Below are 141,275 nucleotides of genomic sequence, written 5' to 3'. Positions count from 1 at the left end.
TATGTGCATTTGTCTGTATCATTAAACTTTCATGCAGTGTTTTTTTTTTTTGTTTGTTTGTTTGTTTTGTTTTGTTCTGTTTTTTACCAAAAGAACAGGATTAATGATAGAAGCTTTATTGACCTGTGCTGAATTATATGTATATATGTTTGAGAGACATCCTGTTATAACATACAACTGCTTTACATTTTGCTGTTCCCAGGAATAATGGAAAAAATATTCCATTTTTAAAGAGTTTGATTTTTCAATTTCACATATATGATTTTTTCTTTAAATTGTACTCTAGAATATAAAGTGAATAACAAACAGCTTCACAATTGGCATTGATTTTCAAAGAAATCTGTTACCATTTTTCAAGTACTGTATTCACAAAGGTCAATATACTCAACATGCACAGACTCATTGTTTGAACCTACAGAGTGCTGAGGGAAAAATGTGCATCACAGAGAGCTAATCTCTTCAACATCATCTATCTCAAGTGTTTGCCTCAGGTCATTCTTCAGTTTAAAAAAACCCTACCATGTATAGTCATGACCTTGCCGCAACATTTGTTATGTTTGCATCAAAAATAATGAATATCCGAATTTTCAGCAAAATTCAAATTTGCTTGACCTAAAGCCAAAGGCTTCACACTCTTCTTTTTTCAGTATAGACTATTCATTTTGTTTCTTGAAAGGAAGAAATGACAACTAATATGAAAACTGGGCCCGGTTATTCAGTTCCGAGTTCTTTAATGTAACACGTATTTACAGTGTTTAATTAGAATGGTTACTGTACTGATATTTTATCATGCTACTACCTTTGATTGTTATTGATAAGGCTTTTAGCATTACTAAAGTTTTCTACAAGTGAAAGCATCCTTTGCTGTTAAAAACTGACGTGTCTAGTTGAGTCAGTAGTGGAAGATGTGGTTACCCTTTCTGCAGTTTTAGATGCACGTGAATTAGTCAGTGTTGTTAATCATCATGTGAGTTTAAACAGACTTTCTGTATAAAATCAAAGGCTAACAGTCACAAAACATGCTTTTTAACCTCTCTACTGTTTTCCCCAGAGTGTCAGGAACCACCTCTTGCACTGAAGGTCTGCCTCACACATGCAGCCCCATGCTGTTCAGGCTGTGCTCGTGGCCAGGCAGAGCTCCTTGCCCTTTCCACAAGCACCGAGTCTCCTCACTTTAAACTGATTTAATGCATCTGTACAGCAGGGATGTACTAGGTACCAATTCCAGGGAGACCATGAGTGCAATTCTCTGCTCAGAGAAGGCCTACTGCAGCTTTTGAAAGAGACGTGATAGCAACATCGGTGTCGCTGGTAATGTCCTTTGGAGGCAGGCAGAGCAGCAGAACCACTGGCAGCTCCTTGCACAGATTCTCCCCACTACCAAGGGAGTAGGTGAGCCCACAGCGAAATACGGCTCTGCGGTGAGTGACTTCCCCTCGAATGCCCTCCCGGTCCCTAATCCACCAACCCTGCTAATCTGTGCTGGGGCTGCCCTGCATTATTGTGGATTAGCAAAGTTCTGCTATATCATATAGCATATTTATGCACTGTTTGCACAGCCTATGGAATTTAATCCATCAGTCTGTAATCTCAAGTACTGGCAAACTTATTTAGTACAGGTATAAAAAGCATAAGTATAAAAAATAATTATAAACAACTTTTGTCTACTTTAGAGTTCTAGACAGCATACTGTATGCGTACCTTATTGCCAAGGTCTTTCACAAGCTTGCAGAGAAAGGCTAAATGCCTCATGGCACATTCATCTCTTGCTTTGTACCCTGGCAGTCCCCCACAGGGAGTTTGCCTGGATTCGCCTTTATCCCACATCCCTTTTCCAGTTCCTTGGCACCAGCCTAGCAAGGTTAGGTATTCTCCCTCTCTGAACAAAACCAGTAAGGCTCTCTCCTACAGGAGGTTTGACAGTCTTTGTGTCTCTTCTCCTGCAGACTTCAGTCTCCCTGTTTTTGTAAGGTCTACCAGTAATCTTCTGGCAAGCGTGGCTCTGTTAACAAGTGGTCATGATTAGTTGAAAAGGAGGAGCAATTTACAGGACCTACTGAGTTCCTGTAATGTCATGGTTTGTTGGCTCCCCTCCCTACCTACCACCATGATATTGCCCATTCTCCTCCCATTCTCCGTTGGTATACAGTCTCATGGACATAGCCGCTATGGGAAAGCACCATTGCAAATGCAAAATCAGAGCGGCAGTCAGACCTAGGTGAGTCCAGCAGCACTGAACAATGTTCTCCAGCTCTTTAGGAAGGATTTGAGCCATGGGAGTGCAAGACCTGGGGAGGAGTGATCCGCTCCTCCAGGGCCCAGCCAGGGCACCCCATGTGAAACACTACTCCTATTAAAACTTGTACCTCACTCAGGATCACCTCTCCCACCTGCAGCCTCTGCTCGCTCACCTTTTCACAGTCTGATTTGCCAACGCTGTATTTGATTCCCGCTCTCTGTCAGTGCTAAAACATGTGGCAGGTAGCAGGGACAAGGAGTAGGGAGGACTCTGAAGCCAGTGAGAAGGTGCAAGCCCGAGTCATAGGGAAGAGGAATTTATGTGACAGTGAACTGCCAGTCCCTGCAGTACAGTCTTCAGCAGCAACACTAATTTCACTACTGACAAATTGCTGCTATTCCTATACAACAGGATTTCAATTCTCTGGGTACTCAAGCAGCTTGCTATACTCTACACACCATACTTCATATTCAGACTTAAAACAGAACCAAAAACGAGGCCTTTCTTTTCTGATATGGATGAACTTGTAATTTTCCTCTTTTTAAAAAAATAATTTACTTATTGATTACAGGTATCTGAAGTGCTGTAAATGAAGGCAGGATGCTATGTCACACAGATGGGTTGTGTGCTCTGTGAATATCTGGATTACTGCCATCAGGGTGCCTGGAGATTTTACCTACCCCTATCTCCTCCCCTTTCCACTCCATCAGTTGCTTGTTTTGTGGTGCACGACTGCCATGGGAAGCTGACTTTACAAATACAAAATAGATCCAGGACCACCACAAGTTTTAGTACTGGGATGATGCACCCGTGGAACCAAATGCAGTAACACCTATTGAAGTTGATATGCTTGTTGAAGCATTTTTTTTCTGTTGACTTCAAGCAATCTTGGAGAGGCTTCTGTTATTTGTGAGTCTAAATAAGTAGCCTATTGAATTTTGTACTGGATGCAGCATTTACTGGTATGTCTAAGCAAATATTCACCCAAACCAAACTATAAATTGTCTGTATGTATGACTGGGGTATATTCTAAGAAATCACATACTTCTTCAAGAGGCGTAGCAGGAACTCTCTTCACACAACACACACAGAATCTTTTGTGATATAAATGTGAACAGACTACGTATGTGTCCTTGACATGTAAACTCAATAATCCAAACTTCCCTGAGGCAAGTTGCCTGTGTGTCTAAACAGTACACATCTGTTCTTTTCCACAACTTGTTTACATGTTCTTCGGTGCCATGTGCATGCACCATTCTCATTTTTAAGAAAATCCTGAACAGTTTGTTTATTTCTCATATCTAATTCACAAATGCATGCTGTAACAGTAGTATGTGCTGAGTGCTGGCTTTATACAATTTGCGACCCAGTGTTGTTTTTCAGTATACTAGTGTATATTAGGAATAACTCCATGAAGTCATTCAAGGTTAAAATCAAGCCTTCTGGCTTCAGGCTGACTGGGCAGCATCATGAAATACCACATTGCATGGTAATGTAACTAATGAATCTACAATGATACATGCCATAATGCAGACTAAGTGATTTAGGATAAGAGAAACAGCTTATTAAAATTAGCAATTCAATAGTGGCATACAAAAGATTAACCTATTTCTACTGAGCAAAGAAGAATACACATTGAATTAAAAAGATGATTATTATTTTTAAAACTATAGGTGCAGTTTTCTGTTCTCAACTGTTAAACACCCTAATTTTACAAAAATGCTGAGCAAACATTGGTTCAGTAGTGCTGAAAAAATAATCCTAAATAGGTAAAGTCTATGAGGTCGACCATCTTTTCATTGTTAGTACAGTGCTGTACAAATATTAGGACAATGAAGATGCTCATTTTACCCTAATGTTGAAGTAAAACATTGCTGCTGTTTGAAAATTGCTGCCAGAATATCCCAGTTCTAAGAAGGAGCTTATGAACCTTTCTGCTTACTGTGATTTGGTGTTGTCATTGCTGTTTGAAGTGTTCTACAATTAATAAGCCAGAGAGGCTGAAGTGGGTTGTTTGTTCTTCTACTGAAATGACAATCGGTGCTATCAAAACAAAACACTCACCATAGCACTTGTTTACATGTTTAGCCTGCTTGCTTATCATATTTGAGTGGTGATTAGTGCTGCCTCCGTCTCTTCTAACAGAGCCTTGATTGCCAGCCTGGAGTGGAGCCTGCATCGTGGCTTCTCAAAAAAGGCTTAAAAATAAAAGTAAAATTCACAGAGAAACAAACATTTTTTTCTTTTCTTTTCTTTTTCTTTTTTTTTTTGATTTCTTTTTTTTTCTTTTATTTATTTTTCTTTTTTTCCTCTTTTTTTTTTCTCTCTTTTTTTTTTTTTTTTTATTTTTCCCTATGTAGAAATTACAGCAATAAAACATATGAAAAAGTCTGTGACATTAGGAATGGGCATATCTGACATTCCATTTCTGTAAAACGTGTTGAACAGATTAGCAGTGCATTGTTCAGAAAGAAAACCAACTATTTTTAAGTTATAGTAACACCCCACAAAATATTCCAGTATGCAAATGGACATTGCTATAGGAAAAAAGCTTCCACTGATGCATCTCTTGGAATAAGAAAATCTTAAATTTGGCAGAAAATCAATATGGAATTAAAAATCAAACACGAAGAAACTCATTAAGATAATTAGTCTGCTTCTTAGGCTCCCTTTTTCTTTGTTGAGTAACTCAGCTGTGTTCATCTCTCTCCTTTTTGTCATGATTACAAAGAAACAAAAATATTTATTTAGATGTGTATATATATTATTGCATAAGCTGATCTCTGATAACTGTAAAAAATGTATTATTTCCTTTGGACAAAACCCTCTCTTCATTAGCACTGAATGGTATTTATCAGTCCTTTTCCTGTTTAGATAATTTGTTCAGTGTTGATATATTTTAAAACCCTCAATTGGTTGGAATAGTATCTGCTGCTTCCCATCAAAAGAGTGATGGCAGTAGCTGTGGGTCTAAATCTCAAAGCACCACTCTGTAGACTTCCTAAGTGATTAGTACAGCGTATTATCGCTCTCCACCATCTGGCTATCTAACATGGAAACGATATTAAAGGAATCAGAAGACTTATACATGCCTCGTCACTTTGGACATAGTGTTTCACAACAAAACAAAAACAAAAACAAAAAACAAACGTGGAAGCTTTGTTTGAAACAACAAGAGAGATGCTTAAACATAAAATAATTATTTCTATTTGCAAAGAAACTACATGCCTGTCCTCCTTCAGCTTAATTACTTGCAAGTATATACAGCCATACGTATGCATACCAAGATAATACAGCTTAGCACATACACGCAGGCAGCATGTTTAACATGCTAGGAGTGAAATCTGTTTAAATTAAGAGTCTCGTTCTGTTTCTGATGTCACTACAATTAGTTGATGCGTTGGATGGATTTTGAGGCTTTGATTCATCTGTACTTTTAAGGTTTTGAAGTTAAATGCTTTGGATAAGGCTAAATTAAAGAATCACTACAAATTTCTGTGTTAAAGCCTCACAATCCAATACATAAAAACTCTTGTAATTCAGTGTACTGTATATCTTTGTGTATAAAAATATCCCTTTATAAGGAAGAACAAAAGATACGCTTCTCCACTCCAGGAACATTACATGGAATAAAGAGCCTCTGAAAACCTCCGAAGCACAGAATGCAAGCCTGTGCTGCCAGACAAAAGTGAAAGCCTATCCTGTTTTCTCTCTCCCCGATGTAGTTGCTGTGTCAGATGAGGGCATCAGGGCAGATTCAAAAGTCAGAAAGAAAAAAAAAAAGGGAACCAGCACAGAGAGAGGATGGAGTGTGGGGAATTCAGTCCTAAGAACACCTAGGTTTTCCCTGCGCAAGCCCAGCTTTAGGCTTCTGAATGTGTATGTTTTGCAGAAGTGCAAAATAAAGGAGGCAATTAGAAATGGGATATCGCCTTCCATCCATTCATAGGTGTTGTGCTCCAGGGGATTGGGAGCCCCATATCCGCTGAGCAGGGAAGCAGAAAGAATGGAAGTATTTTCTCCTGTTTCCTTCTAGCTATTTAGGAAGTAATTTCTTTATTTCTTTTTCAAGTGTTTTATTTTTACCCTATAATGAAAAGTGAACGGTTTCTTGGCATTGCCAGAGAATTCTGAGCTAGTGAGCTTTCATCTGTGGGTTCATCACATAAGCTCAGTAGCTGTTAATGGGGGCACAGCAAACACTTTGCTGAGCAGCACAGGTAACAGAGTCTGGTTTGGTAAAGATCTGTGTCGTGCTCCTCAAACCTGCCTCCCTGCTGTGGTGGCCTCAGCCCTGCCCCCTGGGACACTGACCTCCATGGAGGGGCACGGGCTGTGGCTAACCTGGGGAACAGAGCGGGGCTGACTTCTGCCTACCTTTCCCTCTGCTAAAGTTATTTTCATTTCTTCTCTAGCCAACTGCGCTTTTTTTTTTTTTTTTTTTTTTTTTTTTTTTTTTTTTTTTTTTTTCCAAAGCCTGTAAGACGTTAATTGTCTTTAAGATCACTGTCCTCTTGCACATATGGCTGAAGTTGGTCACTGACTTCAAAAGCTAAAGGGCAATGGCTGACAGCACAGTCATGGGAGACTTAGGAAACTAGGCTATCAAACTGCTTCCAGTGTGCTTTTTATATTTTGTGTGTTCTCAGCTCTTTTGACCTCAGAACATCCACAGTTCTCTTATGTAGTCCAGGGTAGACAAGGAAAGTCATAAGTGAAAAACTAACAAGCACCATCTCCTTATCCGAAATGTCCACCTCTCTTTCTTCTCCATGTATCATGAGAAGAACGTGGCATTTTTCACATTGTGTATAAGCTACTTTACACGTGAAGGCTGTAGATTTTTGGCAGCAAAGCCAGCTCCAGTCATGTCGATTTGATCTGCTCTGTTTGACAGGCCTGCTCCTGATCTGATCAGATCTGCACCGTGCTTTGCATCTGCATCAGTTGTGGAACAGAGCTATCTGGGGAATAAAGCGAGTGGCTCGCTAAAATGAGCAGGACTAAATAAATAGTAATAAATCAAACTATGTAAGGTATTGCTAATCCAAATTATTCCAATGTTCTCATTCTACTTTAGTGGCACAAGGACAAATGTGCACAGCTGCAGTGGGGAAAGGAGCTAGGACAGGAGTCTTACACTGGGTCTGCTACCAACGGGAAAGTAATTTTGAGTTACCCCTGAAGTGTGAAATTCTGTCCTGACGGAAGATACTAGAAAGTTTGTCTTCTGCTGCCGAGAGGATAGAATTTCATCTTGTGCAGCCACAGGGCAAGGGCAAGAATCCAGGCCCTACCGACATCAGGAGTAAAATATCCAATGAATTCTGCATCTTGGCACTGACTGAACTCCAAAAGTTGTGACTCTGTGCTAGGGTAGCAGCAAAACCTGTGAAAAATTATCTGTGGGTAGTATCTCCCCTGCCATTACAAATTCCAATCATAACTATGGAAAAAGGATTTTTAAAGGACCAAAAGACAAAATTAAAAATGCTCTGGCCTTAATTGTCATGATCTTTTCAGAAATGAGTTAGAAATGAGTTCAGAAATGAGTAAAATTAACTACTGTTAATTTTACAGTGTCTACTTTTACATTCATAGGTTAGGCAACTTTATTATGCAAGTATTTAAACTTTCATGGTGATATTTTTTTTTAATCAGTGTCAGTTAATACAGATTGTGACCTGTTTTCCAAAAAAAGTTATATTAACAGTGCAGGCAGATATGAAAACTAGAAATGTAAATGGTATGGCAGTATTAAAAATATGAAATTCAGATACCCAGTAAAACAACTGGGTGCCGGCAGGATATACAAGGAGAGAGAAAAACAGTCCTCAGCCTCTGCACTCAGTGTTTGTCCAGTTCCTAATGACCTTCCATGTGCTGGTTCATAACGTACAGGACCTGCTCATGAAGAAAATTTAATTTTCCCTGAGAAAAGAGGGCAGAGCAAGCCCTGCAGTGAAAACTTGGTAACAAGTCATGCAAAGACTAGCACAATATAGAAAAATACATTTTCCAAAAACTTATTTAGTCCTTTTGTCTTCTGGTTTACAACCAGGTATTTCAACACAGTCAAGAAACTGTTGCTAACTCAGTTAAATGTATTTGTGCTAAACATTTACTTATTGTCAGACAAGTACAGTATATGCCTGAGAGCAGGAACACAGCAGCAACAGTGTTTTTTTCTGATCCTAAGGGGACAGTATTTTTGGCAGCAATTGCCCTGCTATTCCAAAAGCTACCGACCGCGTACAGTGTGCTAGTTCAGAGTAGCTGCTAAGCAAGAAGCGGGGGGATTCAGCCACCCTTTGCCAGCAAGAAGAGAACCAAACAAAAAAATCTGTGTCCAGCAAAATCACTGTAAGCATATACCCCTTTGGCATGCAAAGGACTGATTAAGTATTCCAGTGTCATCACAGCAGAGAGGCAATATACACATTTTCTTTTTTATATAGTAGAAGTCAGGGAAAGCATATAAAAATGTCACTTTCAAAAAAGCAAATTTAAATAAAATATAAAGGACTTTATCATTCCCTAGATAATTCTTTCTGGTACATATTTTATTATAGCTTTAGATCCTGATTTCCACCAACATAGATGTCATCTCATGTGCCACCTCATGTAATTAAACTGCATAAATTGTAACAGTACAGGATGCAAGAATTCACACAGAAATTAGCATTAGGAAATATAGCTACAGGAAAGTAAATTTTTCTGGCAATAATATTTTAAAACATTCAGGAATAGTTATTTGCAGAAAGATGGGTATTTTATGACAAGCAATTTACTGGAATTCTTACAGGTTCTCTTTGAAGTTGTGCACTAGCAATTAAAACAAGATTTTAAAATAAAGGTTTACAAAGGAATATTATCTCTTCTGTCAAGGCATGAACTGATAGTACCTATCACATGAGAAGTTTTCCTGTCTTGCTCTTTAATGTGACAAAATTTCGGTGTTTTTATTTTATTTTTAAACCAGACAACCTCCATCTGAGATAGACTGGGATATATACAAGAGCTGTAAGACAAGCGTTAAAGAGCTTAGAAGATTGACTTAGTATTACTAGCTCAGCAGTTGTAAGGATTATTGTTGTTGTTGTTTAGGATGTTTTTTTTTTCTGGCAACATCGATAGCAAATAACAGTTTAAAGGAGAACAGCAAAGCAGTTTTGCTGGTGCTAACAGTGAAATTTTTCCAAATGTAAGAGGAAGCATGGGTAATATGTCTGCGCAGTACTATGTAGTGATGTTCACAGTTATTTGAGCTGCTTCTCATTGAGTAAACATGGCACTGGAAGCAGAACAAATTCATTAGTGCAGTACTCTCTTTGGGCTATTTACCCAGCTAGGAAGCACAATACACTCATCCAGATGTACAGCCACGGAAACCCAGCCATGCAGCTCCCAAGGCCAGTTGTTAAGAACTGGACTGCGTTTCTTTCAAGCTATGCAGGCATTACTGATAGCTCCTGTTCAGAAATCAAGCTGCAATCCTTTCAGGAAAAGAAATCAACCTTTTCAGTATTAAATAAAGGATAATTATGGCAGGCATCAGCCCTAAGGAGTGAAAGTCATGACACCTAAGTCTTATTTGCTAAAATACAGACAAGTAAGTTGTGGAGGAATGTAAAGATGGGTGACATTGTCAAACTTGAAATTCTAGAAAAAATAACTTTCCAAAGAGTTTCTAAATGACTACATAGGGGAATTAAATTGTGTTCATCAAGGCTACAGAAAAGATGTTTCACTACTGAGACATAAGGTGACAATCCGGGCAAGAATTTAAACAGTAAGCATTGTAAGGTACATTGACAAGATCCTGTCTTAGATAAAAGCCTGATTTCTGTATAACACATTTTAAAACACAGACTGACATGAAAGCTTTGAGAGGGAGGTCTGAGACAAACATAATGCCTGCTTGATAGGAATTGTCAGACAGGAAACTGTGGTCCCTGGTGACTGAGAAAAATAGAGTATGGAGAGGGAGGAAGAACTCTGTTTAATGACGTTGCACATGGGCTGAAAGCCAGGCATCCACAGGCTGATGTCACAGAGAGGCTGAGATCTTAATTTGAATGGAAGAAAACACACATGAAGTAGCAAAAGACTGGGGGGGGGGGGGAGTGTGTTTGTGTGGGGGGGGAGGGAGTGTAATAATGATAAAAATAGTAGCTTGTGCTTTAGATGAAAGGTTGTCTGAAGGGTATACAGAAAGGTATGGAGGAGTAAGACAAATCCTCCAGAGGTAATGCTGAAAAAGGGGAGAATTGTGAATCAGTGTTGTCAAAAAAAAAAAAAAAAAAAAAAAAAAAAAAAAAAAGGCAAGATTTCATATGGCCAGAGAAGTAGGGACTTGGGTCATTTGAGACTTGGGTGAAAACAGCTTCAGCTGTAAAGCAGAACTGGACTGCACAACCTGCAATTTTAGAAGAATTCAGATGGCAAATGTAAACAGCATATTAACTGAGCCTAGAGCTGAATGGTAAAACACATAGCGTCTACAAAAGCAAGTACATACTGACTTACTATCAAAGGGACACAGACCCCTGAGGTTGCCAATTCTCGTAGGAAGTCAGTGGGATGTATCTAGTTGCTCTCTCTTGCTCTGAAAACTCCCAAATTATCATTCTGATGAGATGGATATGGCAAGTCAACTGTCATTAGTGGTACTTCCCATGAGTCTCTGGAGTCCTCCAAGTAGAGCACGTAATTGGTAACATCTGCTCTAGACCAACACGTAGATTCAACAGAAGTGCAACTCAACTTTTCCTTTGGCAAAACATTTTTTTTTTTCTTATTCTTCTTCTTCCTTTTTTCCCCTTGTTCTGCTCTGATCCTGCTCCTCTCAAATGCAGGAACAGGTCTTATTACACTGCAGGAAAACATGACTTCTTTCACTGAATGCCCCTCAAGTTGGGGATCCCACCATCGCCTTCCGAACTATCCTGAAAGAATGAAGCAACATTTTCCCATGTCAGATTTCACCCTTTTTGAAAGTCTCCATGCAGCTGACATGCCTCAGCCAGCTACAGAGTGAGGAATGCTATTCTTAGGATTGTAGGTACCGTTTGTAGTGGTTTTGGCTGAGATAGAGTTACATTTATTCATAGTTGCTCATATGGTGCTATGTACCAATACTCTGTGATGACAAACGGTGTTGATAACATACCGATGCTTGATTTGCTGCTTACACAGACCCAAGGCCTCTGCCGCTCCTCACTGCCCCACCAGCGAGGAGGCTAGGAGTGCACAGGAGGTGGGGAGGGGACACAGCCAGGACAGCAGCCCCCAACTGCCCAAAAGGATGTTCCCCACCATGTGATGTCATGCCCAGCAAGAAAAGCTGGGGGAAAGAAGGAGGAGTGGGGGTACTTTCAGAGTGATGGCCGTTGTCTTCCCAAGTAACACTTAGGCCTGATGAGCCTTGCTGTCCTCTGAATGGCCTGCTGGTGGGAGGTTGTGCCAAGACGCAGCAGAAAGAAAACTGTGCGTCCCATAGTATTATTTGTTTGCTATTTTCAGTCTTCCTATTTCCAATCTTCCTATTTGCAGTTTTGATGCTTGTCTGTTTTGCTCAAAATGATGACAAAGTTTTAAGGAACCAGTGAAAATTAGAAGGAGAGAGAGCAGTCACACTGTAATGCTGTGTTACACGGGAAGTCATCATAGCATTTGGTCAAAACCAAATGCAAGTGCATCTGATGAGGAAATCTGTTGAACTGAGCATGAATTATGTGTCAGATGTCATTGTTTCTCTGGCTCTCCACCAAAGGTAGAGTTCCTGTGAGGGTACATTTCAATGTACGCCTGAGCTCCTGCCTTTCCATATGCAAAACAGATGTATAAGCAACTTTTCGTGATTTGTAAGATGTAGATTGATTTTTTTGTATAGAAGCAAGTCTGGCAAATTCCACTCTTAAAATGAAAATCATCCAGAAACTGGTTAAAATCAGTGTTTTTTTTTTTTTTTTTCTCTCTCTGTCCTTCTTGGGTCCAAGTTCTTGTGATAAAACCAAATAGCTGTTGAGATCGGACTACATGAACAACAGTTCTTCTGGAGCCCTGGGAAGACACTTTTCCTCACCCTCTCCTCAATTCATGCTAACTGTATCAAACAGCTGTTAACCCCTTTTCACAGATACATGCTGAAGGGCACAGCACTGGCTTATGGGGTAAGACTGTATGCTTGACAAAATGACCTCAATCTGATCTTGGCCATAGGCGTGTTGAAAACACTGCTCCAATCTGGACTGAATGTCAGATTTAACAGCAGAAATGTGATGTTTACCTCTCTTTCACATCTCAAAGAATATTTAGTGCTACTGTATGGTGAATGGGATTTCAAAGTTGCTCAGCAAAGGTTGCAGGATTGAACAAGAACTGTAAGAGACAAAGGAATGTGCAAGCTTGAAGGATTAAAATCAGTTTATTTTCCCATTAACCAGAATGCATTGAGGTATTTTTGTTTAATTGTACTTGTTTTCTTAAATATTTTTTCAGACTTTTGCATAATGCCAGACAAGTGTCTCATGTAAGGTAAGTTACAATAATGATTGTAAACAAGGGAGCTTTAAATCGCTTCACCTTTGTGGCTTGATACATTAAAACCTTGAGCCTCCAGAAGAGGATCAGGAAACTCCACCGTCAGCAAAGAGATGGCGATCACCCACAGAGCAATAACTGCAAGGGAGGTCAGTGACAGAAACTGGATGCCAGATCACATCGCCCCAAGTGTGAGTGGCAGCTAAAACAACGTGAGAGCTGAGTCCTCAAATTTCTTTGTAGGTCAGGGACCCTCTTCTCTTTCCGACAGTAAGTTACTATTTCCCTGAATAGCTCACAGGAAAGGTATTTTGAACATTGCTGGTTTTGTTTTGTTTTGTGTTGTTTTTGTTTTATACTTCTGGTTAAACACAAACAGACATCTTAAGAGACTGCTGATGTGAAAGCAGTGGGTGACATTTTTTTTTGTGCAGCTAGGCCCAGCCGCACCAGGGGTAAACCAATTTCAAAATTCACATGAAACATAAAACAACACTACTCAATTATTTCTTCCTAGGTAGGCTCTGACTTGGCCGAGCCCCAAAGCCTACACTGTGTGAAGTTTTCTGAGCACTTGGGCTTCACAACATTAGCAATAGTTCTCATCAGGTTCTTCCAGATGGATGAGGGTTAGTGTCACATCTAAGAAATGTTGTTTTGACATGAGTGTTTCCAGTTAGAGAGTTGATGTTGAATTTAATTGTCTGGGCTCCAAGAGCTCTGGCTTTGCCAGAGGCTGAAATACTGGGCCAAAGCACAGAGCATTTTGCTCGTTCTAAAAGAGCTTATCACAAAATTGAGGCCTGGATTCATTTCACCCAAACTGCGCCTACCAACTGATGTGCCTCAGCAGGACACAAGCCTAGTTGTCCTGGCCATCTCTGCTATCCACGGAGGGAGAAGAGTGTCTCTAGAACAATTTTTACTTATTAAGAGAATTAAAATTTTCCTCTGGAGGAGCTTCTGTCTTTATTAGCCACTGGAGAGTCCTAGGGCAAATATGTTCGTATCTTAGACTATACGATGAACTGGCTGAAATGCTGTAGTGCTCACACATTAATAGCTCAGCTGTTCTTAGGAAGACAGACAGGCACGCACCAGAAATGCCTGTGGGATAAGAGTGATGATCTTCACATCAGGAAGGACTGCGCTATGTTCTGGTAATAAGGAGCTTAGATTTATTTATGTTTTTGACTGGGCTGTGTGTTCTGTGAACATACATGAAATATACTGCCCCTATTCCACAGACATCGTAACCTTACAAAGAGTCCACAGATAAAGAGAGGAAAAAAGATCCAACACCACACGCAAAGCCTGCACAGTGGTGACAAACACATGGGATGTTTGTGTAATATCTGGAGCTTGAGAAGGCAAGGAAGACAGGGCTACAAGAAAAATTTTTGTGGCTGAAGGGAGAGACAGACAGAAAAGCAAGAGGGGAGAAGAGAGCAAGAAACACAACAAATAGGCAGCTGAGAATCAAGATTTTTTCAGTTTAGTCAGTAAATACGTATTTCCCCCACCCACATCTGGAATAATATGCATTTTGGATTCAGAACTGCATTCTTTACTTGCTTAAGGCTCCCAGTAAAGTGTCTTTTGCTCAAGGAATGCAGGATCCAGTGTCTCAGCTGCATGACTTCTGCATGTAGTTGTCAATATTCACTCCATTTAAAATCAAACTTTTTTTTTTTTTTTTTAATTGCAGGCAGTGTCTTTTTCAAATAAGCCACTTTCCCCCACATACTTTTTAAAGTTTCTATTTCAGTCAGAAAATAAGAGCAACTCCAGGAAGCCGGAGATTTCAGATCAAACTTAACTTGACCTCTGGAGCTAAAAAGTCCAGTGGGCTTATTAAAGACCCTAAAAGAGAAATGTGTTTTTATTTCAATGTACAGTCTCTCATGTTGCATATCTCTGGACGTTTCCTGTCACATTGAATGGTGTCTTCATTTTGCAGACTGTCTTTGTTAATGGTCTCCAGAACACAATTTTTTTTCTTAAATGTGAATGATACATGTCAAGAATAAGAGAAACAAGACTGTTTATCAAAATCATTTAAAGTTATTTTCTGTTTTATAGTTATTTTCTGTTTTATGCTTTTTCTGTTTTATATTTTCTGTTTGTGCAAGTATAAATATTTAATAAAAAGAAAGCCATCTGCTCACAGCATAAAATATGATCTAACAGAAGTAGTCCATAATATTATTTGTGTTCTGGTTACCCCATATCTTGGAAACTAAAGTTATGTATATCTAATTGTGTGATGGCATTTGTGCTTCTGAGACAAAGTAAAGAAATGAATAGTGTGTGTGTTTTTTTTTTTTAACCTGATGCTGGAGCAACACAGGGAAGATTTGTTTTGTTAGCACTAGAAGGATGATAGCTCTGCTGCAGAATGAAATTGTACCTATGAGAATGACTTCTGGTGAATTATTTGTGATGAGGAGAGAAAGAATAAGTAGATTAGGAAAGCATGTTCTGCTCCTGCTGCTTCAAGTATTTTAAGGAATCATTAAAACTAACCAACTAGATACCAATTGCAGGGCAAATGGATAAGAGTTGTAGAAATCATGAGGACAACCAGGATTTCTTTTCATCCTATCTCAACGACTGGTAGCCCCTTAATGGGTGCCATTTGCTTTCCCTACATCTCCACTCTTCTCCCCTATCCTTGAAAGAAAGCAATTTATAAGTGAATCAAGAGCAATGTGGTAGAATCACACAGAAAGAGATCTGCAAGATATCTATGTGCTTGTGAGGTTAGGCATGTCCTGAGCCAGTCTCCCTGCACTCAATATGACTAATATTGTAGTTAAGTCTTAGCTCTCTCAAAGGTACATCTCCTCTTCCATTTGCCTTAAGGGGTATATATTTCACTGCAAATATGGCTCTGCATCATTTCAGTCTGCTTCAATGAAGCAAAATTTAAAAAGTATTTTAGTCAGCTCCTAAAAGGGGACATCTTACACAAATTTATTTTTGCCTCTTGGAGATATTCTTCCTGCTGCTTTTGTTATTGCAAAGCCCTGAAGGATTTCAGAAAGATTTCCTCTCTTCTGGCTCTTCGGAGCTATGCTGAAAGAAAGCTGGGAAGATGTGAAGGTGAGTACAATGCCTTAAGTCTTATTTTTATACTGAAAAAGAGTGTGGTTGAAGTTGTAAAGCAATTTTGTATAAAGCTGAAGCCATAAAGCACGGCTACTTTCAGAAATTTACTACAGCACGACAATCTGGCTGAAGGAGTTCAGGCTAGAAATTACACCCAAATAGTAACGCCCAGTGCAGGGTCAAAGTTAGCAGAAAATGTCAAGGGCTGTATTAGTGCAGAAGTGCATCCAGACGCTTTTGCCAAAATCATCTGTCCTCGATGCAGGATTTTACGTTTGTCCTTGTTTGCTTCAGGAAGCACCTGCTGTCCCACTTCTCCCGCCGGCTGAGGTCCCCCCAGGTGTTGGTCTGTCTGTGTGCCAGCACTCCAAGCACGCTGCTCTCTCAGGCAGGCAGGGACAGCCTCTGCTGCTGCCCTGTCCTGCATGCGCTCTCCCACCATCCACCGCTACCTCTCTGCTGGTGCATCTGGGACACTGTCTTATAGCTGAGGTTTCCATCCTTCAGTATCCTAGCTTAAAGTCCCCCTTACGAGGCTGGCAAGTCTGTTGGCAAAGATTTCCATGCCCCAGTTTGTTAGGTGAATCCTCTATCTGCCCAACAGTATCCTCAAAGAGAGTCCTGTCATCATAAAAGCCCAGAGGATCCTGGAAAGGTCTGAAACGACACGTTGGCATTAATAGCACATGAGCGTCTGGGCTGATCTTTAGCCAGTGTCTCTCACAACAGCTCAAAATCCAAAGGGTAGCAAGTGAGTAATCGCTGCTCTGCACAATGAGTTCATTTTTCAGCTGATTCCCTTTTGTGTTCCCTCCTGCTGCAATGTACATGAACTACCGTGTCAACAGATCATGCTAGTGTCCCTACATGTTAATACTCTCCACATTAATATCCATATTCACATTAGATGTCAATCAAATGTAGTTTCTATTTGTTAAGTACAACTGATGGCATCTTTGTACTCTTTTTCCTTGTATACCACTTCTTGTAGAAGCCCGAGCCTATTTGCTTTTTGATCTTTGCATTAGATTACTTTAACCCTGTCTCTTTTTGTCTACCTTTCATTTAGTAGTATCTGTAGTTTTGCAACACATGCTTTTAATTGTTCCTGTAGTAAGTCTCTTATTACTATCAGATCATGGTCTATTTTTCTTCACTTGTGAGAAAACAAGTTGTTCTATCAGCAGTGGCCGTAATGAAGACTTGTTTCATATCAGTTATGTCCTCCCTTCTTATCACAATAATCCAAGCTTCCCCTATAGTCTCCATGCCCTCCCATTACAATACCGTCAACTCCCTCCCACATCCTACACAATATCCCAATATCCTCTTTCAATATTTAGGCCTCCCTGCAGCATGTCCCGTTTCTGCTCCTTTACTTCCTAACCTCCCACAAGTGAGCCATGTCCTGAATTGTCACAGCTCCCCCATATCTCTTGCTCGACTAAGATAAGAGATAATATGTGTCGATAGTATGTGCTGTGACCTATCATTTAATGAGCTGACCAGTATTCATGGCCAGCTGCCACCATTTCATGGAAAAGCATGAAAAAACACAGCACCGTTTCTTCATTCTCTCCTTTGAGAGCTACATGAATCTCTCTTTTCCCCCAAACCACTCATCTTCAGGAAAGGCGTGGGAATATCGTACCTCCTACTTTGTACTAAATTTGACTGAAATTAGGTGATGGACTAAGAGGCAGTCAGGTGAGAGGCTAACAGGTGTGGGCAGGGTGGTTGTATAGGCAAATCCATTTATAGAGCTGCCTGTTCTTCCTCTTTCTGTTAATGCCACTCAGCTGTCATTACGTGAGAGCTCTGTTTTTTTTTTTTCTCCTCAAAGGGATAACTGTACCACTGAGAGGTTAATCAGAAACTCTACGAAAGACAAGGCCACAGGAAACTGATAATGCTTTGGCATTAGCCCAGACCTAAGTATTAGCAAAAAAAAAACCAAAAACCAAAAACAAAACATATTGGCTTGCTTCAGACAGGCACCAGGTCAGTGGCTACTACGTAACTTGCACAGTATTTGGGCAGTCAGGAAGATCAGAACTTCTCAGCCTTCTAGTCCTCAGCTGAACATTCTGCTTCCAACCACTTTTAGGACTTAAAGGGACAATTTGTGATATCAGCTAATCTTATCAGATCCAGCCAATGCATTTTTAATTTCTTACTTCCCCTTATCCTGTATATTCAGGCACCTCATGAACCCAAAGAATATATCCATGTATCAGTACTAGGCTAGTGGCATTGGTTACATACAATTTTAGGTCTACCAAAAATGTAAAAATGTGTTGCATTTTCAAGTGTTACAGAGACCATTAAATGCTCACTTATCTAGTATTACATTAGACTCCCCTGTCCACTGTACAAACAGAAATATTTCTAGAGTTTGTTTGCTGAAGATTTCAGCAAAACATCTCATGTACTGACTGGGAACAATTTCAGATTCAAAACTGTGTTTTACATTGCATTTTTACAGACACTTAATAACAATAGATTTTCTCCCAGTATTTCATCGGTAACTCCATGGAATCAAACCTTTAGTATATATATATATACATGTATATTTAACAATGATAACCAGTTAGGAAGAGATGACCACTTACGTAGTTAGCCTCCTAACGATAGCTGATATTTAGCTTGAAACACATACAGTGAGAAAAAATGCCAACAGCCTTATCCTAAAGCTCCTCTGTGATTCCACCAAACTTGGATTTCTGTGTTGCATTCACTCTTTGGTGTCCACAGGTCTATACAGACCCCATGAAAACAGTGTGAAAGACATTGAGGGCAAACACAGCATGAAATGGGTCAAAAAGGTTGTAAAGTGTTTCCAAACAAACTTTATCTCCCAGAAAGGGAAGGCACAGACAAGCCAAATACAGAAACTCATTTAATTTTCCCTAGTCTCTCAGGTTCGAACATCCAGAATGCATGTAGCTTTGCAGCTTCCTCCCTAATGCAGGCACCTTTTTTTTTTCTTTTTTCTTTTTTTTCCCCTCCAATCCTACTCCCTTTAAAAGCGAAAGTAAGAATTTGTATATATGGATAAACAATCAGCTCCTTCAGATCTGGTCTATATGCACAGGCTGATCTGCAAAAACAGAAGGCGAGATTTGGCTTGGCTTCGCCCACAGAATGTAGTGACAGCGTTTGGCCTCCAAAGGGCACAAAGTCTTTATTTAAGCAGGAAAATAGTGTCTTGCATTCCTCGCCTCGGAGAAACAGCCTCTCGTGTACACCCAAGAGGTTGATTCCCAATAGGAGATTGTACAGCCACAGTAGAAGCATTATTGCCAATGGGAAGGGTGGGCCAGAGCTACGTTAGGAGACTGGGTGACTGCATAAAGAATGGATGTTTCAAGGAAGATGATGTTTTTCCCTGGACTGCAGCTAAAATGATGAAAACTAGAGCTTTGGGTGGTATAAAATTCCTCTGGTGGTCCCAAGATACAAATGATTATTTTGAGGAGTCTGAGGAGTAGCCAGCTCAAAGCACTCCTGGGGAGTTACAGGCGTCCTCTTTAGCTGAGAATTGTTGGTAAAACAGAGTGAAAACAACAAATGGACATAACATACGTGAGATGTACGTGACTATATGGGATGTATGTGACATATATGTGATGTACATGACATTTATGAGATGTACGTGACATATATGATATGCACGTGGCATATATGGGATGTACATGACATATATGAGATGCATGTGGCATATACGAGATATACTTGACATATATGAGATGTGTGTGGTATATATGAGATGTATGTGGTATATATGAGATGTATGTAACGTATACGAGTTATACACAACAACCAATGTACATCTCGTGTCAGGACACGCTATCTGGATGCCTTCACTGCGTACAGGGCAGCTGGACAACAGCACATCACAGAGTTCAAGCTGCAGGCAGACCACAGGGCAGAACACGCACTCAAAACTCGAGCGGGGAACCCTCGGCCCCCTCAGCACCGCCATGGGGGCCACCCCCTGGGCGGGACAGCATCGGGGGCGGGAGCACCGCCATGGCGGCCCACCCCGCCCCTCCCGCCATGCCGCACGCGGGGCTCCGTGCGCGGGGCACGCCGGGGGCTGTAGTCCCGGGGCAGCTCCGTGCCCCGTGCCCCGTGCCCCGGCCGTCCCGCAGCGGGGCTCCCGGCCGGCCCCGCCGGGCATGCAGCGGCTGCTGCGCCGCCTGCTCCCCGCGCTGCGCCCCGCGCTGCGGCCCCGCGCCCTCCTGGCCCCGCCGCGGCCCATGGCGCTGCGCCCGGCGGCGGCGGCAGCGGGGGGCGGCGGGGGCGCCCCCGGCGGGTCCCCCCCCCGGGAGCACGGTGAGGAGGCGGCCGGAGGGAGGCGGGGAGGGAGGGAGGCGGCCGGGCTGGGCTGGGCTCGGCTCCCCGGCGCCGTCCCTGTAACGGGAGCGGGGGCTCCAGGGAAGCTCCGGGCCTGATCCCCCCGGGGTGCGGGTGGGAAGTAATGAAACGTGCCTTGGGGCGCCCCGCTGGGCGTGCTTCCCTGTGCGAGCTAGGGGGGTCTTCCTGATCGTTATTCTCTGTTTCCTGCTGGAACAGATGGCTCGTGAAGATCAGGAACCACTTAAAGACATCTATAGGATCATGCAGGTTCCTGCTCGTTTATAAAACCCCGGCGATATCGTTAAAAGTGCAATTAAAAAAGAGTTTATCCTGCAGTAGCTTGGTGATCAAGGCGCTCCTACTTCTTGGGTTGCCTAGGTCTCAGATGACCTGAGTTAAGTCAGGAATCCCTAAAAGTTCTGTTTTCACCTTGTTTTAGTGACCAGAACACGCTTCTAGGACTCTGTCGCTGCTGTCTTCAGCGTGTTGTGCCAGGGATCTTGATAACTTCTCTACCCTGGTTGTCAGTTTCATGGATTTTTGTCTTTTCCTTCAGTTCGTGATCTCTTTGAAGGATAATATGTTGTTTTCTGTGTGCTGGTGGATCACCAGCAATAACCTCTGCTGTGTACACTTTATATGTTAAGTAATAAATTTATGATTGCTTTAACATCTCGTTGTGGCACATAGTTTGTAGTGTCTACAGGGGGTACGAACAACCAGTCTGAATAGCTTGCTTCTTTTTACTCAGCCTCTGGCGCAAAGTTAGGTGTCAGATCACAACCACGGCGTGATTTATGCCTCCCTACTTCAGGCTGGAGTGAATTAGCATTGAACCAACTTGTTCTTTTACTTATCATCCCTAGCATAGAGTGATACACGCACACAAAAAAACAAACCCCACTCTATAGGGCTCTAATAGCCCAGGCTGGGTCTGTACCATTGATTTTACACAGATAGTGCAGCTTTGCATGGCACAAGAAAATAATACACACTTCTGCTGCCAAATTTCCCCCTTGGGCCAGATTTGGACTATCTGCACTGGTCACAAGAGGAGCTTTGAAAGCGTGTTGTCTGTAGTAATGAGCTGTCCTGGGATAAACTGCAATTCTGACATAAGGCTTCTTCCACTACAGTAATCCCATTGTGGACTTGTCCCAGAAGAATATTGCTGGATGTTTGGTTACGTGCACATTTGCTGTTGCTAGAGGAGATTTTGATTTTTAACTTCTTACGGTATAGCTTAGTACACAGCTATTAGCATTTACTGATGAAGAAATACGAAGCAAGTATAGGGAAATGACTCTGCATAATTAGTACTCTTGGGGGGATAAAGGCCTTTTTGAAAACTTTTTAGTGGAGTTCCTTCTGTCATTGTGGTATTTCTCTGAGATTCATGTTTATACATGCAAGACGAATTTAGATTTGTAGTGATTCCTTCTTAAATGCCGTTAGTTTCTAGAACAGGTTGAAATTGTTGCTGTCTATAACATGTTAATGCTGTGTGGGAGGTGCAGGAATAGAATAATCATCTCATTCTTGCATGATGTAGTCAGCTGAGAGTTCTTTGTTTTATGTGGAACTGTAGGATTCCCTTTGTGCTCCTCCATGCCTCATTTGCAGTGTGTTTACACTGCAAGTCATTTGCCAGTGTTCATCTGCATTCAATTTCATATGCCATTGCTGTTATCTAGAGTGAACTTTACATGATACGTAAAGGCTTACTGTTTTATACTTGGTCATAACTGTTCTCTTTGCACGTAATTGCATTTACTCAGTACTGAACAAGAACAAGTTACTAAACATAGAAAGCTAAATTCACTTTTTATGCTATTCTACATTGAGTGTTGAAGTCCTTTTGCTGATATGTTGACAAGGAAATGCTGGTAAATAGAGAAATTTATAAATTGTATATTGCTTGTGTATAATGCCACTTGGCTGTTTGTATTGAAAACTCAGACCCAGTGTCTTAAAATATATTACAGATGGGCTGGAAAATGTACAGGAAAAGAAGAAAATCTTTGCCGAGATTAAAAAAGCAACACAACAGAGAAAAAAGCCATGTCCATCTGCTGAATCAGTAGACTCTCTGATGGCAGAAATGCCGTTTGCCAACACAGATATTGAAGATGAATTTGCTTGTAAGTAAATTCAAACAGAAATTGTGTTTCTGTTCCACGTGTGCTTCTTGGTTCTGCCTGTTGGAGCGCACGGGTGGCCTCTGTGCGCGGGGTGGTGGAGCTCCTGCAAGCAGTATCAAGCCTGGTGTATCCGTTGTTGGTAGGCAATCCTGTAGGTACATGAGCGTATTAAAAGTGTACTATTTTATGATCCATTTCAAGATTTAGTTGCAGAATAAATACATCTTGTATGTCTGTTTGCATTACTACATATGAACTTTTCAATTGATGGCTTCCAGCTGACGGAAGAGCTGTCTTCCAACACCTGTGTTCCCAGCACATGGCTATAAATAAGTGCACCTGTCAGTGGACAGTGCATGACTGCAGTCTGGTCACCTTATGGATGTGTATACCTCCATGTGGTGGGAGAGGGTCTGCAAAGTCTTGAGGAAATAAGCTAGGAGGAAAGTGATTTATGGTACAGAGAGAACTGAGGACATGCGCTTTTCTTCCTGTTGGAAGGAGCCTTTGGGAAAGGAGCCAGACAGTAGGTCTTGTTTAGATTAAATTTTCTTCTGGGCAGGGTTCGTTCTATGAACTGTAGGTTGGCCAGTCCTAGTCTACTGCAACCTTTTCCTTTAATAATCCTGTGTATTACCTTGTTTTGAAGTCATGTCCATTTTCATGTGTGGACAGTTGCAGGACAAGTCCACTGCAGTGAGCTGACAAAACATGGGAGTAGCTTGGAAGCTGTGTTAGCAGTTGATGAGCCCTGCTTGGATATACAGGCTTTTATTTCAAGTATGGTACTCCACCTGGGTGACTGTGTTAATTCAAGTTGGAGTAGGATCCCAATCAGACAGTTCAGTGCATGGGCAGATCAGATGCTTCAGTCAGTTAACTGAAGGCAGCTCCTGTAGGCATGATGTTATTTGTATCTTTGTTCTGATTTGTCCGTATGCTGATTTTTTTAAATCTTTTTTTCTTTTCAGTGCATGCCACCTCTGAAGTAAATAAGGAAAAGAAAAGAAAGAGGACTACTGGAAAGGAAATTCCAGAAGGCAGTGAGAGAAATAAGAAAAAGAAGAAACAGTATCAGCCAAATTATTTCATTTCTATTCCAATTACTAATCCAGAGGTGATGTTCTTTATGATAGTAATTTGGTATAACCAGAATTACTTCAACAGCTACATGTGTTTGTAAGAAGAGAGGTTTATATTTATCTTTTTATTCAGTTGTATGGATTTCATACTGTTTTGATTGAAGCTGGCTTAAAGTTCCCCTTTGCAGTTTTCCAGTATTGCGTATTTGGTGTTTCATTTAGAATAAGGAAAAGAGACGTTTCATTTAATAGGGAAAAACTCTGCATTATTTTTAGCTCTCCTTAGAGGTAAGAATTTAAATTTGGATCTGTTGTTGTTTTAACAAGGCATTTTGTAGTTTAAAAAGTTTCCAGTAAAATAGATATTCTTATTTAAAATTCAAACAAGCTGTTGTTTTAGTGACAAGCTGTTCAAATGGATTCAAGAAGTGCAGTGGACTTTTAAAGAACATGTATTTTCCTATAGTTGGCATATGTTGTCTCATTTAACCTAGCAGTGAACAAAGATGATGTTTTTATGTGCTGTGGGATGTGTCTGATACAGCTTTGGTATTGTGTGTCTTCAGCAAGGAAAGTAGGTGTATTATGTTTAAAAAGTTAAAAACAACATTTTACCACCATTTCCAATTTTAGATTTATATTTTAATATCAGAAGCTATTTCTTTCAGGTGATCTTTAACTCATTCTACATCTGTACTGTTTTCAGAGAAAGTCAAAGATTGAGATAATCTGAAATTAAAATGATATAATCTAGATTTGAAAGTTATGATACAGTCTTCGATGCTTCAAAAAGCGTTGTGTGAAGAGATTGCAGAGGCTCTATTCTTCGTCTTCAGAATAGATCAGGAATAGCCTGACACAAATATCTTTTATGCCATCTTGGTCTGAAATGGCTTTTCTTCCTGTCTCTTCCATCATTTAACAGCAACAATTAATGCAAAGGTTACATAATCTGATCTTTGAGAACTGCTGCTCACAATTGTTATGTTGAATTGCTGGCTGAGTAGAAAAAATCTTAACTAAACTTAACTTCATTTTTATATGCCCTGTATTGTTTACAAAGGTAAAGAAACAACTCTAAATCTCAGAGCATTTTGGGAATTCCAAGACTTTGCTAAAAAGTTTTGTTTATACTTGCCTCAGATGTAGAGTTGTTATGAAAGTAGAAAATACACGTTGGAATTTGTATAGGCAACATTAGCCAAAATGTAGACTTAAGACACCTGGCTTCTTGATAGCCAGAGGGGATCTGGTAATTACTAGTAGCATTTCAGTTAGGAAGGAGGGGTCTTTCCTTTGTGAGGATCTAATTTTACTCCGGTGAAGTGTTTTAGGCATTAGTACTCTTTCTTCATGTTTTATATAGGCTTTTAACCTTTACACAGAGAAACATTTTGTAGTAAGGAATATTTCTGGAACACTTAATGAACTGTTCCTGTTGAAAATTAAACATTTTCCTTGCTTTCATTTTAATCATGTTCCAAATCTTAAGTAAAATGAGGTATTCCATTAATTTGGGATTTATATTTAACGTTTTATTAGTTCTGTAAGAATAGTTGAATGTTATCACTTGGCAGGTTAGTCTTTCGGGCTCTTCCAGTCTTGATTATAATTTCAATTAATCTGTTAAATCTTTTAAAGCTCACAGTATTCACTTCCCAGTAGTGTTCTTGCAGTAAGCAGAATCATTATTTTATTACTCTTCAGAATAACATATCCCAGGGAATGGGAGAGGATACCTTGAAATTACAATTTGAGTCCTTATTTAGGGGGAAATTTTATAAATAATCTGAGAGGAGAATTATTGAGTATGATCTGCCCTCAGCCGTTTCTTTTTGGAAATGGATATGGAAGTTAGGAAATCTCAGATTAGATGAAATTGTTGTCAGCATGACAGCAGTTGAAATTTAACATAAAATTTCATAAGGTAATGTAAATAGCAAGTAAAAACAATATAAAGTTTTCATTCATGCATGGGCTATAACTAGGTATTACTGAGATTCAGGAAGAGTCCTGGCTAGCTTGATTAAAATTCAGTGCTCTCAGCTGTTAAATGCACATTCGATTTACTGAAGAGAACAGCATCAGTCTGAAGTCGTGACAGCATGGCTAAGCTCCAGCTGTTGTGTTACATTTTGATCATGTGAGTTCTGGGAAAACACACTAAAAATAAATTGCTGAATTCACAAAAATGGATTTGAAAAGTTCTTTTATCCCTTCTCTCTGTACAACCTCAACATCTATCATGCAGAATGTTGTTGCTCCAGCCAGAGAACACGATCACTCGTCCTTCTATTTTGCTATTTTCAAGAAGGCAGCTCATTTCTCTGCTGGGTTCAACAACAACTTGTCTCTGGACCTGCTAACTGTCCATCTTTGGAATTAATCTTCTTCCAAAGGTGTGTTATTCATTAGGTTTTAGCCTGTCAGAGGTACTCATTTTCTATGGTGTTTTGTGGAATTTGTGGTGGTGAAAAGAGAGCCTTGAAAGAACGTGCGTGTGTTACAGGCTGCAGTGTGAGTATGGCAATTACCTGTTTTTTGAGATCTGACAGATGATGAATAAAAATATGCATATTTTTTAGGCAGTCAACCCCCGATAACTGAAAATCAGCCACAGCATGTGTTCTTTCTTGCCCGAGCTAAAACTGAGCTATAGGAGGGACCTGGGGGTAGTGCAGGGAGTTTAGGAAATGAGTAGGAAGGGATTTGGAAGTACTACTGAAGGGAACTGTATGGGTGAGGGAAAGTGGAGTGTTGGCTGAGTAACTGAATGCTGAGTAACGCTGATCTTTTTTGAGCTATGATATGGTTTTATCACTGTGATAACACAGCTCCAAACCTGTTTAATGTATTCCGAAGGGCGTGTATACTTACACACATCTTTTTTTTTTTTTGCCAGCTCTCAGGTACAAATTAAATTTAGAAAGAGTAGTCAAAAATAGTTGAAAATGGAACGAAACTGTAATTGTTATGATAGAGCATTTCATTTTTTTTTCTTTACTGGGGTAACTGCATTTGCTTTAGTTTATAAACTTAAATAATTATGCAGTCGATACACTGTAGCTATCAGGGATTGTGTTTACCAGTTTGTTGTGTAAACACGGGTTAAGTTTCTCCTGCATCTGAGACTACAATAGAAGCATCACGTATTTATGATAAGATCTGACTATGAAGGAAATGGTCTTATATTATAACAAGAGTTATAATCGGAGTGCTGGTGCAATTTTCTTCATTCGTCTCACACTACTAAAGACATGTCTGAGTTGTAGATGCCATGTTACTTCTGGCAAGTGAGTTTCTTTTCCTCCTCTCCACCCTTCCTGGAGTTGGTCCTCTTCAGCTCTAACTAGTTTTTATTTATATGGTGCTTTACCTTAAATAAATAAATAAAGTGCTACTAGATATATTAGGTAAAACTCCTGCATGGCAAACCTCATCATAAGGACATGGGTCACAGAAGTACTGACCACTCCCGTTATAGTGTACTTTTTATGGAAATTTGTGTGTTAATTATCATCAACAGAGTAACTAAATTGTAGCTTTTTATTTTAGCCTAACAGCTACTTACGTGTGTTATAAAAATTAATATATACAGTATATTCATTAAGCATTCACCAATGGGTTTCAAATAAAAATCAGATTGAAGTTTTCTACGTGCTTCTTTTAGACTATATACCCCAAAGCTGATTTGTCTGTAATATCTTTGCTTATCGTCATTTAGAAATAACTCATTTTGTCATGTGGTCAAGGTTACTGGATTTGATTTAATTTCTACTAACATACTCAAGCATTCTTGAAGTTCTTTAAAAAAAATTACTATAATACAAGTATCATAACTGCAGACACAGTAAGCAAGTTGAATACAATTTGTAAAGCATATATAACTATATAAATAAATTTAATTGAAGAAAAATGTGAACCAAATATAGAAAAAGACTGGTGGTGTTAGAACTGTATAGGTGTTACAGAGATTCATTAAAACGTTTGAAGAGATTATATAAATTATACAATCTTTTGGACAGTATAATCAGAATTGTAAATCTCCACAAATAGCTTACTGACTATTTGCCTGTTCCTTTTTTGCCTGATACTGTAAAGACCCCTTTATCTTTTCAGACACTTGTCTGCACATAGCAGTATACATGTTTAGCAGACAGTAGAGAAGCTCTCTAAAGAAGCCTCTGATCTGGACTACTGACAGTGTAAAATTGGATGATTTTAATCTGTTCCAGGAATTTGTCATTTTATGGAACCTAGCTCCTGTTAAGATGTGATGGGAAATGTCCTGCTACTTGTTAATCACTGCATTTGTACCCACTATGAGTTTACTCAGGCCAATTAGCACAGCTTTATCAGAGGATAAAACTTGCTTCTGCTAGGATGATTCCTACATAAACATTTGACTTCAGTTTGTGCACTTTCTTGTTCACTTGCATTATGGGATGCAGTAATTGCTAACTGCTGTTTCTGTGCCTGTCTGTCTTTCCAGATTACTGACGGTATTCGGGCCGTCCAAGATGCAATAATACAAAAGGATCATAGGCTTTCCAAAGCAATGGTTCGCTGTGCCTCACTGCACGTCACCATGTTGGTGATGCATTTATCTGGTGAAGAAGAAATTGGCATGTAGGTATTTTGGTGTTAAATGTATAAAAGTAGTTTTGTTGGAGGAGTTATTAAAAAAGACTAGGAGGGGTAATTGATGCTTGTTTTTTGTCATCCCTAAATTACTAGGGCTACTGAGCATTTAATTCATGTTGTTCTTAAGCTGCTAATCTTAATATCAGCCATTTTCCTAATTTACAGTATGTCATAAGTTCTGCACAAAGTACTCGTTTTGCTTCCTTACATTTCTCATAACTGTGTGCTGAACTTGCATGCACAAATCTCATGTTTGCTAAAGTAGTTATTTCAAAACAATGTTTTGTTGTAGAGGACGTTGAACAGATCAACAGAGGAGCTTTCAGAATTTTGTAGCTCAGCAGATATTATAGGCCAAATTAGTAACTTTCATTGAAAGACTTCAATGAAATAAGCCTTAGCTGCAAGGTAATGCCTCATGCAGTTGGCTTTTAATGCCTCTAAATGAATTTGTTATACTCAAACTATAAGTACATTTTTAAAAGAGAGTTCATTAGGCCTTATCAAAAATATAATTTTTATATTGCTTCAGTGAAATAGCTGAGTTTTTGCTCATATAAAAGTCCTAACAGTCATGGAAAGGGCTATGTGTTATGTGATGATACCATGTATAAGTGTCAAATGTGACTATTTGCTTTATAAAAAATGCAGTTTTTGGATGGCTTTTACTGTTTATCACATGCTGTATAGCTCTCTGACAAGCCTACTTTAAAGTACAAGCTCCATGGTTAATATGAAGAAATTCAGACTTTTAAGTCCATACAGCTATCATTTATGAACCTTTAGAATAATAGTTTGTGTGTCTAGCTGTACGATTGACTTGAAAACATCCTTTGTCTTTCATAGTCCTACTTCACACAGACTTTCCTGGCAGTTGCTATTGAGATGTGGTGCCCAGTAGCCTACATATGTCATGTCTCTCTGTATGTGTACATTGTAATTGCAGGATGGAGATGACAAACACTTGGGTACCTGTAGCAGTGTTAATTAAAATGCTGATAAATGGCCTGCTGGCATTATACAGACATCTGGGAATTCTCCATTGCTTATGTATCAATTTTGAAGAGAATTAGTGATGAATCAAAAGTCCTTATATTGTAATTTTGTGGAAGAAAAGCGTTGCTTTTTCATGTACCCAAGATGAGTTCTTTCAGGGGACTTCCATCATCTATATATCGTAGTGGTTTTCTCTGCAGTATTAGAAGATGTGCAGTCCATATACTGAATTACATAGATCCAATAATGAACAAGTACAGTGAGACATTGCTTGGGTTTTGGTCACACAGTTAAAAAATGATGTGTATAATAAGTGTGTGCATTGAATAATTTTTCCCCCAGAAGGTTTTGCTATTGAAGTACAGATTGCTCATAGGAAAGCCAGAATCCAAGGTGGAATGTAAGAACAATTAGTAGAAGGTATTTTGGCTGAAAACATTTATCACACCTAAAAATAATGATATCAATGTATCTAAATCAATTGCCCAGCTTGTTTTTCACATGTTTCCTTGAATGTTGTAATACTGAATCCTTGAGGGATCTATGCTGTCACCTCTTCTGTGAGGTTACAAATATGTTGGCTTCTTCCTCCGACACTGCTCTGAAGGGAGAGACAGACAGCTGGAAGCAGGGAATCGAAATGAGAGCAAAGGATTCTAGATTTGCTGGGCTCCCTCTCCTCTCCACGTTCTTTTGTCTCCTGGAGTTGGCACACAAGCTTCCTCCTTCTCTGGTTGATGAGTGAACTTTGGTAGCACCTGAAAATCGGAGAGAACAATCACCAACTGTGCGAGCACTTTTTTTTTTAAGGGTTTTAAGTATGAACTTCTGAAGAAGGCAGTATGAGAGGATACCTCAAAGGCAAGTATGCCTCCTCATGACTGGAGTCACGAATTCTGTATCAAAATGAATATTGCCAAGTTCAGTATTCTCAGCAACATCCTTTGCAGCTCTCTCTGTTCAGCTGCCACCTGGGCACTTACTTATGGAGTTCTTCTCTGCCTCTCCCAGCAGAACTCCACAGTCCAGGCATGCAGGAGCTGTCTTCTAGTCAGCAGCAGCTTCCCCAGGGATTCACCCCTTTCCTGGCCAGGTGCCTACTACAGGTGTCTAGCTCAGCTATCCTCAGGTATTCTAGGTTGCATTTCTATTATATGGAATTCTTATTTTTCTCATAACTGATGTTTTCTGCTTAATATTCTGTAAGTACTTGAAGAGTTAAAACTTGAATTTTCTTTTCCTTGCATCACCAATTTTCGATACTACATTAATGGAATTAAATCAAGATCCAGACTAGCAGAAGAACCTGTGTGTAATTTCAGATGACAGTAGTCAAACAAAGGGCAACTAGTGAACTAGACATCTAAGAGTTCACAGATCCGAAAGTTTGGATGTGTTAAGTTACATAGATATCTACAGTTTTTCTGCTCTATATGCACAATAGTACTTCTGTCTGTATAGAAATGAAATGAGTTGAACGCTATTTGAAGTCCTAACACATGATAAGAATGTTCTAAACATAATACTCAGTTCAGCACAAAGCTCTTTATATGATGTTTTAGTACATACAGCTTTTGCCTTGGAAATAGAAGATCTGCATTTTAGGTTTCTCCTTCTAAGGGAATCCAGACCTACAATTTGCATGGGAATTTTCTAACTCATGGGCTGTAGGCTAGCCTTCATGAGGACACGTTACAACTGTTTTTATAAGACTGTATGAAATCAAGAACGTGAGGTTTAAAATAACATAAAGAAAACAAGCAAAAAAGAGTCATGACAGCACTCCCTTCAAGCAAAGCAGTTGTAGTCCATGCTAACAGCATGTCTTTTATCTATTTACTTTAATGTCAAATGCATTCGTAGCATACTTGGGATCTGGTATTGGAAATTAGGATACCAGCCTTCACAGTAAGTGCCTTCATTAACAGACTATAGCTTAAAGTTCCTTTTGTAACTTGTCAAATACTGTGAAACTAACCTTTTTATTATAAATATGAAAGCTATTGAATTCTAAACTAACAGTTCAGAAATTCCTGAAAAGAATTACACCAAACAAATGCTATAATGTTTACATTAGAACAGTATAGAAAACGAGAAGCACTGCTTCTGTAACCCTTGTTTGTATACACTGAGAATATACTGCCTTTTTTTTATTATTATTTTTCCAGTTTGGAGCAAAATGCATGTAAGCTCTTTTGTTATGTTTGTGGGGTAGTTGCACTGAGTGTAATTACTGTTTGGCATTGTAAGTACTATTTGGTATGGAATAAGAAGAAAATACCACTGTTGTGTTCATTGCTGTTGAATTCAGCGGAAACGTTTGTCCTTTGTGCTTTATTCTTACAAAGCAATTGTCAGTTGTTATAAAACGATAGATGGAAAAGAAAAATACAAAATATTCTCAATAGAGATGACAACAATTTTTTAAAAATAATTTAGTGTATTTAAAGATTATTTAAAAAAAAAAAAAGTAGAACTAAATCTTTAGCGACAACAGTGCTAAACTGAAAACACACTGCTCTGTTTGAGTTGACCTTTCATAGACCTCATCAACTGGAATTGGGCTGGTCAGTGAGTTCTGCAGCACACCCTACAGTATGGAAATACAAGTCTGTATTCAGTTGGGGACCAGAGCTTTCCATGGCTGTCTGTGTACCAGTTCTCAGATGTAAAAAGTCCAGAGAGGGATTTTAGGGCATGATTTAGTACTTAAAAGCCCACTGAAGTCTTTGATACTGTTTATTAGTAATATCTGTATCTGTTTTGGAATGATTTTCAGGTTCGTGTCAGTAAATAAATACAGAAAAAATAATCTGTGAAATAATCTGACAGGTATAATTAGTATTAGATGGTGTTTTTAAAAAGCCTTGAAGTATAGCAGACGTGGAGGGCACTTAGAACAATCTTGTCTTAAGGTGATGAAGGTGGCAGAGATAATGCTTAAAAAGAAACACCTTTGCCAAGGAACAAGTAATAGCATTGTTGCTGAAAGTGATCATACAGGAGCTAAAATACTTCCAGTTTGTAGCTTAAAGTCATAAGAAAAAACACAGGAGAACTATATCAATCAGAGATGCTTTCTTAACCTGGTCTTGATTTCAATTAACTGTATGGTTCCTATCAAGACTCTGTCTTGTTAAACATAATGGAAAAGTGAGTAGAGCTGTTTGTATGTGTACAGGCTTAAAAAATAGATTTCAGAAATCATGGTGATGGCTTTCATCTAGTTACTGTAGAGAGAATAAAATAAACTCTTGAGATTTTTTTAACCTGTTACTGCCATCTAGCGTTGATAAAGTCAACATTGGTTTAGTGAGCAGATTAAATTTAGTTTCACTGAGTAGAACTAAAAACTTGGAGCATGCAAGAGATTTTTAGAATACGCTAAGAATGAATATATATATATATATATATATATAAAAAACATATATTGTTACATATATGTTATATATATATATATAAAACATTTTATATATAAGTTTATATATATACTTTATATATATAAAACATTTATATATATATAAATATATATATAAAAATATATATATATGTTATATATATATATATATATATAAATAATATATATATATTATTTTTTTTCTCATGAATCATTTCAAAACAAGTACATGTACTTAATGGGGCTAATTAAAATGATTATTAACAGGTTACCAGGCTTGCTACAGTTTCTTAAGTTACACATAGATTATATGTGCACACTACTTCTCTCTTAAAGAAAGTAAGCATTAATTTAGTATGTCTTTTCCTGATAGCTCTCAATGAGCTTAATAGTAATTTCCATCTAATTCCATCTAATTTTATCATTATATATATATATATTACATATAAAATGTCACTAACCTCTGTTTACAGTAATAAGTAATATTCTGTAGCAGGTTTGAATGAAGTAGCATCTTAGAGTGTCCCATTGCAATGTCAGGAGAAGAACAAAAGTAGGCTACTTTCAGAATGGAAAACCAAATGCTTCTGAATTAGAGTCTTACTTAAATGTGATGCACAGAGTAATAGAAATATTGTCATCTTGTTATCTAGTCACATTGAGAATTGAGATAAATTCTTTCAAGGAATTGTACCTGCTGCTAAGTCTGCCTTGTAGTTTCCATGTTTTTACAGCAGGGCATATGAACCAGTTTACTATTATAAAATGATGAGAATAGTACTGACTGCATTGATAGGAAGCAGTGCAAAAGTACCTGAGTAGCTAATAAATTAATACTAAAAGCTTTCTGAGACTTATGTATAGAAGGATTAATAGAAATGTAAACAATAATATATTTGACTTTCACACAGATGTTTTCTTTCTTCTTGACAGAGCAGTTGATGCTCTTTCAGACAGCAAGGATTTTGTAGAAGATCTCCTTAAAGGAAAAACTGTGGACTTGTCTTTTCAAGGAATTGATCATTTCAAAAATGAAGTTGGATTTGTGAAGTTGACAGAAAATGATCATACAGCTGTACTTACAGAAATAGCAGGTAAAAAAAAGTAATTTCTTACACATTGTGAAGACAGGCTCAGAGAGTTGGGGTTGCTCAGCCTAAAGATGAAAAGGCCCAGGGGAGACATTGCAGTGGCCTTCCAGTGCCTAAAGGGGGCCTACGGGAGGGACTCTTTGTCAGGGAGTGTAATGGTAGGACAAGGAGTAATGTCTTTAAACTAAAAAGGATAGATTTAGATTAGATATTAGGAAGAAATCCTTTACTCTGAGGGCGGTACGAAGTGTGAGAACAGGTCATCCAGAGAAGCTGTGGCTGCCCCATCCCTGGAAGTGCTCAAAGCCAGGCTGGATGGGGCTTTGGGCAACCTGGTCTAGTGGAAGGTGTCCCTGCCCATGGAAGGGGCGTCAGAACTGGGTGGTCTTTAAAGGCCCTTCCAACCCAAACCAGTCTGTGATTCTATGATTCTGTGATGTGTTTGCACCTGCATGTACACTAACTCTCAGTTCTGTCTTAGCAGTGGAGCTAAGGCTGCTTCATTTGCCAGTCAGGTAAAATGCATCCAAAATGTAGTTCTCAAGTCAGTAGGAATATATAAATTAAAAGGCATATAAATATCAGCTGAGTAACGGTAGACAGTATTTAGATCAAACCAAGCTACAGTGGAGTTTTTTTTAATCTGTTTACAAGGCTGTACTTAAATTATGTTGTTTACAGATATTAAAGAAAAATTATCAGTAAACAGTACTGTCTGTAATTCACCAGTGTCCTTTAAAACTATCCCAGTAATTCCAGCTATTCTTTGAAAAGAGTCTTTTAAAGAGTTTTTCAGTATTGATGAATCATCTTTTGTGTTCTGTGGAATGTGAGGTCACACCATTTTTTAATAGTGCAATAACCCATATCAGGCATTTTGCGGAACAGCAAAGACTACTGTTGTCATGCTACATCTTGTGCAGTCCAGTACAGAGAAAAAAATGGAGAAAGTCTTCGTTAATACAGTGCTTTATCTAGCAGTTCACTAGGTTAATTTCTGAAGTGCATTTCCATAATGTTTAGTATTTTTTAACTTACATTTTGAAGAGAGGTTGAAGAGAAGAGTGTGAGAGAGCTTTCCAGTTTACTAAATTGCTTATGTTGTTATTGGGTGATGCCTTCTTACTTTACGCAATGTTTGGTAGAGAAGTTTATTTTTAATATTTATTATAGTAGGAATTGAGCAGTACTTACAGTTCCAGAGAGGCTTTGGTTGTCAAATAATACCATAATTATTTTAGGGATTTAATGTACCAAGTATTTTTTCAGTCGTTTGGAAGATACGCTTCCTCATCCTTGTCTTTGAGTTTGTCTTTACCTTTCTTTTAAAGGTGACAGAACACTGTGTACGCTGCTTTACGAATAGTGAGAGTTCACGTATAAGCTGAGTTCCCTTTCAGTACCTCTTATGAAAGGAGATGAATGATTTCTGTTAGTCACTGACTTGATTTTAAGGAATTTATAGTGAATTATTAATAACTCTAGACTCAGACAGCTAAACATCTTCTGGCTACAGGAAATAAATAAGTTGTTCTAAGTGATTTACTATATATTATAGCCTAGTTAAACAGATTTTTATCAGAATATTTGGTAAAAGATGAGGTCAGATTTCAGCTTCAACATTGAAAATTTTTCAGATTTTCAATGTTGAAGGTCCTTCCCAGTGGATGAACTCATGGTACAGTCAAATTCAGCAAACCTATGTTTTCTTAGTAAAGTATAACTATTGGTACTCATTGGTGAACTTCCTTTGCTTATATTAGAACTACAGCTGTATCTTACTGTTTTCATTTAACATTGCTCTTTAGTAAAAATGTTTCTTATTTCAGTGTTTACTTTTGACAACTGAATGGAGTGTTTCTTGCCTTAGGACTCTCTTTTAGTTTGTTGACCTATACAGTGACGTATGTTTCAGCCAGATTTAATTCTGAAACAGGGTAAGGAGCTGAACATTACCAGAAGACAATGGTAAAATGGCTGAAAGTGTTAAATGGATATGACTTACCATATTCTTTCCTAACACTTCTTTACTGGCTGACAGAACTGTAACTTCTCAATTGCTGCTGATTCCAGAATCTCTTTTGATGCTTTCTTGGAAGTGCTGGTATTATTTCATAACAGGTGGACTATATTTTGTGAAAGCAATTTCAGCTTTATGTTGATACTTAAGCCAGGAAAAAGTTTTCAGGTTTATAATCACTGGATATCAAAGATTATACAAGTTTCAAAAGCTTTCAAAAAGCTTTCAAAAGTCTTGTTAAATTAGTGGAAAGACCAGCAGAAGGAAAATGGACACACTAAATGTTCTCAGTCTATGTCTTCATTAAGACTGAATTGCAAAGACTTTTAATATAAGTAACCTGGTTAAATAGAAAAATTGTTAATACACTTATATCACAGAATCATCTAGGTTGGAAGAGACCTCCAAGATCACCTAGTCCAATCTCTGACCTAACAGTGAGCAGCCCACCACTAAACCGTATCACAAAGTTCTGCGTCTAAATGTCTTTTAAAGAAGACCTCCAGGGGTGGTGACTGAACCACTTCCCTGGGCAAAGGGAAACATCCCCATAGGTTCTGCTGAGGCTTGAACTCAGATCACTGGATTCAAAGTCCAGAGTGCTGCCCATTACACCACAGAACCAAATCTGTGGCCAAGAGTAATTTTGATCCTGTAGCTCACAAGACTGTAACTGCTGTTTGTCATTTACTACTGTGTAGCCAGGCAAGGATAAGCAATTTAATTGATAAGTGAAGGCACCCCACACAGAGTACTTTGCAGGGAAGGGCTTGTTACTTCAAGGTAGTGCAATTTAGAATAGTAAATAATACGAAACAAAAGAATCTCTGTGAACTTTTCAAAACTGATGAGGCAAACGGGAGTCATTAGGGTCCCCCCATCTCCCAAATGTATCACACATATAGTTCCTTTAGCATAATGATGCACTTACAGGGCTAATTACAGCACATTTACTTTGCAAGCAGTTTTTACAAAGCATTAGCAGACAGTCCTCTAGTGGCCAAAACTCCTACTATGGGTGGTGTATTTTGGAAAAGATGGAATTATAACAGTGTTGATCTGAATGTTTTTAAAATCCTGCAAAATTTAAATAATGATGTATACATTTTTTTCCATCACATCCACAAATCAGGAAAAAAGTAAAAATGCCATTGGAAATTAGGATCTTCTTGTGGTCAGTGGAGGATAGATGTATTATAAAAAAGGTATTTTTCAATTTTGCACTTCCAATAGTAACTAACTAGGTATGATAAGAAGGGAAATGCATTGTAATCATCCTTCCTCTGCCTTTAGATGAGCCATTAGACGTGAATGAAATGAAATCAGATGCTATGGGCAGAGTTCAGGGAATTTTAGGCTGGCAGATTGTGATTGTATAAAATATTATACCTATTAATATGGAGAATCAGAGACCAAGGTAGAGACATAGTAGAAACTGAATGAGAAGTCTGTGTCTTGTTACACATAGAATTTTCCTGAGCTGGAAAAAAGGCAATCCTGGTTTGCGGGTTCTTCGTCTGTTATATTTCATGGTTGAGTTTTGTAGCACGTACACAATATAGTAAAACTACTTACTGTCAGAAAAGAACTTAATGAACTTTCCCTAACATTTACAGCAAACAGCAATTTTGTATTGACATTGTTGTAACAAAACAATAGGCTTGCATATGAGGCAAATCACAAAGCATCTAATAATGTAATGAACCCACTTTCCTTACTGTCCAACCTTTTCTGGTTGACTATGCAGACACTAAGCATACAGCTACTAAAAAAAAAAAGTATGAGTTCACAATTGTGCTAAATAACTGTTTTCTGAAAAAAAAGACTAAATTCCTTGAGACACAGTGACATTTTACATGATCCTTCACAAGCAGCAAGAATCGTCTTGCCTTTAAAAAAAATAAAAATAAAAATTGTGGAACTTTCAAAATACAGTAACACACCATATGGAGGCTAGAGCTGAGGCATCCTTTTTTTTGGCTGTCAGGAAGAGTTTTTAGTACTTGCACAGAAAGTTGCAAGTACAGTAAATGAAATTATTATTTGTCTCCACTTAACGTTATGGTTTTGTAGATGGCATGAAAGGAAAATATTAATGGTTTTCTTTTAAATCTAAGGAACCAGAGATCTGATGGTACAATTTCATGTACTTATGAAAGAATTTCTAGTGTATCATTTTTATAACACTTTGAAGATAAGTTGGTGGAGTTTTAAAAATTCTGGTAAGCTTTAATTCTCTTTCTACTTGGAAGCTCTTACTTTTAGTGAATGTTCATTTGTTCATTCAGCTTCATGCTGCACATAGTGTATGACTTTTTTGTATGAATTGTCTTATCACAGTGTGAGTGCTCTGCTTCTCTCTTTCTGAAGTGGAAACACCTTGGAAACACCTAACACAGCCTTTCTTATTGACTACGGAAAATCTGAATTTTCTTGTCGTTTTTCTCCTGGACATGATTATACAGCTTATAGAGGGCTTTAAGAAGCATAAATCCACATTTGATTCTGTGATATACCAGCTTCGATTTTTCTCCTCCTGTATTAGTTCCTCTTTTGTTGTTTTCTTTGTATGTTTTTCATGTCACTTTTCTTAGCTTGGCGTTCTTTTGAACCATCATTTCTAGACATCACGCTTTCTGCTTTAGACTCTAATCTTAGAACCATTGTCTCCCCCATCTCCCTTTGTTATTAAAAATCTCATTTCCTAACCTTCATACTGCAGTTTACAATTACTTAAATATTTTTTCTCTTTTTTAGCATTTTTATCTACTTGTGGCATGCATTTTGTTTGATCTGGATTGATTCTTTTTAGGCTCACCTGTGTGAGCTTTTATGTACAAGTGATAAAATTGTGCTCTACTATGAAAAACTGTGCTCTGTTGTACTCTTGCATGTTTTTGAGTTCAGAATGTCCAGAACACGATGTCTTGAATTAAATCTGAGTATGTTCCGCATATTTTCTGAGTTTGTGTTTAGCTGGAATTTTGTGATCTTGGTGTTGTTTTTCAAGTCTTAGCGATGCTTTCAAGATCTGAAATATAAAGAGAAATCCTGACACAGCTTATTGACAGAATTTATAATAGGAATGTTTTTTTCTTTGATGTTTTTCTACATTTTCTTGGCTTTGATTTCTTTTGTTTGAGCGTGGCCTATTTTTGGAATATGCTCTTTCCCTCTCTAACACAATGTATTCCAGTCATAGTTGTTGACCTTTGGCTCATATCATAGCCATTGAAAAGAGTGGATTAGTATTTTTTTTATTATTTTAACTTCTGGGACTGATAATTACCTTTTTCTGGTTTGGATATATTGGATGCTTCATCTAACAGGTTGCACAGGTCCAACAATGTAGTTTTTTTAATGCTTATGTTGTCAGCAAAATGAGTCCAATAAAAATGATCACATATTTCATCTACAGTTGTTTTCCTTGTATATTAGAGATTATATTTTGGTGCACTGCTCTGCTTGTATACCATGTAGTACTTTCTGGACTGTACTTAAAATAATAAATACATTCTAACGTAAAGAAGCACATCAGCAAAAATGTACCACTTAGTTTGTTTATTGTAATACATTTCATGTATTCTGTCAAAAATATGCCTTGCATTCCTGCTTTGTGGCTGTATCCTGAGTACATGATTTTATGGGCACAGCTGCCAGAGACAATATCAGAAACTCTTTGCTGCTGGGCTGCTGCTACCAGGATCTGTATGATTAGTGCTGCTCACAGCCTACTGCTGTGATGCTATATATGTTTGACATAAACTAATTGTTGAAAATTTATTCTCTCTTCTAGTACAGCTTGTCTGAGATACAACTGGTGTCCCTGGAAAACTGGAGTTTTAAAACTGAAGCTTACAGAAATTAAAAAATATACAATATTGCTTGTAGGTTATTAATCATTTTGTTGTTGTCTGTGGAGCAGTAAAGAGAGATCGCTCCTGTAGTTGGTTTGATTTTTGGCAAGAACTAATTTTAGTTTATTACAGAATCACTGTTCTGCAACTTCAAAGTTATATATAGCTTCTCTTGTACTCTAAAGTGAATTCTGACTTAACCTGTTATTTTGTCTTCTGTGAAGATGTTGAAAGAAAAATATTGGTACAAGAGAAAATGTATTAAGTTCAAATCAGCTTTCTGTAAGATACCACTTAGTTCTATAAATTACATGGAAATTTACCACATCCAGACATTATCAGTATTAAAATATTATAATGTTAAGTGCATGTCTGGTAGTACCAATGTAAATGCAAGTTTGCCAGAGACAAAAATTAAGGAAAAACAGGGTTAATATGGATCTTCTGTTGTGATTTGCTATTTATTCCTTAGCAATCCATTAACAGCATCCTGTAATTATCTACCAGAAATAATACAATTAGTTCTAAAGTGTTAAGTCAGAAGTTTGAGAAGTATTATAACCAATTTTTGTCCAAGACTTCATAGAAATCCTGAGCTAAAAGCTATGCACACAGTGATTTAATAAATAATTTCTTGTGCTTTTCTGTACTATGGAATATTTGAAATACTAAGTGAATTTGAGAAATATAACAAATTCTTCAGCTTAAATTTTCATTTTTATAATTACATTAAAAATGCTCTTTGAAGCTGATAAAGTGAGTAGGTGAATCCCATTTCCTTTTTTTAACCATAGGCTTTGCAGTGTTGGTTGTGTGAATGAACGATGGAGTTTATGCTCTGACCATTAGAGGGAGCCTGCATTCCACGAACAAGTTACTCTTTCTGTTTATGTGGATAACCATTTCGTTTGCTTTTGATCCCTTTTTTTTTTAGTAAATATTGATTTTTTGGATTAAATATTTTAATTAGAATTACAGAAGGAAGACTAGTAGTCACTTCCTCTAACTGTTTTCTAAAAATGACATTTACTCTAATCTCTCTAAACTGGTTTTCTTAACAGTTGCTACTAGACGGAGAAATGGAGAGCAAGTCACACTTACTATCAGTTGCTCTAAATACATTACAGCTTTATGCAAGCATAAGTTGGCATTGCCACCGTACCAAAGCAGCCTTTATCCCTGTTGTGCTGGGGATTTCTGCCACCACACAGTGAATTCAGATGTGGTTAAATTAACCATTTGTCCTTTGCCAGGTAACTTTAACCTGTTCAGTTCCCCACTGCAGTTTACTGAAGAGGTGCATGACTGTCAGCACAAAGAGAGAAGCAGCCTGTTTTGGCAAGGATGAGGGTTTATGCACTTCTTTAAAGATTATGTAACCAAAATATTTAGCATCTGTTTTAGGGCGAGAGCCTAGAGAAATAGTTTAATTCAGTTAATTTGGTTCACTTCAGTTCCAGATGGCTGAAGCTAAGATAAATGAATTTTGCTTCTTGTCAGTTACTCTTAAGTCATGTCATATGATGTAAAAATGAAGAAATTTATTTATGTACTAGGGAGATTGAAATATCTTTAGTTTGTTATGGTTTCTTATCTTTGCACCTTAACCTCATGATGACTTTTATTGTCACTGTAACTGTAAAATACATGAAACAAACTAGCCATGTGCATTGCTCTGAATCTACACATTAATTTCTCCTTTTTCATTTATTGTGAAGTGGTTTTGATTGTTAACATCCCTCTGATGTTGTCTGAACACAGACAATTATCTGGTAAAGGCTGCTGAGCACTGCTCGATAGTTTAATGAACTGGATGTGCTGTTCACTGTGTTCATTACCTTCATTCCTCTAAAATACCTTTTAGTGATCTCCACGCTGGTTCTTTAATGCTGAAAATGTTGAGTCCCACGGTCCTTTGAGAACAAAGACAGCAAATGCTTTTGGGTTTTCATTCACATCATTTTATGTAGAGCACTACCAAACACAGAGCAACAATCACTGTGATAAACACCTTATTAAAATGAAGCAATACAGTATGTTTTTGTGATTTAAAAGAAGGTGAGTTCACCTACTTTTGTGATGGTGACAAACATTTAGGAAGTACTGAGATGACTTAAAGCCCCTGGGAGAACTGAGTTTTATCAAGAAATCCGATCCAAGTTTCTATTTTAGTCTATCATGTTCAGCCTCCTTACTATTAGTCTTATAAGGCCTACCTTACGTATTGGCATCTGTGCACGAAGTGGGGATTGCTTGGTCCAGGTGCTCCTTGGATCGTGCCTTATGAATGAGCATGTTTTAATCTATGCTTCTGTGTAACAATGGGGTGAAAACCCACACATATTGATCATATGTGGTTGAAAGAACCATGTAGCTTGCTGGTACGTGATAGTGGTACGGTATGTATGGTGACAACTCACTATAGAAAAGCCTAAACAATACATAACCAAGTAACCATGAAGAAACACTGGGAATCATCTTGACTGTGGTTTGCCTGCTGGCACAGTGCAAAGCTGAATGAATATTTGAGGAGAAACTCTAGGGATGATGGGCAGTAAAAATAGCCACTTTTCATACAGAGAAACAAGGTCTTTCTTTTTCTTACACCGTGGAGACAAAAGCACATCAGGTAGTTACTGACCCTGGTTTAACCACCGTATTTTTCCACCAGAGATTGACTGTTGCTGAGCTGTTCAAGAGTCAATAGCTCTTGTCTGACAATAGCTAGGGTCACTCGTCAGTCTAATGCAATCCTTCCTGACCCTGTTAAGGGTCTTAGCAGTAAGGCAGTTGAGAGTGTGGTGCTTGGTGCAGTGTTTGACTATGTATTCCAAGGATAACGTGATTTCTGAAGTAATTTATTTTATCACTTGGTACTTACTTCTCTTGATTTATAGATGAGGTTGTGATAAATCTTACCATCTGAAGTGGTTGGTTTAAATTTCTTCGTTGGCTTACATATTGGGCCTTGTGAGGCTTTGTACTTTGTTATGCTCAGTACTATTACAGAAAGTAAGGATAACTAAAAAGCTTCTTTATAAAAAAAAAAAATAAATTCTGCCAATTGGTAACCAACACTCTTAAAATACTCTTAAATGCAAACAAACAACCGAAGAACTTAACAATTTTAACATGACTTGACATGCTGAAGTTATGATCATAAGTTAGCTATGCTTAGCTTCCTCTCTGTCTTCAGCTTTGAGTGTATAGTCAGAAATCTTTCAGTAAAGAGACAAAATGCTGTTGCTAAATTCTAATTTTTGCCCATACCTCAATTAAAATATTTAATAGACTGGAAAAAAATGTGTGTACATAGTTTTTCATATTTAATGAAATCTTGGAAAATAAAGCTACTTGCTACTTACTTATGGAACATTGCTCAATATGCAGCTCTTCTATGAATCATTCTGTATTGATCTAGCTGTTTAAATTTTGGGCCTTTCCAAAGGCTGTTCTGAGCAAGCTTCATTCTGTAATATATCACATTTCAAGTCTAATTATGGGAAAACAGTTGTCTAATGGATTCAGCTACATCCAATGTAAGAGATGCAGATGACATTCAGTAATTTTGACATTATAAAAATAACGTACAAAATGGTGTTGCAGAGTACTTCAAATTGCATGAAAGATGCTCTGAAAGCTGTCCAAAAATTTGTTCCAGGAAGTCATTGAGAATGTAAAAATAGCCTTAATTTTTCAAGGGTGTACTTTGAAGCTGCAAACATCAGTCAGCCTGAAACTAATAAGGGAAAACACAGATTCTGTTTTGTTTTCCAGTCCAGCTAGCAACGTTGAAATCTGGTGTAAGGATGGCTGATCCTTATCTGTTAAGACCAGTCTATCATTCTTATAACTGGCCTCTCTCATTTACTCCAGTTTGGGCAATCTCCATCACAGAGTTTAACCTTCATATAGTTGCTTAGTTTTCAAATTGACTTTCATGCTGTCCCATAAACCTTTTCTTGCCCACAATATCCATGCTTCCTTCCCCTGTTCTTTTAAAACCCTCCTTGTCACCACCTCTTTAAAGGACTGCATGGATATTAATAGCATTGCATCATCTTTTACCCTTCCTGTAGACTCAGGATAACATTTCCCTTTGTTTCTTCCCTGAGCCACCACCACCATCCCACCCATCCCTTCGCATTTCTTTCTATTTTCATTATCTTTGAGGAGGGGAATACTGGTAGTTACTGGTTTATTTATCACAAAGCGAAGATACCCAGGCCATGTGGTTGTGGTTCAGCAACATGAAGTGTAAGTGCCCTACTGTCCAGCTGTAACACATATTGTATACCATAGGATTACCATAGGATCGTTCAACCCTGTTGAAACTGCTGTGCTTAAAATCCCATGATCAGGTGTGTGGGGGCAAACCACTGGTCTGACACGGAGCTCTTTCTTAAAGGAGTTAGGGGGAGACCCCTAGATGTGGATCTTTACCACTAGAAATCTCAATTGCAGAGGTGAGAGATAAAGCATGCTGGCCATAAGACATGCTGGCAGAAAGAATTGAGCTTTTTAGGAGGAAAAAAACTACAATTCATTAGATCAAGAGTATCAGAGGGTAGAATGAACTTTTTTTTTTATAAGACTAATCCTTTGCTGGAACATCAAAGTCAATGAGTCCCCAAATGATGCTGTTAAGGGAACGAAAGAAAGGGACCAGAAAATGGGTTTGTTACACATCATTTCAGTTTTAAATAAATGTAACGCTTTATTCAGCATTTACTCAGCTACCAACATCAGAAAGTAAGCAGGCCATCTGAAGCATAGAAATACATGCACAGCATTACTAAATGACTTGATTTGAACTTCTGTATCTCAATTTGAAGAAGCAGCAAACATTTGTTTATAGTCTTCTCTTTTGATACATTAATCTGTTGTTCAACAGCATTTGTGTGCACAGCTCTACAATACTTTAGTGGGGATTTAGTGCAAATTTAGAAATGTTTCTTGCAGACACAAAATAAACAAGTAGGTAAGCTGTATTTACGTATTGACATGTACCTATAGGTACAGATATACAGTAGGTTTAGATATATAGATCTAGATATCTGTGGATCCACAGATCTACAGATACCTAGATGTTTTGTAAGTTATACCTGCATATACATACATGTGTAGATATGGAGAGAGAGGGAGGGAGGGGAGGAAGGAAGGAAATGGGCACAAACTGAAACATGGGAGGCTTGGGCTGAACATCAGGAAACACTTCTTTACTGAGCACTGGCAGAGGTTGTCCAGAGAGGCTGTGGAGTTTCCCTCCTGGGAGATCTTCAAAAGCTGCCTGGATGTGGTTCTGGGCACTTCGCTCAGGTGATTTGGACCAGATGGCCTCCAGAGGTCCCTTCCCACCTCAACCATTCTGTGTTTCTATATTATATACATATGTATATATACGCACACATATGCTCTTTTATATAACCCTATATTGTAAATAGAGGAATAAAACCAGAGGAATGCATAATGACATCCATTATAACACAACAGGTTTGTTTCATTTGTGTAAATGAAGTCTAGGTCAGTTTTGAGCCTCGTCTCTTGGGCTGCATCACACCTCCACCTTCTGTGTTACATGCAACGTATACATTTGTCCTGCAGAGAGAGAGATCTTGCAGCTGAATTTGAAACCGTGCACTTAAAAAATAAATGTTGGTGCTCTTCTTCATCTCTGTTTTCTCAATGTTTATCACAAAACTTGTAATAAAAGAAGTTTGTTTACTCCATTGACTCCTAGAGTGTTGGATATTACTGGGTAGTATAGTAATAACTGCAAGAAATAAATGTAGATGATAAATGAGTGGAAAATAAAAACAAAAGACTGAAAACAAGTCTAAGTACACTGACTAGCTCGGAGGCAAGTGACTATAGCATATGTTGTTACTTGTGCTTTGAACAGTGTATTGTGGATTTGCCTGAATTTATGTAGCTATGGAAGAAGGTGGTTTCAGTGCTGACAATTCACATTGTCCTACAACCAAATTCTCTTCTATCCAGCTGTTTAGTTTCCCAGCAGAAAAAACTAGCTAGAAATACTAGCTTCAAGGAAGGACTGAAAGAGCTTCATGAGTTCTCTGTAACTTTTTGTCTCTCTTCAGTTGAAGTGTATCAGCTTTACTGTTTTAAGACTTGTGTTGTTTGGCAGGAGAGAGAGGCAAAATGGTTTTGATGCATTATATATTCTGCTCTACTGGTAAAAGGCAAACTTTTATCTTCTAGTTGGTCACTTTCAGTGTTTGTGATGGTAGTGTGACCCTGATACCATTGTCTAGATGCTTCATGGTTTTTAATCCTAATGACTTCTCAGCTTCCTGTGAGGTAGAAAAAAAAGGGTATACTTTTTTTTTTTTTCTTCTTTTCAAATTGCATTGGCGTCTTTTAAGTGGAGAATGAAACTTGAAAGAGAATCTTCAAGTGGGCTTCTCTAGGAAGTGCTGTTTGGGTCTTTGATTTCCTTGGCATCTTTCAAAATCCCAGCCTCAGCTGCATAGACTGTGGAGCCTAGGTTTATAAATCATACGCAGCAGAGAACAAGAAGTGAATTTTGATCTCCAGGCCTAAGGAGAACACTCTGAGATTCTTTTAGAACTTTTCTTTTGTGAAGTAATGCACAAGCCTGTAAAATCTTTCTTATGTGTGATTTCCAACTACCTCACGAGTACCTCACTGAAGCAATTAAAAACAAGGTATGAGTAGGGACTCTGGAACGACGTGTTACATGAGCGTGAGCTGGCAGACTTAGGCTAACCAGCTTTATATGCCTGAATTCCTCTTCCTTGGGCCATCCCTATTTTTTTCACCCATCTTTGCTGTTCACTTCCCAGTGTGATGCATTTCCTTCCAGGCGAGAGAATAATGCACTGGTTCTTTCTGTTACAGCTGAAATATCCAGCCAAAAAATAATACACTTTAATGCAAACGCATCATTATAGCAAGGGTTGATTAAATTCATGTGATAGGATTGATTTTTTTCCCTATTCTGAATTTGGCTCAAGGACAGTGTGAGTCAACTAGACTTAGAGCCAGAGAAACAGTGTAAGTTGTATTTGCAAAGAAGGAAAAAAAAATTATAGTTTTTCTGTTTGTCAGTAGCAGAGATAGTCTACTTACCATTATTATTTTTGCCACAGGTTTTGTTAAATTTTATCAAAACATTTATTTTCAAAATTACAACAGATACTTTTCACGTAAAGTATTTCAGTTAAAAAATGAATCATAGTTCAAAAATGACACTTAAATTTACTTCCAAGAAATGAAATATTATATAGGGTAAATAAGCTGCAAAATAGTAAGCTAGGTCTATGTAGTAGAGTTGCTTAGGCCTTTGCTGAAGATAGGTAAAAGTGTACTTAAAAATAGGAAGCGAGCTTCAAAGGCAAGTGAAGCTTAAGAAAAGCATAGGAAAAATCATCCAACTTCAGTATACTTGATGTGACCTCAAACTCTGCCATGTAAATGGCAGCTCAGCACCAGATTTTAAAGCTTCCAATTTCAGATTTCCTTTCGTCTTAGTTGGAGATTACCCAAATACAGAGTAGAGCTTGCCACAGAACAGGGATTTTGAAGAGGGAAATTTCCATTATATACTCAGTTTTCCTGAAGTTTGCAAATTTTTTTCAGTGAGAGTAACTCCAGAACCATTTTATTGTGAATTTCCTAATTTGATAGCAAAAGCAGACAGCATGAACAGCTTTTTAATTGCCATTATTTTAATAAAGCCAAACTTGTGACCCATATTAACTGCAAATGCAAAAATATTTTCATATGGAATAATACGCACCTTTGAAGCTAACTAGAAATCTCTCTGCCTGATAGTACTCTTGGTTGTTTTTTGGTTTTGCTTTTAATGTGGTGTGGCTGTGACTCATGCTACAGTTGCACATTTTAAGCATTCTGTCATCTAGTATCTGAGTTCCTCTATATTTTCTTCTCCCTTCAGAGACTATGAAGAAGATATTTCAAGAAAAAGGCATCTTGGCAGGAGAAGGAAGAGCTTTTAAACCCCATCTGACTTTCATGAAGTTGTCAAAATCAACGCAGCTACGTAAGGAGGTGAGCTCACATTTCACATAGCTCAGCAGCAATCTAGAAAGTTTAATTCGGAGACAAACACTGGAGTTGCTTATGCTGTAGCATCATAGTTATTATATCTTTGTAACCAGCTGAAGAGGTAAGACTTTAAAATATTGATATTTTAGAAAAAAAAAACATTAGCACATCTACTGTGTAATCAGTAGTCCTGTACTGTACTGCAGGTTAATAAACTTGACATTCTCAATACAGTAAAGTCATGGTCTCTTTTCTTCTGTAAAACTACGCAAAGCCAAAGGATGTAAGTACTTGCTCAAAATTACAGAATTAGTATTAGGGTATAGATGATATATTTATAAATGCTATCACACTGTATGCAGTTTGTTTGAATAGTGTTGTTTTGTTACTGTATGAGAGAAAGTAAGCAAACGAACAGTAGAATTTGTATTTAGATGATGCATAATATGCAGACTGTCACTTCTCTCGATTGAGTATGCTTTGGTGAATTCCAGGGTAGTGATGAAACACAGCATTCATATTCTTTCTTGCAGGTATATATTTCTTGAGCATTTATTAGCTTTTTTGACAAGAAAAAGACAAATACAAACAAGTTACAGTAACTTTAATGAGAAGTACATAGACTCAATACTAGTATATCTAGGGTTTTATTTCACACTAGTTTATCAGTAATATAGTATTGACCATAAGGTATATCTCCATAAAATTTCTTTGCTGACATTGCATAGAATGTTTTATTTGACCCTTCGATATTGACCAGGAAAATAATTTTCAAAATAAATATTTTTTTAAAAATAAGAACTAAAGTACGTAGTATAAATATTTTAAGTTGAGTTAGCAACCATTAAAGATAAATACTTTAAAATTTTCATTATAATAAAAGAACTCTAAAATTTAAAGATGTAAATTTTAATTAAGTAGTATTGTGAAATCATTTGGAAGAATGGAATGAGTTCTGAGATACATCAAGAAACTTCAAGGACATAACACATATCTGCTCTGAAACAGAAATAAGGACTTGTCCACAGGTTGTAGGTGGTATGTTATAGCTCTCAAAATTGTAAGTTCAAATAAGCTTTTGCTTGTATTAACAATTGCTTTTACAAGTACAGCTCTTCTAGAATATTAATTTAACTGTTTTTTTAAAACCTCTCAGATAACTAGGGTGCTTTTTTTTTCCATTTTTTTTTTTAATAGCTGTTTTTTATTATTTTAATGTTTATCTACCTTTCATGAACTATTGCTCAGGATAGATATTTTCTGTGTTCTGATATTCATGGCTACTGACAGAACCAGGTCAGTGTCATTCCAAATCATCTTCTTTAGTCCTCCACAATACTGGATAATGCATATAGTATTCTAAAGATACAAGGTTTGGAAATATATTATATATTAAAAATCTGTAAGTTATTTTAACAGGAGTTTTTCTCTGTCAGTCCACTGTCTGTCATAAGCATCGTAACCATTGTTTCTAGTTGCATTGTGTCTATGCATTCAGTAAGACAGTTTCATGGATTTACTGAAACAAACATGAAGCACAAAAGGAATAACTATTTTGTAGAACATTTTAACAAAACATTTAATTGCATTCTCAGATCATTCAACAGTATGAAAAAGAAATGGGGATGGAAAAACAAGAAATGGTGGATGAAGTTTGAATGAAAACACATGTAAAAGAGCAAATAGAATGAGGTAGTTGACTGTAGTTCACAGCTACAGCTTCATAACTGTTTTAATTTTTTTAAAATGTGTGTTTTCTAATTTGAAGCAATACCTTAAGACACCCTCCTAATAATGACATCTGAGTTCCACCAACGTTTCCTTTTAGAAAAAAATTTAAAACTTTTTCAATGCTTAATATAGATAAACACATTTAGAGATGCATATGTTCTGAAAAAGATGTTAACTTTCTGTAGTTGATACTGGTATTTAGAAAGAAAAGAGTGTGAGAATTCAGAATTAATAAAAGAAAACAGCTTTCTACTTTGAAGGCACGGCATTAAGCTAAAAATAGAAAAATGATAAATGGAAAAAAAAATCCTTGGAAATATAAATTAATAAAGGGTAAAAATTTCAGATAATGTGGGTGAGGAAAAGGGTTATCTGAGTACTCTTAGCTTTTCAGGTTAAAGAGCCATCTTAACTGCTCAGAAGTGGGAGCAACTCACAACTCAATTTGACAGTTCCAAAATCTCATGTGCCATGGAAAACTTCCCCACTTGCCACTGAAAATTAAGAAAGCACAGTGTGCCTGTGGGTGTCCTTGTGGAAGGAGATAAAGGGAGATAATTTACTTGCATGTGCTTAGCTGTTTCCACACTTGACTGGATGCTAAGAATCTTGGATTGGTTCATTATCTTCTGTACAAAGAACCTAATGAAACAGTGAAAGAAGCAATTGGAGTTTTCCACTTAAAGAAAACATTCCTATTCCTGCTTCCCTTATGAGCCTGCTATGTTGCTGGAGGTCAGTCACAACCCCTCTGTTTTTCACTCACCCAGACTGCTGTTTATTTCAGGGAGTGGTGTGAGGCACATTTGATACATGCTGTATGACATTCTGAGATCCTTTGATGCATAGTGCTGCCAGAACTGCAGATATGGTGAAGTGGATTTTGTAAGTGGATGACTGACAGCTAAACTGCTCAGGTGGCATCTACTTGGTTAATAAGCAGTGTATCCTTAGCCTGGGCAGAGGCTGACAAGGAGGTATTCAAAAAATATCTTGTATGAATATTTAATATATTTAATATATAGTACATATTTAGAGTGCTGCATGTATAATTAGCCAAATATATCAGTGAGAAAAATCCTTTTGTATTTAAAACACTTGTAAGAGTTGTGCATGGCCTGTACACTGCTACCGTTCAACTTCAACAGTAATATTGCCAATATGTTAGATAGTATCTTGCAGACGGTATTATTATGATTGCACCAAAAATAGCAGGAAATGCATGATTCAGTCATTTATTTGTGTATTTTTAATGTGAATTGTGTTAAACCTTCGTCACTATCCTAGTTTCATTAGAGATAACAAAAGCTACTTATTTTGTAATACTAAAGCACATCATAAAGGAAGAAATTCTGCACTGAATCAAAACCAAAGCAGTGTTTCTGAATTCACAACTTTTGGTAGACACATTCGTCTTTTTGCTATCTTCAGTGAAACATACCAAGCAAATAAGATGTTTAATACTGATAGTGTGAAGATAATTATTTTTTCCTCATGTATTTTTTCTCTCACTGTATGTGGCATTAATATTTTTGGTTCTTGAAATCGGATACAAGTGAAGAGAGATGTAATATATCTGCTGATGTATTTTATGGGCCATATTGTGAGCAGTTATAGCAAGTTTTGGCAGTCGGTTAGAAATCTAATGTCTCTTCTGTCTTACTCTTAGATAAGGAATCTCAGGCACTTATCCCATTGCAGGGAAGGTTATTACTTCTGTGGTACTTAGATATCGTGTCTGCTGCTTCATTAATTTGTTCCTGAATATTTTTGGCATACTAATTCATCAAACGCTGTGTTCAGTAAAGATCATTTGCACTGACAGAAGTGAAGGGGAATGCTATGACTCTGGTATTATTCCCTTAACCATAACTTTTACTCAGTACTTTAAAATAGACTATAAAATGCCAGTTTCTGTCTTACGTCCTTAGTATAGTTTTCCATTTCCTAGACTTGTAATTTTGTTTTTATTTATACTCATACAGTATAGACAGTAGTCTTACAATAGTCCTACAAGTCCTATAGATAGTAATATAGGACCTGAAGAGAAGAGAGTTATTCTCAGTAAAACCAAAGTGCTTCCCCTGTAATCAGTCCCTGCTGATTCTGACTTCCAGTATTCTTTTTATAGCAACTCTTGGGATCTCTGGCATTTTAGACAGAAATGCTGTTTTAAGAAAAGTGTAAGAAAGAGCCACAGAGCTCATTAAATTCCTCTCTATATTTCCATTCATCAGCCTTTACTTCAGAGGTTTGTATTGTGCCAACTGTTACTTGCTGATCTGGGAGTCTGAGGCACTTATTTGTAATCTTTTGATGCTGATCTTAAAATAGCTGAAACAATCCCTTTGACACAAACACAAAACAATAAACACTTTGCTTATACAGTCTTTTGAGACCAGCAGAAATATTTTGTGATTTTTCTACAGTATTTTTTTCAGTCTGGGGATCTAACAACAGGGGCTCAAAAAGCACAGACTGTATAATCCAACAGGTGGAAGAGGTTCTTGAATTCTCTTTGTTCAGCCTTCTTGTTTTCATATCATACACCATATTGCAGAGATGTTTAACTACAATACTTTTTTTAAACAATAAGAAAGGACGTACACTACAGACAGTTTTTTTACAAGTGAAATGTAGTGTAAGCTGTTAGTCATCATTGCTTAAATTACTCAACTGTCCTGCTAAACACGGTGGATACCATGTAATTCATGCTTCTACACGTAGCTGTGTTACAGAATTGAGGCTGCAGAAGGCAGCACCTCTTTACGCATGAACTCTTCTAAGTCCAGATTGGGATCATCAAGGTCTAGGCAAAGAAACTTTTCCACAACAGACTTGCATTTTTCCATCTGGTCTCCTTTTGAAGGGTGATCGATACGTTTGATAGCTTTTCCATTGCGAATCAGTTCCGATACTTCCACTCCTCTTTCAATAATTTTGGCTGGCATTCCAGCTAACGCAGCGATGTTGGCAGCATGACTGACAGTGGACACGCCTTGTTTGATCTGATAGAAAAATACCAACTCATCTCCATCTTGGTGGGTCTCCATGGTCAGGTACTCCAGCAGAGGTGAGGCAGGCAGGAGTTCTAGCTGCATCAAGCTGTGAAAATTCGTGGAGACAAAGACCTGCGGACAGCGGGTTCCTTGATTGATCCAGTACCTCAGCACGGCAGCCAGAAGGGACAGCCCATCCAGTGTGTTGGTCCCTTTACCAAACTCATCAATAAGCACCAAGGACCTCTCTGTAGCATTGTTCACTGCCTTGGCAACCTGGTTAAGATCAATCATGAAAGTGGAGAGCCCTACAGAAACAGATTCCCTGCTGTGGATTCTTGTGTAAATCCCGTCAATTGCTCCAATCTCTGCCTCAGCTGCAGGGACGTAACTGCCAATCAGAGCCATAAATACTATAAGACCTACTTGCTTTAAGTAGACGCTCTTTCCAGATGAGTTGGGCCCTGTGATGATCTTTATTCGCCTGGCAGCCTCACCGCTGTTCACAGGATTGGCCACAAAAGTCTTTGCGCATAGTTCCATGAGCGGGTGTCTCCCTTCCTTGATGTGGAAGCCGTGGCGGTGAGTGAAGCGCGGCCGGCAGTAGGAGTTCTCCCGAGCCATCACTGCCAAAGCCAGCAGCACGTCAAGGTGTGCAGTGTATTCGATCACGCTGCTAAGCACATCAGACTTCTCCAAGATCTTTGTCTGCAGCTGGTGCATAATTAGTGTTTCCTGGTCTCTTATCTCACAGTGCAAGTCACCCAGCAGGCTGTCTAGCTCCTTAGTCCTCGCACTTCTGTAGTGCAGTTTATCCTCTGACAAAAACATGAAGTCCAAGCCTTCAATTTCAAAGTCACTCTTCTCCACCATAGTTGGTAGCCGTGGAATGGAGAGAAGGAACCCAATCAGAGGAATGTAGATCACACAGCAGGAAGGAATATGGTCGTCCAAGGTTTCCAGTTCTTTCCGTGCCACTTCTGTAAGAAAGTCTGACAGTCCCATGAGCCTTCGTTTCTTTTCATCAATGGTGGGATCCACATTAGGTCTAACAGTGAAGCGGTTCTCTGAGATGCTGCCTTCAAAGTCCACCACTTTGCTGATGAGACTGGCGATGTAGTGCAGGTCATCAGTGAAGACACGTGAAATAGTCTGAAAGAGTTCGATGTTACTGGGCAGAGAACGGCACGTGTCTCTAAGGCACACTGCACTATACAGTGTCTTATAGAGAGCTTGCCAGTCACTAACTTTTGTATGGGAAAGAGTCATTCTTTTTAGAATAAGAGGCACGTTTTTTATATTCCTGAGACAATCTTGAAGGGTGAGGACTGTTTCATGGTTCTGAGCCAGCAGGAAGAAGTGGATAACATCCAGCCGTTTGTTTAGCTCTGTCAAGTTCCGAGTAGGTCGTGTAAGCCACAGCTTCAGTAGTTTTTCTCCCCATTTGCACCTGCAGCGGTTTAAAATCCCATATAAACTGAATCCTTCTTTTAATCCACTAGACAGCTTGTACACAGAAGGATGGATATCACTTTTAAATATCTGTAGGACACAGTAAGCGTCTTGGTCCATATTCACAGTATCTGACAGCACAAACTTTTTAAAGGCCAAAATAGGAACCACAACACTGCTTTCTTCTAGCTCAATTCCAACCCTTCTCCTGTCTAGGAACTTAAGGAGCCCCCCTAGAGCTCGTATTACAAGTGGGCTCTCAAAAGGGATGACCGAGGACAAGTAGAGAATTTTCTCTGTTGCAGTCATATGGGATGGGATGAATGGAAATTGCCTAGATAGGATTCGTTGTTTGCTGACTTCTAGGCCAAAGTCTGTGTTAGGAAACAAGACAATTTCTGTTTTTCCCACATCTTTATCACTATCACTAGCTGTTAGGTCAGCCAGGAATTTGGCAATATTCTGGTCCTGTTTTGCGCTTGTCACTATGCATTGAGGATGAACTTCCTCAACTACTTTTTGCAGTAGGTCAAGGTCTTCATTATCAGGTGTGTCAGGCATGAAGTAAACTGAGCAGTCTTCCGTATCATAGTAAGTAACTGCAAACTGCCCTGCATACCACAGAACAGACATATGTGTCTCAGAACACTCCTGGTCCTCTTGTTCGGGCACAAGCAGTGATGGCAAGGGACAGCTTGTGGTTGATGTCGAACTCATTCTGTTGGTGAAGAAAATTTTTATTCACGACTCATCCTAGCAGTCCTGGGAGCTAACTGTAATTGACAACAGCAAGTTAACACTTATTCTCCCAACCGTGGAGAAAGTAACATGCTACCAGCAATTAAAGACAGATCTTAACAGTTCCAGTGAAAAGATGCAGCCAATATCTACAGATGCATCTTGATTCTAAGCAAGCTGTAACTTGTAACTAAGTTTATATTTTTTCTTAGTATCTTTTAGTACTATCACACCCTTCAAACTCCTCATAATGTTTGAACCCTTCTGCTACTGACTTGGTGTTACAAGCCAATAGATGGAGAAACTCCAAACCACCTTTAGGTACGGAGCTTGAAAGCTCATAGTAAATCCTGTCTATCTTCAGGTTGTATAGATTGTAATTAATCTAGTCTCATATCTAATATGTAATCTCAGCAGGTATCTAATAGCCTGCTGTATAGCCCGTTTCCATAATAAGCTATAGAAATAAATGTAGAAGGTAAAAACTTGCTGTCAGCCATGTGCTGATGGTTAAGGTACTGAAGAAACTCACATGCGAGATGCCAACAGATCTGGGATTGTTTAGCCAGGAGAGGGCTCAAGGAGGGCTCTTACCACAGAGTATAAATACCTGATGGGGGGAGTGCAGAAGACAGAGCCAGATCCTCCTCAGTGGTACTCACTGACAGGCAGGAGGCAGTAGACACAAAAAGTACAGGAAATGCCACTAAAACATGAAAAAACAATTAAACTTTCACTGCGAGGGTGATCAAACACTGGAACAGGTTGTCAGAGAGGTTGTGGGGTGTACAGCTTTGGAGATACTCAGACCCTGACTGGACACGGCCCAGCTGCTGCAGGTGATCCTGCTTTGAGCTGGGAGTGGACTGGGGGATTTCCACAGGTCCTGCCCAGCCTCAGCAACTCTCTGATTTGTATCCAGTATTTCAGAGATGCAGCTTTACTATATGTGTGCCCAAATACCCATCAATACAGTAAAGTATGCTCACCAGTTTGCTCCTATGAAGGCCAAAGTCACCGTCAGCTCCCTGGCTCCAGCCCTCTCCCTGCCCGGTACTCACCCTCCTCACTCATAAATGGGCAGCTCCTCTCAGCTGCTGCTACTTCATGAAGTCCAAAACTTTGATCTCACCCCCTTTTCTCCTCTTCCAGACTGGAGGTTGGCTCCTGATCCTGTCAGGAGCGAGACACGCGCTGGGCCGAGTCCTCTCCCCACGGCCTGCCTCTGCCAGTGACTGCCACAGAGGCAGCCTGGCCTTCTGCAGGCCCATTTGCACAGGCCCATCCCTCCACAGGCATCCTCCTCCTCCTCATCCAGCACCCAAGTACAGCATCTCTCTGTAAGCAGCATCTACAGCTTTCCCAGATGGGAATAACTCCTCTCTTCCCCACTGCTGCAGACACTTTCAAATAAATGAACTCTCCCATGCACCTGTGTTGTTTAATCCTTTCTTTCACCATCTGTATCTCATTGCAACCATTGCAAGCAGTGCTCCATAAATTGCTCCAAACTCAGTTTTCCCTTGGCTGCTTTTCCAAATACCTTTCTGTAGTGCATCACAAACATAACTCACTTTGGACCATTCAATATTTGATTCACACGTGACCGATCTGTTTTTGACAAGCAAGTTCCCTGCCTTGTGTGAATGCTATTATTCATTGTAGCATGCATAGGTTATCTTAATCTTTTCTTCATTTTTTTTGATGAGCATTCAAGGCTTCACATTTTGACAAGTGTTCTCCTGTCTGAAAAGGTCTTTTTTATTACTAATTGATGTCTAAATGCATTTCAGAGAGCTGTCAGCCAGAGAGCACCAACTGATGATTTAATTTCAAAATAACTTTAGTACATAGAAACCAATCTAGCCACAGAATATCATATTTTAAATAAAAATGACTATGGAATACATGTAGTCTTCCATTGTGATTATTTACCCTAAATGAAAAACATCCACCACTAGATGTCATCATTTCAGACATTAAGGAACTGGAAAGATGGTTTTTGACCTCTACTAAATTAGAGTTCAGGGGAAAGAGAACCAGCTGTGCAGGTCGTTACTCAAGCATAGTGCTTCTGAATTTTATCTAAGTAAAAGCTCGGTAGAAATACCACCACTGAGCACATATTGCATGTGACTAATTGTGAAGCATCACAAGAAATGATTAAATGTAATGCTGAGATGAACTGAGGTAGGGTAAGGGTATGTGCAAGGGGAAAGCATCTGTCTACTTTATGGCGCCTGGTTGAGGACCTTTCCAGTGCAGAAGGGGATAGAAAAAGAAGGGGGAAGCCACAGACAGCAGCATATAGACACAAACCTCCCTATCATACAACTAGGAGATATAGTGGGGGCAAAAACTGGTCAGTCACACTGATTGCTAGGGTTCTGAAGAGTGTAGGAATGCTTATTTCTGTAGGGTCATCTGGTCGAGGGCTTTGTCAAATGGGACAATAAGGAAAGATGTATACCGAATATATGGAGTCACAGAGCTGTCAGACAAACCCAACGGGGACAAAAACAAGAAACAAACGTTATCCGTCTCACTAATTAATGATCTATCAGGAAACTGCAGGCAAACCATACCTTTGCAACTGTTGGGGATATAAACTTGAGGGTGCAGGGTGTTTGCAGTCCTGCTGACTAGTTTGCAGGTCAGTGGGACTGCAAACTGATGGGGCAATGAACAGTGGGGGGAGATCAAGGAGGAACAAAAAAGGAACAGACAGTGGGGGTTGTAAAGGTGGCCAGTTGTGTGTAAAATGGAGCTTGTGTGACTTTAGCCCTTTGGCTAACCACTGCAGACTGTTCTGTCTTCTTACAAACATCTCTCTTTCTGAGTAACCTCTCCCTATACTGTGCACATGGTACAAGGACAAGGTACCAGATACTGGGGTCTGGTGTGGGTGGATTTGGAGTCAGACTGGCTCTTTGGGCATCTTGGGCCTGGAGTGTCAGCTGCTGGAGCAAGTGGGATCTCTGTGCCAGGCACTGGGGTGGATGGGGGTCTGTCTGCACTCAGCCCTGTCCCTGGGGGCTGTCTGTGTCAGTGCCTTGTCTGTGCAATGCGTGTTACCAGACATGTCCACGTCCTCAGTGCCTGTACATGTGTCTCAGGGCCACGTGTCCAGCTTCCCTACTGTTCACACCTGCAAAGAGGAGAGCAGCTGGCACATCCACCAGAGACCCCACATCCCCACCAGGGACCCCGCGTCTTTGGGGCACTGGGCTGGCTCCAGCATCTGGGCTGGAGGGAGCCCTGGGTGGAGGTGCTACAGATTGCTGCCATTGCTTACATCCCTTAGCACACCGTAGCAGTTTTTAAAGAGGAGCTGCTATTATGTTGAAGTACACTGAAGGCGAAAATATAGTTTCTACAGAGATCATCATTTTTGTTGAAAACGTGATGGAATGAGGAGCACTAAACTGCTAAAATACTATTATTACTGCTGATATTATGAATCATTAATATTTATCATTAGAATTGAGTCAGTCTTTTTGATAGGTAAAGTCCAGAAATATAAGTAAGTTTTTGGATTTGCTGACATAAAAAGCCTCGTGTTGGTTACACAGAAACATGTTTTCCTGTTGGGTGATTTTAAAAACACAGAAAACTTTCCTTGACAAACATTTGAGATTCCTCTGTGTAATAACATGCCCGGTGCTGACAGAGAATTATTTCCAGTTACGTGTTCCATGAAGACTCTTGCAAGCCACTTGAAGTTAAAGCAGTTATAGTGTTGTACACAGCTGTACACAGGATTGAAGAGGGATGAGTAGACAGGAGGTGTAATGACACTTCTATTTCCATGTTTAAGTTCTGCACCAGATAACTGCTTAACTGAGAAAGAAGATTTGGCACAACGTTGTTTCAGTATTCTTTTTGCATTTTGAAGCAATTTCCCATTCTAATTATAACTCTGGTTAAAACAAAAACTATAGGAATTAAATGTGAAAACTCAGTCTCCTAGCAGAATGCCTGATTGAATTTTCTGTTGATATTTAAAGGTGAAAAAAATTGACTCAAGCCTATATGAAGATTTTAAAAACCAGTATTTTGGAGATGAAGTCCTTCATCGCTTAGATCTTTGCTCCATGTTGAAAAAAAAGCAACCCAATGGCTACTACTACTGTGAGTCCTCTGTTTTTCTTGGTAAGTACATCTTCATTTTCTTCCTGTATCAATCGTGCCTGTAAATTATATGCCTGAAAAGTCATTTTTTCTGCGGTGGATGTTAGGCAATTCTCTCTGCTGATTATAAAGATTTCGACAGTAGTTTTCGATTATTAAAGCTAAATGAAGTGTGTGGTTTGGCAAAGATGTGACCTTACTCAGACTGTATTCCTATATAGAGAAAATTTCAAGGTACAACAGATTTAATGATAACTGTTCAGAGTATCATCAACACTCCAAACATTGTACAAAATACCTTGCCTAGATCATTGCAATGCTAGAAATTACATTTGTGTCCTTCTGCTTTATCTGAACAGAAGTTTCACATCCCGGTGATTATTCTAGGCTTGTCTTCTTGTTTTTGCCATTTGTATATAGCTGGCACTTCAGTTGGTGTGCATGGAAAGTCTGTGCACCGAGAGACTATGGGATAATTGCTGTATAATTAATTAACCACCTCTCCAGGGTGGTTAGCTCTCACTAGATGATAGTGGAGCTTGGAGTTGGGGTTAGTTGTATTTACAACAAGAGTTGTAAGATTCTTCAATGAAGTAACTCAGGAATGTTGAGGATTTTTCTTAGTGCAGTCAGCCCTTTAAACCTAGGAATGTATTGTGCGATGTGTTGGGAATATCTTGAAAGATACCATTCATTCACCTTGGGGATCTTTAAGAAACCAGATGACATGGGAAGACAGGCAAGTAGTAATACTGCAAAATAAGAGCTTTTTTACATTAATTTTATTTTCTACTTTACTAATTTGTCTGGTTCTTTATATGTGCCAAGTTAGATGTTGAGTCTTAAAAGAAGTTTATAGCAAGGAATAGGTCATGGTCTCAGGAGGTCAGTTGGTATTTTTTCTTATTTGTACTGAGTACAGCTTGATTTTTATGTTTTGGGCATTTTTTTCCTGAATTTGTGTCAGAGGTTGAATGCAGTGGTGTTGGAAGACGTGGGATACTGACATTCATGACAAAAGTTCATGTGAACTCTTAACTTTGTCTTTTTTCCTTAAAAATAGAGATTCAGAACTCTGTTGTGCATGTTGTCAATGAGCAATAGTTCCATTTCAAAAAGAATATGGACGGTCTTAATAAATCTGAATAAATCAAAGTCTTAACTCATACTCAAGGGAAAAGAAAACATCTGTTCTTCTATGGATTCTCTGACAAAAAGAAAGAAATATAAAAAATCTTTTTACAGGGAGCCTTAACAATAAAATACTTAAAGACCATGATGCATTTCTTCTCATATACTTTGCAACGTTTTCCAGATCTCTGCTAATAAACAGAAATATTCATAACAAAAATTCACCATAAATCATTTCAATAAGCAATCATTCAGTGGATCTAACCTTTCCTACTCCAAAGCATACTAACCTTATTAATGAAAATATTTATGACCAAGGAATGCTTGTATCCTCAGAAATAAAGAACAAAACATGCAACATTAGGGAAGTTTTCCAAGACCGTTGCCATCCCAACTAGTTGAATAGAAACATCTTCATTGGAGTCTTTTCTTGTGCAGACAATTTAATAGGAAGACACATTTTCATCCTTGGAAACTAAGAAATCTTTAAACAGATGAAAACAACTATTTGTTATGAAGATAACATCCTTAAGGACTACAAAATCTTAAAAAGATGAAAACATCTATTGGTTTTGAAGATGCATCCTTAAGGACAAAGAAATCTGAAAAAAAGAGGAAAACTTTACAGAAGTGCTGTGTGCATCCCCAAATTCTGCAAAACCCTTAAAGGCGTGATGAGCATAAAATAAAAGGAAAACTGCTGATCCAGACACCTTTTCTGGTAGAGCTAATTTTGATGGAAAGATCCAATTTTCTAAGGCTTTTAACTGATGGGATCAATACATTATACTCCATTTTTGCTTAGCAAATACTGTTCTTTCATCATCATAAAAACTGTACCGGGTTCATGTGCCTCATCTACTGTTTTTCAGGCACTCTTCGTTCAGCACCTGAATTGTTTCATTCTTAATGCTGTGTCAAAACTAACACTGTAGTGGAGACAAAAAGTGTTAATGAGGAACTACTACCAACTCTATATTTCTGTAGTTTGGACCAGCTTTGCATAAGCACTGCTATTAAAAGGTGACTTTAATCACCAGGACTCCATGTGGGGCTTTGGTGACAGCTTGCTTTGTGTCTTGTGGTGCCTTGCTCCTCCTTGTGGTCCCCCTTGTGGTCCTTGTTCCCACAGCAGTACTGGTGGGATATTACTGTTTTTGAGAGGACTGTTTTGAGGATTTATTATTAAATACTTATGCAAGACTTTCAGCATTTCAGGCACTTTGTAAATGCTGAATATTATTTCCTGTTAATGTTTTTGTTTGCACTTAGGCCCCCTTTATTTAGAAGAGGTATACTGTTACAAAACAAATAGAAAGTAGTTGCCTGCAGTACAGAGGAAAAAATATTGTAGGATGGCTGTTTAAATTTGTGACAATATTGCAAAATCCAGATCAGTCAAAACCAAAAAGAGATTTATTTATACATCTCTCTCTCTGTATATAATATTTATTGCCTTGTTTTATGTATGTGCCATATTTATATCTCTGTGTATATATATATATATATATATGATGTCTTCTGTACACATTTGTACATTCAGTTAGGTATTTGTGTGCATCCAAATGCTTAGAGAAATTACAAGATGATTTAACATCGTATATTCGTATATTTTTTTTATTATTTGGATGAAATTTAGGCTCAGCTATTCACAAATATACTTGTCTTATAATCTGTATCTGATTAATGAATTTGGCAAATAACTCATTACAAATAAAGATGTTTAGTAGTATATTTGGTAGATATTGACAATGTGTTTTCGAAACATTTGTTTAAATCTCTCTTCATGAACTTTTCTTGTTACTGACATTTCAGAATGCTAAAATGAGATAGTCTTTCATCTGTCTTTTGAGTCCCATTAAATGGTTGGTAACAGCAGTCAATCAACCGGTATTCAAAGCAAGAATCAGATGCTTGTTTGGCTTTAACTGAGTGGTGTTGTGACAATGCCTAAACAATTTATGGGAATTGTCATCTTCACAGTCTGAGCAAAATTCTCTGAATTATTTTTACATTAGTACTACATCTGGCTTTCTCAAGCCAAGAATATTTGAATAGATGTGCTTCACTGACACCACATTAAGAAAGTGTAGCTTTATTATCCTCGCCTCCCTCAACCTTATATGAATGTGGATGCATCTTGCTAAAATGTACATGTATGCATCTTGTTTTTCTGGTTTTGAATACATTAATATATACTTATCTAAAGCCAAAAGGAGAGGGAAAACATCTATATTGGAACAGAGTTTAAATGACTTCTAGTTTAATTTCAGAGGAGAATTGATTTTTTTTAAAAACAACAATATATAAAATATTTTAAAATGTTACATGAACAGGGGTTTTAGTAACTATAGGTAATTAGGGCATTAAAATAAACATGGGAAGAGTTAACCCAGTTTTATTAATACATCAGAAACAATAGAATTTGAAAATTACTTTATACAGACAAGAGCTGTATCCAGCTCTGGTTCTTTCTACATGCACATGGCACTCAAGCACTTGTCTTTTTTTTTCCTTGAAATGCAGAGAAAATGTAACATCAGTATTTACTTTTACCTAGAGTTTGGGCCACATTTCAGGGTTATGCATCTAATACGATGAAAAGATCTAAAAAGGGATCAGATGTAATGTTAGAAGAGAAACAGAAATCCATGCACAATGAAGAACTATGTACTTCCATTGCTAAGTGCCACCACACCTATCAGCTTGGTAGCTAGACATTTTAAAAACATGTTTAAAAGTATAGGAAGCACAAAAGCTCGATATAGATAAAGACAGAGGTGAAACACCTGCTGAGCTGCAACAATACGAACAGCAGGTAAATAAGCTTTGACAGTATGTTACAGAGAAACATCCACTATCTGCAGCAGAGCCTACAGACATCTGCACCAGAAGATTTCTCTCCATCTGCATGTCAGCCCCACAGGGTATGTATTCAGCAGTTAAAATTTGACTTGACAGTGACAATAGGGAGAAGCTTCATTCTCAAAGCAGAGATCAGTTTATTCTTTAAAGCAAATAAATCAGCAAGCTGACAAAAAGTCCTTCAGACCACCCACCTCATGGCAGCTGTTGTATGTCACCTGTGTATATCCCAAATAGCAGTGAATGCTAGAATATGTTGAGCTTCTCAATATATACGCTTTCACCTGAATGATGAATGAGTTCTTTATGTCACAGTAAAGATGTTCAGTAGACCCTCAAAGGGAACATTATGTACATCTTCTTATGTTAAACATGCCTTTGACATTATGTACCCCTCTTAAATATTTCCTGGATCCATGTATTAAGATTTTTATACAAATCTGTTTTAAAGAAACTGTGTTTATAGTAATATAATGTAAAATCAAATTATATGCACATTAAGGAAAGTTGTCAGATGCTAAGCTGTATTCAGCCTGTAAACTGTGTTAAGTTTCTCCTGCATGGCTGGTACGGAGAAGGTTAAACATGAGACTTCCCATGTGCTATATCTCAGGAAGGAAATCTTCAGCAAAAGTCTGTTCCTTAGTGGAAAGCACCAAGCAGGACACTCTTACTTTCTCTCCAGCCAGAAGACCTACCTCTGGGCTGTGTGCCAGGTTGGAGGTTGAAGTGCTATTATGGTTCCCCTTAATCCTTGCAATCTAGCAGTAGCAATCTAGAAATCAAAATACCAGACCACAAACATCTAATTTATCTGAATAAAAGCATAAGAATATGGTAGAAGTTAATGTTTCTTGCTCCTCAAAAAATTCCTCATACAGATGGGTTTTAAGTAGCAGAACATTGATGTGTCAGTCTACATTTCTATGGAGCTATGTACAAGTTAGGTCTAACTTCGTAATCCAGGAACCTTCTGAAAGTCTCTCTGAAATGGGAGACACCTGCAGACAGACATTCATCCCAGCCTAAGATACGCGTGTATGACAGGCAAGATCTAAGTAGTGTCTAAGATAGGCAAGATTAGAATCTCATATATATTACGTGAACAGTTGTTAATATTTGTTAATTAGTTTGCTTGTTAATTTTTTATATAGAAATGCATAGATTCTCAACGAAAGGATGCATTATATTTGGAAGCTTCATGTTTCTGAGGTAGGGCAATAACCATATGAATGGAATGTGGTACAAGCAAAATATATTTTTGCAGATCTCTGCTGTTAGGCCATCTGAGTCATTTAAGTAACTTTTTAATAGCCTTGATTTAGGATTTAGTGTTGCAGTTTATGCTTCCACATTACATTTTATGGTTCCAGCTAGGCAGCTAGTCAACACTCCTGTCTCAAACAAGGAACAAGATGCTCCTGCTGGCAGCTTATAGAAGAGCTCTCTATTTTGTGGATAAACTTGCCAGGAATAGATTTTGGGAATACTGACCAAGAAGAAAGGAATTACAAAGGAGGAAACACATCTGTACTGGATACAGGAAATAGATATGATAACATCACTTTTTGAACTCAAAGTAATACTGAAAAGAAATAGTAGACTTAAAATGAAAGAATTGGTGGCCAATGGACAGCTGGGAGAGATTGTCAACATACCTTGGTTTGCTGTTTTAAAAAAATGCGGTGTCATGCAAGAAGGATGGTGATACCTCACCTTCATCATCAAGGAATAATGAATTCAAATACAGTGTGCAGTATGAATTCTTCCCAATTTGTCTGACATCTTTTTAAAACAGCACTGGCTCAAATGAAAAGAAAGACTGGCATTTGTCTGCTTTACATACTGTCCTACTTCCCTGTCTACAGATGGTTTGACCTGACTGTGACTGATCTTACTCGTATAGCAATTAAACATTTTCTCACATAAGAAGCAGCAGTAGTAATGAAGTAAATGCTGTTTTGATCATCCAGATTCTACATGCTCCAAAAATATGCTTCTCTCATGTTTCTTTTGCTATCCATGCCTGCATGGCATTGAATTACTTCTAAAATGAATCATTCTTTGAACTCATCTGATATCTGTTCTTATTTCTGCTTCTTCTGTAAATTCCAAATATGCCTGTTAAATTCACTTCTTAATTTTTCTTTTCGTGATAATGTGTTTATAGGCTAGCTTCTAACTTCTCTACTCTATTAGGCTGTGATTAACCACTCTTGCGTTTCTTGCATACCTATGACACTCATCCTAAATTTTAATTAAAAACGATAGTCATACTGCTTATGGATAAAATGTCTTGGGCAGCTTACCAGGGGATAATTCTTAACATTTGTAATTAGCAATTCATTCACTGTTTGTGATGAGTTCTTCCACAGCCACTGCAATTTCGTGCATATAGTATGCTAAATAACTCTTTGCCTTACATAAAAAGCAACAGGTATTGTGGGTTAATCTGTAGTCTTTCCCCAAAGCACTAATTCTTAACAGCATCATGTGGTCTAATACTGACTCATAAAAGTGATCCTTAAAACACGGCAGAGAAACACTCATATTTTAGTTTATAATGTAGAAGTCAGACTCTATTTAAGGTGGATAGAAAATGGTGATCCAGTGGTTTCATACACAAATCAACTATCTTGTATTGACTTCTGAGGATAGAGTGGTCCCCTATTCCTTCATTCTCTCTGGTCTTACATTAAAACTTGATAGATGTTCTCTTTAGCTCTAGTGATACAGCTCATCTTGTATCAGTACACTGGACAGTTTCTTCTGTACTTGGTAATTTTGTTATTGAAACATTAACCATCGGTACAGTATTTTTCTTCATGATAGAGCATTTTTATTTTAGTTTTTTAATACCAGTTTAATAATACCATTATAACTTAGAAGTTACAATGGCAAATTCTGTGTAGATCCAAAGGAGAACAAGTTGATTGAAGTTAAAATAACCAATGTAAATATGACTTGAAAGTGGAAATTTTCATTTCATAGTAATATTCAGTTGTTTTGAGGGCAACTTCTAATATCCACGACTTTGAGCTTTAATGTTGGCAAATGTGTTAGAAGCTTTTCATTGGAAAGTGACAATGAATTTTAAAGAAAGAAGCATGCTTTGTATTCAATCATGCATCTCTTAATACTGATGGTAAGGAAAACTTTCTCATCACCTTCCGTGATTGCAATTTATGATTCAGTGATTATGGGGTAGGTATTATTTGCTTTGTACAAGGTAGTTTTTGCATTTTTCTTTTAAGAATACCATATTATAATTAGAGGGCTATTTAAAGACTAAATGCTGATATTTATCTTTTTATTTTTCAGCAAAAAGATGTTTGAAGTAGTGATGTGTTTTCATGCCAGTGCTGTTATCAATAGTTGAAACTAAATGAAAATATTTTCCACAAATGACTTTCAAAAATAAGTGCAGACAGTGGGATAAAATTGGTGAAGTAAATCTGAAGGAAAACACAAAAGCGTATTTCAGATCAGTAAGAATGTGACTTGTGAGTGAAAATTTTGTCAGCTATATAAAACAAACATTGATTTTTTTGCTCATGCTGTAAAGTACAATTTAATATCATCCAGCATCTTTTTTTGGTGCATTAAGTATTTCTGCTTGAAAGACATTTTTCCTCAAGCAGACTTTGGCTTCCAAACAAGTAATTTATTCCTAATTTTAATATATTTAAAATACTTTGAAAATAAGTAACGCATGAATGTCAAGATATGTTCATTGCATATATTAAAAAAAAAGCCTGCTAAAGTGGTGAGGAGCATATTAAATATTTGATATCTGTTCATTGAATAGATCAGTAGAACTTAATTATTTTTTATTACTAAAATTTTCCAAGCTAGGATGTTGCTCTTCTTGATACTTATTTTATGCATACTCTATTTTATTGTCGTAACATCAAAAGGAAGCTATGTTTGATTTACCATAGTTTAATTAAGCTCTTCTGCAGTACTCGTGAGAAGTGTTTTTCAGTAGTTCAAAGGACATGGACAGAAAGGAAAAACATTATTCCATTGTTATAATGTCAGTATTTTTCAGTTGTTGATGGTTTATATAGATCTGAAGAGTTTACACAGTGTGCAGCATTATTACATGGAGAGATTCTGCTATGCTTGCTCTAAGATAAAACATGGTTACAGATCAGTCCAGATCAGTACTTCAGGATAATACAAGCCATGACATAAAAGTTTAGTTGTTAAGTAAAAGTGCTTTGTTTTGCTTATTACTACAATTCACATTTGTCTTTTCAGAACACTACTCAGCAATGAATAGACACAGATGATAGTTTCATTTCCAGCACTTTCTTATTTTAGACTGTATTAAAAATATTTTTGAAGCCCCTAAACTTAATAATAAAAAAAAAAAACAAACAAACAACAAACAAACAGTTTCTTTCCAGTGGAGATAATTTCAAGATAAAATGTGACTGGTTTTAAAGAAGTTATAGGTTAGTGTGGTGTATAGCATCATTTTTTAATTCCTAGAAAGCAGCAATGCACTGTTTCTTACGGAAGCAGCAGACTGTAACAGCACTTTCCGTTGCAAGATCACAGCAATCACAAGCTGAAACATACCACTATAGTCTTAAGAGTAGTCTGCCAAATCATGTGAAGTTTTAATCTGTTCTCAAACCCATCAGAAAGAACAATCACAGACCCTGCAGAATGCATAGTACATTTGTATCAAACATTTATGATCTGAGTAATGACAGGAGTGAAATCTGAAACATCCCTCTTTATAGGAGGGTTACACAGATCTGTTGGACATGAACGGCTGGAGGCTGTTAGTCATGCACCACATAGAATTTCTGGGAAGGAGCGACATAAACATTGCTTTGTTGTATACAGAACGGTTTGGGTTGGAAAGGACCTTACAGACCATCCTGTTCCACCCCCCTGCCATGAGCAGGGACACCTCCCACCAGAACAGGCTGCCCAAAGCCCCATCCAGCCTGGCCTTGAACACCTCCAGGGATGGGGCATCCACAGCTCCTCTGGGCAGCCTGTGCCAGGGCCTCACCACCCCCAGAGTAAAGAATTTCGTCCTAATGCCTAATCTAAATCTACCCCTTTTTAGTTTAAAGCCATTGTCCCTTGTTCTATCACTGCCCCCCCCGACAGAGTCCCTCCTGATCTTTCCTGTAGGCCCCCTTTAGGCACTGGAAGGCCACTGCAATGTCTCCCCTGGGCCTTTTCTTCTCTAGGCTGAGCAACCCCAACTCTCTCAGCCTGTCTTCGCAATGCGTAAGAAATAACTTTACACAGCCTTTCATGCTTTGTGAACTTGCCTCATCTGTACCACTGCAAGATTAAATGAGTTAACCACTGAAGACATAAGCTATCTGATTTCACTTGAGTGGTTTTAGGTGCTCTGCTTGCATTTGCTGTGCAACAGAGAAAGAACAAGATCAAGAGAGATGACAGTGCCTCAAGACGTCCTTCCTGCCTCTCAAGTGCTGTGGACCTTGGACTGATGCTATAGTGTTTAACTACATACTAATTTGTACACAAGTGTCCATAGCTCAAGGGACTTATGTGACCAAAGATGTGGTACCAGGCCTAGGTCAAACATGCATACATACTTAGAGCCACCTAAAGTTAGGCTTCCAATTTTTTATATTCCTAACCATGTCTACATGGTATTTTCCGAGTCAGTGTGAATTCACACTGCTTGCATTGTGAGCAGGTCGTCTGGGTGGGCGAGGTCAGCACAGCGCTGAGCTGTGACAGCGTGAGTTGGCACCACAGGGTCTGTTCACCTGGGTCTGCTTCAGCTCTGAGTACGGGAAGGGTGAGCTCCTCCTGTCCTCTCTGAAGGGCATGGTTTTATTTTATCTTAGGTAAATACCTTGATTTCTGAAGTGCTGAGGCACTCCAGTTGAGCCTCTGGCTCAATAAGCTTTAATAATCTACGCTGTAACTTTGTGTTTTACAAAAAGCAGATTTGTTTTAAAGAGTTCAGACTAACCGTGCACAGCCTACCAATTACAGCAAAAAGTAATTTCTGACCGAAGACTGTTTAAATAACCTTCTAAGTTCGAAATGACTTATTTAGGGAAACAGTGGAAATGCATTTTAATACCTAGTCACTGTTTCCATAGCTTGTTAATTTTTTTAAAATGTTTAAGTTGTTTTGAATCAGAAACCCTAGATACTGAACTTCATAGCTTTAATCAAGAGAATAAACAAAAGGCTTCTTTACACATAAAACTGTTCCTCATTAAATACACTTGGAAAGTGGGTCAAGCTGAACAGGAACAAAGCACTCTTATTCCAAAGTAAGAGTGTTCACATATGGAATTATTCAGAAATGGCTCCTAGTACTTTAAAATTCCCAACCATTGTTAATCTATTTTGTCTTTCAAGTGCAGGCAAGCCTTACGCTTTTCCTTCTCCATTACTATCTATCATATCAGAAACACAAAACATTGTGTGTTAAAACTTACGTCACTTAATTAGGACATATGCAATCCTAGGCAGAAAAGGAGGCTTGTTAGAGTATATTTAATATTAGAAATGCTATTTTTAGTACTGTATTGAAATTGTTTTGGATCATTGTGAAGACATTTTCAGGATGGAACCTTTGCTTTTTATAGCTTTTTTTTTTTTTTTTCAAGAGAGATATAACCATGCTTTGGTGAACAAATACTAGGAAGAGTTAATATAATATTAAAGAACAAAACAAAATGACATGATTGTTAAGATACGATAATATAAACACATGAAAGCAAGTGAAAGCAATAATTACTTTGCATGGCAAGTATAGCTGTTTCTCATGGATATACTCTTTTAGAAGGATACACTGAATTCTTTGTGATCTTTATTACTGATGAATTCTGTTTTCTGTAGTTTGTAACTTCCTTTCCTGACGTTACCCAAGACGTATAGACTCTAATCTCCAGATCTCTCAGTTACCATCCATAATCTGGCTTAGCTATTTGCATCATGTTTTGCATCATTTGCATCATCCAATTGTTTTGCAGTTATCTAGTCAGAGCTTCTCATGTATATTTTTTCTTTTGAGAAATACAGAGAACACCTCGATAAACTTAATAATTCACTGTCTCTATTGGTTTGAGTGTACTTAGGCTAGATATATTCTCGGGATAGTTATATTAATTATGAAGATCATGCAGGTATACTGTTTTCCAAATGGTGTTTAAAATATTATACTACAATTCTTTCTGTATAAGTATGACAAACATATTTCAATGTAAACCTCACTTCATAATTTGAAATACAGGTATGTAAATACTAATGCCTTACTATTTTTAAATTTGTAAATACTTTCCTGATAAAGAGCCATCTGTATTTTCACTGCTTTTCTGTATTATTGGGCTTTAATTTTTGACATATATTACCAATTTACAGAATGATGCTGCAATTATTGAAGTTGTTTATGAGGAGAAAGGGCTAAGAGTTTTTAAAACTTGAGTTATTTCTGATTTTTCATCTGTCCTTTCAATTCTAAACTCTCCAGTCACTTTCAGTTCTTTTTTTTCCACATCATTTTGGGACTTCAGGGCTAGCGGTGCTGAGACATACATAATGAAATTCTAAAGAAAAAAGAATATTTTGGGAAAATACTGTGTTTTAGGATAGATTTCAAGGTAACAGTTAAAGTGGAGTGCAACAGTCAAGTACAAAATATTTCTGAAAGATGAGATGCTACTTAGTATTCCTTTTGTCTAGAGTCTAGATGAGTTGTAACTCTTAAACACATAGAATTAGTCAGCTGTTTATATTTAATAAATTCACCTTTTGTAACTGTAGCTATTCTATTTTTTTATTTATTTGAACACTTCAGTCTTTATTGATTAATGTAACGGCAGAATCGGCAAGGGTTTGTATTCTGTCACACACGTACGTTTTTCAATGTAAATTTACATAGAGGCACACAAATTCAAATGTAATGGTCTACCAGCGCAGTTATATTAAAAATGTTGTGCTGTTAGTGCAATTGTAGTAACAATTCTCTCTACAGACTCTCTCGTAGAGTCTAAGGCTCCCTAGAGTCTAAGGGCTGTTCTCTAAACAAATTTGTACTACTAGTCCAGTCTTTTTTGTCTACCTGACTGAAAAGTGCATTTGATAGGTGTATCACGTTGAATAAATACATTTTGCACGGCCTTTGACTGGGATTGTTATCACCTTGACATATATCAAAGCTGCTGCCTTCCAGTTGCAAAGTACAGATTCCCCACTATGCATAGGCTTTGCACTGAGTACAGCCCAGATGTTCTTTTTCGCATGTGTTGTTAGTACGTGATTCATTGAAATGTTCTTTTACTTGGAAACAGCTAGGAAGGTCTCCTACACTGACGTGTTTAGGAATGTCCATTTAAAGGAGCATCTTTAATTATTGCATGTTATTATTTTTTGTATGTGATCTTATTTTTCCAGCTATGAAAATAGCTTTTTCAAACTATTGCATCCTTACATAAAAGCTTCATTAGCACATAAATGAAAAGTTCATGTTCAGCATTATAATTAAAATAAATATATAAATCCCATTTTATCAACTTGGGTAGAACAGCAATTTAAAAATAAAAGCAAATACCTAAGGTGTATAACCACTGATTTCTGCTACATAATTTTTGTTGCCAAGGATGAAAACAAATCTCTCTTTGCCTTCTCTAGGAGGTAAATGCAGTTTTAGTTTGTATAGTACACAAAAAACCCAGAATAAAAGAAAACATTTTACTTCTTTTAAAGACTGTTTGTACGTGACTTCATTTTGTAAAAAAATATTTTCAATACGTTGAGGAAGGGAGAAAGAATTTGTTATTTCACATAACAGGTATTGTATTATCTCCTTGTTCTGACTGCAAATGCTGAATCCCATTCCTTTTTTGAAAATGTTTATAAATACCACCGTGTCCTTGGAGTGAAGAAATGTGTAGGAATGTTCACTCATTTACTTCTTTGTACAGGGATCTCAGTCAGAAACCCCAGTTCTTGAATTCTGTTTTTTTAAGAATTAAAATATTTTTCTCAAAATGCTTTAATTTTTATACAAATAGAGCAGGTGTTCATATATGAAACTAAAATTCTAGAATGCACTTTCCTCATAAATCTTAAAACCAGATTCAAAAACAATAAGCATGTTTCTGCATGAAGATACAAGAAATTTTTACAGGTGTGGTGCCAGATGAGGTTTTTTGAGAATCTTCTAGTAAATCACTCCTAGCTTGGGGCTTACTTTTGACTCCATAGATTTCTCTTTTCAGATTGCGATCTTTCTGTATTACCAGCCTGATATTAATTAGATAACACTTCTGCATCATTTGGTAGAGATATGATAGAAAATCTTAATGGACAAGTGCTGCTTAACTTGTTCTTTCCTTTTTACTTTCTCCAGGTATAAATAGCATTCAGATTAATTGTTGTCAACATGCTTACATGCAATGATTTACAGAATAAATTACAGAATTGAATTTGTTTGAAAATATATGTATTTTGATTTTAAATCTGTCAGTACATTCTGTTAACACTTGAGTCTCTCGGGTAAGTAGTGTAATTAGGTTTACATTATTTTAATGAACTCTAATGTTTTATCTCATTTCCAATGGAAAACAGAAAACCAAGTGTAACTATTTGTTTCATGCAGTATTAAACTGAGGCTGATGATCTGTAGCAAAGGAATGGCTGGATTCCAGCAGAAGTTTCTCTTAACATTGGAGCAGGGCATCATTTTTGTTACACAAGTTTTTCTGTGAAGAGTATATGGGACGAATAAACCAAAAAGAGTTCAAAGGAGGGCCACCAAGATGATGAAGGGCCTGGAGCACCCCTCATATGAGGAAAGGCTGAGAGAGCTGGGACTGTTCAGCCTAGTAGAAGAGGAGGCTCAGGAGGAATCTTATCAATGCCAATAAATACCTCAAGGGAGGATGCAGAAGATGGGGCCAGGCTCTTCTCTGTGGTGCCCAGTGGCAGGACAAGAGGCTGTGGTCACAAACTGGAACACAGGAGGTTCAGTCTGAGCACTAGGCAGCGCTTTCCTGTGAGGGTAACAGAGCAGTGGCACAAGTTGCCCAGAGAGGCTGTGGAGTCTCCTCCTTGGAGATCTTCCAAAGCCACCTGAACATGGTCCTGGGCACCCTGGTCTGGGTGTCCCTGCTTTGCAGGGCTTGGACCAGATGGCCTCCAGAGGGCCCCTCCAGCCTCAGCCACTCTGTGATTCTGTCATAACAGGAATCTGTATATGGCCAACCAAAAGGAGTTCCTTTCACAGCCATCTCAGAAACCAAAGCTATCTGTCATTCCCAGTGCTCCTTTACTTTCTCTTGAGAGTGAGTTTTCAGCTTTGGTCTCAAGGAAGCCTTACAGCGGACTACCATAAGAAATGAGTCGGTGTTAACTGCCTGTCTGGATCTTTTAGTAGAGACTATCCAGCACATTTCTTTGTGGTAGTGAATCCAATGGATTCACACATAGGCAGTATGGCAGTGTTGTACTCATTGCTTAACATAAAGCAAACAGTTATCCAACTTCCAATTCTTTGGCAAAGTGTTTAGGATGTGTTGGTAGACCATACACTTAGGGGTCACCTGCAAATGAGAAATTCACTTTTCAGTAGACTTCCTGCAAAGATCTAGTAGTAATGAATGCATATTTTGCACCTGCTTGTGAGAGCAGATATTTTAATTCCATGCTGTTTTCCCCTCCCTTTTCATAGTTTTAAATAAAAGAGGGAGAAAAAGTCATAAAAGGAAAGCAACAGCTTTTAAAATTATACACAACAGATGACTGCTGAAATAATGTTTAAAATATTCTAAAATATGTGGGCTAGATCTTGAAATATTGTCTATTGCCCCATTTCTGTCTTTTTAGAAAGGACTGGGAGTAAAGTTGTTCCCGGAATAGGTTTGATTTCACTGCTGTACTCAGGGTAGAGTTTTGTGTATTGGCCACCTGCGGAAGATTGTACTCCAAGTACCAGTTTTAGCTGGTATAGATTTGGGCTTAACTTTGTAGATATTGCCTGAAGTTACATTATGCCTCCAGATGGGAGCTCCAGAGCTGTACATAAATCAGATAAAAACAATTCAGGAAAGCAGCCTGAAGTCTCCATATGCGATTTCTCTTGAAAAATCTACATGGAGACTGCTGAATTTCTGAAAAAAAATAGCTGCTGAAGCTGTATGATGTATAAAGCCAGGGATGGTTCCATAATCCAATCTCAGCTCATTTACAGCATGGCCTCTAAGCCTGCTTGGCTCTTTGTGGAGCTGAGTGAATTTAGGCAGTCTGAAAGGACAGTGCTCCTGTGGAACCCCACAGGTGCGTGGTACCGGCATGGCACAAGGACATCTCACCTGCAGGCAGTGGTCAAAGCCTTGCCAATGGTGGACGATTAATTGCTGGGAAGACTAAGCTGCTTTCTCATCTCATCAGAGTAGAGGACGCTGCAATTCCTCTGGGCATCAATTCTTGTTGTCAGACTCCCTTCCTGCAAGTTCTGTATGTGTGCACCAGCGAGGCACCTGAAACTGAGGATTTTCTGTACTGAATTCAGTCACTGGTCATGGCATCCCTCTTTCTTCACAGACCTTCATCCCACTGTGTTTTGAAGGCCTGTTGGCTGTGAAAAAAAAAAAGATATATATGTATTTAAGGATATATTCAGATCTTGAGATTTCATTTCTGGACAGTTACAAGGTGAAATGTGTTAGATATTTCAAAGGAGGGGGAATCAAGGGTTAATCTCTTTCTTTCAGAATATATTTTTCTTTACAGTCTAAACAAACAGATTGGTTGAGGTATGTTCCTTGCTTAGCAGTACAGGTTACTAAGTTAATTGACAGTGCACAGGTAGATTTCAGTGAACCATATTAAGGTGCAGAAGCCAAGCAAGTGGTATCAGCTGACAACATCAAAACCTCATTGTATGAACTGCGGGTTTTTTTAATACATTTTACATGGATTGCTTTGGTGACTTGGTGCTGCTTCCCTGTTTTTCCTCCCATGAATCACGAAAAGCCTTTGATACAATCTTGAGAACATAGCTCTTATCAGAGTAACTATCATTGGTCTCTTCATTTCTGTTCTCTAGAGCTAAGTGTTATTAGTTGCACTGCACCAAACACCACATTTTCACTGACGTACAAGGAAAAATATAGCAAAAGGTTGAAAAATGACCTAAAATGCTGGGTCTTTGTTCTCTCTAGAAAGTTGGCAGAAATAACATATTAGTAGTGATTTCCACAACTTCTAAGAGCATAGTGCAGATGCCTATTCAACATTGACTTTTTCTTCCGACTGCAAAAATACACATTTAAGGAGTCTTCTCCTGTTGCACTGTCAAGTACCTTTTGAATTACTGAAAATTTTACGGACAGTATTACATTAAATCTCAACCCCATGCTGTCTTGCATTCTTATCAGCTGCTTTAACAAGGGAGAGCAAATGAGCTTTGTAATATTCTCAGAAAATTAACACATCTGTGCTTTGGAGCTCGAAATGTAGGAGACTAGGAAGAAGTTGCAATACACATGGGTGTTGCAACAGGAATGGAGTGGGGGCTGAAATCATGGCTGTTCTGTGCAACCTTAGCAAGCCAGCTAAGTTTTGGGCTTATTCAGTGAGCCTGTTTAAGCGTGTTCCAAATCCCAGAAGAATTCTTCATACCCAGAAGAGCAGTAATGAATAGCAAGCAATGCACCAGCAATAAGATGATAGCACTGAACAGAATGACAAGGGTCAGAGATACTAATAGTGGGTTGAATACACAAAACTGTCGTGCAATGTCAGCATTTTATTTTCTCCCTTCTTCACAAACTTTGAAGGGAAAAAAAATAGTACTTGCTATTTATTTTTTTTTTTTCGGTTTGCGTGTTCTAGTGGAAAATGCATTCTGATTTTTTTTTTAACACGACTTGTTCTTCTAGGCTGAGCACAGTAGTGTTCCAGAAGCCAACTTTTAACATTTTGTGATTGGTAATATATGCACATTGCAAAAAATATCTCACTGTTCATGTTGCATTTTATTTTTAATGTAAGAGGTTGGCATGTTCAAACAGAGTTGAATGGAAATATGGTAAGTACTGGCAATTTGGTAGCCAGGTTTTCCTGTTCATTAAAATAAGCATTTAAAAAGGCTAAATGTAATCAGGAAAGTAAAGTAAATATTCAGAATAATATTAAGGGGAAAAAAATGCAAACAACGTAGAGATAATCTGTTGGAAATGAAAGTATCAATTCAGATATCTGAACATAGTCATTAGCATCTTTCTACTGATTTTTTTTCCTTGTTTCATTTCCATACACATTAAAAAAAATCTGCTATTTTACTATATAAGTTAAACGTAAAGGAACAGTTTACTTTCTCCTTAGAACTTTTTTAGTATCCTCACAGTCAGGTTAACTCTCAGTAAACCATTAGCGGACAGCAATAGCTGTCTCCAACTACTTGCAGCATTGCAAGATTGCCATGCTAGGAACATAACTCTTTTCAAGCCTCATTATCCTCAACTGTTCAAATCACCTTTGACATTTTAGAAGGAAAAAGTATATAAGTACCAGCATTTTTGCCCTGAATTCGATTTCACTCGCTTCACATGGCATTTAGTAACTTTTATCGAGCTAATAGGTTCAGTTTCTTTTTGTGTTTTTGGAGAGTTTTTTTCCCCACAAAAATACAGTAATTAACATAAGACAATAATTAAGTAGCCTTCAGTTCCCCCTCCTGCTTTTATATGTTCCTTAATTTTTGTCTTTTCCACACCAGCAGGAACAAAAATAAATCCCATTATTAAGTTACTGTGCCATTTCTTAGTTATTATTTAAAGATGCAGCATGATCAAGATACAAACATAAGCATCTCAGCACCCAAGTGGAAACAATAGGGGTTTTGAATGAAATGAACACTTGGTAGATCTCAGAGGCTTGGGCTTGTAAGGTGAGCCTTGGGAAGACCCTCAAGTGTCAGGTTTGCCTTGCTCCTACTTTTCACATGGTCGTACTCTTGGTGCTTACATGCACATCTCCTGTGTCCAGGGGCTCACGTTCTTGTGTGCTGGCATTCTCTAGGAAGTCCATCTCATAAACCCACTCTCAGTGAGGCAAAATCACTGCCAAAGCAGGTAGGATACTTACCTAAACACCACTGCAAAGAAGGGTGCTGTGAGTACTCTGCAGAGCTTGAATGTATTTGGGGTTTTCACCCAGAGGTGCTGTTTGACTTATACTAAATATGGCTCTGAATGCATTCCTGAGGGTAAGCAATCTGGACAGTTGGCAGATTCGGTCTTGAGCCTCGCCTTGAGGTTGCACTTAAAATAGAAGGCAGGCATATCAGTGGCTGACTTCCCAGCCTTTGCTGAAAAGGTACAGTATGTTCAGCAAGTGGAAGTACGAGAAGGAGTAATTTACAGTGAAAAAGAGCAAGATTCTCTCTCTAGAAGGCAGTGTTGTAAAACACAAATTAGTGGTGAGACTCCCCTTAAGTATTTTAATGTGCTTTAAAAAGGCAAAGCTAAAATAGGCACTTCTATTTTAAAATGCAAATGTCAACTCAGTATCTCTTTTTCCCTACTGTAGATGTTTCTAGGGATGTTCTTAAACCATAGGAATAAGAAAATCAAATACTTTAAAATGAATTTAGTGTAGTCATTTATTTTTTTTTCTGTGAAAAATCAATTGGAATTGTTTTCAGAAGGACACAGTGGAAAATCTGATAGAATTAAACAATGCATTATAGACCAAGTATTGGAAAGAAATGAGAGCATAGTCTGCACTGTCAAGCACAGTAAGATGTTTGCGTTTCAGGCAGTCCAACAGAAGGTATGTAGTTGCAAAGGCTTCCCTCATTTATTTCTGTTCTCTCTTCTTGACGGAGATTGTAATTCTGAATTGGTAGGTACTCCCAAAACAACACTTAGAGTGATAACACTGTTTTCTGCACTGTGGGGTGTGTGTGTGCATATATATAGTTATATACACACACACATATATATATATAGATGCACAGGCTGGGAAACAGCTTAGGTTCTGAGTGCAGAAATAATTTTAAGTTCAAATGCAAATCAGCTTTTCTTCCTCACCCACTTTTTCCATAATCTGCACCACAAGCATCATCCAAGAAAAAGCTTTGCTAGGTTCCTTCTGGATCAACGCAGCAGTATTCCGAATCATAAAGAAGGCTGAAATTCTCTCTGCTTACCTTTAATTTTCTTTTAGTCTCTGTCTGCTCTGAAAAGAGACACTTTCCAAGATTTGAAACGGGCCTGGGGTGAGGCCAGTAGTTCTACTTGGAGGTTTTGTACAGGTTTAACTTGGTAAGTCTGGGTTATCCTTGATAAAGGACAGTTATCCTTGATAAAGGACAGTACCTTGCCATTCCTTCCCTGGAAAAATGCCACACCTCAGCTACAGACCCAAGGAACCCTCACGCTTCTCTGTCTCCCAGCAAAATACATACCAGCATATCTTAGGACTTGTTCATTTTTAGTAATACTGTGGCTGTTTAGGCCTCATACAGCTTGGGTGGCTGTAGCTATATATCCAGTCAGACTCATGTGCCTGTAACAGCTGAAAGCTTTGCTGCTGTGCCATAACTTCCATCAAAATGTACTTTATGTGTCTCACCAAAATCTCAAGAGGTATCAAAACAGAGTGACTGGAGGCCTTGAGCCAGCAAAGCACTGAAAATGTGATCAGTCCCATTTTTGTGAGTGAATACATATTCAAATACTTAAGTTGGGCCATAGCCATCTGTGAAGGTATCCGCTGACTTCATGGTCCCTGCGCATGGTCTCTTGCACGTTAGAGCAAACACACTGATCTGCCCAGTGCCCTTCTTGAATCCTCTGTTTCTTCTCTTTATCTGCATTTGTGCATATGTGCTTTGTTAGGTTTGGCTAAAAGATGGCTTGTGGATGTTTGAACGTCCAACACTGGTTGGAACTGTTCCAAAATTACTTAGTAGGATACTGTCAACCTGATAACCGCGAATTGCCAGGATTGCTTAGAAAGAGATGACTACAGAAAGCTATGGTTGTTACATTTTAATAGAGGATGCTTGGTTTTGAGTGCAACAGGACTTTATGCTTCATATGCTGCTTTGTGTAACATGTTTTCCAAAAGATGACAGCACTGGGAGTTTTCTGCTCATGTAGCTACTGCATAGATGTGACGTACATGTATGGGGATTGTGCCTATATAAAGTGAAAAATGTATGTTACTGTTTTGTTTATTACTTGAACACTTCTGATTTTTTTAACTTTTGCTGATGGAGAACATTTATTTTCCTGCATAAAATATTGCCTGTGTTCTTGTTTTCATACTGAAAAGGAAGGAAGATACCGCTGACTCTTAGAAATAGTCTCTCTATGCTTTGATGACTGGCTTCATGTATGCCCTGTAGTATTCATGTTTAATTCACTCATCTAGTAGAATGTGGGTCATATTCCTTTCTTTTTGGTCTTGATTAGGCTGACAGCATCTCCTCAAATGAGGGAACTGCACAGCTGAAAAAAAAATCCTATGAATATAGAACTTACTAATTTTTATAGTTATTATTAAAACTCATATACTGTCCTGATTTTTTGTTTCTACTACTGTAAGAGAATAATTTTTAAAGCAGTAGATGATTTAATTACTACTAATAACAGAGAAGTGATGGAAAACAATACAAAAACGACAAGCTGGCAACCTTATTTTAATGCATTTTAGTTTTGGAGTTGTACTTAGCTTAAGGAAAATCCATTTTTCATATGGAACAATGCCCTACAAACATTTGCTTTAAATATGTCACACTTGTTCTCAAATAAGCTGACATATCTCTATAAGGAGTATGAAATATTGATAGGATTCTCCAGTCTGAGATTTTTACGTCTGGGAAAATAAATATGTAAGTTCATGAATCAAATAGTGCTTTGAATATGAAGCACTAGACATTTTTGTGGGAGTTTCTGCCACTGCTTAAATTACTGCTTTTCTGGGAAGTGTCTCATGCTAACTAGAACCCTTAAAAGGTGCTGGGTAGTAGTAGCAGAATTCATACTCTCATTTTGTGGTAAATGGGTTCTTCTTACAAGTGTAAATGTTAGTCTTCAGAATATAAATAATTTTTAAAATGTCATTTAGTTCTAATAAATTGGTTTATTGGAGTGATAACAAATGCAAGTGCATGCTTCATCCATCCCACGTATTAATATTAGATGTTGTAGGTTCTCTGTTATATTCATAGATGTTGTAGGTTCTGTTATATTCAATGGGTACATAGTGTGTCAGTGACTGGAAGTATTAAGGGAGAATGTCTGCAAGACTAGTTCTTCTAATTGAAAATATTTGTAGATTTGGCTTCTTCTGGACTTTTGTTTTACATTCTGAATAGAGGAAAATTATACTGAAAAGCAAAGTGAGTGCAGTTGTGGAAGAACGCTTTTCCATGCACTCAGATGATCTTTCAGTAGAACACCATGATTTTTCTGGGTAACCTGGGCAGGAAACTGTGTGTGGATTTTCTAGACTGCAATTTCACGATTCCTATGTATACCTGCGCTCCTTAATTATTAGCCAGTTTTCCTAATGGTAGCTTGTGGGGTCATGCTTTCATTCTGTACATGTGCTGGTGTTAACCGGCCATTACAATAACTTCTAAAGTTGTTGGCAAATTTCTGCTAAATTAAACAGATGTAGAATTTTCAAAATTTTAAATACTTACGTGATAATGGAAATATACAGATAGAAGAGAAATTTATTTATTTTTAATTCCTGTGGTGAAGGGAAAATTGCAGCATGAGCTGAACTTGTAAGAGACGTGGGGTATCCACAGTTGTCATGGAAGGCTTGCAATGGGTCAGTTGTCAGCATGATGATTTCAGTGGACACCTGAAAGAGTTACTTCTCAGCTGCGTACATCACCTGTAGTGTTTGCTGCCTGCAGAACAGTCTGTGATGACAGCCATTTCCAGTGAAAGCCGGGATATTTGCAATCTGCTTGTCCCGCACGGATGCTGTGATAGCTAATAGCCTGTGAGCATCCCAGTGGTGTTTGTCTAATGCCATTAAAAATTCAGTGAACTACAAGACAAAACAAGTAGGAGGCCAGGCATTTTTAATTCGGGTGAGCACAAGAATACTTAAGCAAAATACACATCTTTACATTTGGTTTTGTTAACATACTTTGCACAAACAGACTGTATCGGGGCTATGCAGGACGCTCTCATTTACCATCCTATCCTCCCTGTATACACCAAGCTTCCAGTCTTGTTTATGTGTTTTATTATGTTCCTGTGATTAATTAACATGTTGGTTCATGGTGGGACTAGTACTACTGCCCATAAGACTGTCTTTGATTATTTTTCATCTTTAATCCCAGATGCAGCCTTTACTGATGTTGACATAGCATTTTGACATTTTGCAACCTAAAATCTCATTGGGTTTTTTGCTACCTCAGCGGAGCCCAAGTTCCAGGTGTCCACTCAGTGCCCTGTCCTGGCCCCTGCTGCTATACAGGCCGTGCTGGGAGAGGAGCCGAAGCCTTGGCTTTGCCTGGCATGTGGGCTGCCCCACTGACGTGGGTGTTTTGGGGTGGCAGCCTCCAGCACCTCAGATGAGGAGGGGAGAAGCTGGGCCCCTGCAGCAGGTCCCTCAGCCGCGTTTCGCCCCTCTCTCAGCCCACCCGCCTGAGGCGCAGGAAGGGAGCTGTGCCCCGGGGGCACCGGGCCACCCTCCGGGCGACTCGCTGAAGGCAGCCAAGTTGTGCCCGGCTATTTTAAGCTCCTCAACGCGGGACAAGGGCAGGCAGGGCAGTCGCCTGGGGGCTCAGCTGGCTGCCGGCGAGGACAGGCGGGGCGGGCAAGGCTTCCAGCGAGCCGAGCCGAGCCAAACCGGGCTGGGCTGCAGCGCCGGGACCGGGGCCGGTGTAACCGGGGCTGGTGTGACCGGGGCCGGTGTGACAGGGGCCGGTGTGTATGGGGCTGGTGGTGCCGGGGCTGGTGTGACAGGGGCTGGTGTGACAGGGGCCGGTGGTGCCGGGTCCGTCCCCGCTGGGAGCCGCCCGCGCCCCGCCTCGCCGCCCGCCCCGCTCCGCCCCGCCTCGCCTCGCCTCGCCGCGGCCGCCGGCTGCGGGAGCAGCGTGAGCGGGTCCCGGCTCGGTCCTGGCCGCGCTGTGCTCGGGGGCGGGCGGCGGGTGCCATGGGCCAGCTGTGCTGCTTCCCCTTCTCCAGAGGAGAGGAGAAGATCGGTGAGTGTGGCGGCTCGGCGCTGCCCTGCGCCTCCGCCGGCTGTGCCGCCGCGCCGGGGAGTTTGCAGCTGAGGAAGGCAGGCTGGCGTGCCCGGGGTGCGTTTCTGGGGGGTTTGTTGGTTTTGCTATCTTGAAAATTAACTGACTGCTTTTAGAGACGTGATGGGAATAGGTGGAGACGGATCGAGCAGTATTTCCACCAAGTAGATCAAGATTTCTTTGTAATACAGCTTATTATTAATTATGCCTGATTTCACCAGCATCCCGGCGGTCCCTTTCCATAAGCAGCTGTAGCCGGAGTGAGTACTTTAATCCTCCTTTTTCACAAGGGCTGGACAAGCGAGGTTCAGAGTCAGAGGTGAAGAGGTTTGGGGGCCAGCGGCATAGGCAGGGCGGCGAGCAGCAGGTAGGAGGGAGGTGGCTGGTGGCAGCGGGGCTGACAGCCGGTGAGGGAAATCATCAGGTCCTCGTGCATTTGGGGGTGTTCGGTTGTGGTGTTCGAAGCTGACCAGATGAGGGAATAGTGGCACTTTTACAAATTCATTCACCTGCTAGTGTCTGGAGGGAGTAGCAAGCGTATCTCCCTGGTTTTGCTTTTGGTTGAGTACATCCAAGTTGCATTAGAGGAAGCGGGTCTCATTGCTTCGTCCTTCGCTGCTCCGAATCAAGCGAGCTGCCTTGGCAGGGTTGTTGTTTCTGTTAATTTCTCTGCTGAAACTGATGTGTGCCCGAACTTGGGTTACACAATAAAATGCTTACTCTCAACTTGCTACCAAGTGAAATATTTTTCAACCTTTCTTCTAGAAAATGCAGCCAAATTTCGGTCACATTGTTTCTGAAATCAATTTGAACTGAACTCTCATAATTCATTAGCTATAGGCTAGCAAATCAAGTTCTGTGGATCCGGTTTATATTTTATTCTTGTTACTCAGGAAGCTGTCTAGGCATAAATAAAATTAGAGTTCTTATCATTAATTAAAATAAATGTACACACCAATATTGCAATAAATCTAGAAGACAGCCTGAGGAAAAGAGTTGGCTGTTTTAAAATGTTTTTCCTTTACAGGTCATGATATGAGGATAAATGTTACAAATTTGGCTTGGGGAAAATGGCTAGGAACATATTTCCAAACTTTTTTTCATCACATAGTCAGTACAGAATTTTTTTTGTGCACCTCATTTCTAATACGCAGCAGAGGCGGGGACAGACAGCAAATACAAATTGTTCTTTAAGACAGCTCTGTTGACACAGAACAAAAGATACAAGGGTGATTGAGCCTCCTGCATCCGGCTTCTCTCGGTCCTTTCACTTTGCTGCCTTTTGACTTTTCCTCTGGCATCACCTGTCACGTACCAGGATTTTCCCTATGTGCTCCTGCGAGTGCGCGTAACATACAGCGAATATAGCACGTAGCGTAGCGTGACCTGACCTGCTTGTAGTTGAACACGTTGTTTGGGGGATGTCACACTGCACGAGATACCATAAAAAGGGGAAGGTACAGGAAATATTTGATGAGGATGGTGGATGGTTAGCTTTTTCCTCAGTCCAGCACAGTTGGGTGAAATGCAAGAAGAAAAGAGCAAGAGCCTTCCTTCCCTGGAGCTGCTGGTGCCAACTCACTTGTCCCGTGGCTTCCCAGAGCCTGCCGTGCCACACGTGGGCAGGCAGAAGGGAATGACTTGTGCCTCCATTTGTTGTCTTCCTGTCGTGTTATCACGATGGCCTTTAAACTGACTGTGCTAGGAAGTGAACCTGGGTATTTTATTGCCCCCGCTTCAAATAAAGGCAGGCGTTTGCAGGAAACGGCAGCTCACCACGCTACTCACTTCAGTCACGGTGAAGATGAAAGTGCCCAAACATTGCTGTCTTTCCATAGGTGTGTTTCAGCTGATGTTCCTCAGGTTAAACAAGCTGACAAATGCCAGTCATGACATCGCTGTGAGTTTACTACTCAGTAAGGTATTCACATTCACACGCAGTGTGTATTTCATACCCAGTCTCTCCAAATACATATGCTACCTTGGGAAAACACTTAGCCAAGCTTTGTGGTTGTAGTAAGATTTTAAGAAAGGCAGTTCTGGCCCAGATAAAGACCCCTCTACCCAGCATCACAGGCATGGTGTGTCTAATAAGACAATGGGAAAAGGGCAATCACCAGGTTTTTTTTCCAGAAGTCCAGCTCAAGTGCTCCAGTGGCTGGAGTCCTCCTGAAGCGGGGTGACATTCTAGTTTTTGAGAGTTAATTTTTTTCCAGTCACCACTTGAATTTATGTAAACTTCTGGTATCTATACTATCTTCCGCTTTACAGTGCAAATGCCTGTTTTGTGAAGAACCTTATTAGTTACGCCAACAAACACATTTTGTTTGCTGAGTGCTAAATGGACAATTTTCCTGCCACACTTGAAAGAAATCAATTCACGGAATGTCCCTAGGGAGCAAAGAGCTGGGGCATTGTTCAGAGAAGGAAGGAAAGAAACACCTGTCCTCACCACTGATTGTGGGACAGAGATACAAGTAAAGCCTGAGTAGAAGCTGTTGTAACTTACACATTTAGGACCTTCACAGCCTATTCTTGGCAGCTGTCTCAGTGGATGATCTTTTAACCACTCTAACACTGGTAGGCTCTCTGTAGGGATGCAAACACCTGATTCGGTATCTCTAAGCACTGCCTTCCTGTATATTCATCTGTGCATCCGATGTTGAGTCCTTTAACAGGCAACCCTTTTTAAATAAATGGTGACTTAACTAGTTTTTCTTAATTTTTAGGTACATAAATTGAGTCATTTTTCATGTCACTATCCTGATCCTGTGCAAGTGATCCCTCAGATTTCTATAAATTTGAAGTTATGTTTGTGAATGGATATAATCATTTTAGAAATTACATACATTTTGATAAAATTTATGAAGACTTTTCTTTTAGATGAAAATTATGAGGGTAGAAATGAGTTGCTTTATAAAACAAAGCAGAACCCAAACACATGTTATTTCTGTCCTCATTCAACAATGTTACATCTCAAAGAAGTTGGTGGGAATTTCAAAATTTGTTTTTTTATACATAAGAAGAGATTTACTGAAAGAGTGTGAATTCCAAAAATGTATTATGAAATATATGTATAGTCTAACAGTTTTTGATATTTCTGTGGCCATGGAGGAATTCACTGTATGATAATCTGGAAATTAGCCCTGGTATTGATTTGATTGTGCTGAATGTGTGAGGTTTTCTTCCTCTCTTCTTCCATGCTCTGATGTGCGATGAGAAATTAACTACAGTAAATGTGTGAAGCCAAAGGTGCCAATTCACTGTTTTTAATACAGTTGTTCCTTACATACCTTGAATTCTACTTGAAGTCTATCTTTGGTACATGCTGAGAAGTTGCTTCATTATGTGTGTGTATTCAATACACACTACATATTCCTAAACACACACAACATATAAAACATCCAGCACTGTGGGGGCTGTAAATATCATCAGGATTACGTATGTTACACAAAAACATATGTAGCGTATACTTCTGTGTTTTGAAATGATCTTATTGGAAGCTTATTTTTGGTCTGAAGTTTGGGTTTGTTTCTTTTTTAATTTCCTGGTGTGACACCCTTTAATGTGGCATGAAAGAAAACATTTTGCAAAATGATCATTGTTACACTGCATTTTATCTGTGTACATCCTAGCCCATTTTCTACCTGGCTCCAAACAGGAAATGAAGGATTTGGATCTTGTACTGGCATGAAATTTTTGTTTGAAAAAGGCTGTTAAATATTGAGCATATCACTAACTGTCTGAACAGTAATTTTGTATGTGAAATAAGGCTGGTCATAGCAAAGTAGCACATGAAATGTGTTTGCACTCTAAGAGATGAACAACTTGAGAGCAGAGCAGAGCAATTTGAGCACTCTTATGTGTTTTGATTTAATGAGATTAAGCACTTAATTTATTATTTCATAGCTACTGTACAATATTACTTATGGTGCAGATCGAATATAATACATGCAAATTGTTGGGGAGATAAGTGAATGAAGGCAGGGACTGGGGCTGTGTACCATGTGGACAGGAGCAAGGGAAGCTCAAACACACAGCCAGGTGAGCAAAACTCAGTCCCCATCTTGCTCTTCCGGCCTCATCAAAAATTGCCAAAATGCATCAAACCAGGGATCCTTTTTTCAGGCTAAATGAGAGGGCAGTGAACAAAATGCAACCATTTTATTTAGCTCTTGAACTAATTCTGAAAATCCTGAAAATTACATTTGTAAGTCAATGACGTGGTTAAACTTATAATTTGTTGGAGGTTAACCTCAGTTATTTTGTGTTTGTACAATATCCACATAACAGAGCCATTGTCTGGCCTTCCGTCATGAGAGACAGGACAGGTTTGCCTACCACAAACAGAAAGTCAGTCCCTGTTGTTAAACAGTCCTGGTGTGCTTGCCAAGCTGTCGAACTAGTTTCCAATACTGATAGGTCCCTATCCAGCAGATTGTGTGTCATTTTCACTTCTGTTTTCTGGGATTTTAATTCCTAGCTGCTCCAAGTGATACCCATTCTGGTATCAGAAAGATACTATCCTTTTCCCATCTTCTTCTCTGTACATGAAAACACCCACTCATCAGCTGAGCTTGGTAAGCCCTACACACGCTCCATTCTCCAGTGCCTCTGTTCTTTACGGTGTTGCTAATCTCCCCAGGCAATTTTGTTTCTTCACTCATACACAAGGTATGTGCAGACAAAGCAGTGCACGATGTGGATGAAGAACCAAATAGTCTGAAGGACAGATGCATTCTTCAGAATGACAACTGGAATAATCGCTAGCTGTTGTTTGTCTTCTTCCCACCACAAAGCCCATGAGGAGGCTGCTAATGTTGCTTCCATTTTCTTCTGGAGAAAAAGAGGCCCAAGCAACAGCATTCCCACAGACTTTGTTGCAGTGTAAAGAAATATGGGGCTGACAAATGGGGCATCAGTAGTTCCTTTAGGATTTGGTGGTCCTCTCCAAAACTACATGTTCAATACTTGTCAAAGTATATCAAAGGTCAAAGTTTCACAAATCCTTCTTGCAACCAGTGATGTTTGGTTTACCAACTGAGGCAATAAGCCTTAACCAGGGCTTGATGACAGCCAAGGCTGTCATTTATGTGTGTGAAGCATCAGTATGTGTCTGCTTGTTTGTCCATTCTTGGGACTGACATCGGCTTAGAAAATAGTCCCTCATTCATTAGTGCAACCATTTTGTACATTAATGCAAAATTAAGGCTGCAGTAGTGGGGGAGTTGTAGCTACCAGTGAAGATGAAGAGAAAACAGAGATTTAGAGAAAATCTGGGAGATAAAATAGGGGAGTTAGTTAACTGTTAAGTTCAACTTATCAGGTTGTCCTGGAGGAGATGATAAAAGAACAGACTTTCAAATGGGATGAAATAGATTTAGGAAATAAAATAAAAATGAACACACACACACACACACACACACACAAGCATTTATGGCTTAAAAATAGAAGAATACAGTCATCTTGAAGTAAAAAGAATAAAAATAATGGTGACTATGAAATTGGGGAGTTCTTACAGTGACCCTTAGATATACCCGTATGCCTTTATGTAAGCCTCCTTGAAATTGAAATGTCTCTACATGGTATTTATTAAATTAAAATTACTTACTGCTTTTATTAAGTAGTCCTACAAGTTGTTAACATATTGCTGTATTTCCTCCGCTGTCTGATCTATAGTCATTTTGGGTGTTTTTGACTTTTAATTGAAAAAAGAAAATATTTCTCCCTTTATGTTTAATATAAAGATAAAGAAGTCAAACGTTAAGTCCTATAAACATTTGTGTCCCATGGAAAGAGATGAAATTCTTCAATTTTTGTTACAATTTTTATTTGGGTATAAGGAATTCTGAAGCACAGAAGTCTATAATTTTTAAAACCAGGCTACATTTTCCTGTTCCACAAGGATACAGCAGCCTATCTTGTTCTATAATATATTAGACTGCAGATGTTGGGATCTCTGCCACCTTTCTGTCAGGATGTTTTATGTAAAATGAATTGCAACTGGAAACTCTGGAGATGAGTCAAGTCAAATGTGATTGCCTTGCTATTAAGTTATGTTACTGATGGGGGAAAGTAGTAGTGTTTATTATAGAATTTATGTAGAGACATGGCAGAACTGCTTTTTTTTCTGAAAGGAAGCACAAACAAAGACAGGGAGTTCCCTGGTACATCATCTAAAAAAGTCCAAGCTAATTTATAAGTTAATTTATATAATTTATAGATTCTACAATTTATAGAAATTGTAGAATCAGTTTAAAGTCTAAACTTTTATGTAGCACATACTTAAGTGCAAAATGAAGATGTATGTGGAGCCTAGGACCTTATGTGGAAGTGCTTTGGACCACAGTGATCTGTTTCTGCTGAACACTGAGAAACTTCAGTGATGCCTTTAACCAAACCTGTTTGTATTAAAGGATGTGAAGAATTACCAGTGAGAAGGTAGGAAGAGATTTCACTTTGTTTTAGTTGAGGCAAGCGGAAGACCAGGACAAGCTAATTGGTGTACGTGACTGCTTTCATGGTAGGACAGGTGCATTTCTTCCTGATCACACTGAGAAGAAAGTTCAGAAGAGCCTGATGAAAAAACTTACGGATCCCATTTTCAAGAAGTATGTTGGCAGAGAACCAGCCTCCAGTGATTTGTGACCCTGTAGCAAGATGAGAAGTGCAGAGGTCCCTGAGTGCAGCACACTGTTACTGCAATATGTTGGTTATTTTCTTTCTTCCACTGACCCCACTGGGAGCCTGCTGCAGAAAATGCCTCTGATGGTGGTTTAGGCCCTTTTAAAATTTCCCTCCTGGATTTAACTTGTGGGCAGTTTGTTCCTGTCTGGTGTTGTACCAGCACTGACCATTAGCTTAAACATCTAAGGGTAAATAAATAGGTGAATGTCCATTTTATGACAAGCATAATCGCCAAACCATCACTTTGAGTAGGTGGAAAAAATGAGGACATTTTTGGCTTTTTGATGATGCACAATATTTTGCAGCTATGTGTGCATAGATTCCTCCTGCAGTGTTGAAATCATGTTTGATTTCCATATTGAGGCCAAGCCCATCTCTTTGCATGCTACAGTTAATTAACTGTGAGTACCTCCACAGCTGTGTTAGGCTCCAAAACTCTGCTTGAATGACTGGCAGAGAGGGGTGTAAGATAACTATGTCTTTTGCTCTCCCCTTTGCTATGACTGTATTCATCTTGGCCCCGTATATGGGAATTGTGTGATACTTGGCATGCCCACCTCTCTGATGAGACTGTAAGGTTGAAAACTGGCCCCACTTGTGATAACCCTGCCAGTGCTCTGAGGTGGGCTGGTGGGAAGGAAGAACCTTCCTTCTTTCCTAGAGAACTCCAGTGAGAAATACGTGGTCGTGCACAGTGCTAACTAACAAAACAATTTAATGTTGATATTGACAAAGTTGTTAGGCTGGCAATTGTTAGGTAAGCAAGGCAATAATGGCTCCAAGGCCATAAAACCCCATCCTCTTCTGGATTCAGAAGTACTGGCCTAAGAGTTTACCGATCCCACGTGGTCATTGTTGCCACCATCATCGGTCACATAGACCATACCCTGGTGACATACGCTGTGCATACCAGTCCACAGCAGAGCAGGTTATGTGAGCTCTCCTTTAAGGCAAAATCACCTCAGGGAGGTTCAACACTTCTTCATTAATCAAAACTAACCCAGCAAATTTTGATTGAAGTGTGTTAAGGAATTCTACAAAACCCAGAGGACAGATGATGGTAAGAAGCAGCTTGGCACCGTAACTTCTTCCAGTGTAGGACTGGATCAAGTAAAAAGTATCTGTATATTGCTTCAGAAATATATGGGCTCAGTCTTGCAAAGCGCTGAGCAGCCTCAATCCCTTGTGTATGCATACAGACACGATAATGCTGCCAGCAGACGACGTTGGGAGCATTGACCAGAACAGTTTGGTTATGGTGTCTTTCTCAACAGACTCTTAATAATATTTATATTGAGATAAGGTTTAAATAAAACTGTACTCCCTTGGCACAATTAGAGGGATTTTGCTGTCTAAAATATTAAGCTTTGCTTCTGTGCAGATTGATCTGCTGATACTTGTGGATCAAATACTAAACTGAGTAGACAAGAAATGGGAATTGGAGGGAGAGAACAACCGGAATGCACCTGATTATAGTCCTGATGCTTTTTGGGAACTGCAACAAGAATAGCTGGAGGGGCAAATCTCCGTGAGAGGTATATAGACTATGTATCTCCCTCTTGCCATCCCTCCTAGCTATATTGCCTCATAGTTGTTGCCCAGCAAGACGAAATGCAGTACTCTTCATTGCGTGGCTGACTCGCAAGGTGCTGTAAGGTTTATCAAACTTACATTTCAGAGAAAGGTTATCTTCATACCTGTGTGCTTCCCTATCCTCTTCTGAGCTGCCAAACGGTAATTCTCTGAGATAAGTTTACTGAGAAAGAAATGATAGTTAATGCCCATCTGGGACTGCTAAGAGCCATGGAAGAAAATGAGATGGCTGATGCAAGTTTATACCGCATTCCTGCAGTGAAGGGCATTCTGTGAACCATTGATGGATTTTTAGGTAAAATAATCTAATTCTACAAGAGCAAATTCTTCACTGTTCTGTCATATTAGTGCTGCAGCGGATAACTCAGTTACAGGTTTTTTCATTGAGTAAAGATGAGAGACAAGATTAAAATTGTTTTGTTTACAGCTGAAGGCTTCTTTGCAGATTATGGGAATTGAGCCTATGGTCTCAGTCAGCCGATACAAAGGTCACCACTGCTGGAACTCGTCAGTGCACTCGTCAGTCCAGCAGTGATTGAGTGGGTTGAGAAAAATGTACTGTTTGTTATACTGTGGCTGTACAACTCTTTCTGGGCAGAAACAAAACACAGTAAGAGACCATGATCACTGTCATTCAGTGTTGCTCCCATTGTAGGTATAACACTATAAAGAACAGAAAAACAAATTCTCTGTCAAGGAGAAAGGCCTTCCTTAATATTTATTTTACTGTAGGTTTATGCCACGAATTATTTCCATGACATGTTTTCTTACATTTGATCACTATTTCAAAATGTATAACCAAGTAACTTTTTAGCACACTTCACTACAAGGTCAGGCAGTCCATGTGGAGAGGTAATGCACTGGAAACTTGCTTATGTGGAGAAATTTCTAACAGTGACATTAACCAGATGTTTTATTTGTTGTCTCCAGTAGGTATTTCATTCAAAGAACTGCACGAATGAAAGAGCAGATTCCAGAAGAAAAGTATTCTTGATCTCTTTACTGAGCACACTGGTGCTCCTTCAATTAAATTGATTTGTGAATCTTTGGTGCAGCATGAAGCTTCTGTAGATGTGGAAATAAGCCTTAAATTTCTTCGGTTGTATAGACAGCAGTTTGAATACCATCCACAGTGGGTCATTTCCTTGCCCTGTTGGGCGGCAGGAGGGAAGGTCCAAGACTATATCCAAAATATGCAGTGTGTCAGTCTTGGGAGAAGGAAGCTTTATGATGGCTTGCAGTATGAAGGAGTTCTGCTGCAAGAGAATTCAAACGGCCCTGGGCACTTCTGTTGGCCAACAGCTGCAGTGGCAGATTTTAGCTGATAATTGCATTTAATATTCCAAATTATGCTGCTGCTTGCTTCAAAGGACCAAAACAACACAGACCAAAGAATGGTGAATACCATCTCTCATGGGGCAAAATCTTTTGACTGCAATTAATTTGTGTGTTGTAAATCTCCAACATGAAGTTAGAACAAAAACTTGAATGGAGATGAATCTCTCTATACTGTAATGGGCCTTTTCTGTTTTGTAAAGGGGAGATATCCGGTTAACTATTATTTGTCAATTTGCAGGGTTACGTAAATAAGAATTCACACTGCTTTTGCCCAAAAACTCATTATGTATAATAAAAATGATTGCTTTCTACTAGTGATAAAATCTCAGATCATTTTCTGGTGTACATTAAAATTCCCAGTTAGTTAATAATGGTTACATTCATTTAAAAATAATAATTTTGATAACATACAGTTTAGGTACTGCAGTGCTTGGAAGCTGTCTAAGAGGATACTTCAGCTGGAGTATTTAATTAGAAGCAAGTTAAGTGTTTAAGGATATTTGCTAAACATGCTACTAAAACCATGAAAGTGAGACAGATTATCTGGGGCGTGAATAAAGCAGTAGTGAAATGTCAAGTGAAATCCTTAGCAGCTGTAAGCAAGAATAGTGCTGATTTATACCAACCAAGGACCTGGCCTGCCAACTGTCATGGCTGTGACAGTCTGCTGGCAGTCCCTGGAGTCAAGGACTGCGGCGAGATGGATGGGAATATCAGCGAGACCATGTAAAAGGGACTCGCTATAAATAATTCCAGGGAGACTGGTTCGTATGGCAAGCCAACAAATGGCCAGCTTCATCTGGAATCTACTTCATAAGAACATAGCAAGAAGAGGAGGACAGGTGAAATACTGTTCTTTCAGCCCTGGGCAGAAAAAATCAGGCTCCCTTTGAAGAAGCCTGGTGTTCTGCTCGTGCGGCTGTTGCAGGAGACGTCCAATGTGATTTCTTCAAGGGAGGGGAGGGTGAACCCGTAAGGAGAATAAGATCACTTTAAATGTTCTGCATTTACACCAGTTCCCTTAAGCAGCTTGTTTACTGCTATCCCGTATTGTCTTGGGCTTGAAAGGGAGTGTAAAGGATAGCAGACAAAGTAAATAAATACAAGTATGTTCTAGGTGAGCTGGAGAGAGTAACTGCACTAATTGTTGTATATGCAGATGTTTCATTTACACAGAGAAGCAGTGTATCGGATTTCTCATGCTTCTGGAAGTATGCTGGTCAGTCCACATTGAGTACTTATGATAAGATGTATTCTGTATTTACCACGTACACACTTAGGTATGAGATATTCTGTCTTTTAAGCTGTTAAGATGGTTTAACGATAATCTTAGTAAGACCTTTGCTGCAGTAAAAGGAAGATGAGGTGAGACTAGCTTCTCAGAACTGTGCTCGCTTCGCGCTAATGTATTATTGAATAAACCAAAGGCTACAACTTAATGCTTTTATTGATTTCCCGAAGTGTAAATTAGAGGCTGTTGCTATCATGGATACTATTAAAAGCTGCCTTATATTCCCTGTGAACGTATGAGAACAGCATCCAAATATTATCCTTACTCTGTCTGAGGGAGGTCCCCTTGCTCGGTACTGTTTCTCATATTCATATTTATGCTCATATACTCCTTTCTCTGTTTACTGAGCTTTATGTATGCTCTGGCACAATGCCCCTAAACTCACTATGCAAATTGAAAGAAAGAGCTCATGCTACTTGCTGCTCGCCAAACAACAGAAGGAGCAGCGTGTTTTTCTTAGGTCCTGTAAGACCTGCCCTGAAAAGTAGAAAGTGTCAGAAAGTCTCAAGGGTTATGAATCTTACCTCTGTGCTTCCTCACTTCTGAAGATTAAATCAGAAATACCGCAGGAGGATTTCATTGTGGTGGAAGAGGAAATTGGCTGTGTTGTTCCCACAGCTTTATTGGAGTCTCAAGCCAAATCCTGTCCCCTGTCACTTGTGTTACTCCAGCTGCTGCTGCACTGCGTTGTGAAACTCTTCTTGTTTAATATTCTTGGTTGCCTGTGCTCGTACACTGTTACTATGGACCCTGGTACAGTTCCTCCCTGGAGAAAATCGCTTTCTGAAATAGTTCCTAGAAACAGTTCGGGAGTTAGCATCGACCTGAGTCCAGTCCCCAGGCAGCTGGGAGGCAGCTGTGCTGCTGCAGAGGTGAGCACGAGTGGGTGGCGTGGACCCGAGCTGTCTGATGCTAACTGGCCTCGTTGCTCACCTCTATCAGCATAGCCCCATGTGTCTTAATGAAGCGCTGGGCTTCAGAGATGACTTTCACGTTACTTTAACGACAGACAGCTTGCCAAACGACAAAAGGGAACCACCTTAGCTGAATGCTCATTCTTGGCTCCGAAGTGATGCGTGAGCAAAGCCGTGTTACAGCCAGATGAGCAGTGTGACACGCTGAGCTCCAAACCCCGCTCTGGTACCGACAAGCAGCCACCCCAGTTTGGGTGCCCACGTACTGGGACCTGTTGCCTTGCTCTGTGGCAGGTCATACCGGCACCTCATCCCTGTAGGGGAGAGCCAGTCGCCAAGCAGAGCCAGTCGCAGTGTAGAAATCGTAACATATGGAGAAAAATGTGTATTACAGGAATAGAATAGCCTCGTTTGTGAGGGGGGAAGTGTTATATGCCTGCTATGTAGTAGTTGTCTCCTCCTTCCTAACCTGATGTTTTAAATGTGCTTTTTTTTTTTTGCTCTTGAAGGGCCTTGATTGTAAATGCTTAATGCCTGCTAATTGTGTGCTTTGTTTTCCAGTGGAGAGTGGTATTCCTGGAAGCAGGCAGGCATGCTTTAACCTTTCTTCTGGAAACATTTAAAGTACTACAATGAAAAAAAAAAAAAAGGAAGGTCTGCACAGCCTCTCTTAAAGATTACTTTTTTCTTCTTAATTATATATGGTATTTCGTTTTGTTTTATTAAAGGTCTCTAGGAACTGAAATCTGGACAAATAATTGGACTGTCACACCTGACATTTCCCTACTGACGTGGAGTGATCAGGAGGCTGTACTCTGATCCCTTTGAAAAAGGGGAGAAAGCAGGTTTCATCCATAAGAAAGGTTCAGCTGTGGGAAAGAAAAAAACCAAATGCTCTCTCTTCCCCCTGCCCTCCCAGCAAGATAGCGCATCACCAGACCTACGTTTTAGCATAAATGATGTGCATGTGGTGCCAATTAAGTCTGCCCCAGACAGATCAGTGTAACTTTTGTCCTGGAAGTGCAAGAGGCACAATAGGAGTGGCGGAGGGTATGGCCAGTGTTGCACGGAGAAGGCTGTGTTCAGCTGGGGCCATTGGAGTTAGGGCTGGTAACGTGGAAGGGGTTTGGAGGAAAGGTTGCTTCTTCGACAGAAGAAAATGCTCCAAAAGCATTTGGGGAGACCAGGCTGCACCTCCAGAAAATGGCTGAGGATCCATGGAGCTACAGCTGATGTGGTTTTTGAGTAGAAGTTTAGAAAATAGCTACCAAGCCAGAAGGCAGGAGGAGGAACTGGTTAACATGATTAAGCAACTGTTAAGATATCATGGGATTACTTCTATTACATCATGCAAAATAAGAACAAGAGAGAACATTTTGTATGTATTTCGGGAAAAGCTTCCTGACAGTGACAGATGCTGGACTGCAGAGCAGTCTCTACATCTTGTAGTATTGGGACTGAGATTTTCAGATGAATGCAGACAAGTAAAGCAAACAAGGCAGAAGTTAGCAAGGCAAATGAAGGTCCCTGGTCCAGTGAAGTGGTTCTCCCTTAGATCACTGGTCTGCTATTATTTGCTAAACAGCAGGCAAAATGGAAAATAAGGTGTGTTGAAAATTATTGTAATAAAGCATACTGACATGGTGTTCATCAGCTAATTATTACTGGTTAAGTAATGTTACTAATTGTTCTTGCTATTCCTGAGACATGAGTAAAGCTGTTCCTGTTTCTGAAAGCTTGAGTTGTAGGATTAACAGAAGGGACTGAGATTTAGTGAGAAGTTTGGGGTCTTGGAGGGGGGTTGCTTATGCTATGAAAGTCAGACTGGAGAAAGGGATAGGAAATTATCCTGAATTAACAAAAGGATAATGGGCTAGATGCCATAAATATAATTTAAAATCTGGTTACCTTCCACCAAAGGGAAACATTTGAATATAGACTAAGTCCATGGGCCTTAAGAATCTAAAAGTGTAACATGCTAGCGTGCTTCTGGGGCGGCCAAACTTTTGCAACAGTTGATGCTTTTAGGCTTGTAATTCAGCTATTAGCACACACAGCTGAACTTCGTCAGGCTCATGCCCCTGCTTGGAGCCCTCCTGAACCTTAGGAATTGCCATTTTACATTGATACAGAGAAAATTTGCACTTTATTATGTATCTTGTCTGGATCCCAATCCACAAAGTCTCCAAATCCACCATTAGCTTTATCTTCCTGCAGATGATTTATCTCTCTGAATATCTGCCAATCTCAGGTGAAGTTCACCTGGCCACTTGCTTAGTTTTCCTGTGAGTTAAAACACTGAGGCACAGATAATTCATTTACTCTCGCTAGAGAACTTGTATCCTCTTGCTAAGAAGAGAAATGTATTTTGTCATGGTCTATTACTGTGTTACTCATTCTGTTTCACATAATAGCGATAATTTTTTAAATGGCATTTTATTCAATTTTCCACTTTAGTACAAAGCACAAGGATTGAACAAAGCCATATTAAATATCAGGCATGTTTTTTTGCAGCACTTACTGTGGCTGAGGAGAATCAGCAAATGCATAATATTTTTTGCTGTCTTAAAAATCCATTACCACTCAGCATAGACTAACGCAATCAAAAAGGTTTCTTTCTTCCTCTCTTCTGTCTGCTCCTCTTTTACTTTTCACATATACAACAGTAATAGAACGCAAGAGTTTTTTTCAGCACAACATGAAAGTTTTTATTGTTGTTCCTCTAAACATAATCTGAGGCTGAGGTGAGTTCCAGTGATCAAACTGAAGTGTGGGGTTATCTCCTTTTTGTTAATGTAAAATTAGATACAGCGTGTGCATATTTCAAACCACTCGATCCTCTGATTTAGTGAAGTAAATGTTACTTCATGCTGACCCCACTGTGTGCGTTCTCTCTCATAGTGGGGCTGGAAGATGTCGAATGAAGGCCGGGTATGGTAAGGACAAAGGGCCCAGGCCACTGGACATTGCCTGTCATGCTCACTCCAGTGCAAGTGAATAGCAGTAATATTAACTGGGTTCCAAATGAAGCTCAGCATTTTGCTTTGAAAGATGAATTTAATTCCCTTGATCCTTTTTTTAGCCATAATCTCTATACAAGGTGTAAAATAAGAAGAGATTAGAGGATTAGACTGCGGATAAAAACCCGTTATGTGGTAAGATGCATCCAAGTGTGAGGTCCTACAGCAGCAGCAGAACAGCTGGCTCCAAGTGGTGCTGCACCCAGGCTAGGGGCTAATTCTCAAGAGCTCTGGGTACTGCGATGTGATCACTTCGCATAACCCCCCGAGGTATAGATGTTCTTGCATTCTTGGAGTTGGCACCACATTGCATTGTGCCATGTGACTGAAATGTGTGTTTACCCATCTCAGGAAATCTCAAGGCCATGAAAAATATGATCCGCTCTTACAGGGAACTGTTGGCCAACTCCTGCCTTTCTCCATATCCTACTGAACTTTTCTTGGCACTTCTATCCAAAAATAAAGTGGGGGAGCTTTTTCTGTGTGGAAATATAAAGGCAAAGGGAACTATGGAATGAAATGCACTGGTATTTAGCTGGAGTAAAGAAAAAATGCTACTTTCGTTTTCAAGGCTAGCTCTGAATGTAGTGAAGAGAAATGCAACAAATTTTTGCTTGAATATCAAACCTTTATTCCTTCGCCTTGAGTTGAGAAAAGACCAAGGAAAAATATTACTTTAAAATAGAGGGGAGGAAGAGGCAAAGATGAAACCTCAAATGAGAGCTGTTTAACCTAATAGAAATAAAGGACCAGAAGAATAGGACAGTTACAATTATTAGGTTGATAAGGATGAAAGAATAAAGTTCGGAATGCCGTGTCAATAGAAAAATGTAAAATCTGAGAATGAAAGAAGGAGCAGAAAGAGAATAGAACAATCAAATCTAAGGCATGGTAATCAGCAATCAGTTGTACAGTGTAAGCTGGTAAAAGTTGTGATGGTTAGTTCAGTTTTTGGCATTGCAGAGCTATTTTTCCAACTTGATTTCACTGAAGTGCTAGTACAATAGGCTTTGATTCACAGAGTTTGAGGAAGTAGAAATATGGGGGAGAGAGTGAGTTACTCTCCTGATGAAGTGCATTTTTGGAGCTGTAAGGAATCTTGTGAAAGTGGCGTTGCTGTTAGGTAGAGAAATATTGGCTATGCTCTTACCAAGTTTTATGTTGTTTATGAATAAAGTGATTTTACAGCTATTTGATTTTCCACATAGGAAGGATGTGAACAGTAAGGCCCACCGATTTAAACAAATAATCAAGACTCAATGATTCCTGATTTCTAACAGACTGCAGAACAATGTTATGTTTGATTAAGCGATGGTCGATCAACTTCAGATATGTGTGTTATTCATACATAAAATAGGAAAGAAAAAGACGTATTGTCTTCTAGTATCCTTATTCTATTTTTTGTATGTGTGTGTATACGTGTCCCCTATTCTGGTTATTTTATATGAAAGATTGATTACATTAAATTTAGGTTTATGACACAGTAAACTGTAAACCATTTTTTTCCATCCATAGATTTAAGTGGTCTCTCTTTACTCTGTGCTCTAGCAACAATTTTTAGATTCCTGTGAATTAGATTAACTGTGGTTGTACCTTCATTATTATTAACAACTCTTTAACTAACAGCCACTCTGATACCATATGGCTAAGATGACCAAAAACCCCATGACGGAATAATTTATGACCAAACATTTGTCTGAAATTATTGCTTAAAATACCAGATTTCTTTTTTATTTGACATCAAGATTGTGTTCTTGCAAGTGAGTATATTTAGACTTTGAGAGAAATTAAAGCTGAGGAAATATTTCTATGAAACAAAAGTCAGCAACAGTACTACTCTTACATTCAAAAATACGTAACTTCATGGTTTGCCCAAGAAGCTAATGAAGTGGGTTCAGCTCCTTCATGCAAGATCCTGGGAAAGGGGTGAGACTCATCTCTTTAGACAACTTTGGGTTCATAGAATCAGAGAATCATTAAGGTTGGAAATGACCTCCAAGATCTTCTGGTCCAACCATCGCCCTACCACCAATGTCACCCACTAAACCATGTCCCTAAGCACCACGTCCAACCTCTCCTTGAACACCCCCAGGGACGGTGACTCCACCACCTCCCTGGGCAACCCGTTCCAATGCCTGACTACTCTTTCTGAGAAGAAATTTCTCCTAATTTCCAACCTGAAATTTGTAGTGGTAGTGGTAGTTACATTATAGTTGGGTTGTAGTTACATTGCCAGTTCAAGCTTGTGTGAGATGCTCCTACCAAAAGAACTGCCTTTAGCCTTCTGTTAGATTTAGATCCTAATTATGATTAAAGAGATGATAAAACCATCTTGCAAATTGCATTTTCCATAAAAATTGCAATTAATTGAAGTATTTTATGGACACTATTGGACATTCTCTTTAATAGCAATTATATCTACAAAATGTTTTTTTTGGACAAGATTTCACCTTCCTTCTACAGTTCAAGCAGTATGCAGCTGTTTCGCAACTCATGTTGCAGTAATTGAAATAATGAAGTGTTAATGCTTGTTGATTAAAATTTGACTTTTCTCTCCATAATTTACAAAATATATTCAAAATTGGTTTTCCTGAGGAACGACGTATTATGTGAGAGACTGTTTGATAGCATGGGTTTGTATGGAGTCTTGGTGTGAGCTCAGGAGCAGCAGCCCCGTGCTGAACAATGCAGGAACAGCTTGCTGACCTTCACTTGACACTTGGTAAGATCCACCCATCATATCTGAAAGAACAGGTTGATTTTTGTTTGATTTAAATCTACTTTATGATAGCATTAAGAAGTACCAGCCAAAACAGAGTCTTTAGGAATCAAAACCTGTGTGTGCCGTGTCAGTTGCTGCATGTGTTGGGCCTGCGCCCCACGCAGCCTGGTGACCTGGCTGAGTGATCTTTCAGCCCTCAGGACCATCCAGCTCCGTCTGTGGTCACTGACAAACTTGGTTGATGGGGGAGCAACACATGCTGTTTGCACAGCGCGTGGCATTTCTGGAGGGCTGCTGAAGACCAAACCTGTGCCACGTTGAGCTTTAGACAAGCCGTGCTTCCTGAGAGGACAGGAAGGCCTGGTCTCTTGACTCCCTTCATGTCTGGCATGAAGCCACTGGACGTGGCTATGGATGGTGAAGAGGGGTGAATAAATCCATCTGGGGGGCTCAGTTCTCCTGTGGTCAGCAGACACAACATGTGGTTGTATAAAACCACTTTTGTGACCATGACCTAGGCTGTTTTCTCGAGCTGCCTGTCAGTGAGAAAGTTGAGTAAAGCTTAGAGCTGTTTAAAGCAACCTTCTTTGCTTCAGCCATTACTGTAATAGCAATGATAACACAGACTTGCTTAAAATTAATGAATTCATAAGGTTTTAAACTGCATTAGGGGAATCAGGAGATTTCTCTGTCAGCAGGTCTCATTTAATAAGAACATAAGGAGAGGTAGAAACTTAGTTATCTTGAGTTATGATTTAGGTTTGTTTTTGTTTTGGAAGACTCATGTCTGTGGCATCACATCCCTCAGTGCTTGTAGGAGGATGGCTAGGTTTAGCAGAGCATGTTCTGTGTTACTCCACTTGTAGGTAGAGGTGTTTCAGAAACCTTAGATCGCTGAGCTTCAAAGGGTTTTGTCTGAAACAAAGCAAAAGTTTTCCAAATTATCCAAGCCTCCAAATCCAAGGCCGTCTGCAGGTATTGTTGCTGTCCTCCCTGAAACTGGCAAGAACATCATATTCCCTGAATAGGTACAAGAATTTCCTCTTCAATAGAAATTAATGTTTTTGTTGGCTTTATTCTGTGATGGGTCAAATCAAACAATAAAAAAATAAAAAATCCAGCAAACTAGAAACCCATTAATTCTGCACAAAGAGATGATTCATACATGTATTACCCTGTTAGGCAGTCCTATATGTACAGAACAATATACTTAAAAACAAAAAAAGGGTTTTCAGATGTCCGAGATGAACTAAACTACACATGCTGCTTAGCATCATTTATGGGAATATGCAGCAATGCAAATGTCCTTACCGTAATGTCATAACGTCATTATAATTTCACCCTTCCTCTCAGTGCTTTATTTGTGCCAATTTCTTAAGTGACCGCCTGAGACATTTCGTGATAGTCTTTCCTAATTAACAAGGAATTGTTTAGGGTTGTGATTTTCCTGCTGATGCTTATTGTGCTGATTAGATATGGGCACATGCTCATGTTTGTGTTCATTACATGTTCTTGACTGTGCTGGATGATTCACAGTCTGCTGCAACAGGGAGAAGTATACGGTCTGCTGACTGGATGTGGCTTGTAATTCAGTTTATTACGGACTCTGTCTTGGCAGGATGAAGGTGATGGTATTTTTCTAATGCTAGAGTTTTGTTACTATGTATAGCCTATCAAATTTATATGAAAGTCCTCAGTAAAGAAAATGTTGAACACATTGAACTGATGGGGTGAAGCAGGGCATGGCAGCCTTGCAGTAGCCTACATCTGCCTGGGTGTTGTGAGTATAAATAACGTTTTCAGTCTTAAGTCGTTTCCTGATAACATGAAGATAGTGAGCCATGGTAAAGGCACAACCACTGAAGTCACAAGCTCCATGGATTCACGTGGCTGAAATCTATCTGGCAATGGTTTTATTGGCGTTTCTCTGTTTTCTCTAACCCCATCATAGACAGAAATAAGTGACAGACATCTGCTCAAGGTTTCTTAGTGTGCCAATAATTAGGATAGTGTCTCTTTCCTTCCGATCTCATCATACTACACACAAACAAAGCCTTCTGCTCTCTACAGAGGAGATAATAATAAATTATTTTATGGTTAATGGTTATTGTGACTTAGAGTGGACTTCTCAGTCACTGAGGGGTCACCTGCAGAAAGGGAGTCTTGGTGAAATTGAAAGCTTTGCGTGTATACAACAGTGACTTAGCTCACTGTTTGGGTGTCAGCAAGAGGTACAGTGTAAGTAGAAAAAATAAGTTTTCTAGCATTTCTTCCTTTCAGAAGGAATTTCTTAATGTTTATTTTTTTGAAAGATGGCTGAAGTCTCTTGTGGGCTTTTTATTTCTCGATTTTACAGAGAGAACATTAGAAAATTGATGAACTAAACAGGAGATAGAGGCGTGTCTGTTACCACAGTAGTCCCCAGGGCACTGCCTGTAATCTCTGCTTTCACAAAACAGGCTTCCCAGCTGGTCTTATTCACCTATTTAAAATACCAGCAGTCTCCTTCATAATTTGCCGCATTTTTTGTGATGAAAGGTTGTTGGAAGCAAAAACAAAACCACCAAGTATATTAAGGCCATGAGACAAGGACGGCCGAAGTTTGTCCTGGAATGTAGCTGGTAAAAGGCTGTAAGACTGGCTTTTCTTGTAAAATGGAGGTACTGTTGACTCTTTCACAAAAGAATCAAAGTCACAAAAGGTAAATCTCACAAAAGCAGACTAGTAATATAAACAGGGATAAACTGTCCTGCCTCTCCAAACCACAAGGATACTGAAAACAGGCTGTATCGGGACCATGAAAAGTCTGTACCGGGACCACCAAAGGTGATTTGTTCCAGTGTGTTATTTCAAAATCCAGATCAGTCTTGTAAAAACATAAGGGAGTGTAGAACTGGAGAGTAAACCTAGTCTAGCAGGGAGATGCAACAGTGAATTTAAATCTAAATGTGGATTTGGTAGCAGGGCTCCCATTTGTGTCCATAACAGCATGTTGTGGGATCATAAATCCCCTTTCAAATAATTCTGTGCACTTGGTAGTTCTCTTATGAGAAAGAGAAAAAAAAACAACAAACAAAGCAATAAAGAAACAAACAAACAAAAAAACCAACAAGTTGTTATTTCAGGACAACAGGTATGCTTTAGTTTTATGCAAATAATAAAAAAGGATGTATGAATTTAAATATATTCACAGAACATTATTTTCATCTTCTGAAAATTAGAGAATTCTGGGATAAACCAAATGGAAGCTTTATTTTATTTTTCATTTTTTGTTTCATTTATTTCATTTTTGTTCAAAGCCATATGCAGGAGAAGGCACTGGAAAGGTTTTTTTACAGTAGTAAAGTACAGTTTTATAGTAATGGTATGGTCCATGCTAATAGGCCTACTGTAGATGCAAATACAGTGCAGTGTTCCCTTTTTCAGAACAGAGTTTAAAAACAAAGTAATTCTGAATTTTTAAACCTCCCTTTTAAATCCAAAACTTCCTTATCATCAATGACTTCATACTGATATTAAGATAAGTCATGTAATATAAGACAATCTACACAAAGAAGCCTGCTGCAAAGCCGTTATACATATAAGAAGCAGGCAAGCAGCAGGTGCAGCATGGAGAAAGATACATGAAGATGACATATACCTTAAATATTCTCATAAATATAGATGATCAATACTTGTTATTTTTAACCTGACCTATTTTGTTTTGTAAATGGTCATGAATAGGGATGATACTACAGTACAACACTGCCTTGCCAATGAACTCAGCATTGCTCACGCACACACACAAGTGCAATTTAGGGAGTCTAAACATATAAAGAGATGATAAGTGAATCATATAGTCCTGTGTGCCAGGCCACAAAAGTGACTGGAAGATAAATCCAGGGTTACTCTTCACATAAGGATGTGCATGCAGTCAGTCACACATCAGTCAGGTCCTGTGTAAGTCCTCCCAGCTGGAATGCAGGACGGACTTACAAGGTACTACAGACTGCTGGTGAGCCATGGAAGTCTCAAATATTAGAAATAAATAAAAGCCACAGAACTCTTTTTTAAATCTATACTGTACTTTTGGAAGGGTCATTTTAGATATTTCAGATTTATTTTTCATGCTTGAGAAATTAGAGAACCATCTACTTAATATGAAGTTTTTAAATGCCGTTTATATATATATATAAATATATATATGGACTTGCTATGTATGTGGAAATGACAACTGTTTTGTAAGAATGCAGAAAATGCTTGTGAAAGAAGAACACTGTCCATACTTACAATATAAGAATAATACATAATGTACTAAAGTAAAACAGCATTGTGAACCAACACAATCACATCTGTTTTGTGGTATCTGAAGACCGCTGTGGCTGATTGCTCATATTCTGCATATTGAGTAGGGTCAGGTGGTGGAGTCGCTGAGAACCAATTTCCCATTGATTTTGTTTGGAGTTGCTTGGACAGATCATTAGAGCTGTGTGAATAATAATTTCAGTGATTCACTGGCAATTCTGAGAAATCTGAAACTCCTAACTGGAAAGCACGGTGCTAGTCTGTTTATTTGCTAGGAAAAAAAAAAGTGTCAACCAAAACATCTTGTTTCAGTTCCGAGTATCTTTAACAAAAGCAAAGGAGGTTTAGAATCCAAGGGTTGCATTCAGAGGAGCCCGTGGGGTCAACTCATAAAAGCTCGGAGGAGCTTTTCCTAGCTTTTTCCAAAACCTAATGAAATGCTGTGTCCAGGTCTAGTCCGATCACTCTTCAGCTGGAGACCCCAGTTCTTCCTATCCCACAGTAGCAGTGCTGCAGAGGCCCAGAACTAGAGAAGTTTGGTCCTGCTCTTGTTCCAGAGCAGGATGCTCTTGCTCATAGCTAATAAAGGCACAGCCTTTGGAAATGAAGGCTTCTGCGTACCTCTCCCTCTTGAATCCCCATATGATCTATGTTTTGTCAGTAAAATTGCTCACAAGTTCTCCAGTCCCCTAGGAAGACTAATAAAAGTCTTTTATATCTATAATCTATATGTGCTGGCAAACTTGAATAAATTTACATATATGAAAAAGAACAAATTGAGATAATTGAAGAGTACAAAGCTTAGTGCTGAGAACATACAATAGTATCTCTTTCACCAGATGTGTGTGACTAAGCAGCATCTTATTACTGGTTACAGAACGCTAATTCCAGAAAGGGCCATTAAAGAAACGGCCTTTAAATGTACAGGGGGAGAAACAGTTACTTACCTAGTGCCAGAAACTGCAAAGTGGCAGGCACAAATTATATGGCCGGTGGAAATTGGACAGTGAAATATGCTTTTCCTCAGTTACGTTGTTCATAAAAGGAGGATGCTGTAGTAGGCTGTGTAAGTCCTTAGGAAAATGATTCATGGACAAGTACAATTTCAAAATGTATGTAATGTTATACGGGACCCCTTACTATGTGTACAGTTATTTAGTTGTGTGTGTTTACTCCTGTGAGTTCCTAACAAAGCAGGGAAATGCTGGCTTCTTGCTTTTATCAGTGGATACCTATGAATAGACTCAGCACTTGCATTCCTTCAGTGTCAGAACTTCAAATCAGAAGACTGAAGGGGGATTGGGAGTACATGTGTTTTCCAACTTTTATGCTTTGATTTAGAATAACAATAATAATTTTTAATCTGCTTTTAGGATATTTTAACCATTTTTTCCCCATGAGAAGCTCTTGAATTATAAGCAATGGTTAAGTAGGGTAGAAGCTTTCAGCTTTATTAAGCAAACTCACAAAACAGGGGCAGCTAGACTTCAGAATTTTACAAAAAATGTAAATTGTGTGTCATATCCTTCATCTTTGCCCACATGGCATGGCTTATTGGTGACCAGAAGAAATGACGCCTCTTACTCTTCTAAGCTGACTCTGTGCTCCTAGTGTTAGTCAGTGGCTTACAGGAGTGTTAGAATAAAGATAAGAAGTGAAATATTTTTAGTCTGATCTACTGTGTACATCTCATGAAACACTTGATTTTGAGCTCATGGAGGGGGAAATCATTTTTACAGTCAGGAAAAGGCAGTCTTAAATCCAGCTAATAACTTGAAATCTAGATGTCCAGCTCAGCCAGAGGTTTCTGGTACAATTACATTTGGCTGCTGTCTTTCCGTGGCAATGAATTCCTTCTCTTGTCTGTTGTGACACATAGGTGAAAAACATGCAGCAGAGCCAGATGATGCAGAGCTGGTGAGCCTCAGCAAAAGGCTGGTGGAGAACGCAGTGCTCAAGGCTGTACAGCAATATTTAGAAGAAACGCAAAACAAAACCAGACAGACTGATGGAAGCCCTGTGAAAACTGAGGAAGCAGCCAGTGGCACTAAGAATGAGAGCGACAATGACAGCAGCAAGTGAGCACTGTGCAAAAGCCCGGGAGCAAATATCCCACCGAGAATAACCACAGAAACATGTCCCGGCTCCCTGCTGAAACTTGCTAAGTGGTGCTGGGTGACAGGCACTCTGCTTTGTGAGTCTCTTATCAAAAGTTTGTTCTGAACCGAAGGACACTGCCGACGAGCCTAACAAGTGCTTGCGTTGCTGAAAATCTGTTGAATGCTGAGAGGGATGGACTGCAGAAAAAAGGCAAGAATGGTGAATCAGACAGCTCCAGTCTTTGCTGGCTCTTCACCAAGAGCCCCTTCCTTGCTTCTGGAGAGAAACTGAGCCCTCTGTGTTTGCCTGTTGGGTTGTAATGAATGGCCACGGAAGGGGCCTCGCCGTATGTGGAAACAATGCCCTCCGTGCTGCTTGGCGCTGCCACAGGGCTGCTCGCTGGATGTGAGAGCACATTCTGTTTCGTAGTCAGCAGCAGTCATCCCAGGCTAAAAATTACCACTACAGATATTCCTCGCAGATACTATTACACAGTATGTAATATAGCAGGAGTTTCTCTTAAATGTGACACTGTTCTGTTCTGTACTTTTTGGTAACATTTGTTGATGCAAATTGTATTATTTTTTTTTGTCAGAGTACCTTTTTATAAAAAATCAATACAGGAAAAAGCACTGAATACTGTCCAAAACAGATATGATCTCTTTTTCTCTGTACATTAATAATTCCAAGTGACATTGTTATTATAAAACGTTATATTGTTCTTCCCCTCTAGGAAAGAACCGTGAAGCAGACTTAGTAAAGGAAGCTTTGCACAGAGAAACACAGGCCCTGTTATCCAGGCTGAATCAGATAAAGGAGCTGTTATCCAGTCCAGAGATCCGCATGAAAATTAGCAAAGAACTGTTTGAAGACAGGCACAACTCCAACAGTAAATGGAAAAGTTGTATCAGCTCTGGATCTCCAAATGCATGATTGTAAATTGCTGTGATGTGAGATCTCACCAGGTTGTTAGAAGATGAAAAACATTTCTTCAAGAATTTTTCCTATCTCTGTTCATCTTTTATTTTATTTTTTTTTTACTGAAAATACAATTGGTGTAAATGGCTCATGAGGAGTATACTAAAGTACTTGCACAGAAGGAGTATAGTTCATCATTAAATACAACTACTCCTCAGCACCGCTTTGAAAACACGTGAGCGTGCAGGTAGACAACATGATTCCGAAGTGGAAAACTACTGGCGTCAAATAAAGCTGAGCAAACACTGTGCCCTTCCTTTATCATTGTGAAAAATTCAGACTTTTCTCGTAGATTCTTTCTCTAGCAGTGATATACCGATACTAAAAATATTGATGCTTTTAAATACTTTAAAATGTGTATTTGAAAAAAGCTCTTTTAATTATCTGCCTTTTGTATACATACTGGCATTTTGGGTTAGCACTGTCTATTTTTAATTTTTTTTAAACAGCACTTGAATACATGTATAGATGCTGATATGCTGTTTCTGCTGATGTTTACACTAACACAAGAATGTTTTAAATTTCAGAATGAAATTCAGACTCCACTGATCTCAATGTCAAACTCTTGTTGGCTTTAATGGAGTCAGGATGCTGCAATTAAAGCCTCATGAAAATAATAATATTCCTCGGGATGATACTTGCCTTTTCATTTTTGTAGAACAGTGTTTTATGTCTTCTGTTTTTGATGTCTCCTCCATCTCTACCTTGGGTGTCCTGGGGTGGGGTGTCAGTTTGCTCTGCGGGGTGTCATTGTTCCCTCCATACACCCACAAGATTCAGTGAAGCTTTGGATGTACAATGCAGGAATAGGTCCAATATTTGAACTTTTTATAAATATTGTTTTAAATTTCCACTGATGACAAAAGTTATTTAATACATGTTGTGATTGGTATCAATTTTGTGCTGTTAGGACAGCTGTGTGCATATTCTTCATTGGTCTCAAGCACTGGTCATTTATCTCATGCTTCATGGCTCATTTTTTCCCCTCATTTGATAAATAGCAGTATATTCTGAAATGTCTCATACATTTCTCAATCCATGCTCACAATAAAGTATTTCTTCCTTTGCACTCTGTGTATGTTTTCACCCATCTCCAAATGGATTTTTAATAAAATGAGGTACTTACTGACAGGACCATTGCCTGTATGAATCACCCCCACAATGCTGACTGCGGGTCTCGAGCCAAGACACTGAGCTAGAGCTTGGATGCTGAAATCATGTGAAGAAATTCATGCAGATAAGTCCCAAGTCAGTATGGATTTTAAAAAGCCACCAGGAATTACGTTCCCTTCTTTGAATCACAGCATCATCTAGGTTGGAAGAGACCTCCAAGATCACCGAGTCCAACCTCTGACCTAATACTAACAAGTCCTCCTAAACCATATCACTAAGCTCTACATCTAAACATCTTTTAAACACCTCCAGACTTCCCTGGGCAGCCCATTTTAAATGCTAGTTTCATCAAAAAATTCCCAAGGCAAAATTTTAAATGGTAAAACTTCACCATTCTCTAGAAATTGACCTGTTGTTTGGGCATTATGGGTTTAGAAGGAAGAACAGCTACAGCTTCCTTGAGGTCCATATGCAATCTTCAACCTCAAAAATCGAGATTAAATTTAACAAATGGTCTAAAATTTTCTCTAGAATTTAATAAATAAATAAATAGATAAATAAATAATCAGAATTTGCCATCCTGGCATGGGTCTGGGGAAAATGACAAACAAACCCTACAGGAGACCTGCATTCTTCTCGATCAGGAGCTGCGGGTTCGAGGCTCCCCCAGAGCCTCTAGGAAGACACTAGATGTCCCTGTATAAGCAATTGAATCCCACCCTTGATTTTCAGATGTTTTGACCTGTGAAAATCAACAGGGCTTTTGTTTCTAAAGCACTGTTTCTTCGAAAATGCAAGCCATAGCCTTTAATTCTGGGTTTGACAAGGCGCCACTACTAATTTACTCAAAATTGAGCTCAAAATAGGGTAAAACAAAACAATCCTGCATCTAGATTCATGCCCTTCTTCCCCTCTCTCTTGTTTTGTTTTGTTTTGGTTTTGATTTTGTTTGTTTGCTTGTTTTTGGCTACTACTACTAGGCAGCGGAGCCTGCTTGCCACATTAAGGCAGAAATCTTTGGTTTGGAGCTGCGAGGTGAGCACTGAAGAACAGGGATACACAGAGACTGAACCTAATATAGAAAGGTGTGAAGCTCTGAGCAGCATATGACAGAACAAATATGCTGCCTTCCTCACACTCCTAACTAATTTTCAGATAATTCTGATTTTTAATTAAGTTCTTCTTTTGGAGAATGTCTTGAGGTAGTGATGCACAGGTTATTCTGGGAAAGCGTTGGCAGATGGTGCAAGTTTGTCCATGTTCTGTTTTCAGTTCTACCTTCTAGCTCGTGCTCGAGAGTATTTCTGTGCTGTTGGCTGTGGAGATGTCTGTGACAGCTCCAAAACAGCTTCCAATACTACTGTAGCTGGAACTGCTGTGACCCACCAAGAAACTGTCTGATATCAACACTTGCTCTGGGTGAAGACCACGAAATTTGCAGAAGCTGTGCTTTTGATACCTGAGCAGCCCATGCCATACTTTGCCTGCACTGTTGAGCTATGAATCTGAGATGTTAGGGGTTGACAGAGTAAACCGAGACATCAGTAAATCAGAGGATCCTAAGAAGGAAGGGGACCACAAGTATCATTGCTTCCAGCTCCTGAAATCTGTGCGAGTCCTGCCCAATAAAGACACTAATTCTTGTTATGTGGGAAGAGAAGCTGTTTTAGAAACCAATGTCCATGAGCATAGGTAAACATGGCATAAGGATGCTTGGTCTGCAAGCTAGACAGTAACAAAAGATGAATGTGCAATGAGCTTTTTGTAAAAAGGAGACTAACTAGTGTTTCTGTGCTGATTGAAGGTGATATAAATCTAAAGGGACTGGAACTTTTAAGGTCAGATTCAGGCACTGCATATCCAGATACACAGATACTGGGATCCACTTCAGATAATGCTCTGTATCTACCAATTTATTGAAATAACTATGATGCTTTCAATGGTAAAGATGCACCTTCATGTCAAAGTTATACAATCTGGAAGTTATGATTTAAGAGACCTCATGTTCTGTATTTATGGAAGTTTCTGATAACAACCACACACCTCTACCTGTGCTTTTTTAACCTAAAGGCCATGTGAGTCTGTGAGGGCTCAAGGGGTGTCAGCCCTACTTCATTCCAGTGACAAGAACAATACCATTTCATTTTTATGTCAGTCTAGACATGTGACTCGTGTCTTCTTGTTAGAATTCTGATTTTGTAAAGGCCTTGATGGATATCCTACATGTATATTAACCAGCCAGCAGGAAAACTAGAAGAGAATCAGGGAAGTCATCGCACTCAGCTGAGCTTGTAAGTTGATCTTCAACAGAAATTTGCATTTTACATTCAGTTATGTCTGAGAATATGCTGGTGTAATTAAGTGTAAACCAGAAATTTTCCAGTGCAGATGCGACACCACCTGCAGAGGCAGAGCCAGTCCTGTGGAAACCAGGAGCGTGTCCTGTGGCCACAGAGGGAGCTCAGCCGCCGGACACCTGGGGCTTCACTCTGCTCCTAACCTGGGTTTTGTTTTACACAGTCTTTTTCAAAACAGCCTTATATACATGAATTCCCCTGCCTCTGTTCAACTCTTAATGACATGTTATTTTAGCCTTAGCAAATGAGCGTCTGAACTGGCAGCATGGCTTTCAGCAGTTTCTCTCCAGAAAGAGGAGGGGAAAATCTGCCACCGAAATCCCAAAGAAGTTGTCTTTGCAGAGCCACTCCTGATGCTGTGGGAGGGCAGAGGAGGCTGTCTGCTAAAGTCTTGACCTACAGGTGACTGCTGTCTGACCCTGAAGCAGCAGGGACAGCCTAAAACCACCAGGCGAAAGCAGCTCCTGAGGAGTGCACCCTCCCAGAAGCCAGCTGGCTGGTGGTTCAGCTGTGCAGGCAGGGGCCAGTCGGATGAAGTAAGTGGTGTTGTCTAGACTTGTGAAAGTTGTTCCCAGCAGGGCTCACCCAGTAACTTAACACATGAGCATCTTTTGGACTTTCAGTTCTTCCATAAGGTTTCATATAATGATAAAGCATGCTGTCTGCGATTGGCGAAGACTGCATTTGCTTGCAAAGAACTCCTTGGAGCCATACAACAATGGTCTATCATAATCACAGGAAACAATTTGCACCTTCTATTTCAGTTAAGTAAAACCGTCAAGTTGACCTGCTTTCAGAGGCGAGGAGTCACGCCACTCCTATGGGAAAGGAAACTATTTGGACGCTGCAAACAGGAGCGCATTAATGCTGGCATGTGTTTTACTCTGCCACTCCTTTGATCAATACAATTCCTGTATAAGCAAGTTCTTAGTGTGCACTCATCCTCTCATTTATATTCTCCTCATGTTAAGTCTTTATAATGAGAACATTTGTACAGAATGAAAATCAGTCCTGAGAGACAGCAAGGCTGAGAAGTAAAACACAGTCGTAGTGGAGCAATAATTAGAACAGTACCTAGGAAAACAAAAAGCGATACGGCTGCCATTCCTGGCATAGCAAAGGGGGCACGCTGGCATTGATAAGCAAGTAACTGATACAGCAGTAGGCTGGAGTTCGACTGCTGGGGTCTGCTCTCTGCTCCCACTGCTGTTTCTGTTTTGTTTAGTGACTTTTGGATGCAAAATGCATTAGCAGAGACTAGGATGTGGAACTATTTCTTCCAAGGGTCTGTCCTCATTACTGGAAATTAGTCCCCTTTTTCTCATGGTGATTAAGGATTATCCCAATCAAAAATGGAGAATTAGGGTAGTTAAAAGAGTTGATTAAAAAACGACACATGAAGATTTCAGCAGAAGCTTATCTGAAATAAAAGGAGTTTTTCTTTCAGATAAGGCAGAGATGTTTTGAGGTCAGGATAGACTCTAGAGATTCTGTGTTGTTGTTGTTGGTTTTTTTTTTTGTTTGTTTTGTTTTTCCAGGAAAATTGCAATTTGAATTAAAATACATAGAAAGCACTTTCAGAATCTTTTTTTTTTTTTTTTTTATAATTATTTTCTTTCCCCAGCCATACAGAGAACCTCAGACACTGAAACCTTCAGAAGAGAAGAAGAAAAAAAACAGGTGCCGGCATGATTTTACTTCAGTCATATCTCAGACAACCAAAATGCAACAGAAAAACAAAATCAAGAAAAAATACCGTCAGCTACTGGTAAAATCAGAATGTAGGTGCCAGAGTAAGAAAGGTTTTATAAGTCAAAATGTTTGGAAGAATAACTGGTGAAAGTAAAAGTGTTCTCTGCATCTGGCCAGTCAAAGGATGCACACCTGCGTTTGTCACTCAGAGGCACTGTTATAGGCAAATGTCACAATTTCCACTCACATTTTCCAATCAAATACATCAGAGAGGAAAGGCTGAATGATCATGTTGCTGTGAAACACTACTCTGGCAGAGCGCTGGAGTGAAGTGATATATGAAATATTGCAGGATAGTGGCTAAATCAAGACAAAGCAGTCTGAGATTGAATCTGCAAGCTCAAGGCAGTGATCTCTGGGGAAGCAAAGAAACAGAATTTACATTTGAAAGTCCTTTTACTAATATTTTTTGCCATTGTGCAAGTCCACTGAAGTTCTGTGTCTAGAAATCAAAGGGGACCAAGTAGTCAAATCCCTAGATGTGCACAGAGAGCTACATAAATGAATTGTGAATGATCTTACAGTCCTGGGCTGCCCATGCTCCCAGCCAGCAGAGCAATGGCACAGAGCAGAGTGGGAAACAAATCTCCTTTCTCGAGGAGCACGTTTATGACTGAATGCTTATAAGTGTCTGGGTGTGATGACTGCAGCATCAAGCTTCTAGTTGTATCACGTTATGCTTGTGAAGCACTGAATACAAGAAGAAATGAAATGTGTGTGTGTGTGTGTGTGTCTGTTCCTTGTGTAGGTAACACCAGCAAACCTGTTTATGTTACCAGTCACTGCACAACCAGGCAGAATCATCAAGCAAATAGGATAACTAGATAAATTAAAAGACTCCTTACCATTACGCTGTAAAATGGGCTACATCACTGCACCTGGGTGCAGAGAACGATTGCTAACAAAGGGAACAATATAGAGAATGGCTAAACCACTGTACTAAATGAATAATACTGCAAAGATAAGGAAGAAATTTCAAAAGGAAAGGTGCAAAAAGAAAAAAGCAGATTAATTTTTAAGTAAATATATTTTATTATATTCATACCTTAACCCTGTCAAAACTTCAAATGCAGGACAGCTCTCAAAAAGCTCCATTAGGCTAAAACCATAAAAAATCTCTAATGTGCTAATCAAGGAAACACAACTGAAACTGCTTTTAGAATTAGATCTGGCATACATGTAGAAATAGATTGATTGCTCATCAAGGTAGCATTTATTGTAAATTATCTAACATTTTCTTTACATATGTATTCTAGAATTGTCTGAGTAGAGACAGTAATATTCTTTCTTGAAATACAGGAAAGGAACTGAAATACAGAGGACAGTCAACTTGTACCTTAAAAGATTAAAAGTAGGAAATGAAGTTATGCACTTTTTTGAGAGACTGGAAATGAGCTTATTCAGTTATGTACTAGACACTTCTCCATTTTCAGTATATGAGGATTTATTAGTTTCAAAATAACAGAGGTTAAACGTATTACTGGACATTACTGGATTTAGTGAGTCACAGGAAAATGCATGGAGAACCCACAGATCAATTTGTGTCATTTTGTCTTGTTGCTTCCATGTAGTTTCAGACTGTTGGAAGACCACTTTCATCTGTGGTAACTATGGGGATTCTCCTTCATAATTATCTACTGAGCTTCTGGCTCTTTTCCTAGTGTAGCATTTCTGGACCACCGATATGAATTAATAATTTATGTAAATTAATAATTTACACTAGAGGGGTCTGATGAAATAACAGTGCCTAGAGGCCATGGGATCAAAGTGAAGATCTTCGCTGTAGTCAATGAACTCATCTGGGTCATGAAGAGGAAATAAAAAGACCTTGTGTGGGAGTTTCCCATCTTTGTGGGGAAAAGCAATGATGTGCTCTAGCAGGCTGGATGAACAACCTACCCCACCGACATCCACTTCAGGGCCCAGCTGGGGGCTCAGCACCAACCCCCAGGCCGGCTGGGCCTTGCCGTGCTGCTGCCACGTGGGTCAGGAGACACCCACAGCCTGTGCTTTGGGGCCTTCGTCCTGTTGTTCCCACCCTACAGGACACCCGCAGACACACAGCAGCTGGTGGTGTAGCCAGGTCTGCGGCTGTAATGAAAGTCCTTCTCACTACCAGAAGACGTTTCTGCCCAAATACTGCGTTAGCTTATGCATGACTGCATTAATGTTACTATTAATATTCCAGGCTCAAGCTGGTCCTCGCAAGAATTAAGAAAAGGAGATTTCAGAGCAGTGCTAGCTAACATTTGTTAATCATTATTCCTTGAAGAAATCCCTTAGCGCTTTGCTCTGCCAAAACTTTAGGCACTTTCTTAACCCATCTCCTTTGCCAAAGGGAAGATTCCTTTTGCTGTGGCTGGCCCCAGGAGGTTAGTCATGATGGCACAGAAGGCATGTGGCCAAAATCAACCAGAAACCCTGGGGAATGGGTGTTGATCACATACATAAAACCCCCATATTGCATGTAGCCTTCTTTGTGCCTTCTTTTGTCCAGGAATCCCATTGCAGAGTCTCTGGTGGGGGCTACACACTGTCGTGGAAATGCTCACATTCAGCCGCTTTATGTAATTCATCCCTGACTGTGATATTTGCATTTGTGGGTTTGAATAAGACCGGTTTAAAAATAAACACCTGGCACAGCAGAGACCTGGCACAGACCAGGATGAACATGTTGCTTCGGCTGACTTGCACTGCCCCAGAACTAAAGAAGCTTAGTATCTTACCAGCACTCTCCCCAGAAACCATACAAGTAAATTAAGAAGCTTTAGGAAGAAACCATTTCTTAAGCAAGAGAGAGAAAGGCTTAGCAATGGGCTAGCTGCTATCTGGACATTTCATTAATGGTATGAGTGGGTGCATTAGGATAGTTCAGAAGGCACGGGCCACAGAGTCTCACTTCATGGTTTCTGCTGAGACTCAACACATGGCCACACATGAGACTAGGTTCACATCATCACCTGTGTTCCCTTCACTTTCCAGTGCAGCAGTAGAAGCCCATGTCATGTAAGTTACCTGTGTGGCAAGTGGGTTATGCCCATATGTGTGAGCACCATCAGGTTCTTCCTTTCCTGTGAACATTCCTAGTGAATATTTTTTAAATTGTTCTGAAACTCTGGATTAAATGCAGTTAAATCATGGAAAAGTAAACCCATGAACATTTTAATAAATGCTTTCCACAAGTGACATTGCTGTTTTAAGGGCTCAAAGATCATTAGGCACAAAATTATGCATGAATAGTCAGCCCAGCTCCTGTGACAAACAACATTAGAGAAGCATAACATTTTGAGTCTGTTCAAGGAAATAATTTTTTCTCTATTTTTGATAGATTCCCTGCCGATAGACTCCCAGAGCCAAATGAGAATAAAAACTCTATCCTCTGCCCTAACAGGTATTCCACATATCAAACTGTATTTTACATGAACAAATGCATTATTTCACACCAGAAATTTTCCCTGTATTCTTTACTCATGCAAAGGTAATAACTGAGCTAAAGCAAAAATCCACCTTTAACAGTAGCCAGGAGCAGCTGCTTAAGTAGTGGCAGCTGAGTATTTCTTCCCCTGGCAGATCCTCCCATTTTCCAGCAATCAACTTTTCAGGGATTTTGTGAGTGGGAGCTTGCGTCTGGAACTGGAGGCTTTGATTATGAGTCTGATTACCAAAAGTGAAAATGATTTGCAAAGAGCAGTGAAGAAATCTAAGAGAACAACAAAAGACAGTTGGAGGTATAAGTGAATTAATGAGCTAGAGAGAAACCCAGTTCTATTTAACAATAACAAATTGAGTATTATTTGGTATTGTCCCAGCTCTCACTGAAGGTGGGCTGCAAAATGCTGAGAGGCCTGGTTTGTGAATATATGCTACTACTTTATGCTGTAGATGTGTACCTGTAGCATACACAGGAAGTGGCAAAGCACATTTTATCACAGTCCTTAGCACCATATAGCAAGCCTTGGCCAAAGCATTTAAATACTTAGACTGAAGGCTATCTTTATTGCCATGCAGAATCAGAAATGTTCAGCTGTTGGGATACCAAGGATGTTCTAGCAGCAAACTGGTGAACAGCTCTGTTTTTCAAACAGGACAGTGTAAATCCTCGCCACCTGGATGAGAAGCCACTGCTACCAGCTGAGGAGCAGTCCTGTAATTCTGCCTGGAATGGATGTGGTGCCATTTTCACAGGTGAGCAGTTTAGGTAATTTACACTCTCTTGGGTCAAATGGATTTCAACTAGACCTGAGGGTCAAATGCAGTATATTAGGCAAAATAGTTAACACAGGATAGGTTTTTGGCTGCAGGAAATACAGATGTACTTTGACAGAAAATGTTCTTACTGCACTATTAGGTCAGGAGAAATGTCACATGAAAAATAAATGTAATTGAAATTCAGGCCTGATGCACTTTTGTTTTTCAACTTGGTTTGAGGGTGGAATAGCATTTATTTTATTATCATAGCATTTATTTATTTTATTATATATTATTATGTTTATAATATATAAACAATATATTATAAATATTATATTTTATATATTATAGTATAATAAATAAATATTATTTTATTATCATAGCATTTATTTATTTTATTATATATATTTTTTTTCACTATATTTTTTTTTTCTTTCTCAGAATTGTAGGGGTTGGATGGGATCTCAAGAGATCATTGTGTTCAACCCCCAGAATCATCACAGCTAGCAGAAGAGTCTCATTCTTCTTGATGTACCAAATCTAATAACTGGACAGAAAGTATTATTCATAGTCCTTTTCTCTTACGTGCCTTTTCCATTCACATTCTTTTAAATTAGAGTCCTTTTCAAACATATGGCAACAGGCTGGGGATATATTATTCTTTGGTGCTTCAACAGACCCTTTCTGTACACTGTGTTGTAGTGAGGGGCATCAACAGAAGCTGGCAGGAAACAGTCTCAAAACAAAAATAAGGAGTTTGTTATGCAGCAGATAATTGACTTATGGCATCTATTGCAAAAGGCTCTTGTTAATGGAAAATCTTTATGTGCCTCAAGGGAACAACTGGATGAGTACTTGGAAGGGAAATCCATCATGGATTGACATGGAAACCATAACCTATTCAATAAAGCTCCAACAGTAAAACTAGTTGGAGGTTGAGACAATATTGGTGGAAGAAGATTATCTCATGTTCTTGCCCCTTTTCTACTCCTTTCTGGGTATCTGCCTGCCTCGGAGACACAACGTTAACTCACTAGACTATTGGTCTGACTGTTCTTAAAATCCTGCTCATTTGAAATGTTGAAAGAGGCAATACTGAAGAACAAAGTATGGAGGTTCAATCTCCATCTTTTAAAATATTCAATTACTTAATACATATTTTTTACAAATAAATACAAAAATATTTAGGCTTTTAATTCAGCCACTCTGTAAGTGCTGTGAGCTTTGTTACCCTGACTTCTTGGACTTTGGAAAGTGCTATGAATTTGAACATCTATGGGAAAAACATTGCCGCCAAGCTGCAAAGAGATTACCTGTAAAAATATAATCATAGACTTGGCAAACTCAGGACAGCCCATTGAAGGTGTTAATATGTGCAGATCCCTCTTCTACAGCTTCAGGGGATTTTCACACTTCAGTGGTATCTGGCACACCACTGGCATGGGGAATTATCCTCCTTCATCCCTTTCCACTTAGTTCAGTTTAGAGCTCTTTACTAACACAAGTAGCCTATCGCTATTTCTCTTTAGGAGCATACCCAAGTACATCAATCATCAGGGCTCCATGCCCAGAAAAGACTTCTCCTTCCTCTATTCCCTCCCTCTGTACTTTCAGTTTGTGCAACAAATCGGAAAAGAAGGGCCTGCTGTCCCTGCTGCCATGTGAGAGCTACAATGAGCTACAGAATCAGAGAACAGTTGAGGCTGGAGGGGTCCTCTGAAGGCCATCTGGTCCAACCCCTTCCAAGCATGGACACCCAGAGCAGGGTGCCCAGGACCACGTCCAGGCAGCTTTTGGAGATTTCCAAGGAGGAGACTCCACAGCCTCTCTGGGCAGCCTGTGCCAGTGCTTTGTCACCTGCACAGTACAGAAGTGCTTCCTGATGTTCAGACAGAACCTCCTATGTTTCAGTTTTTGTCCATAGCCTCATGTCCTGGCACTGGGCACCAATGAAAAGAGTCTGGCCTCATCCTCTTTGCACCTCATGTATTTATAGATACTGATAAGATCTGCCCTGAGCCTCCTCTTCTCCAGGCTGAACAGTCCCAACTCTCTCAGCCTCTCCTCATAGGAGAGCTGCTCCCAGCCCTCGATCATCTCAATGGTCCTTTGCTAGACTCTCTCCATGTTTCTCTTTCTCTCATGGGGGAGTCCACCACTGGACTCCAGCTGTGGCCTCACCACTGCTGAGCAGAGGAAATATTCATAGTGATACCCAGATGTTTTTCCTGGGTAGTAATAGCTAAATTATTGTGCCATTATTGTGAAAGTTTAGTTAGGGTTGTTTTTTCTCCATGCATTAATTTATATTTAACAGGATTGAATTTCACCAGCCACTGCATTATCACTGACATTCTCACAAAATCCTTTTATAACTCATTTTGGACCTAACTTTGACTACTGTGACTAATTCAATATCATCAGCAAAAAAAAATCTCCAAATTCCTCATGTTCTTATGTTCACTTACAAACATTAATAGAATAGAAATACAGCTATTCAATTTTCTATTTACTAATTTTATACTCAGAATTGTTTAGTTTCTTTAAGGCTCTTTGAGGAGACACATTGTTAAAGTGATTTAGTGATTAGTTCATCCTTAACTGTATGTTTTTTGATATCTTCAAATAACTCCAACAGATTTTACTCTAAAAGTCATGTTGATTCATTCCCTTTATAACATATTTATCTACAAAAGCACTAATTCTAATTTTTAATATTGTTTCCACTATTCTGCTCCTCATAGAAGGCAAATTTGTCTCCCTGTAATTCTATAAATTTCCCTGGAGGTCTTATTAAATATTGATATGGCATTTACTGTTTTCCAGTCCTTGGGATCTGAGGTAATTTTAAGCAAGAGGTTGCAGATGGCATTTGACAGCTTGGTCATTTCAAACCATTGTAGTATTGAGTCAGGTAGAAATTATTCATGGTCAGTTAGCTGAGCTTCATAGTGTCTTTTTTTGTACCATTGCTGTGGGAAATTTCAGAGGAAAAGCAGTGCCATGCTGAAAATTTCACCACTTGTAGATGAGCACCACCTCATCCACCTGCAGATGAGCATACCTTTCATTTTTATTAATTACTTATAATGGCTCAACAGGAAATTCAGAATTCACCTGTTGCCAGTGTCCTTAACCGAGTATAAGACATACTTCTAATGGAAAGGTTTTGGTGAGATAAAAGAGATGAGTGGAGGCCAAATTGTGTGGGCCTCCCCTTTCATCCCTTTGCAAAGACTCATGCAGGTAAAAGTTAGGGTAAAAAACTCAGACAGCACTTCATTGTGTGAGAGAGAAGAAAAGGGATCATCCAAGCATTTACAATAGCTTTGGTTCAGAGTCACTTTCCCCTGACTGTATTTAGACTTAGGCAATTTGAGGGGTGGCAAATCAGGATGAGAGAAACGAAATTTAATAAAAAGAAAACCCCCACATACAGAAGGTACATATTTAATAATGTTTCATAAAAGAAAGATTATTTTTGGGCTTCTGAAAGAAAGCTGCATTCAATTTTCTGTCATACTCAAGCCATTTTTGTACCATCTGGACCTTCAATCCACTTTTCTGGCAGGAAATGTTTTTGATGCTGTGTAAGCATTGTGTCCTAGTTGCAGTGATCTCTAGAATACAGTTACAAAAATACTATAGGTAATACAGAAAAAATACTGAGCTTCAAATATTAGATTGTCTCTCCAGAGATTCCATTTCCTTAATGTGCAACTCATTATGTCTTTGCAAGGAGCCTGTTATAGTGCTTTGCCTTCTGGCAACACCAGAAACAGAACCAGAATTCCCCCTACAGCTTGCTCCTGAACCCACTAAGTGGAGTGCAACGCTGCCTGACATTTTGACAGTAGAAAAAGAAAAGTTGAAAGATCCTGTCCTGCTGTCAGCCGTGATAGGTCTAATTTTCTTATAGCAGCTGTTATGGTGCTGTGTTTTGAATTTAGGAAGAGCACAGTGCTGATAACAGAGGGATGTTTCGGGTGGTGAAGAGCAGTGCTTGCACAAAGCTGAGGCCTCTCCTGCTCCTGGTGCTGCCCGGCCAGTGAGGAGGCTGGGGGTGCCCAGGAGCTGGGAGGGGACACGGCCAGGACAGCTGGCCCAGGCTGCCCAAAGGGATGTCCCACACCGTGTGGCATTGTGCCTGCTGGGTTAAACCACAGCAGACCCAAGGTCCCACCAACTTTCTGAGGGATATGACAAGACTAACAGGTGCAAGAATCTAATTTATGCTTTTATTTTCAAATACAAAACTTAGCACTAGAGCAGATCTTTGGCATGTGTCAATGTAATTTTATTGACTGGAGTTTATTCTACATCAGTATAAACCCACATGAATATGTATTTTTAGGATTACACTTTCCACACTTACAGAGAAACAGATCTATACAAGCAAAAATTTTCTTGTATATTCAGACACAGCTCACAGCATACAGGACCTCACTTGTAAGAGTAAAAATGTTTCAATTCTGGTCCACAGGGTGTGGTTGTCTTAATGTTCAAAATAAAGTAATGCTGGAAAATCTGCCCAGAGTTAACAACAGGTGATTAGATATGCAACTAACCAAGGACCTAAAGCTTGTGGCAGGATTAGGAGAAAGTTTTTCGTATCTTCACTGGGGTTTTCTGTTTCAGTTTGGGCTGAAAATACTTTGGGAATAGTTTGAAACAACAATGCTGTACTTCCAGTCCCAGCAGCATCTGATAACTGAGGACAAAACTTTTAAAGTAACAATTAACAAAAGTCTAAGCATTTCTATAATGTCTGTTTCGCATCAGTTATTTTTTTGAAATGAACATCTGAGGCAGAAAGCTCTTTTGGGAAAGCCTGCACTTGCATTTCTTTTCTTGGAATGATCTGACTTCCCTCAGAAAAACAATAAAAATATCCATAAACAAGCATAAAATCTTCATAAGTTTTTCTAGCTGTGTGTATTTGGTTAAAATATTCTTAATCTGTGATTTTTTAATGTGATTTTATGTCACTTTGTATGCTGCACAAGTACTTTTCCGACCTTGTAAATTGAGTTTTAGATGTAGGCTTATCTACAACCCTCATTTGTAATGCCAGAAGCAATTTAATTGTTCAATACTTCCATTAGTCTGCTATTGACCACTTCACTTTCTTCCCTGCTGCGTAGAGAAAGGTACATTTCCTTTTGCTATTTACTATTTAACAAAACTCTCTCACTGTTTCTTTGGCATTTTGATGATATTTGATGCTAATCTTGCCTAGTGGCACTTTAAGCAACATGTTCATTTAAGATTTTATTTAAAGCAACCTCCCAAGCAGTTTTACCTGGCCTGGCAAGTTCTTTTACTCTGGGCCTTCAGTAACCCACTTCTGCTCCCTGCCTTCCTCCCAGCACCTATTAAACCGAATACTGGGCTGGGTGGGGGGAACCTTTCCTCAGGTAGCTGAAGGCATTCATTAGCTGATATTAGTTAATGAGTGATGGCATGCCCTCTATGGCTAGTCTCCAGTCTATACTGGGAAACAGAGCACCCTAACAGACTGTGGGTGTCAGCAGCCATGACTTTGGGATCTCCACTCTCAGAGCAAATTCTTCCACCACCACACACTGGAGCAGGGCCATTGGAGCTGGGCCTGACCTGCCTTATCCCAGCCAGAGGGTGTTACACGAGATTGTTACCATACACTAAAATACACTTGATTATTTTTTATACAGGCCTAAGCTTGCTTTCATGGCACGATGTCCCCCTGGAGCAGCTGCTCCCCACAGACTGGGCATTTCAGGTTTTTGGTGATGAAAGAATGAGAAGAGTGGAAAAAGAGAGTGATTTACTTATCAAATGGTCTCATAAGAGCTAAAGGAGCATACACATATTTAGTATGCCCCATTTGGTGGCTCACCCTCAAGTACTGCAGGTGGAGACAGGCTGGTACCTATGGGACATTGCCAACATGTCCTGCAGGTGCTGCAGCTGCCAGGCACGGCCAGCCTCTGCTGTGAGATGGGCTCACCAGCAAGGGGACAATAGCTGCTGGTGGTTGCCGCAGTGTGGTACTACAGACGCCTCACAAGACAACGAGCAGCTGTAGTATGTCCCTGTATGGTAACTGCCAGCAAACAAAAGGGCTGTAGTTGTTTGACAGCATCGTGGTCTTCAGGCTGTTTTACAGATCTATTCATTTAATGTTTTTGATGAGGCACATAACTCTCATAGTGACCTTAAAAGTCTCTCAGGTAAGAAGCAAGACTGAGGCCCACAACATATTTTTGGAAAGAAGTGCTACAATTTAGGGACAAGGGAGAGTTGAGCTTGCTAGCAAGGCTTGCTAGTGGGCTTACTGCCATGTTCTGTGTTTCCTCACTTCCCCCAGCCTGTGCAGAACTGGACCAAAAGTCACTGGAGGTGGTAGCAAGCCACTACATCAGTGTCAAATCCTTCAGCCAGAATGACTCAATTTATGCCAGACCTTATTTAAGAATAAATAAATATATAAATAATAATAATAATAGAATAAGCCTTGGCATTGATCCTTGATATTAAATATCAGATCCTGAAATTTGAATTTTCATTACTACACTTTTTATTATAAAATGGAAAAGCTGAAAAACTTAACCATTTCAAAGGCCTTTCCTGAATGCTGGCAGAAAATTTCAGCCAAGTTTCTGCCCTGGTCCAACAGAGCAGTCCTCCTGTCAAGGTCCAAAGCTCCAGCATGGAAACTCATGAGTTTTGTGTTGGTATATCACTGAGAGTTTAGCATTGATATGGAAATGCTGTTGATTTATGCTTAATGTCTGGCTTTTGCCCATGCTTCCCTGCAATTAACAGCTGCCCACAAGGTTTGTTTGCATGGATTTCTTCTCTTGCCTCCTGTGCTTCATGGTTCAGGTAAGAAAGGCAGGCAAACACACAGAACGGTGGTTCACCAACCCACAGATTTGTGCTGGGGTGCTGAGCATCCCTTCTGTCAATGTTTGTCATGTGCCAGCTAACAGAAGAAGCAACTTCTCCTGCTGCCATTATTGACCAAACTACTGCCTGATGCCCTTCATCAGGTAAAACGCCTTTGCAACCAGGGTCCATGTCATGCTACAACCACTTTGGTGGAAGGCCTGGGGTAGATGTCTGGAAAGAGCCCTGTTGCATCTCATTTGTGTACCAGCCAGGGCTGGCAGTAACAGGGACTGAGCATTTAGCAGGGGAGGGGGAAATTGGCGAGCAAGGTTTAAAGCAGCAGGAGGCTCAGAGAAGAGACATCAGCACACAGCCCTTTTGCCACGGCTCTGCCCGCAGTGACACAAGCAAGTTTTGGGACAAGTTCTTCATTCAGGGAAGCTGTGTGTTCTGTGTGAGCCACGGCCATTCTCTGCCCTGGGTCGCAGGCCTGCCACTGCCACCCCTATGCCTCTCTGCAGAGCCCCGTAGGAGCAAAGTGAAATGGGAATAGTTCCCAAGAAACTGAGTTCTTGCTGGTCCCTGGAGTCCCAGGGGGATGTGACTGGAAATACTTCTATGCCCCAGGCAATTTGCAGGTGATGGTATCCAGCTGGATGGGTTATGGCCATGCAGTCCTCAGCATTTCCAGTCTCTAAAGCACATGACCTTCTCCCAGCAGCAGTTTGTGTGAATGGGGAGGTTTTAATGGTACCCAGAGCAAAAGTGGGATGTCCTTCACTTGTCGTGTTTTTCAGTGCCTCAGCCCCTGTGCCATGCCACAGGACTGCCCAGGGATCCTCTAGTTTCTGTCATCCTGAGCCGAGGAATCTCCCCCCTTGTCCTGGGCAGAGCACATTTGGCTGGATGTGATGCAGAAGGAGGGTGCTACCCAAGAAAAAAAAAATAAATAAAAAATCATCTGAGGTTGTTTTTGGGACCCTGCAGAGTCCTGAGCAGTTTGGGGGCATTGCCCAGCACCCTGGCTTTGTCCCCATCCACCCCAGGTCCCTTTGACCATATTGTAGCAGTATCAGTGATGTACCTGTGAGGGCTGCATCACCACTGACAGGACAGGGCACTTCCCAGCTCCAGAATACCTATCTACTTATTGCTTACCTAACTGGGCTTTCTTTTAGCTCTCCAGATCCAGCTTCTGCCCTGGTCCTTCAAACTGGGCCCTTCTCCTTTCAAGACTTTTCCTTTCTGGGATCTGCTGACCACCTCCTTTCCCTGGACACTGCAGCCATGTGCTGCAAAGCTGCAGTCATCCAATAACCCTGATGTTCAATGGATTTTGAAGATTTAATTGTGAAGAGCGTTTGGTCTTCAAACCTTATATTTTGCAGGTAAAAAATGATACCTTTAGATTGATCAAGTCTCAACCGCATTTCCTGAAATCAATACCAGGATCAATGTTTGTAACCTGCTGTGGGACAGCAATAATAGCACAGAAGTGTAATGTACTCTGAAATATTTATCTAAATAATTATGGATGAGTAAACAACTCGCCGATTACCTTTTAAGCTTTTCAAGAACTGAAGAGCATTTCCAAGTACTGCTCTTTGAAGATAGCCATTAAACTGCAGATTTGAGCTCTGACCTTGGGATTATGACATATTAATGTGTTCCCATCAGTCACAACACCTCAGGAATACTTTGTGTGGGTTAGCTATGATTATGATAATTTGCAAAACTAAATGAAACTCTTGAATTCTGAATACACCATTTATTTGCATCAAATACATACCTCTCTTAGAGCATGCTAGTTTTTACGTGCAGCATGCAGAGTGGGTGGAGCTTTTCCCTAATGCCTGAAAACTATGAAATCCACAAAAAAAATAATATTCAGATGAAGTCATTAGCAGCATTACATTAGGCTGATCCCCTAAACAAAAATGGTGACAAGAGACTCCCTATAAAAGGGTGGCTGCCATAGTTAGGGGAAGTCTGGGTTTGGCACAGACAGGGCTTACTATCCCTGGCTAACTCCACCTGATGCCCTGGTGGCTCACTGATGCAGCACAAGAAATCTCTGCTGCACCAAACTCTCCATCCTGCCATCATTTGACTTCTACTTACTTCTCCCTAAGTCTAAGAAAGAGGAATGATTCTACCGAAAGAGTCCACAAGTCTTCCCTTCACAAGCTACAGATTCCCATGGCACATATGGTCTAGGAAAGTGAGCATAACAAAAATCAACCAATCAAAAATAATTCATATACATGAAGATCTTCTGTTCACCCTCAGAAGAGAGGCAGGAACGCCTCTCGTAGGCATGCATCTCCAGCTTTGTTAATATGCTCCTTTCCACTCTGATCATGCTCTGGAGCCTGAGTCAGGATTTAAGTACGTGTTCATTGCATTGCTTCTGCATTCATATTGGCCCAAAAGGAAAAAAAAAATCTGCTTCAGGACACTTTGAAAGTCAAATTCAAACACCTTTTAAAAACTGTCACTTTAAATTGGAGCTATCAGTAAAAAGAATTAACATTTGTCAAGGCACATCTACAGCTTTCAGAGTGCTTTAGCTCCAGGATGTCTGTTGCAGTGTTGCATTTCCTCACATTTGGACTGTTCCTCCTCAGCAACGAGGTGGCTGCAGACAACTGTGAATGAGAAGGGTAAGGGAAAGGCACAGCAGGGCCTGGGGAAGCCACAGGAGTTGGGAAACTCTGTCCCCAGGCATGGGACTGCTGCTTGTCTGTGGGAGAGTTTGTTTGCAAACCCCTGCTGCTGAGAGGGAAGGATGGAAAGCGATTTGGAAGAGTCCATGAGACGCCACCATGAGCTCTGACAGAAAGAATACCACTCTCAGGAGCTGGAAACACAGCCTCTGCCGTGTGCCCTCGTCCCAGAGGGAAAGGCACGGCTGTCATAACCCACGTACAGGCTCACACACACACAGCATGGATGCAGTGTGTCCCACAAGGGTGTCTTACACCGTGCTCAGGCCAGGCTGGGCACGCAGTGTGACTTTGCTACACCTCTAGTTCTAGGCTGTAGAGGAATGCAAACCGATGGAGTCTAATTACTGTGAATTTATTGTATTGGTCATTTAAAATGAAACGGCAAAAGGGGGAAAAACACAACCTTTTCTTCTGCGAATGGGTGAGTATTGAATTAAACAGACCCAGTCTCTCACCATTACTCGCTAATTGTGTTGATTTTTCTGTGCTCACTGTGTAGGGTAAACTGAAAATGTTTTCAAGAAGCAGAAAGACAATGAGAAAAATCTGAGAAAAATCTTGTTGTTTTGGTCCTTGCCACATATTATGACTCTTACTGGTGCTGTGTTGACAGAAGAATACAGGCAACATGTCCTGAAAACACAATTATGCCCTGCAAGTCCTACTCCTTTGCTGCAATAGTCAAGTGATCTGCTCCGCACTGAGCATCTACGGCAGAACAAAAAAGTTGAGTTCTGCACCCAGATGCCACCCACCTGTGGCATCTGGGTGAAGAAAAGACACGAGGGACTTTCTCAAGAAGGGACTTCAGTTATGCAGCTTTTTTAATGCAATCTGTGCACTTCAGGAGCAGAGCTTCACATTTCTCCCGGTGCTGACTGGGGGCATAGCACAGAGCAAAGCATCACTGGGCTGTCTCTTCTCTCAGTTACTGCACTGTAGATATTAAATAGCATCCACTTACTCCCTCCCAGACATCTCTCACCACTCATGTGGGAGCTGGCAGTGGGAGACACTGCCCTTTTAACCCCTTGCTCCCTCTCCTTTGGAAACATGAATTTTCATCCTCTTTAGCAGACACACGTTGGTGCTTTCACCGGTTGGTTTCCCTCCCTCACCAACCTCCTACAGCGTGACCACAATTTCAGAGCAAGCAACCAACAAAACAAATGCATTAATGGCTCTCAGCTCAAAGGAAAGCTCTGCAGCACTGGAGGAGCGATGCTATGAAAGGGCAGGGTGCAGAAGGCGGCCTGCGGGGTTACACAGGCTGAATATGAGGCTCATTCCTGGAGCCTCTCCTTGCTCTCTCTTGTGGCAGTGCCTGCCCAGTCCGTGCTGCAGAGCTCTGTGTGAGGTGGGATGTGGGGCAGGGGCCAAGGTCCCTCTCTGCACAAACCCTGCAATTAAGGTTTCCCCCACACTGAGGTATTTCCCCTTCACTTGTTCAGGTCGGGCTGCTTGGCTTGACAACCTACTTTTTGGCTAAGTACCACGTTTTAGCTACAAGGTTCCCAAATCTGCAGATGGAGGGTATTCTTAGTTCTCACCAGACCTTCCCACGTAGAAAGTAATTTGTATTTCAATCAGGGTAGCAAATGTAGCGTATGTGCAACAAAGCTACTGGAGGCAGGCTGAGGAAACATAAATGAGCTTCATTTCTGCTGCTTTCAAGTCACTTCTGTACAATCTCTTCAGTTCTTATTTACTGTAATCAACATCCATCTGATGGCAATTTGTAGGTAATTGTGCGCTACAGTTTGTTCAATATTCACAGCAAAACTGCAACTCTCTGAAACCTGGATTAAAACCCTGCAAGTGCTAGAGCTCCGGACAGGAGATGAAAAGGACTCAGCACAGGACACTTTTTGTTCTGCTCCAGAGAAAGGCACAGAGGCAGAACACACGGGCACTGGGGGCTCAAAGTAGCTTTTACACCGAAATTACTCCAAAGACAAAGCGATTGAGTGCTGGTGCTCTTCCCTCCATGAGGAGTGTCTCAGGCTGAGTCGCAGGGTTTCAGCACGGCTGCATACAGCTGGACGATGTTGGAGAGTTTTTCTGCTGAAAGCTTTTATTCCTGGTGGCAGCACACGAGCGAGGCAGAGTTTGAGCTCTGCAGTGATAAAGTCAACAAAGTCATCTGTGTCCTTCCACATGTGGCTTCTCTCTGATTGTGCTCCAATAGCTCATTAACCTTGGTCCAACTGTTCTCACGGCACAGCCCTTTCTGAACTGATAGGGGCTTTCCTCAGAACAGCAATGCTGTATTTATGTTTGTAAAGTGCCGTGTAAATTTATAGCGCTGCCTAAGTGATGACCCATAATAAACATACCAAAGGTCAGCGCAGCTGCCAGCCTCAGCATGGCTGCAAGCGATAAGCCTGGCATGAAAATGCTGTTTGTGTTACACAGAGATAACATAATCCTCTCAGGTAAACCCAGTGAGATGCTATCCTGGGAAGAAGATGGAGCAGGCAGCGTGAAGCACAGCCTCTGACAGGGACTAAGCAGCACGGGCACATTTTAGGCAGTGGCTGCAATTCAAAATGCCTTTTCCCTGCAGCGGTTGTCATTGCTGAAAATGGTAATGGACTGAACTGGTTTAAGATCTTGGGGCAGGCTGTGATTCAATTGTCCTCTTCCTCCACGTAAAAGGTGCTTAATTTCTGTGCAGAGTCCTTATCCTGGAGCACAGGCCTTCCTTTGCATTTAGATGACTGGGGAGAGCGCTCTTTGTGATAAGCCTGGAGCAAGTCTGATTTAATTTTGAATAAACCTTTATTATCAGACAGATCAGCTACTGCCTCTGCCCCGGTCTGGTGAAAGGGCTCTTTTGCTTTGCAGCCAGTAATGTTTTAAAGCTTCTTTAGCACCCCAAATACTTAGATCCTTGCATAAACAAACCAACAAAGCTGGCTTGTGTGAAGTCAAATTCTCCACAGAGGTCTGCTCACTCTGCAGCTGAGAAGTGTGTGTGAAAGCTGCTTTGGAATAGCTAAACCCATTTAAATCCATTAAAAGGCTTCACAATTAAATTTGCATGCAGCCTGTTCTGTGTCTCCTGAGTAGCAGTGGGCTCAGCAGCCCGGAGGAAACCAGGCCCACATCTCACTGCCTTCATCTCTGTCATCTTGGCCTCCACCTGGCTTGGTGAGGCAAACCTGCTTGCTCCCAAGTGCTGTTTTCCCACAAAAGCAGCCTCCCCATGGTGAAGATGGGGTGCAGACAGATGCCAGGGCTGCCTCGGAGGAGGCTCGCTGGTCACTTAGCAAGGGGAACCCACAGGGGCTTTGGCTGCACAAGATGAGCCCCGAGAGGCTGCAGGTTTGGGCTTGGTCGTGTCCTCCCTCTGCAGGTGGCAGGACCTGGATGCCTTCATTGGAGAGGGTCTTTTCCAGACAGGCTTTGGGAAGATGGCACTGTTGCTGAAGCAGCTTGGTGACAGGGAAAATTCAAAGCAGGCAAAGTGCAAAGGAGAGAAAAGGCCAGATGTTGGCTGTCACGGCACCTTCAGCAGTCACTGTTCTTCATTAAAGGGCTAACGATGCCAGGGGGTTCAAGTGGCAGCTGTGCCTTCACAGGCAGAGCAGAAACATTTGCTCTACCATGCAGATTTAGGGTGACACTTCTCTCTGGGTGCAGGGAACCCTTACTGAAGTGGATGGATAAATTGCTGAGGGTTTGTGTGTCAGGGTTAGGAAAAGCACATCTTCCCACAGCCACACAGAAATCCCGGGGATGGGTAAGCGGGCGTTTCTGTCTGCTTTCAAATACGGGCCAGCGCCATGTGTAACAGCAGCTGTGTGTTCCCAAAACATTTCCTTGCAATTAGGTTGCAGGGAGACAAAATCAGCCAGCCCGGCTCGCTTCTCCCTTCCTCTGCTGCAGCCTCGGGGAGCTGCGATGTGCTGACACCAGGCGCAGCAGAGATGAGCGCCTGAGGCTTTAATCGGTTTCTAATTGAACCTTGCTGCCTAACTCCTGGAGCAGGGCAGGGACACCCTCCTTTCCTGAAAGTCATTCAGGGGGATGCTATTTTTATTTTAATGTTTCCTGGCTATTAGGAGCATATTCATAGAACGTTATTCTGGGTTTCATTCAGGGAGAAAACATGAAACACTTTTAGTCTGAACAAGGCTAATGAGTAAGGAAAGCTCAGTGACACAGTCTGTATTCATCCAAATCAGTGAATTTTTAAAGCTTTTTTTCACAAGATTAAAATGCAACCATGCTTTCCCTCCCTCCCTCCCTCCCTCCTTCCTTCCTTCCTTCCTTCCTTCCTTCCTTCCTTCCTTCCTTCCTTCCTTCCTTCCTTCCTTCCTTCCTTCCTTCCTTCCTTCCTTCCTTCCTTCCTTCCTTCCTTCCTTCCTTCCTTCCTTCCTTCCTTCCTTCCTCTTTTCATGTCCTTCCTTCATGTCCTTTGTCCCCCTGTACTGCATGCCCTGCTGCTCCAAGTATCTGCAAGCAGACATGTAGAGATGGCTGCTAAATGCCTGCCATACTGACAACTCGTGCAGCAAAATACTGTTTGTGCTTTTCTTATCCTGGTGGGTTCAGCTCTCTCCCACCACCCTCAGTTGGTTTGGACTTCCAGGAGGAAGACTGGCTACAAGCCGATGGATGAGGAGGAACAGGGCTGGGAGCTGGGCACTAGCAGCTGGCAGCCCTGGGTGAGCTGAGGGCACCAAGAGGGAAGGAGAAGCAAAACTTCTGAGTATACATGACCTCAAGGTTTTAGTTTATTGCAGGTGCTAAAGACTGGCTCCTGTTCCACTGGATAAAAAAGTAGACCCTAGCTGACTTTAGGTATGACCAGCTCAGCTGTTTGGTATTCCTTTTCCCACTGTAGAAGGCAATAATATGCATCTTTGCCTTTTTAGTCACTTCTGTGTTTTCAAATAGTCTTAAGAGAGCCTTTAAAAGCTTTTTCTCTCACCAGGTTCAGAAATAGTTTGGTTTTAAATTCCTGCAGTAGAATTATTATAATGCTGGAGCATGTTCATTCACACGGTTTAAAGTGCAGACTGCTCAGGAACAAAGATTTGGTGGTGGAGGTGTTAAAATGCTTCCAATAAACCAGAGAAATGATTATTAATCCTCCAGCTGCTCAGCAATGTTGTCAGAACATGCGGATTTAGCAGAAGAGGGCAAAGATGCGTGTGCTTGCAAGTGGATTTGCAGCATTGCTCCTTCAAATTCTTCAGGCATGAGCACATTACATGTCTAATGAAGTGACAATTACAAACGAAACAGTCCTTATTAGTCCCTTTGGCAACAAGGATATTTCTAGATGATTTTCATCCCACCTTTTGCAGATCCCACTGAAATTCAAGGTGAATTTCTTGCAGTTTTACCACAAGCCTCAAAGGAGTGAACATTCAGGGAGGGATCCTGTGCACAGGTCTCTGAGAGGCTGCATTGCCTCTTGAGAGGCAATAACGCCGTCACTGCGGACACAATTTGTGGAATATATTGCCAAAGAGATGTGAAAAATACTCCTAGGCTTTACAAATGGGTACCCTGGAGCTTTCAACTGGGATGGGGAGGAGTTGATTTACACTTCAAAAACTGAAGTCTGCCCTTGGATATATTTGCCCAGTTCCTTCAGAAGTTAACAAGGACCATGAAATTTAAGGAGATATAATTTAGCTTAACTGTGTCTTAGTAACTACACTATTTATATGGCTAATCCTTTTTATTCTGCCTATTTTACAACTTCCACAACCCAGTTTTTCAAATGAGTTTCTGAATGTTCAAGCTGAGCTATCTTAGGAAGAATAGGCAGTCTGGAAGCATCTCCAAAAGTTTCTTAAAAGAATAAATTAGATGCCAACAAAATAAACAATACCCAAATCTCCAGTTTCTTCTAAGACTAGGAAGAGGGTTTATATATCCAAAAGCTTATTTTCTTCCAGCTAAGCTACTTCATTCAATAACATTAACTCTACCTAAAAGCCTTGTCTTATCAACATGTCTAAGTTCCTTTTTTTTTTTTTTTAATCACACTTTAATATGCTCCAAATTCTGCAAATTCTTTTTTTTTTTTATTCTTTTTTTTTTTATTTTTTTTCTAAAATGAAATGTAAGGAAGGTTTTAGCTTTTTTTAAAAAAGCAATATTTTGACTGAAAACAAAAACAACTTCTTCATTGAGTGGAAAGATTCCTAACATTAACAAAAATCCAAAATAATTTCAGATCAATAAAAAGAGCAATGGAATGTGATGATGAAAGTTTGTTTGTTTTTTCATTTAATCCATTCCCATACAATGAAGTAATGTGGGGCGGGTATCAAATATTCCTCAACTCCTGGAAACATGTGTCAGGTTGTGCTCAGCTGTAAAACAGGGAGATTTTTATTTATTTATTTATTTTTCCCGACAGACACTTAATATCAGTGTAGGATTTTCTAAAGCAGCAGCAGGTCTAACCTCATTAAAAACAATTATGGATTATTCTTTAATCAGTTTGTCTCAAGACAATTATGCTGCCTTACATTGGCATACTAAATATACCGAGGTCGGTTTAGTTTTGTCTACAGTAATTAAATAGTCCATATAAAAGGAAATCGATTTGATGGTCTGACACAAACTGGGAGTGCAGGCACATGCCAAGGCATGGCATTCACTTGCTTTGTCCTGCCTTGTTCTTCAGACAGGAAAATATGCCATTGACACGGGCACTATGGAGGCGTCCGTAATGCATGGAGGCATTACAAAACCAGAGGCAGAAACAGGGACATGAACTCTCACTCCTTTATTTTTTAAACAGATCAGATCAGAGAAAACATTTTAAAACAACTTTTGTTTTTGTTTTCTTTTGGATATTTTTTAACCACAATGATTATGTACCATTCATTCCTCTTCCTTCCCCTCTGCCCTTTTCTGCCTTGTTTTTTTTTGGGGGGGGGGGGGGTTGAAAAGCTGCTGCTGCCACAGACCTTGCAGAACAACTCTGAGGGCCTTCCAGATGGCATGGGAAAGTGGGAAGTAACAAAGGAAAGCCTCAAGGCATGATTTCAAAGGTCTGGTAGGAAATAAAAGTGCCTGGATGCTTGAGCAACCCTCCTGGCTGCTGGTCTCTGCTGCTTCCCATTCCTATTTGCTGGAAGCTGAGTCGACATTGCTGTGCTTTGGCATCTCTTTCCTCTTCCGTGCAAGGACCATCACTGTGACTGTTTGCCTATGTCCTCTCACAGAACAGCTGTCTCCTCTTAGAAATTGTGTGATGCTGAGGATTGCAGCAAGATTTTGCATATGGCTCTGATTGACTTTGCCTTGCACCACTTTAAAACCTAAGACAGGTGAATGTAATGGCAACGATGAGGTTAGAATTTCTGGATTAGTAACAAAATAATTGATTTTCAGCATCTCTATTTCTAAACAAACTCTGGTCATTTGCTATATTCCAGGGCATTCAGAAAATGTGCAATAAAGAAAAACAAATGAAATTAAACCTGTATGAAAGCAAATGCTTCAATTACAGGAACATAACAGGAGAGGAAAGCTTCCGTCCCCACCCCCAACAAGTTTTTAGGCAGGTCGGACATCACTCTTCTTGATGATGAGTGAGAAATGTTACCACCAAAGTGCAGATGAGTAGGTGCAGCATGTACTTCTGAAAATGTCTTAGATGGGAAAAATGCTTCTCATATATACCAGTTATCTGGTCATTGGTTGTTTGAGTTTCAGAAGCAGCAACGAGCCCACTGCTAGGTCTTGGCTTCCTGGGGCTCATTCCTGTACACACCCAAAGCACCTTGTCTGTCCAGTGCAGCCTGCCAGGTCAGCCTGTGGTCAGGCAATCGACTCACAGTGGTTTTCTCTGTGCAAGGTCAATAGAAATTTTTCAGCTCTATAAAGTCCCTGAGGCTAACGGTTCATACATTATTCTAAAAAGAGGAACAATATGGGCAGGTTGAAATACATGTATATAGGGTGTGTAATACAGCCTTTAACATATAACTAAAAATCATGAACCTGGTGGGACATGCTGCTTCTGTAACCATTCGATGAACTGTCACTAGTAACACAGCAGGGAAATCATGACATTTTTGGTCAAAACCAATGAGAGAAGTCTAGGCAGTTCACAGCTATCACTTAATTAGATGTAGTAAAGTTGTTGATTTTCCCCTAAGAAAATATTTTTCTATTAAATTGAAAAGCTGAGACCACTGATTTCACAGGATCACAGAATGGCTGAGGCTGGAAGGGACCTGTGGGTGTCACTTGCTCCAACCCCCAGCTCAAGTAGGGACACCCAGAGCAGGGTGCCCAGGACCATGTCCAGTTGGCTTCTGAAGGTCTCCAAGGAGGGAGGCTCCACAGCTTCTTTGGGATGTGCTGTTTTCTCAGCAAAATACTAGTCCACATTTACTAAGTCTGGTATAACAGTACCCACTATTGTGTCTCAGTGAAGAGCCATAAAATGTATAAAAATGTATAAAATGATGTGAACAGGATCTCATTCTCTTAGTGGAACACACAGTGTGGAATACGACTTTTAAGAAAGCCGTACTGTGAAGTTTTCCTTTTAATTGTGTTGCTGACTGACAGCTCCTCCTGAAAGAGGGAACCCTGTAACCTTCCAGGGTTTACATCAGCATCTGTAACCATAGAGACCGTAACAATGTCTCCTTAAAAAATATTACCTATTATCTGTCTTTATTTCTTATCTATGAATTATCCTGAGCTATAGGATTACAGAACAATTTCGGGTGGAAGGAGCCCCTGGAGCAGCAAAACATAGATAAGGTTGTTCCGTGTATAGTGTGCAGTCTAGTTGAAAATATCTGCAAGAACAGAGGATGCTCAGCCTCTCTCTACAACAGGTTAATTGATGATCTGATTCTGAAGAGGACTAGCTAAAATTCTGTATTGCTGCATACAATGTTAGACATACAATGTTAGACATTGGAACGGGCTGCCCAGGGAAGTGGTGGAGTCACCATCCCTGGGAGTCTTTAAAAGACGTTTAGATGTAGAGCTTAGGGATATGGTTTAGTGGGGACTGTTAGTGTTAGGTCAGAGGTTGGACTCGATCATCTTGAGGTCTCTTCCAACCTAGAAATTCTGTGATTCTGTGATTCTGTGATACCATTTGCCCTCAGCACCCCCAGCTGCACCCTGCCTGGTCCAATGGCCTGCTCTAGTCTCCTGCACCAAACTGAGTGGTATCAGCCCGCAGATTGTGTGCAAAGGGAGGGTGCTGCTGCCTGACAATGAACTGGGAAATGTTTTTCCAGGCCATGAGAAAACATGACATAGTTTTTGATTACTTAATATCATAATCTACTCCTCCGCCTTGATAGACCCCATGCTGCAGATCTGCGATGTCCATTCCAGCTTTGGCCCTGATGTGATCCAACATGCTCTGGCTAGGAGGAGCAGCTCCTCCTCTGAAACATTAGTAGTATCTATTGCTGGCAATGTTTGGCAGCTGTAGGAAATAAAGCTATTGTTGCTGCAGAATATTTGCTTCCTGAATAAAGTGAGTAAAGGCAATAGATATCAGAAATCCCACTGCGCTTTAATAATCCCGTGGCTCAGAAAAGCCACCTGGATCTTGTGATTAAAATTCTGATGAGCCTGGTGAATTAATGCTGTGGTAGCACAGCGTTGCCTTTGAGCATTTAGCTTGACTGCTGGGTCTGGTGTATTTACGGTGGGCTAATCCCCAGTTTTACAGATGAAACCAAATTCCCTGGGGCAGTGTGTCTGTGTGATATTTTTTTTAATGAGAAATGCTGAATGCGATGAAAACAACTGGCTGCACCTATAGGCTGGGGAGACACAGAGGGCTCTTATTTACATCTCCAGGTGTGAGCAGCTTGCAGCCAGCATGGCCAGCAGGGTCCTTGTTAGCTGGCATCCCTCACCATGCGTTATGAATGCAACAGTGGAAGATGCTTCAGTGCATGCAGACCTTGAATTGACACCAGCATGATGCCTGTGTTGGTGTCTCCAGGATAATAAAGCTGGCTTCCCACCAGGGGAAAGCTGGACCTTGTCCAAGCCAGGCTTCAATAACATGGGAAATGGAAGCAAGGATAAGAGATATAAGAGATAAAACAGGGCTGAGAGCAGAATGTAGAAGACAGATCATCAGATAGTGTAAATTTTGCTGGCACCATGGATGTTAATGGCTCATCAGGACATTTTCCTCCTCCAGACCCAGCCAGACCTGAATATCTATTGCTTTACAGTAAATTCTCGCTTAATGCAGTCTAGATTCAATAACAGAGCTCAATGGTAATGTGGAAGTGGAGTTAGAAGTTTTCTAGGAAAATAATAATAATAATAATAATAATAATAATAATAATAAAGTCAGTGGGCTTCATTTTCATACAGGCATATTCCATTTTAAGGCATAAACCAGAGCAAAAAAAGAGAACGAGATGTGAGATATCCTTGTTTATCATTAACCCAATTACTCCTGGATGCACTGTTGAAAATGACCTTAGATCTTACATAGGATATATGGAACACAGTTCAAGGGAAGGAAACCTTTCACATTATCACTGCCTGGTCCTCCCTTCCTCCTCCACCCCCCCCCCCCCCCCAAACCAAAAATAAATAAATAAAAATCTTTCAGAAAACAAAGCACAGACATTTCTGGTGCTTTTGTCTCCCTGTGTACTGCCACAGATATCCTGCTACTTTAAAAGACCCAGAGATTAGAGCTGCAACTTCAGGAGCACTTCAGATGTTTCAAAATGCATCAGTCCATGTACCTGGCAGTGTGAGGCAGTTGTCAAAGCCAAGATGTTAAATGTTGTTTGTAGGGCTACAAGTTGCTTTTTCCACTTGCCTTTTTGACATCTGAATAGATGACCAGAAACTGGAATTTGGCACAAGGGAGCCAGAGCAATGGCTTTAGTGTAAGGAAAGGAGGCTCTTTGGTGCCTCAGTTTACCCTAGTTTAAGCTAGGAAAATTCCGCTACTACTCTATTGCAAAAATTGAAGTATGTGATGTATTTGCACATTTCTGCATGTAAAATGCCATTGTTAAGACATTTCTTCAAAATATTCCCAGTCAGTGCTCATCCTTCTTTCTGATGGCATGCCTCTGCATAATGGAAATGATAAAACATTCTTGAAAGCAGGGCATCCCCCACTGCATACTACCTGACTTGCTGGTTCAGGCAAATTGTGTGCACCTGAGGAAGGAGCTGCCATTCAATCTGCTGTTTCTGTTTTCTCCCTCCTGAATTTTCAGTTGGCTCAGGGCACTTCAAGGTTATCCGCAGTCACACAAACAAGAAGCTGTGCTTTGCATCAGGAACCTCTGAGGCTCAACATTAAAAAAATAATAATATGAAGAAGCCAATAAAAAGATGAAAAGAAAAGCCTTTAGAAAGGTCAATAAGCTGCTTTTAGGCAGCTAGGAGTAGAATTTTAACCATGATTATTTTTTTTTTCCTATGAATTATTAACATGTGCCATAAAAATGCTATCAGCAGAGGACAAACAGACATTCTGAGAGAATTTTGGAGTTTGATATTTTCAGCTAGAAACCGGAAAGAAACACCCTTGATGCAGCTATTAAAATACGGCCAACCATAAAAGCTGTGAAACTGTTTTACTCTCTTACTGCTACCTCATAATCCAGTAGATGTAGAAACTGAAACATGTCTGCCCCTTATGCACGAGTGACAAAGTTTATCATCTTACCACCATGACCAAGAAACTAATACGCAGGGAATTAACCATACTGCTTCATCATATAAATGTCTTCTCCTGAAAATGATATTCTAAGATACTGAAAGAATACAGATCTGCCAGAGGGCAACAGTTTTCTTTTTATTGTTTTATTTCCTGTTGTAATTATTTCTGAGAAAAAAAAATATATTATTTTTGTTCCCCAGAAAACCATTTCAATGCATGTTTTCTGAACCTCAGAATGAATGGTGGTGGTCCTGCCTGGCCCTGTTGTTTTCTAATAGGCTAAGTGACACAGCTTTTAGCTTCATCTTGGTACAGAAATTTCTTTAAAGAGGTCACATACAGAGGACTTGAGTGTAATGTTTCCAGGTTTGCCTGACTCTAGGGCAAAATATGAATAGTTCTATGACTAATCAGGAATAATTAAGGAAGGAATGGGTCCCTGCTCCAGCACATGAAGGATTCTGACCCACAATTAACACTGTGAATCTTCCCCTACCAGACACTGTCCAGGAGCAGTCTGTTTTCCCAGCGATGCAGATTTCCTAGCTCCAAGTTAAAAGAAACCCTAACCTGAATAACACATGAAGGACCAGCAAGAAAGTGAGAGAACAAAAATGTTGGCTTGCCAGCTCCTTTCCTCCTGTAAACTCCATTTTCTCCAAACTCCGGCACTGTCTTCAGTTCTCGAGGCTATTGATTTTCCAGCACTAATCAGTACCCTGCCCTTCAGTCCATCCAGGCAGAGAATTACACTTGAGAAAAGAAGAGTGAAAAGATGGGCTGCAATTGAAGGCAGCTGCCTTCATAACCCCTCAGGTGCTGCAGACTTCAGTAAGCATAGATATTAGGTTTTAGAGGACCTGGACAGCTATGAAGAGTGCAGGTGTGGATAATTTGGTGAGGCCATTAGTCCCTGTTCCCCATGGGGTTCAGCCCTGAATTTGTGATTGGTTACAGGACCACTCTTGAGGTACTCCACAGGATTCAGTCTGCAGAAGGGGAGAAAAGAGCTTTTGTATCCATGCTGTGCCAGCCTTCTTCCTCTCTCAGACTTCTGCATAATAAGGTCCTCAGCTGGGAGGCAGGAAGCTTTGGGCTGCTTAATTCAAAGACCAGACAAAGCCCTAGCCCTAAGCTGAATGTCAGCCTACAGACCCACCCAAGGGCACATGTAACGAACCCCCTCAGTTAACCATCAGCCACATTCCTAGTGGCATTCAGAGTCATATGAAATTCATGAAAAAAAAATAATCTGGGCTTTTTGCCATTATTTATAGCCCTTGTAGAAGCCTTAACTTGGCACAAACTCTGCTGAGAAAGAAAAGCAAAGCCTTTGGCACCTAAATGAGCTCTCTGCTTCCCACCACCTGGACATGGGAGACTGCATCCCCAACCATGGTGAGTGCTGCCTCCTCCAGGGCCTGGTGGGCTGGGAGCAGCCCCAGAAGAGGCCTGAGGGAAACACCTTTATCACCTCGCAGAGGGAATAGCTGTGGTCAGGTTTCTCATGGAGGCTACTCAAAAAAATAACGCTAAGAGCAAAGAGAAAGGTGCAAGTTGGGCTGTGACCAGGTGTCTGGTCTGTCCAGGCTCTTTGAGGTATGTGTTGTTAGGGTTAGGGTCAGGAGATGGACAGGCTGCAGAAGGCTCCAAGGTGATGTAAAAAGAAAGACAGTGTTGCTGAGAGCCAAAGGTTTGCTCTCCTTGCAGAGCAGGGGTTGGTTCCCAGTCCAACCCTGCTGAGGGGTGCTGGGAGGACAGCCAAAACCATTCCCTCTGAGGGCTGAACGGATGGCAAGGGTATGTGCTTGTGCTAGCCTAGGCCTTTCGATTGCTTGATTTGGGGGAAGCTCTCGGCAGGCTGTGATTGAGCTATGCCTAATGGTGGCCTTAGGCTTACCGTAAGAAGTGGAAAGCATTTCCAGAAGGCAGATGGGGGTCTGCTTCTTCAGGATAAAGTGAACAATGAAGAGGTCTGGTATTTTGGGACCTCAAGGTTATTGCCTTAACACTAGTCATACAACAAGTCAGAAGAGTATACCTCACACTGTGTTCTGAATCAAATGCTTTTAGAATAAGTAGAGCCAATGGATATATCAAGTAGAAAAATAACACGTCTGTGTTGTGCAGGCTGAACACACTGTGGATGTAATTAAAAGCTCAGCACCTGCTGCTTAAGTGATTGTGATACAAGCAGCATTAGAGTGGTTAGCAGAGATGCCCATGGCTGGGGATTTCTAAAGGCGTTTGCTGTATTCTTGTCAGGAATAACAACGGGAGTGGGACAACATGCTGAGTCGAGACAGAGCTGCGCCGAGTTGTGCTGGTGGGGAGGAGAAGGCGGCCAGATGCACACCCGTGGCCTCTTGTGGGGAAGGGGAGAAATTGTTTTCAAGAGGTGGTTTAAGCACATGCAGAGGAGGGGGGGTGTCTAACCCAGTGGTCCCCAAAGTGGGCAAGCCATAGCAGTATAGGAAGACAATACTTTTTATACCATTAATAAATAAAATTTCAGTAGCTATTATTTCACCTTTACCTCATCCTTTTTACTTTGTTTTGTCCATGTTTTATATTATTGATAATATATTAGTATAGTGGTACATACATGTAATTCATAAGTAAATAAATACAAATATGTGGAGGATGTATGGTCAATTATTTTTTTTTTACAGATAGGGGTGCACAATCAAAAACCACTGGCCTAAACTGCCCACCAAAAATTTCTAAGGAAGGGAGGTCTTAAAATCCTGCCTCTCACCTACAGTAAGGTGCATAACATCAGCCCTGAACTAGAAGCTTATGTGAGACTGAAACCCATGTCCTCACTGGGGCCCTGCCATTCTGTTTCCAGTCAAGGTATCACCTTCTGTTTTGTTGCATGTGGAGGTTTGCAAATGACCTAAATTAAGGGTGCTGTTTTGTGCTGGCTTCAGTTGCCCCGTAAGGCTTTCCCTGCTCTGTGGTGTTGGTACAGGTCAGAGTTCCTGGCTGGCCACTCTGCCTCCTCACCCACAGAAACAGCCCTGGCAGCAAACACAAATTGTGAGGCCCCTGTGATGGCATGAGCAGCTTCCATATTTTACAGCAAATGTTACATAAATAGGCATGCGAGTTGCTGCTGGCGAGTCCATGATATCCATAACTGGCACTGCAATGGGTCATTAAATGCGTGATTTACACCCCCTGAAAACTGCAGCAGGTGCTGGAAAGGGATTTCTTGTCTCTGGGTGAGGAATGCAGGAAAAACAAACCCAACAACAAACGCCACACATCAAAACTTGAAAGACACTTGAGGAAACTTCTAGCTAGCACCTGAGATTAAAAATTGATGAATGTCTCACCAGGGGGAGCAGAGGCCATTTTCAGCTGGGGGACTGATGCTCATGCTGCAGGAGCTGCAGGGAGGAGAGCCCAGCTGCTGGGACTGCCTCCGCAGATCAGTGAGTCACGGCCAGAGCCTTCTCAAATCCACAGTGGCAGTGGAAAAACAACCAATTCAGTTTTGTTTGTACAGATGACGATGGCAGTAGGGCTCCGTTTTGAAGTGCTGCTTGTGGCGTTGCAGCATTTTGTCTTGCTGGTCCTTCCAGCACCGTTAATAATTCCTCCACCTTTTCCTATGGCGATATTGAAGGGATCCATTTAGGGGTCTGTGTTGTGTCAGTCTGTGTCAGTCATTCTCTCCCAAATGAGAAAAACTAACCGCAGACTTCTTTTTTTTTTTTTTCCTCTTTCACACCCATCAGCCCAATATTTATGTCTCTGTGAAATACATTTTCACACTCTTTCTGATGAAAGCTCTTCATTTTTTTGCTCTTCAGGTGGAAAAAAACCTGAG

General features: G+C 39.8%; 2 protein-coding genes and 1 non-coding gene across 5 annotated transcripts; 1 reads left to right on the top strand and 2 right to left on the bottom strand.

The window, feature by feature from the left end:
* The first annotated feature begins 19,737 nt into the window (after positions 1-19,737).
* AKAP7 (A-kinase anchoring protein 7) lies at positions 19,738-106,699 on the top strand. Of its 3 annotated transcripts, none has more exons than XR_011095043.1 (9): positions 19,738-20,233; positions 22,243-22,398; positions 23,370-23,515; positions 27,973-28,109; positions 33,451-33,611; positions 47,428-47,540; positions 58,465-58,609; positions 105,559-105,989; positions 106,513-106,699. XR_011095043.1 is itself a non-coding variant. In XM_068677427.1 (8 exons), exons 1-8 carry the CDS (start codon positions 19,753-19,755, stop codon positions 105,759-105,761), a joined length of 1,542 nt encoding a protein of 513 aa, XP_068533528.1. In that variant the 5' UTR covers positions 19,738-19,752; the 3' UTR covers positions 105,762-106,274. The 3 variants fall into 3 exon arrangements, 1 of the variants encoding a protein (XP_068533528.1); XR_011095042.1 differs by having other exon boundaries at positions 105,559-106,273; XM_068677427.1 differs by lacking the exon at positions 106,513-106,699 and having other exon boundaries at positions 105,559-106,274.
* On the bottom strand, positions 36,181-36,252 carry TRNAQ-UUG (transfer RNA glutamine (anticodon UUG)). Its single transcript has one exon. It is a non-coding gene; the product is annotated as a tRNA-Gln (tRNA).
* MSH5 (mutS homolog 5) lies at positions 49,811-55,992 on the bottom strand. Its single transcript, XM_068677426.1, has 3 exons — positions 55,519-55,992; positions 55,068-55,163; positions 49,811-54,437 (listed from the first exon to the last, which is right to left on the bottom strand). Exon 3 carries the CDS (start codon positions 54,434-54,436, stop codon positions 52,001-52,003), a length of 2,436 nt encoding a protein of 811 aa, XP_068533527.1. The 5' UTR covers position 54,437; positions 55,068-55,163; positions 55,519-55,992; the 3' UTR covers positions 49,811-52,000.
* Positions 106,700-141,275: the final 34,576 nt, after the last annotated feature.

The sequence above is a fragment of the Anas acuta genome, chromosome 3 (assembly GCF_963932015.1).
Source record: "Anas acuta chromosome 3, bAnaAcu1.1, whole genome shotgun sequence".
Lineage (NCBI taxonomy): Eukaryota > Metazoa > Chordata > Aves > Anseriformes > Anatidae > Anas > Anas acuta.
The sequence above is the reverse complement of the archived record's forward strand: the minus strand, read 5'-3'. Positions and strand labels throughout refer to the sequence as shown.

Bases quoted from the DNA above. Each gene is read 5' to 3' on its own strand.
- AKAP7 (XM_068677427.1), top strand. From the start codon at position 19,753: ATGCCTTCACTGCGTACAGGGCAGCTGGACAACAGCACATCACAGAGT. The intron at 23,516-27,972 runs GTGATGTTCTTT...CTGTCTTTCCAG, and splicing joins TTCCAATTACTAATCCAGAG to ATTACTGACGGTATTCGGGC. The intron at 28,110-33,450 runs GTAGGTATTTTG...TCTTCTTGACAG, and splicing joins GGTGAAGAAGAAATTGGCAT to AGCAGTTGATGCTCTTTCAG.
- MSH5 (XM_068677426.1), bottom strand. From the start codon at position 54,436: ATGAGTTCGACATCAACCACAAGCTGTCCCTTGCCATCACTGCTTGTG.